This window comes from Jaculus jaculus, chromosome 6, assembly GCF_020740685.1.
Source record: "Jaculus jaculus isolate mJacJac1 chromosome 6, mJacJac1.mat.Y.cur, whole genome shotgun sequence".
In the NCBI taxonomy this organism is placed as follows: Eukaryota; Metazoa; Chordata; class Mammalia; order Rodentia; family Dipodidae; genus Jaculus; species Jaculus jaculus.
The window spans coordinates 69,651,355-69,795,533 of NC_059107.1; positions in this window are offsets into that span (position 1 = coordinate 69,651,355).

The following is a 144,179-nucleotide window of genomic DNA, read 5'->3' on the forward strand; positions in this document are numbered from 1 at the left end:
AATATATGAAGGCTGGAGGGATTGCATAGCCGTTAACGTGGTTGCCTGCAAAGACATAGGACCCAGGTTCAATTTCCCAGAACCCACTTAAGCCAGATGTACAAGGGGGTGCATGCATCTGGAGTTCATTTGCATGGGCTGGAGGTACTGGCACGTCCATTCTCTCTCTCTCTCTCTGTATCTTTCTCTCTCTCAAAGAAGTAAAAATTTTAAAAAATAAAATTAAGAAAATAGTACAGATGAATACAGTATACCAGTTTTATATTCTGTGATATGATGGGCTCCAGTGATTGTGGTGGGTAATGTTTTTAGAACATGATATATCAGTTCCTGCAGTTGAGTAGGTAGTCTACTCTTCAGCATTTGTGAGGAATTTCTCAGTAAGAGCCATCCACACTCTGTAATGAAAAATCAATGTTGAAAATAGAAATATTAATTCAATATGAGCATTTAACTTTGTATCTGAATATATTCTACACTCTAAAATAGTCCTATCTTATATCTGACATACATGTCTATATTTATGTATTTGATGTTCTGTTCACAGTCTGTATCCATAAATTTAATATTTGGATTGATATATAGCCTTGAATTCAAGCTCCTAAATTTTTAATTAATCTGTAATTGGTGTATAAATATTTTTTGTACTTTGCTTAATATTGAATTGGAGTTAGATAATTAAAAAGACAGGAAGGAAGGAAGGGAGGGAGGTGTTGTCCCTGAAAGGCCCAGGCGTGAGGCCTAGTGGAACTTCCTGAACCTAGGTAAAGTTTGGTGACCTGTCTCTGGCCACTATGACTCAGCAAGATGCCTAATGGCTTCTGGCCTGCTACCTCTGCATGACAATTGTAATTACCATTTCAATAGTTACAGTTTACTATTGGTCCTTACCTCTTCCCCCATGCTAAAATCCCCGCCTTCATCCACAACATGATATAGGCAACTGCTCAGAGTAATAAAGTGAGTTGTTTCTGCATGGAAAAGACTCCTGACTCAGTGTGGTTGTTCTCTGGTGGCCAGGAGAGGTTTCTGAGTCGTCCGACGCTCATCATCCCCTCAACCCCTAGGGAGGAACCAGCAGGCCTGGTCCTTCCCTCGGCACTACCTGACCAGGAAGGAGCCCCGCAGGGAGGATGCAAAATAGGCAAGGCCTGGCAATGAGTCACCAATCATAGCCTAATTCTGGGACAAAGCAAATGTTTTCAGTAATAGAAAATGAGGATAATTGATTTCACAAAAACAAGGGCATCACTGATTCCTGAAAACAAGTGCAGGAAAGCATCTGTCAAGTTATGACAGCATCAGCATAGCATTTTTCTCCTGGCCTTCCTTTTCCACTGGAGGTGCTGTAGGCTCCCTGTAGGCTATAGTTACAAAGTAAAGGAGCATCCCATTGGTGCATTCATCCTGAGATTTCTAAGAAAAAAGCCTTGCAGGGTAGTATTCAGTCATAGGAACAAAGTGTTCCTTTCCTGTACTGGACATAACATAGGTGGTTTTGCAAATTTACATCAAGGCCTTTGAGCTCTTGTAAATATCAACAATTGGTGTTGTGCCCCTCATGGTAAAAGACAACAAAGGGGCATTCAATAATGGTAATAGTATTCATTGAAATTTTGTAGAAAGAACTGACTGGTGGAAGAGGTGATGGGGTATGTGTGTATGTGTGTTTAGCAGTCTTTATTACAGTACACTTACATTTTGGAATTATAGTGTTTTCTATTGATTCAGCATTAATTAACTTATGTTGTTTTAATGTTAATAAAAATAAAAATCTAAAACAATAGAAAATGCACACAAGAAAGAAATTATTGAAGAAAAGAATACTGTATTTCATTCTGTGGAATGTTATATTTTGTTATAACTTAATTTCAGGAAGTTATAACAGTGCTAGAAAAAATGAAAGGAATCAATATGAAATTTTAAAAAAATTATATTTCATTGTACAAAGTTCAGGACCAATGATAATTATAAAAGTATGAAAACATTAACCGAAAAAATCTTGCAAATGATTAAATCATTTTTACTATATCTTTGCAACTTATTCCTGAAGTTACACTAAAAAATCTGATACTAGTCAGTGCCCACTAAGAAAAGGAAGAAAAAGATAACTAATATAAAAAGTTAGTAAGAAGAGAGAGAGAGAGAGAGAGAGAGAGAGAGAGAGAGAGAGAGAGAGAGAGGAAGAAGAAGGAGGGAGGGAGGGAGGGAGAGAGAGAGGCAGAGAGGCTGTAGAAGATTAAGGTCAGTCTTCACCATAAATTATCCAGTGTCCTGTGGCTCAGGTGTTCCCTCTAAGGGCCTGGTGAATGTCCAGCCATTTGGTCTGCCTTTTAGGATATATAATTTTATGGTACCATTGCCATTTGGGTCCAGATTTCTGCTCTCCTTCCCCACCCATCCTATTGTCTAGTCTATGAGATGCTTGCAGGGTATGAAAGGCATCTTTGGTAGATTCAGGTTAGGTACTGTAGATGAGTGAGACTATGCAGCAATTTCCTTTCTGTGATTGGGTAAGTTCACTGAGAATGATCTGTTCCAGGTTCAACCATTTTTCCTCAAATTTCATTGTGTCATTTTTTCTTACTGCTGTATAGAATTCCATTGTGTAGATATTCCACATCTTAGTTATCCATTCTTTTAGTGATGGACATCTGGGTTGATTCCAGCTCTTAGCTATTATGAATTGAGCCATTACAAACATGAGATATCTCTGGCTTGTGGTTTGAAGGTTTTAGGGTAGATGCCCAGGAAGGGAATAACTGGGTCTCTTGGTATCTCTATAGTCAGCTTTTTTAGGAGTCTCCATATTGCTTTCCAAAGTGGTTGTACCATCTTACATTCCCACCAACAGTTGATGAGTGTTCCTACTTCTCCACATCCTCACCAGCATTTATTTTCATTTGATTTTTTGAAGTTTGCTATCCTTACTGGGGTAAGGTGGAATCTCATATTTGCTTTAATTCGCATTTTCCTGATGATGTACATTTTCTTAAGTGTGTGTTTACCATTTGTATTTCTTCCTTTCTGAAATGCCCGTTGAGCACTTTGCCCCATTTTGTGAGTAGGGTGTTTGACTTTTACTGTTCAGATTTTTGAGTTGTTTGTAGATTCTAGAGATTAGCATGTGGCTATCATCCACAATGATCTTTTGATCAGAGAGACCTACAAGGTTTTCTAAAAGAAAGAAAGATTTCTGTCAGAGTACTTGATGGCTCACCAAATGTTAGTGGTAAGACCATACTGCTGAAGACACCTTATGCAGATGACACATAAAATGGAATGTCATGGCTGGAAGCTGGACGAGAGTCAGTCCCTAGACAGTCAACACATCTAGTGCCAGAAGGTGCTACATGAGCGATTGGGGAAAAATGACCAATATCCATCCAACCAACTCTTGGTCTTACCTACTTAGCAGCAGATAACCTGTTGTGATGCTCACACAAGTGGAATAGTGGCACACAGCCATGGTGGGAAACCAACTGCTCTTGATTTGGCTAACTGATCCCCTCAGTGGTAAGGGACCCATAGCTGGAGCTGCGAAGCAAGTCAGAACCATATCCAAACATAAGTCCACTCTCCACTATCAAGCTACCAACAATCATGGGCTACAAGAGGGCCTACACCTGTTAAATTCTCTATAAAAAAGTAAGGGATACCTCATGTGTCTGGTGCTAACTTACTCTCCATTGGAGAGTCTGCTTCTCTTTTTCAGATAGATGTAGATCCTAAGGAGAGAGCCACCCCATCATACCTCAAAAGGGCTCCAGCTGAAACTAAGAACAATTGGTGAAACAAGCAAGGGTACTGTTTTCTTCGTAAACCAGGTACCAGCACAAGGGCGAAGGAGATCAACACAGAGAAAAATCAACTCCTACAAAATCAGAAAGCCAGAGACTCAGAGGTCCCCAACACCTCATCACTGAAGCCCACCAAAAATGAATACAACATGACTCAGGAAAATGTGTGGAAGAGGGGGTGGAAAGAATATCATAGCCACATGTTGAGTCATGATATGCAGAGACATTTATTCTACCCATAACTGTGGGCTAACTCCAGAATGCATGACCCATATACCTCAACAAGGAGGGGCCAAGGGTGAGGGGTAGGTAGTGGATGAGCCTAATAATCGTACCAAATTGACTGTATTCACTGAGGACAAAACTAATTAATAAAAAAATCTGATACTAACTTATATTATAAGTAGAACTAGGGACGTAGGTCCATTTATAAAGTGCTTACCTTGCAATCTTGGGAATCTGAATTCCTTCTCAAAACACCCATAAAATAATAGGCATGGAGGCTCATCTTGTAATCCCAGAACTGGATTGCTTTAGATAGGAGGATACCTGTCATTTGCAGGGCAGCTGGCCTTGATTAATTGATGAGTTCCAAGACACAAAGTTAACATTTTTCTCAAAAAAGTGGGAGCAACTGAGCAACAACTCCTTAGGTTGTCCACTGATATCCTGCTGTATTTACACACAGAGGGAGAGAGAAGAAAGAGAGTGTGTGATCTAGAAAGAGATAGAAAGAGAAACAGAAAACCAAAATATATATTATGCTTATCATGGTGGTGCATGCCTTCAGTTGCAGCATTTGGGAGGCAGAGGTAGGAGGACCACCGTAAGTTTGAGGCACCCTGAGACTACATTATAAATTCCAGTTTAGCCTGGGCTAGAGTGAAACCTTACCTTGAAAAACCAATAAAAGTATATTATCAATACCCTTTAGCATAGGCTACAGTATTTAAAATCATAAGTTTCTTACTTTGCAGTGAGATATTTCGGTTTTTCTTTCTCAATATTATTTCATGGGAATTATCATATTTGTTTCAAGTATATTCAAATACTACAGACACATCATTTATCAATCTATTCTTTAGTGTGTCCTGGTGGCTGCAACATTGGTATTCATAAATAATGGACCCACGGAGACAAGTCATTGTGCTTGTACTGCCCTATATTTCATATACTGAATAGAGAGTTGCATGGATCAAACCCTTGAGAATAGTTAACAAATTTTTATTGAAAATTTTCCAAAGAGCACACTCACACACATTACTACATTCACCATATAAGAAAATGCATGGTTTAACAAATGACCTTCAACAGTCTGTTAAAATCTTCAGTTTTGTTTTGCTAAGTTTTTTTGATCAACTCAGTTTTTGTGTGTGTTTATATAGTTTAGTACATTTTCTCTCTTGAATAATGTCCTCTCTTGTCAAAATATTTCATTGAAAATAAAAATGATGAAATTATTTCAAAAGTAAAATTTATGAAAAATATCAACATTGAAGGGAGAACAGCCCACTGACTGGGTTTATATGGTTCAAGTATCCATAAAGCACTGAAAATTATGTAATAATAATAGTGTGTATTATACAGATGAAAGAATTTATGTAATTTATCTTCCTTTCTGTATTCATGTATTCAAAATCTAGGTGATTTATCCAGAATATAATAAATATTAAATCATAAGAGAAGGAGGTACAATTGGTTTGGCCATTTAGATTGAGTCTGAATGTGACAATGTTAGATAATGCACTTTATAGGTATTGATAAAATCATTTTCTTCTGTACAAACATTTGAAAGAAACATGTAGCATTCATAAAATCAATCAAATGTTAACATCTAATCTACTTGTTAAAGACTATATTATTTTCTATTAGTTTATGATAATAATAATTTTACTAGGAAATTGGAAGATTTACAGTATTTTCTAAGAGTTTATGTTATGTTTGGTTGGCATAACTTGGCTTTGTTGGAAGAAATAAGAGCATTATAATTGTGTTTCAGAATACAAGATGTTAAATGATTGATATAAAAATACTAAAACACACACATATACATGTTTATGTACATGTATGTTCATGTATATACATAATGAGTGTATATATATATACATATATATATACCAGATATATGAGTGATCTATATCATATATACTTTTGGCTAACCTAACCAAAAAAATTGAAAAATAATGGGTTTAGTAATAAGAAATGATGTTCACATTCAAGAAGTTATGAATTCTGTCATTTTTCTTTTTTTTTTTGCATTTCAAAACAAACTTTCAAAGTAGTATTTATTTTAGCACCTTCATGAGCTGTTTTTTTCCCATAAATGAAAGATGAACAGCTTTATATATAAAAACATTTATAGATTCTGATTTACAGTGATACCTAAGATGATTAGGATCATTAGGAGTGTTTTATTAAAAAGAAACACATTTGTTTTTGACATTTTCATATACATATACATACATTTTGATCATATGTACTTCATACTACCCTCACCCCACCCACTCAATCACTGGATTTCTTCTCTCATTTCTCTCATCATTTACTGGTGGCTATACCCTGGCAGAGAGTGACTTCCCTCACTCAGCAAATTTTAATGGACTTAGTTCATTAATGAGGGAGTGGTCTCCCAAGCCTCCATTCAAGCTAAAACAGAATTTTGACTGTCCCCATTGTGTGTCAGTCTTATGCAGGTGCCCACAGCTGGTATGAATTCAAGGGTGCATTGGCTTTGTCATGTCCAGTTGCCAAAGCTTCACTACACTCCTCCCCACCATCTAGCTTGTACATTCTTTCCATACACCCTCTACAGTTATTAGGATGTTCTAAAGTTCTAAGTAAGAAAGGATATAAAACCAATGGCATATGCAAGTTTCAGATATAGTATTTTTATTTATTCATTTGCATGTGTGTATAGGTACACCAGAATCTCTTGTCACTGCAAATGAAGTCCAGATGTATGTGCCACATTCTTTTTTCAGCTTCATGGTTTTTTTAAAATTAGTTTTCTATTCAGCAAATACAGGCAGTTAGGTACCATTATTAGGCTCATCCATGACCTACCCCCTCCCCATTGGCCCCTCCTTGTTGAGGTATATGGGTCGCGCATTGTGGAGTTAGCCCACAGTAATGGGTAGGATAAATGTATCTGCATATCATGACCAAACATGTGGCTCTGACATTATTTCTGCCCCCTCTTCTGCAAAATTTCTCTGAGTTATGTTGGGTTCATTTTTGGTCTGATTCAGTGATGAGGTTTTGGGGGCCTCTGAGGCTCTAATGAGCTTTTGATCAGAGAAACCTACAAGGTTTCCTAAAAGAATGACTGATTTCTGTCAGAGTACTTGATGACCCACCAAAGGTTAGTGGTAAGACCCTATTGCTGAAGACACCATATGCAGCTGACACATAAAATGGAACTGCATGGCTGGAAGCCAGGAGAGAGTCAGTCCCCAGACAGTCAGCGTGTCTAGTGCCAGAAGGTGCTACATGGGTGACTGGGGGAAATAATATCTGTCCAAGCAACTCATGGTCCAACCTACTTAGCAGCAAATCACTTGGTGTGATGCCATACAAGTGCAATAGTGGCACACAGCCATGGTGGGGAACCAACTGCTCTTGATTTGGCTAACTGATCTGTTCAGTGGTACAGGACCCATAGCTGGAGCTGGGAAACAAGTCAGAACCATATCCAAACATAAGTCCACTCTCCAATATCAAGCTACCATCAATCATGGGCTACCTATTAAATTCTCTACAAAAATGTAAGGGTTATCTCATTTGTCCTGGTGCTAACCTACTCTCTGTTGCTTCTCTTTTTCAGATAGATACAGATCCTAAGGAGAGAGCCACCCCATCATACCTCAAAAGGGCCCTAACTGAAACTAAGAACAATTGGCGAAACAAGCAAGGGTGTTGTTTTCCTGATGAACTGGATACCAGCACAAGGGGGAAGGAGACCAACACAGAGAAAAATCAACTCCTACCAAATCAGAATTCTGTCATTTTTTAACACATCAGAAGACAAATTTAGGAAGAGCTTCTTGCATGTCCTACAAATTCACTCCTTGAAATTTGAGGAGAAAGTTCTAGGACTTGAACTGGGTCGTCATCTTACCCAAGTCGAAGAAAGTAAACATATAAGGGCTGAATGGTGTGCTGAACAGAATCCTGAGCCAAGTTCAAATAAATTTAAGGTGGATTTGTGGATGTAAATAAGGAAACATATAGACCATTTTATATATCTGGTAAGTTTTAGAACAAAACCCCAAAACTTCCATGTATCACTTCTACCTGTTTTCACAGTTTCTTCCTGCTTAGAGTACAGCTGCAAAGGCTAAACCCCTGCACGTACATGTCTATGTCCATACCAGGAAAGAACACAATTCTGCTATTGTGTTCCATTAAACAACATAATAGTGTACTCTCTGCCTTCATAATCCTATGCCACAATGGCCATCATCAAGGATTCCACATCAAAAAACTAGTTTATCAGGGAATATATAAAAACCTTGAGGAGTTGGAAAGATGACTCAGTTGGTAAATCATAAAGGCCTGATTTTAATTCTCAGAGCACACACACACACACACACACACACACACACACCACACATCATCATTATCATCATCATATGGTTAGCTGTGCTTCTAATCCCCCAGGTGGGGAGATGGAGACAGTGGATCTCTGGGACTCACTGGCAATTTGGTTTTCTCCAGGCCTGTAAAAGGTAACACCTCAATAAAAATTAAAGTGAACAATGCCTGAGGACTGAAACCTGAGCTTGTTCTCTGTCCTTCACACACATGCACACACATATAAGCATATGCACGCCCACAAGATATGTTCTCCATACTTCTTTAATGTAAAATGTACACAGTGAAGCATACCAAGTTGTAATGAGCATGAGAACATAAATCTTAATTCACATATAAAGCATGTACTATTCCCATTAGAATGACACTTGGGGTTCCTCTCCTCATAAGGAGATCTACTACATATGAAAGATTACAGTTGTGGTTGATGCATTTCTGTTTTATCCATGCTGTTTATTTTTTCTTCAGTTATACTCAAGTCATGATTTTCTAAAAGTACAAGGGCTTAGTTTTACCTTGTTTTCCTTCCTATTTAGACATTATTAGTAGTATACAACATATGTATTAAAATTTATGTATGTGTACATGTTTATATATATGTTTGAATAGTTTACTTATTGGAGAATCTTAGAATGCTTAAGTATATATTCACATGAAAGTGATTTTAATATGGCTTGCTTCATGAGATCATTTCTTTAATATTTAAACTAGTATACTTGAGTACTAACTGACTGGAAATTCAGCAGTAGCCACATCAACAAACACATGTCTAGAGAATTGACAGCCTTAGTCAAAATCCAGACATAAATAACTAGCCTTTAGCTCCAAACACAAGATCAATGGGCTCCTATGGAGCCTCAGAAGAGGGTTATGTGTGGTTTTCACTGTGAAAACACAGCTGCTGCACACAGACACCTGAAATGAATGGAAAAAAGATAGAATTGTGCAGTTAAAGGCAAGAGCTGTGTGTTGTTAAAGGTCTCCCAAAAGAATTTCAGACATACATTGCTTTTGCCCAAACAAAGGGGCTTAACTTGCTGTTAACCAAGGGGATCTAGTCTGTTTTTAGCTCAAGCAGTCACTAGGGATAAAACATCCATGAAACTGTTGTCCAAACTGCCTAAAGGCAAGCTACTCACACATAGCTCTTTATACAAAGTCTAATCAAGGAGAGTTTGGTGAGCTCGCTGTAGGACATGGCAGCAGGAGTTCACATCTCCTGAAAGATGTTTCAAGTCCCTGCACATATCATTATACAACGTCCTCAGGTTATGAACGGTTGCTTATAAGAGCACATTTCTATTGCACTACATACTCAAGTCAATATATCCACAGGCATACACCTCTTTTAGTACCCTTTGCCATACTCATATTTTACCCCAAAACACTCAACTTCTGCCTTAAATTCAAGTTACATATTTTATCTACAAAACAAGTCCTAAATATGTTTTTACATATTGAGAATTTAATACTAAAACAAAGGAAAGGCTGCATGAGTTAACCTTATGTATGCATTTTATAAGTATTGTGAAATGTCACAATACAGCATAGGAAGTATAAAAGGTGGAACACACTAAAATATACCTGGAGTCAGGATGACCTTAGATTATATAACAATTGTGGATGCTTTTACCTGTATGTACATCTGTTTCATTATGTGCATTTCTTCCAACAATATTTTATATAATCAGTGAGTGGTGATATCCAGTAGGGAGAACACATTTACATCCATATATACAATATTACGTACAGGCACAGACCCAGACAAACAGTCATACAAATACAAATACACACACACACACACACACACACACACACACACACAGAGAGAGAGAGAGAGAGAGAGAGAGAGAGATACACAGGCACATGTGCAGGAGGCAAATCTATCAACACTTTTCACATAGTCATTTTTTCTTTTTAGAATTCACATTTGATTTGTTTTTGCTTTATTTTTTTTTATTATGAACATATTTTGTATGGATACACCATTTGTTCTTACCACCTTACCCCTCCTCCTTGTTCACATTCCACATGGAGCCCTCCTCAGTGGGGTTTTTGGTATTCCCCATGGCATTGTGGGTTATTAACTGTGGGAACAGAAGTCATTTATTGTGAGGAGGCAGTGCTTTTGGACATGACATCCCAACCTGTGAATCTTACAATCTTTCTGCCCCCTTTTCCACAAAATTCCCTGAGACACAGTGGGTGTGTTGGGTGTGTTTTAAGGCTACTTGACTGATGAGCACTTACTAACCTCTGGATCTCTGCTTTGGTAGGTATTGAGTATACTTAGCATCTGTCTCCTTCACCCTGGTGCTGCTTGTCAGGCTCACCATTGCAGCAGCAAATCTTTCTCCTCTCCCCACTTTCTTTGTGGTTTCACCTGGACCATGATTAAGATGTAAGGGGTGGGTTATCTCCTTGGATCTCACTACATTCTGAAAAAGAAAAAACAGATTCTCCAATGGAAAGTAAAGTCAGCATAGGTTAAATTGTATAAGGATTATTAATCGAGGAGAGTTAGGCAAATGAAGCCTCTTTTTATTAGCCAAAGAATAGTGGGAGCTTGACATTGGAAAGCATAATCTTTGTTTCCATAGGATTCAGACCTGGTTCCCAGTTCCAGGTATGGGTTCTTTTCCACTGAGCAAGTCTCTTAGCCCATCAGAAAGCCATTGGTTACCCACCAAGGTATTCAGGCCCCTTTAAAAGTATACATTCTTCCTGTTGCCCCAATGCAGGTCAGTTGCCCAATCTCAAAGGTTGCAATCTCTCATATAATTACAGCTGAATGGACAGAACTTTCAGCCCAAAGATTTCATTTCTGTGCCACATCTCTTTGCTCACATCAGTCTGTTTCTACACAAAGTAACCCTGCACAAGTTATCAGGGTACTGGCATAACTGAAATCTTTTCACAGAAACTGCTTTTATCCCAGTTCAGGTAAACCTCTTTCTCATCCTCACAATCCAAATCTCATAGTCCATAGTTCTTATTGTATTCAGGTCTTTCAGCTCTGACCAGAATGGTTCATCAAGCTGTACATACAGCACTGCAAGGTGTTTCTTAAGCCAAGATTTCAAATCCTTCCACATTCCTTTTGAAAATCAGCTCTAAATGGCCAAAGCCACACAGTAAGAAACCTAGCAGTAATCCCACCCCTCTTGTACCCACTTTACTGTTGCAGTCATATTCACATTGCTGGCAGAAATTTCCAGACCAAGAGCATCTTTGGGGAAGAATGGGTTATTTTGGCGTACAGACTCAAGGGGAAGCTCCATGAATGGAGGGGAAGATGATGAGATGATGAGATGAGCAGAGGGTCCCCCTAACCAACATAAAGGTGGACAATAGCAACAGGAGAATGTGCCAAACACTGGCAAGGGGACAGTGGCTATAATACCCATAAGCCCACCCGAAACAATACACTGCCTCCAGGAGATATTAATTCCCAAATCTCCATCATTTGGGAACCTAGCATTCAGAACATACAAGTTTATGGGGGACACCTGAATCAAGCCACCACAGTTACATTGATTTATATTTCTATTTTTATGCCAATGTCATGCTGTTATTGTTACTATGGCTTTGTAGTTTAGCTTTAGAATGGGTATGGTGATACTATCATAGGTGTTTCTTTGGCTGAGTATATAATTGTATCTGCTGCCATTCCATATGAACTTTGAGATCATATTTTCGATCTTTGTGAAGAAATGCTGGAGTTTTTATTGGTATTGCATTAAATCTGTATATTGCTTTTGGTAGAATTGACATTTTCACAATATTACTTCTATTTATCTAGGAGCATGGGAGATATTTCCATTTTCTCAAGTCATCCTCAATTTCTTTCTTGACTGGCTTAATGTTTTAATTATATAGGTCTTTCACATTCTTAGTGTTATGCCAAGGTATTTGACTTTTTGTGTGGCTATTGAAAATGGAATAATCTTCCTGATTTATTTCTCTGTATATTTGTCTTTTCAATATACAAAGGTAATAATTCTGTGTGTGCTGATTTTGCATCCTGACAGTTTACATAAGGAATTAATCACCTTTATTAATTTTGAGATGGAGACTATTGGGTCATTTATGCATAGTCATCTGAAAACAGGGCTAATTTGACTTCTTATGCAATTTTTATCGCTTTTATTTCTTTCTCCTGTCTTATTGCTTGGGCTAGGACTCCTAGTACTATGTTTAAGAGCAGTGATGAGAATGGCCACCCCATTCTGGTTCCCAACCTCAATGGGAAATCATTGGGTCTTTCTCTATTAAGTATCATTTGGGCTTCAGATCCTTAATATATAGCTTCTTATTGTGTTGTGATATAAACCACCCATTCCCATTCTCTCCAGTGTCTTGATTACAAAGTGATGTTGTATGTTGTATTTTGTCAAAGGCCTTCTCTGCATCTATTGAAATGGTCATGTGCTTTTTTTTCAATTAAGTTTATTTATGTGGTGTATTATATTGTCCTATTTCCCTATGTTGAATCATCCCTGTATCTCTTGGATGAATACTGCTTGATCAAGGTGGATAATGCTTTTGATGTATTGTTGAATTCAGTTTGTGAGGATTTTGTACAGGATTTTGTTGTTTGATTGTATTGAAGTTATTAGTTCATTATTGACATAGACATATATTTTATTTTTTTCTTGTTGGATTTCTTTAAGGTTTAGGGATTAGGGTGATATTAGCTTTATAAAAGGAGTTGGAGAAGATTTTCTGTTCTCTAATTATGTGAAAAGTTTGAGAAAATTGGTTTCAATTCTTCAATGAAGGTTTGATAGTGTTTGGCTAAGAAGCCATCATTACTTTTGCAATCTCAATGAATGAGATAGGTTTGTTTAGGAGATTAATCTGTTCTGAATTTAGTTTTTGTAGAAATTCATCCATTTCTTCCATGTTATCCAATTTTGTGGAGAAGCGCCTTTGGAAGTATGTCCTGATTATTCTTCCAACTTCATTGAACTCTCCCTTTTCTTTTTTATTTTGGGGGGGGGGAATTTGAGACTTCTCTCTTTTTGTTTGATCCAAATGGCAAAGGTTTTATCAATCTTGTTCATTTTTTTTCAAAGAACCAGGTCTTCATTTAATCAATTTTCTTAATTGTTTTCTTACTTTCTAATCCTTAATTAGTGCTCCAATCTTAATTTTTTACTTCCATCTAGAGCCCTTAAGGCTGATTCTTCTTGATTTTCCAATGCCTTTAGGTGGATGGTTAGCTTATTAACTTTGTAGTTTTTATGAAGGCATTTCGTACTATGTGTTTTTCCCTTATGACTGCCTTCATTGTGCTCCATAAGTTTTGTTAGGCTATGTTTTGATTAGCATTCAATTCTAGACATTTTACAATTTTTTAAAAAAATTTCTTCCACAACCCATACATTATTTAAAAGTGTGTTGTTGAATCTCCAGGAGCTGATGGAATTCCTGATGTGTCTCTTGTTAATTTTTAGCTTTAAAGCATTTTGATCTGATATGATGCAGGAAGTTGCATCAGTTTTCCTGAATGTATGGATGAATACTTTAAAGTCTAATAATAATCTATTTTGCAGAATGTTCCATGGACTCTTGAAAAGAATGTGTATTCTGTAGAGTTGGTGTGGAAAGTTCTATAAATGTCTGCTAGGTCTAGTTGGTCTGCGGTGTTTTTGACATCTATTATTTCCCTGTTTTTTTTTTTTTTTTTTTGTATGGCCTGTCTGTTGATGACAGTAGAGTGTTGGGATCCCAACTATGATGGTGTTGGTATTTGTTTTTGTTTTGTTACCAAGTAGATTTTGTTTATAAACTGTGGTGTGCCTATAGTTGCTGCATATAGATTTATGATTGTGATGTCCTCATGTTGGACCATTCCCTTAATGAATAAAACGACCTTCTTGTCCATTTTCATTACTTTTGGTTTGAAATCTATTTTGTCAGATATAAATGTAGCAATATTTGCTTGTTCCTTATTTCTATTGGCTTGGAATATCACTTTACATCCTTTCACCTTGAGGAGTCTGTCTTTAGTGGTGAGGTGGGTTTCTTGGAGACAGAAGATTGAGGGACTATTTTTCTGATTCACCCTACTTTTGTCCTTTTTGGGGTGGGGGTTTTAAAAGCCCTTTTATAAAGCCATTTTTAAGCAAAACAAAAAGTTTACAAAGGGAAAAAAGATACAGAAAAAGAATAACTTGCTTGTTATGTCCCCTAAAGAGAAAAAATAAATGGGACAATGCCAACATGCTCAACAATAAGGGTTTCTTTTCCTTATTCTTTAATACAAAATATAAGCAAAGGGTACATATACTTAAAACAAAGCTCAGGAGCAGACATGCAGTCCTGGAAGTCCTTCAATAGAAGCAAAGCAGGAGTTTTTTGTTTTTGTTTTTTCTATGAGATACTCAGAGACTGTCTTGAATATGTAAAAATTAAGTGTCACAAAAGACCATCACAATTCTACCAATGCATATCGCATCTGTAATTTATGAACATGGTTGACAAAATCATGTTCACTTCATCCCCATTTCATTTAAATTAAAGAAAAATAAACCCTTTTAAATAAAGTGGTTACATTCAAACTTAACTTCCTTAGCACGCTGCAGACTTCAGCACTGTTAAGGTATTGCAAGAATGCCCAACCCTCTGTGGTGTCTGATCTCTGCAGCATGGACACAGGGATGTCCCATCCGCTAGACTAAAGTAGTGAAGCAGGCTCCTCCTTTACCCTTCCTGCTCGGAACATCAGAGAGCACGGACTCAAATCAAGGAAGACGGGGAGTGTTGAGCTGACAAAGGAAGACTAACAGGTGCATCAAGGTGAAGGATTATTGAGAACTTGGCTGCTGCTTAACCTGGCAAGTCTTAAGTCTTGTGGAAATTAAGTGTAAGGTTTGCCACAACACATTCAAGGTAAACAGACTAAGTAGAGCTCTTATTTACAAATTATTTACAAATCTTGTAACAAATACTTCTGGAAAAATATTTACTAATTTCCAGAAGACAAAAGTTTAATTGCCAGACATATACAAACACACACTCGCACATGCCCATACCCACACAACACTTCAGGGGTCTTTGTGCATATTATTTTTTTTTCTGGGGCATAAACTGGTTACTATACCTCCACACCCCACCAAAAAAATCCCAATTTACCCTCCTCCCCCCTAATCTAGCAAACCCTCCCTCACCCCTGATACACAAAGTGTCTGCACAACAGTGGTATTCTACAGCCACAGAGCATGCTCAGATGTCACCAGATCAGATATCCCATTGGCATGGCAACAGGTAGGTATATGGGATTCTCCTCAATAGTGGTTATTACAATCAGCACCACTGTGAATTGTGTGAATTAGGCTTTGAACTAGAGTATAAATTAGGGATTTGATACTTAAAAGGAATCATGTATTGAGTTTATCCAACTCAAAGGGAAAGGGAGACAAATTTGGCTTACTGCCAGCTTGACATCCCAAGTTAAAACAATGAACTTCTCTCCACAGTTAAGCAAACTGCTTCTTCCACAGAAATAACAACATTCTACTAAAGAGAAAACCAGCCTTTTCACCTTCCCTACCCTCTGGCACGAAGATATAGTGTTTCCATTTGCCACCTCAGTCTAAGCACAAGGAGCAGAGCGCAGGTGCCTTCCTCCTCCAAAGTCCCAGCAAAGCCACCACTGATGCACATAGATGGCACTCACCCGGCAATGGTGGTCACGATCTTCAGAAAGTGTTCTGTGTACCCCTGGTAATAAATTCTGCTCCTGCTTTTTTAACTTCCCCCAGCAGTGCCCAAACTCCTCCCTGACCCAACCTGTACTCAAAAATCCAACTTGTTACTTGAACATTCGTGGACATAAGTATTTTAAAAAAGCATCAGCGGGTCATGATGGCACTAATACCAGCACTGTGGAAGTGTAGGCAGAGGATTGCCCAGCTTGGGCTAAATAATTTAAAAAGTCAAGTTTAGTTTAGTTCATCATATCCACTAGCATCAAAATTCTTACTGCTGGGTGTGGTGGCACACACTTTTAAATCCCAGCACTCAGGAGGCAGAGGTAGGAGGATCGCTGTGAGTTCAAGGCAATCCTGGGACTACAGAGCAAGTTTCAGGTCAGTGTGGGCTAGAGTGAGACCCTACCTTGAAAAAAGGTTAAAACAAAACCAAAAGTTGTAACCTCATATTTCTCTTGATGTTATCTCTATGAAAATGTTATTTGAACTAGTACGAAGAGTAAGTATTGAAGATCAAATGGACAAACAAGTTATTATTATTATTATTATTTTTTGGTGGTGGTGGTGGGGGCACCATCAGAGCTTTAAGAGAACTCCATTACCTTTCCTGAAGATCAGAAATATTTACTCACACCTGCAATCCCAGCACTTGGGAGGTGGTAGCAGGAGGATCAAGAGTTCAAGGCCAACTTGGCTACATAACAAATTCAAGGCTAGGCTGTGGCACATAAAATCCTGTCTCAAAACAAAAGATCTCCTCTCCCTAACCCCTAAAGGAAGAATCATTCACTAGTTTTCCTTTATTAAATAAATATGAAGGGGATTGGAAGTGTTTTAGGAAGGAGGCAAATCTGTCACTACTAGGATTAAAATTTATCCTTGGGGTCCATTCCCCCAAGTCTGCATTGAGTGACAAGGACTATAAGCAGCATTGAGTTGCCACTGAGTGATGCAGAAGCTCTTACCATGCTGAGGGATAGGCTGGAAGAAAAGAGCCTTAAGAAACAGAATGTAGTGTCAATCAGCATGACTGCTGAAAATTATGCTGTAGACGTTTAACCCTTACTGAGTTAACTTAGAGGATTCAGGAGACAAGCACTCTCAAGTTAATGTTCCATTTCCTGAGCACTGCAATAGTAGAGTGACTGCTATTGCCACTTCACCACAGATCCACACACTAGGAAAAATCAAAAAGGATGTTAAACAAGGGAAGTGGTAATGGCCAGCCACTATCAGCTTACAGCTGGTAACAAACACATCCTGATGTATTATGAAGTCAAACTGCTGAGCACCTGTTTCCAGTTGAGTCACTAGTAACTGACCTCCTGTTTGCATGCATGATTTCAGGGGAAGACAAGAGTGTTTTAAACCACCAATAAGAAGCCAAGAAAACAAAGGCCATTCAGAGCCTGTCTCACTTGAGGACATAGATCCTTCTGTCTGGCCTACCAGAAATAGAGCATGTTTTTTCAACTTCAATAAATTGGGCTTAAGAAGGATGCCAAACAAGAAGCCCAATCAAATGGGCACAAGTTACCTAAAAGCCACAATTACTTCTAAAGTATAGGCAGATAAAACAAATCAGAGATGTTAGGTGTAGATTAATATATTAAAGAAACTAAGAAAATTGAGGCTAATGTTTCAAGGGATTTACCCCTCACCCTACCCACCAAATGTTCATGAAACATAACCTAAAAAAGCCCAAATGTTACTAAGAATGTAAGACTGAGTTATAAACCCCCTAAAAAAGAGGGGTGGACAGTGGAAATACTGAAGGGTGTCTTACTCTATGATGAACACTAGCCTCTTTAGCTGAAGACAGATACCTGAGCAAAGATGCTAAGCCAACAGAATAATCCTAAATTAACAACCTCATCACAAAGCTCATGGATAGGAGTTTTACATCATGGGAGACAGCTGCTACTATGTTCACATCCTGCATTTTTTGATCATGTTATAAAACTCAATTTATTAATAGAGTGCAGCAATGAAATAATACTGCCACAGGTGGTTTTTGTATTTTTTTAAGATCAGAGTTAAGAATATTCCTTACAGCATCTTTTTAAAGCCAGTGTAAATATATTCCTGTTACCCTTTTTCATAGGAACATCTGCAAGAAAACCACAGCTTCTGAGATAAATATGTTGTCACTTAACACAAAAATGGAACCCCAAATTTGGATACTGAGGAAGCAGGTTTAGTTCAAATGCATAAATTCCTCTACATCAAATTTTTAATTTATTAGCATACTAGGATGCCTAGGCTCTTTTTCTATTAGCTCATGGTATCCACATGTATAGCAAACCTCTCTTGAATGCTTTCTTAAGATCTGTGATCAATGGCAATGCACATCCTAAATGTACAGTTCTTTAGTTCTTTTGCATCTCAGGCTCTTGCTTTAAGAAACTTGGGTAGTGAGGAGAACCAGACCAACTACAAAGAACTAAGACAAACCAACTGCCACAGTAGGGGAAAATCTCTCATTTCCAGCTTCCTGGAAAGACTAGAGCCAGGAAAGCGTTTCCTAGAGTAGAGCTGGTAGACATGGGGTAGGTTTTCAGTCGTGTTCTACATAGCAGTAGGAAGTGGGGCTATGCACTTCACACTGTTTCTGTGAAAAAGTGGGAAATTGGAGGATAAAAAGAAAACAATTCTACCTCCAAATAAAAAGAGTATGGTTCATGGGATCTGAATGTGTATGTAGAACATGAAGGAAATTTAATTCTGTTTTTTTATTTTAATTTTAATTCTGTTCTTTTTCATGTTTTCATAGTGTTTCCTATAATCACTTTAAATGTCATTTTAAGTTTCTTATGAGTTGTCTATTTTCATGGATGATTTGAAGAAAATAGAGTATGACAAATAACAAAAATGACATGACATCAAACCTGAAGAAGGACTATTTAGAAAGAGAAAGGTGCACATTGGAATAAGGTTGAGAGACCTTGGTAAATGAGAGTAATAAGATGGCGACACAATCAAATTATAGTATGTTCATGTATTAAAATTTTCTATAATGGTGTTTCAAAACTCTTTCAAACAACTAATAAACTAGGTAAGATAAGTATCCATTTTACTTTTTTCTTTTTCTTTTTTTAATTCTATGTGTTATTTATTTATTAGAGAGAGAAAAAGAATGGATATGTCAAGGCTGCTAGCCATTGCAAATGAACTCCAGACAAATGCATAACTTTGTGCATCTGCCTTTACATGGGTTGGTACTGGGGAATCAAACCTGGTCCTTAGGCTTTGCAGGCAAGTGCCTTTACCACTTAGTAACCTTTTATTTTTCTTATTTTCAACAACTAAAGTTTTGTTTTCTTTATTTATGTATTTATTAGTTATGTACACAGTGCATATATAGCCATGTTGGTACCATCATTAGCCTCCTCCATACACCCCCCCCAAGGGACCCTCCTCCTTTGGTAATGTGGGTCATGCATTGTGGTCCTGGGGAATCAAGCCGAGGTCCATTGGCTTTGTAGGCAAGTGCCTTAATAACTAAGCCATCTCTCCAGCCCTAATCCAAGGTCTTTGAACTGAACCACAATTCAAAAAAAAAAAAAAAAAAAATCCCCCCCCAAATGGCATTGGGCATAGCAAAGAAATATTCAGCCGGTGCAAGACTTTAAACAATCAGGGGAAACATCAAACTCTGTAGCTTTAAGTCCAACAACTCAAGTCAGTGACAAATCTCCAAGTCCAGTAATTTTAACCAGCAACAAGTCTCTGGTATTCCAATACTGCCCCTCCAGCAAGGCTACTCTCAGTTCTTGAAAACTTCATCCAGGGACAGCAGCTGTCCTTGCCAGCCCTTTTGTGCTCCCAGCATCTCCACTGGATCTCTACTGCACTCTCTCCTGTTCCCATTTTCTTAGGACCTTTACTTTAGTTTTGGGATTCTCTGTGGGCTCATGAAGGGCTCAGTCAGTCCCAATAGGATAGTGGGGCAACCATGCTTCAAGATATTCCTACCCACTCTGTATCTCTTACAATCTTTCTGCCTCTTCTTCAACAATGTTCCCTGAGCCATGTCAGGACTGTTTGCAGTCTTATTAAGTGTGAAGTTCTCTGTACCCTCTATATATCTGGTTCGATATGTTTTGCTTGATCACTGTGTCTTCCACCATCACCATGGAGCAAGTTGTCAGACTAGTAGTAAGATCAGTGTTCATGGCAATGCTTCCATTTCATGTCCTCATTGGCCCTGGAAGATGTGGAAAAGGTGGAAGTTCTCATGGTGGACAATCTTAACAAAGTATTTTAATAAAAGAAAATTACTAAAAGTTTATGTTCCATTATGATTTTTTGAATGTGTCACATAAGGTTAAAACTAATGTGACAGCTCAGTGTTATTCCATTCATGAACAGGGTATATAACTTTCAAATTATAAATGTAGTTAGTTAGAAACACAAGTTTCAACTCTTTCCATATCTGAAAAATCACACATAAAATAAAATTTCAATATTGATCATTATGAAAAACAATTGAACATTTATTATTTAAATTATTCATAATGTGTAGAAAGTACAATTTTTTGAAAGCATTGCTTTCAGTATTTATGAAAATTGATTAGAAGCATTAAGCAGCAAATTCCTGTGTCGGTTCATTGAATATTTTGATAATTCTGATTATTTGTATCAAAAATATAACAAAAAGTTTAGGACTTATTTCTGGATAGTAATACAAATATTTCTTGCACTAGTTCCTATCTGTAGGTCATAAATAACCAAGTTAGAGTTTTTCTGTTTCCTCTGGTGCTGTCTGGAATGATGTTGAGCTAGAAAATTTGTGTTCCTCTTCTGTGTCAAGTGATAAGCTAGCAGAAATATTATGGTGTAATATTTATCCACATTTATAAAGATAAAGCTGGCATAAGGGAACAATTATGAGATATATATATGTATTTATGTTTGTATGTATGCATGTACATACATACTGTGCTTATGTGGAGGTCAGCAGAATTATCTGTGCTCGACCTTCTTTGAGAGACAAGGTCTCTTGCCACTGCAAGAGAGTTTGTCCCATGAAAGAATATATGAGTGCTGTGGAATTAAGATCTTTCCAACAGACTTTGCTGGCAAACATTTTTAATGGTGACACATCTACCTATCTGGGGCATTTTGATTTATCAGCATGCATTGCAGTTATACACCTCAAAAGACATTTTATTTTGGTATCATGCACAAATTATTCAGAACAGAGAAAGTGTTTATTGGTCATTATAATTTAAATTTACCATATGTTGGTGAAATCTCAGTTATTACCTTTGCTATAACAAACATGGAAACAGGGTGGATCAAAAACATTTCTCACTGTTCAGGAGTTTGAAAGGTACAAGATCAAAATGTTGCATATTTGATGCTTCCTCCTTTTGTCTTTATGTAGTTAGAGACTTCTGTTCTCTCTTTCTCTCTCTGTAGAGTAGGGTTTATTTGTTTGTCTTTTTTTCTTTTCATATTGTTATGTGGTTTTTCTGATTTCAATTTCATTGTTTACTTGTCTTGTGTTTGCTATTTCATTTATTATGCTTTTATTTGGCATACACGCTTCAAGTTTTCTAGTTGCCTAGGTAGAAGCATAGATTGTAGATATTATATCATTCTTCATTTTTAGTATATTTGTACAAATAATAGTATAAATATACAATGCACTGTGTTTACTACTTCCCTCAAGTCTGTTTTCTTGTAGCATTAATTTTGGTCAAAATATACAGTTTATTTTCTTGAGGTTTCTTTCCTGACCTATATGCAATTTAGAAAGATGTTCTTCACTGTCCAATATCTGGACATTCTCAATTTTTGTCTGATAATTTCATTTAATTCCATTGAGTTGTGACATAACATTTGGTGGAATTTCCACTTATTTAAAATTTATGAGAGAGAGAGAGAGAATGAGAATGGAAGTGTCAGGGCTACTAGTCACTGTAAATAAGCTCCAGATGCATCTGATGTGCACCTGGTTTTACCTGGGTACTGGAGAATCAAACCTGGGTCCTTAGGTTTCCAGGCAAGTTCCTTAACCTTTAAGCAATCTCTCCAGCCATTTTCCTTTTTTTTTAAAATTTGGTAGTTGATTGGGTACAAAATATGTACCATGTTGATAAACATCCTATGTCTGGGTAATCCAAACAGAACAGGTTGGCAAAATGGATACACACTCACATATGATTCAAGTTCCTACTACAAACAAGGAATCTAATGTACATATAAATACATAAATTGGCAGTGATTAAAGTTAAAATGATTACATAAAATGTAACAAAAAGAAAGCTAGAATGAATATACTAAGATTAGAAAAATAGACAGGTAACAAACAAAAGCAATTTTTCTCAGGAGATGGTTCAGCACCTAAAGATGCTTGCTTACAAAGCTTGATAGTCCAGGTTTGATTTCCCAGTATGCATGTAAATTCAGATGCACAAAATAGTACATGGATCTGAAATTCATTTACAGAAGCAAGAGGGTCTCATATGGCCTTTCTCTCTCTGTCTCAAGTAAGTTAGTAATTAAATAAATAAATCTTCTCTCTCTCATAACAAATAAACCAATACATAAATAAAGCTATTACCAGAAACAAAAAAGCCAGGAGAGAGTCAGTCCCCAGACAGTCAGCGTGTCTAGTGCCAGAAGGTGCTACATAGGCAACTGGGGGAAATGACCAAGATCTGTCCAAGCAACACATTGTTTAACCTAATTAGCAACAAATAACCGAATGTGATGCCCACACAAGTGCAATAGTGGTACACAGCCATGGTGAGGAATCAATTGCTCTTGAGTTGGCTAACTGATCCACTCAGTGGTACTAGACCCATAGCTGGAGCTGGGAAACAAGTCAGAACCATACCCAAACACAAGCCCATTCTACAATATCAAGCTACCATCAATCACGGGGTATAAGAGGGCCTTCACCTATCATACTGTCTATCAAAAAAGTGTTATCTCAATTTTCCGGGAGCTAACTTACTCTCTGTTGGAGAATCTGCTTCTCTTTTCCAGATAGATGCAGATCCTAAGAAGAGAGCTGCCCCAACATACCTCAAAAGGGGCCCAACTGAAACTAAGGACAACTGGCAAAATTAGCAAGGGTGATGTTTTCCTGTGAACCGGATACCAGCACAAAGGGGAAGGAGATCAACGCAGAGAAAAATCAACTCCTACCAAATCAGAGAGCCAGAGCCTCAGAGGCCCCCAACACCTCAGCACTGAAGCAGACCAAAAATGAACCCAACATGGCTCAGGGAAATTTTGCGGAAGAGGGGGCAGAAAGAATGTCAGAGTCACATGTTGGGTCATGATTTGCAGAGACATTTATCATACCAATAACTGGGGGCTAACTCCACAATGCATGACCAATTTTCATTAACAAGGAGGGTCTAATGGGAGGGGGTAGATCACAGATGAGCCTAAATAATGGTACCAAACTGCCTGTATTTACTGAAAAGAAAACTAATAAATTAAATTAAATTAAAAAAAATAGTTAACCCACCCATAGTTTTCATATGCAATGAGACTGGCAAACGAAGAAAATGTCTTCTCTTCTCCATGCTAGTAAAAATAATCCATTGGGGCAGGAACCAGGGAGTAAGGTCACCCACTGAGCAAGCCATGATGTTTTGTCTTTGCTAAGCACCCAACTTTTTGGCTAGAATTGTTATTTTGGGTAATCTTACTCTCAGTTTTCTTACTTTGTAAATGGCATCAAGAGAAGTTGGGGTGAGGGTAAGGCTTGTACTTATGTTCAGTCTAACTTCTCCAGACAAATAACCACAATTTCCATATTAAAAGGTGCTTTTTTTTCCCAATTCCCGGAACTGACTATGGTGGATCTAGTACTGCAAACCCAGCTGTGCTTTTTCTACTTCTTACATCATTGCCAGAAATAAAGATCTTGTAATAAAAAATAATAATAAATAAATAAATAAATAAATAAATAAATAAATAAAATGATGTTTAAAGCCAAAAAAAATATTTTATAAGGTGACAAAATACTCAAAATATTAGCAACTGAGGGAAAATATGCATGGATTATTGAAACACAAATGGATAATTCCACAGAAGTAATTAGAGACTCCAATGTTTCTTGATTAATAGAGGATAAGAAAATTATAAAGATCTATAATGCTGTTTAATGTAAGTACCGTGCTGTTTTTATTACTATGGCTTTGTAATATAACTTTAGATCAAGTATGGTGATACCTCCAGAGGTCTTTCTTTTGCTGAGGATATGTTTGGGTAACTGAGGCCTTCTGACATTAGATATGAATTTTGAGGTCATTTATTTTATCACTGTGAAGAAAAATGTTGAGAGTTTTATTGGTATTGCATTAAATCTGTATATTGCCTTTGGTAAGAGTGCCATTTTCATGTTAATTCTGCCTATCCAGGAGCATGGGAGGTCTTTCCATTTTCTCAAGTCCTTCTCAGTTTCTTTCTTCAGTGGTTTTATGTTTCATTGTATAGGTCTTTAACATCCTAGGTTAATGTTATTCCAAAGTATTTTATTTTTTTGTTGGTATTGAAAGTGGGACAATATTTCTTAATACTTTCTCTGTATCTTTTTTTTTGCATATAGAAAGGCTACAAATTTTGTGCACTGATTTTGTATCCTGCTACTTTGCTGAAGGAATTAATCACCTTTAAGAATTTTGAGATGGAGGTTCTTGGGTATTTTATGTATAGAAACATATCATCTGTGAATAGGGCTAACTTAACTAATTCCTTTCCAATTTGTATACATTTTCTTTCTTTTTCCTGTATTATTGCTGGAGGTAGGACTTCCAGTACTATGATGAAGAGCAGAGGTGAGAGTGGACACCCCTGTCATCTGTGAATAATGCTAACAACTTCTTCATTTACAATTTGTACCCCTTTTGTTTTTTACTCCTGTCTTATTGCTTGAGCTAGGACTTCCAGTACTATGTTGAAGAACAGAAGTGAGAGTGGACACCATGGCCTTTGTCCTGATCTTGATGAGAATTCCTTCAGTCTCTCCTCATTAAGTATTATTTGGGCTTTAGGAGCTTTATAGATAGGCTTTATTATGTTGAGATATAAACCGTCCATGCCTATTCTCTCCAATGTTTTGGTCATGAAATGATGTTGTATTTTGGCAAAGGCCTTTTCTGCATCCCTCAAAATGATCATGTTTTTTTTTGTTGTTGTTGTTGTTTAACCTTATTTTTGTGGTGTATTACACTAACAGATTTTTGTATGTTGACTCGCACCTGCATTCCTGGGATGAAGCCTGCTTGATCAAGGAGGATAATGTTTTTAATATGTTGTTGAATTCATTCTGCAAGGATTTTATTCAGGATCTTTGCATCTTAGTTCATCATGGAAGTAGGCCTATAGTTTTCTTTTCTTGTTGCATCTCTGCCTGTTTTGAGATTAAGGTGATATTAGCTTCATAGGAGTTGGGGAACTTTCTCTATTCTCTGCTTGTTTGGCACAGTTTGAGAAAAGCTGGTTTCAGTTTTTCAATGAAGGATTGATAGAATTCAGCTGAGAAGCCCTCTGGTCCTGGGCTCTTCTTTTTGGGGAGGTTTTTGATTACCTTTTCCATCGCAGTGGGTGTGATAGGTTTGCTTGGGAGGTTGATCTGCTCTGAGTTCAGCTTTGGTAGGTGGTATGCGTCCAGGAATTCATCTATTTCCTCCACATTATCCAGTTCTGTGGAGTAGAGGTTTTTGAAATAAGTCCTGATGATTCTCCCAATTTTACTTATGTCTGATGTGATCTATCCTTTTTCATTTCTAATTCTGCTAATTTGAAGTGTCTCCTTTTATTTTTTTTTTTTGCTTGATCAAATTGGCCAGGGGTTTATTAATCTTGTTTATTTTTGCAAAGAGCCAGATCCTTGTTTCATCAATTTTCACTGATTTCTTAGTTTCCAGTTCATTACCTTCTGCTCTAACCTTAATTATTTCTTTCTGTCTGGAGCTTTTTGGCTTGGATTTTTCTTGTTTTTCCAGTGCCTTAAGGTGGATGGCTAGGTTATTGACTTGGGGTCTATCTTTTTTTATGAAGGAATTTACTGCTATGAATTTTTCCCTGGGAACAACCTTCATTAGGTACCATAAGTTTTGGTGTGTTGTGTTTTCATTGTCAATAATTTCAGAAATTTTGCAATTTCATTTTTTATTTCATCCACTACCCATTTATTATTTAAAAGTGTATTGTTCCATTTCCAGAAACTGATGGGATTCCTGGTGTGTCTTTTCTTATTAATTTCTAGCAATATAGCATTTTGATCTGATAACTTGCAGGGAATTATATCAATCTTCCTAAATATATGGAGGGAGGCTTTATGACCCAGTATATGATGTATTTTAGAGAAGGCTCTAGGGGCTGCTGAGAAGACTATGCATTCTGTGGATTTGAGTAGAATGTCCTGTAGATGTCTATTGGGTCTAATTGATGTAAGGTCTTGTTGAGCTCTCTTACTTCATTGTTAATTTTTTGTTTGGATAATTGATCTATTGCTGATAGTGGAGTATTGAAGAGTCCCAAACTATAATGGTGTTGGTTATTTCTGTTTTTTTGTCAAGTAGGTTTTGTTTTATGAATTGTGATATAAAGGTTGATTATTGTGATATTCTCTTGTTGGATTGTTCCCTTCATAAGTAAGAAGTGGCCTCCTTTGTCTTTTTTGATTACTTTTGGTTTGAAGTCTGTTGTATTTAATATTAGTATAGCTATGACTGCTTGCTTCTTATTTCCATTAGCTTGGAATAGCATTTTCCACCCTTTCACCTTGAGGAGGTGTCTGTCTTTAGTGGTGAGGTGGGTTTCTTGAAGACAACAGATTGAGGGGTCTAATTTCCTGGTCCACCCTGTTAGCTTATGTCTCTTGATGGGAGATAAGGCCATTTATATTTAGGGTAATAACTGTGAGGTTTGATTTAATCCCTGCCATATTGTGGTGGTTTATCTGGTTTGGTGTTTTTCTTGGACTTTGTAGTTTTTTGTGCCTTGTCTGAGTTTCATTATTATTATATGCTTCTTGTAAGAACTTGAAACTGGTTATTTGCTTCTTTTGTGTGGAGAATTCTGGGTAGTACTCTCTGCAGGTTTAGCTTTGTGTTCATATTGTTATAAAGCTGAGTTTTATTGTGGAAAGGTTTTCTTTCACCATCTATTATGAGAGATACTGTCACTAGATAGAGTAATTTGGGTTGGAAGCCATTGGTTCTTAGTCTTTGCAATGGAACATTTCAAGCCCTTCAGGCTTTCAGGGTTTCCATTAAGAAGTCTGAATTAATTCTGTTGGGGTAACCTTTATGTGTAATGTGTTGTTGCTCCCTAGCTGCTTTTAGGACTCTTTGTTATCAGTATTTACAGTCTTATTGATAATATGTCTTGGAGAATTTCCCCTTTGGTCCATTCTGTTTGGAGTTCTGTTAGCTTCGTGTAACTTGATGGGAATTTCTTTAGAGAGAGGGGGAAATATTCTTTGATAATTTTGTTGAATAAGTTCTCCAAAACTTTGTTCTGAATTTCTTCCCCTCTGGTCTTCCCATGATATGAATGTTGGGACATTTAAGGGCATCCCACAGTTACTTCATGTTCTGTTCCCAAAATTTTTTGAACTTATTGAATCATTTAGACTCACTAAGTGTTTCTTCAGTTTTATCTTCCAGTTCTGAGTTCCTGTCCTCCACATGGCTGACTTTATTCTTGAGAGCTTTCATAGAGTTTTGGGCTTGTTCAATTTGGTTTGCATATTCTACTTTTTTAATGTATAATTTTCATCCCTCTGTCATGTTCCCTTTTCATGTCTTTATGTCATTTTCTTATTTTTTTTTTCTTTTTCCTCTCCTTCAGATCCTTTAACTGTCTTTGGAACAATCCCTGGTTCTTTTCTATTAGGTCTAATCTAGCAAGGACAGCATTCATAGAATTATTGGCCCTTTCTTGATTTTTCTGTAAGTTCTGCTATTTGCTTGGTCAGTGTTGGTTAGCTTGTATCTTCATTTTGGGGTTCTGATCCTATTGTTTCTTCTATATTTTGATTAGAGAAATGTGGGACTGGGCAATCTTGTCGGATTTACTTACATTTGATTTTTCATGTTATTCCTTTTTTGCTGTGGTCTGCCCATCACAGAGTAGGACTGTTATTTAATTTAGAAGGAAGCTGAAGTCTATCCTTAAAGTTTCTTCAGTCATTATTCCTTTCTATGTTTGCTTCTACTAGGCTACTGATGGCAATGGTGTCTGTCTGCTCAGAGAGAAGGAGCCCATGAGGTTCCGGAAGGGCCTGAGGACCTGATGAATGGGCTAGTTGTTCTGTGATGTGGGCCACTGGCCTGCGGACTGCAGTGGTCACATGGCTCTAAGGTATGGGGGAATGGGACAAAGCAGACTGGTGTTGGGGCTGGGCTGCAGAGGGGGAGGATGGGAATCTATGGTGGTTCCAAGTGCTGAGGGGTGAGTAGATGGGTCACCAGGCCTCTTGGGACCATGTACCAGGGGTGGATGGTATTGCTGGGTCCAGTGTCAGAGAGTGGGGATATGGAGTTATCTTGAGTGTGAAAGTCCTCTGTGGGAATGCTAGCCTGCTGGCCTGTATCCACACACAGTGGTGGGGAGCCCAAGGCATTCAAGTATGGAGGTCCTCTGGGGGAATGTTAGCCTGATTGCCTGAGTCCATGTAGGGGTGGGGGCGGTGGCGAGTGGGACATCTTTCATACATGGAAGTGCCCTGGGGGAACACTACTCTGCGGGCCTGGGTCTGTGCACAGGGGTGGGGGGGGCAGCAGAAGTGGGGTGGCATATGCACATGGAGGTCCTTTGTGGGAATGCTGGCCTACTGGCCTGGGTCTATGCATAGGGTGGGAGGCAGTGGCCAGGGGGATGGCTTTTGCGTGTGGAGGTCTGGGGGAACACTAGCCTGCTGGCCTGGGTCCAAGTGCTGGGTGTAGGGTTGGCTGCTGCATTCCTCTGTGGAGCTCCATGGCGATGGGAGAGCCTATGTGCTGGGACGCTAACTTGCTGGCCTGGATTTGCATACAGTGGATGGTGGGGGCAGCAAGTGGGACGACATTTGTGCATGAGCTAAGCTAGCCTGCTGGTCTGGGTCCACTTAGACTGTGGTTAGTGCTGGAGGACCCTGCTACTGGGACTGCAGCTAGGATGGCTGCTTGAGGGGATGGGGGGCTGGTGGGCTTCCCAAGAGCGTGGGAATCAGTGGATTCCTTACTTTGCTCCTCTGTGCCCTCCCACTGGAGGTCTACTAGAATCTGCCAACCCCTAAAAATCTCAATAAACCCTAAATGTCTTGCCTTGCCTTCTGCAGGAGGTGAGGCATGGTTAGGTGGATGCTATCTTGACCAGAAATCTGAAACATTTCTGGATGTTTAATTTATTTATATAAATCCTTTCAAAAATGTTTTTAAAGTAATGATTTTTGTAGATAGAAAATAACTAGTGACCCCAGATTTCTTTTTGCTACAGAAAATTGAACATACATGAAAATCAATTCTACCAAGGAAGGTCTTGAATTCTAAGATTAAAATTAACAAATTCTAATAAAAGTAACTTGATAGGATATAAAAATTATAAAGATACCACATTTTCCTAGATTTTAATAATTAATGTTGTAATATCCATACTACCAATACAAACTACATGATTCAGTGCATTTATAATCAAAATGCCAATGATATTTATGATAGTTTGGGTGTGATAGTGTAAATGTATAGCCTGATAGACTCAAATGTCATATTAAAATTAAGCTTGTAACTTAGGTCTCTAGTCATCAGCTGATGGAAATGTCACTGGAAGTGGTTTGTGGGCTCCAGTCCTAAGGTGTTTGGGGGTGGAACTTGATTCCATGCCAAAGGTGTGGAGAGAGCATTCTGAGTTCTGGGTGTTCATATTTGTGCTGCTTGGCTGTTGGTAGTGTCTCTATGCTTGGATCTATGAGTAGCAGCCAGCTTCTGCTGATTCTATGAGCCTGAAATAACCCCCCCTCCTCCTATAAACTATGTCTGACTTAATGTTAATCCCAGCAGTGTGAAGCTAACTATAGCAATAATACTTACAGAAATAGAAGAAAATAACACTCCTAAGTTTTGTGTGAAATAATAAAAGAACCCAGCCCATATAGTCTAAATGAATAAATCTGGAGGCATGAAAATATTAGAGATCAAACAGACTACTAAATAATAGTAACCAACATACCACAATAGAGGAAAAAGTAAATGAAAACAACCAACAAGCCAATAGAAAAAAATGTAGAGGAATCAGAATAAACAAATAATATTTACAAGCAACTGAGATTTCATGAGCAAAAGAAAACTCTCTTCAATAAATGTTGCTGGGCCAGATGGATATTTATATGTATATCAATGAAACTAGAATCCTATCTCTATGTATACTAATTAACTCAAAATAGATCAATGCTTTAATTGTGAAATTCTGATCTATAAAATCACTGAAATAAAATGTAGGAAGATACAACAGGTCATTGTTCTCCACAAAAAACTGCTATACAACTTCCAAGACATAGGGCAGGGTAGGACAATGCTCACACACTGATAGTTGGAAAATAAATAGTCACAGTCATTATGGAAAACAGTATGAAGGTTCCACTTACAAAAAATGTACAATAAGAAGTACCATATGTCTTGCAATACCACTACTGCATATATGGAATGTGGCATCTATACATAATGAGATATTATTTAGACATCAAATATTAAAATTCTGTCATTTTAAGCAATATGAATAGGAGTTGGGGACAATATGTTAAGTTAAAACTACTGGGTACACACAAAACAATAATGCCACATGCTCTCAATTATTTGCAGAACCTAAAACGTTTATCTCAATGAAGTCAAAAGCAAAATATAGTTCTAGGAGCTTGGTAAAGGAATGGGGAAAGAGAAGAATAGAAAAAGGATAGCTAGACCAAAGTCAAAAATTAATTAAGTACCATTTAATTAATCAGATAAAGATTTAAGATTAGAATAAATAAATGGCATTAGTGTGAAGATTAATGACTTCAAAATAAAGAATTAATTTAATAAGTAGAATTTTTCAATGTTAAGGTTCATAATTTTTAGAATTGTACCAGGTTTAGTTGAGTTGTTTACAATACTGGAAACTGGGTGAGGTATAAGTGTGAATTCTTCTGTAGAAACACCTGAGCAACTCTTGTTCTTTATATTGGTTACTTGACTCATTACTGTCACCACATACCTCAGAGGATGAAGCTTAAGAAATGAATGGCTTATAGTTTTGAGGGGTTACACTCTCTCATAGTGAAAAAGGCATGGTGGCAGGAACCTATAACAAGCTTGTCACATTGCATGTAGAGTCAGAAAGAGAGGACAAACCAGGAGTGTATCAGGCAATATATACAGTAAACTGGCTACCATCAAGAAGTTACAATAGGAATTTTTGGTAGGTAAGAATGTAGAGAGTAATATAAATCCTCTTACATTGATGGTGGAGATGTAAACAATGTGGTCACTTTGGAAATAAGTCTGGTATACTTTTAAAAAGGTGAACATAAACCTAATACATAAGCAAAAAAGTCTATATTAAATACCAATATAATTAAGGTTTGAAAAACAATCCAGGGCTGGAGTAGCTCATGGTACTTGCTTACAAAGTCTGCTTGCCTGGGTTCAATTCTCCAGTACCCATGTAAAGCAAGATACACAAAGTTGCACATGCATCTGGAGTTTATTTTCTGAGGTAAGCAGTCCTGACATGTTTGTTTTCTCTCTCTGGTTCTCTCTCCTGTTGCTCTCCTACATCCTATTCTTCTCATAAATGATTTAAAATATTTTTTTAATCTGTCTAAGTAATCACTAGCTATCAAATGTTAAACAGCCTAAAATTCCATAAATTGTTTACTAGATAGACAAAACTTAAAATGTAGTATTTCTTATTTATTTATTTATACAGGTTTTCTTATGTATCTCAGATTGGCCTTGAAATAGCTGTGTAGTTAAGAATGATCTTGAACTCCTAATCTTTCTGCCTCTACCTCCCAGATGGATGAATTACAGGCCTAGGTCATCATGTCCAGCTATTCTCTTACAATGGAACAAAAATGAATTAAATACTAATACAGATATAATATTTATAAACCTTGAAAATTTTATGCTAGGTGAAAAAAGATGATATGGATGATGACACATGTTATTCCTCTTGTAGTTTATAGACTAGATCAGTGAAAACATTCATGAACAGAAAGCACATTATGACTGGTGGTCCTAGGAAGGTATCAAGGTTTGACTGATAACGAGCTTTTGGATATATTGGGGTTGATAGAAATGGTCTAATACAGGTCTTCATGATCATTGAATGCATTATAAGTTTACTTAAGATCATTTGCATGTACACAGCAAATGGAAAATTTCTTATTAGTAGGGTGTTAATGGTCAACTTTCTGAGAAAGTATTTTATAGAGTATCATTGGGTACACTGCTATGTGGAGGGAGCAAGGGGAAGTAAAACAAGGAAAGAAGAAAAGAAGAAGATGCTATTTGCCATGGAGAACAGGATTTCAGAACTCACAGTTCATTTTTGCATAGTATTAATTTCCCCATTTTATGAAGAAATATCCATGAAACTGGTATAATAAGAAAATCATAGAAGCCAGAGTTAGAATGCCAGAGTTAGCAGCCATGGTGCTATTCATTAGCTTTGTGATTTCAGTTGGATTAAATGAGAGGCAGAATCCTTGAGCAATTTGTTCAGGCTAAATCATCCTGTACCTTTTAACACAAAAACCTTTTAACACTTTTTAAAGTTCTCATCACAACTGCAGCTTTATGTTGTATGCATCGCATTTATTTAAATTGCAACATGACTAAAAACTAATATCTTCAGAGGAGGAACCTATGATGGTTGGTTATATTGCCAACTTGACTAGATTTAGATTCATCATGTGTCTATGAAAGTTTGCAGAAAGGTTTAAGTGCAGGGGAAATCTACTCTGATTGTGGGCAACCCAAGCCCAGTGGATTGAAAACAGAGAGAAAGGAAAGTAGCACTAGTAAACCCTACTCTTCACTTCCTGATGGCGAACTGAATGTGAACAGCTGCTTTGTACTACTGCTACTACACCTTCTCTATGTAAGCCAAGATAAACTTTTGTTCCCTTAAGTTGCTGTGTTTTGTTCATAGTATAAGGGAACTATATTCCACAGAACTCCATCACGCTAAGGCCTCACACAGCATTCCATGAATAAGAGTTTTATGGGATTATATAACTATATCTATCATGTCCTTGAGGCTAATATGAGCCATAGTGGTACATTAGATAATGGGTTAGCTACCCATTTATTTCAACCTGAAACCAATGTAATAAAAATGCATTTTTCTTTTAGTCTCATGTATACCCTAGAGGAAATACCCATAGAGAAGTCAAATCAACCAGCTGGAACACTTGGATGGCAGGTGACCAAAAGAAATTTGACCAGTCATTCTGACTCACCCACACCTGCTTAGCCACAGTTTCATACTGCCAAAGAGAAGATTCATATCCATTTGAGTGCCAGATGGATTGGAATACAGGAATCCAGAAGAAACATGCCTATGTCTATTGAGACACCAAAGACCATGTGCAGATTTCCAGGAAGTCCAAACTCAAGAGTATCACTTGCATCTATGCTTTCTGTTTTTCTCTCTCTCAGAATCTGCTTTTGTGCATAATGTGTGCCAGGGATAATGTGTACTTACTTGGAATTTTGCAAACACTAAAGAATGAGAAAAGATTTACTTAATAAGTTTCCATAGGAAATACAGTGGGAAAAAAAGTGAAGATATTTGACTTAAATGTTTAAGTAATATTTACAAAATTTGATGTAGTGTGGAGTTGACCCAGTGGGACAGTTGTGTCTCCATGCTTCTATCTACCTCCAGAGGGCATTGTTTGATATCTTAATTGGCCGAACATGCACCTGAGCTGTGAGGAGGCCCTATTCAGTAGCACTTATAAATCCCTTTTCGTATTCTTGGGAAACAAAATTAGATAATGACAGGAAGTCCTGAGGCATGAAAGATGGGGCAAATTCAGCATCCTGGAGGGAAAGCTGACAAATTATCTGATAACAGCAAAAAGCAGGGTGAAAGAAATGCTGCTGCTATCAACAAAGAGATTTGATAACCTTTTTTTTTTCTCCTCAAAAGAAAAAATAGTCACTTTGAGATATATTCAGCATGCATGCTTCATCCAGTTATATCAACCAAATTTTTTTTAAAGAAATTGAAATCTCAAGGCTCCCTTTAGAAAGAGAAAGCTTTAGCTATTAATTGTCCATTTTTTTCTTTTCTGTACTTTCCTTTAAAACACTATAAATGTATACTAACTGTCACTAAGATGGAATTTCTCCATCTCCAGTTAGTAGCCAGCTAAACCCTCAACTGACTAGCTCCATTGTTTTCTTTGTCATTAGGCATATTTCCCTTTACATTCTTGGTTTTAAACCGAATTTCAAACAAAAACCTGTGAGTGAGAGGATCTAAGTGGACTGGTGCCTATGTTGGTACCAAGGGCAAACAGAACCACAGTTATGGAAATTCCAGGGATAAATTATACTGATAAAATCATTTTAAATAGTATACAGTTGTTTAACTAGTAAACAGTTGTTTGATGTTTCATGATTCAGGAAAGAAGGTATCTATTAAGTTCATTCAAAATATATGGAGTATCAAAATGTCATTAAACATTTTTTAAAGATTAATTTTTAATTAGTTAATTTATTTATTTATCCATTTGAGACACAGAAAGGGAGAGAAAGAGAAAAAAAAATAGAGTGAGAATGGGCATGCCAGGGCCTCTGCCCACTGCAAACAAACTCCAGATGAATGCACCACCATGTGCATCTGGATTACATAGGACCTGGAGAATTGAACTGGGGCCTTTAGGCTTCTTAGGCATGCACTATAACTGCTAGGGCATCTCTTCAGCCCATTAGTTTTTTGTTCTTAATTCAAGCACTAGATAGAAAAATCTTATGGTTGTGATCAAATATTTTAGATTTGTGATGTAACTTTGGCTCCAAACAAAGTGTAAGACACCCTCCACTGAATATTCCAAAATATAAAATGTTCTAAATCTGAAACTTTGAAGTGCAGGCATCATACTACAATGGGAAAATTCCACACCTCATGTCGTGTGACAACTGAGTCAAAATACAGTTACATTAAAATATTGTGTAAATGTATCTAGAGTGAATGATTAAAAGATACAAATACAAAACATAAATGAATTTCATGTTTAGATTTCAGTCTCTCCCACAAAACAATTGGTGATGAATATTTGAATATTCCAAAACCTTTAAAATAATGTAAACTCTGCAACTCTTCTGGTTCCAAGTATAATTGCCTAGGAAATGAATCTCTGCCCATGACTATGAGAAATTAGCTAGATTAGGTTAATTGAGATGTAAATATGAATCTTAATTCTAGGCCCATTACGTGGAATGGAGCCCTGGACGAGATCAAAAGGAGGTGAGTGCCAGCATCCGTGACTCTCACCTTCTTCCTTGTGGACTGATTGTAGCCAGCTGCCTCAGCCTCCTGCTGTCCTTCTATGGTGGACCATAACCTTGAACTGTGAGCTGAAATATGCCCATACATGATACAGTTGATTTTGTCATGTATTTTGTTGCAACAATTAGGAAGGTAATACCCAGCTATACAAAATTAAACTCATATGCAACAACTCTAAAATAGAAAAAGGTAAAGATATTTTTTGAAAAATTAAAAGTTGAAAACAATGGCGCTACAATTGTTTTCTATGTATCCCTCATATGCTGCTTGCCCTCTGTAAGCCTACAGTGGAAAGCTTGAGGGTGAGATCATGTGGAGATATGGATTTAGTTTTAATGTGTTACCAACTGGTTTATTTATATACCCGTCCCCATAGTATTAAAAGGATGAGGCTTAATTTAACCATAATATTTGGAGTTTGAAATTACTTTCAGGAGATAACTAAGTCGTCAAGAAGGTAGTTTTCTAATTGAGACTTGGTGGCTTTACAAGCAAAATGGCAGAGGCCAGACAATAGACACACAAGTTCCATCCTCCTCAGTTTTCATATGATGTCTCATACCTTCTGGGACACTATTCAAAATATGACCATTATAAGATTTGGCTCTTGACCTTGGAATTAAATTGGAGCCAAAAATCACTTATACTCTTCATGATTTATCCAATTTGTGTCATCATGCTATGTAAACAGAAAATAGATTAAGACAAAACCTCTTGCAAAGTAGAAGCAGCAATGAGGTCATTTCTTCTTTGCCTAGAGAGAACTTGGAAATTGATGATCACAATAATTCTTGGATAAATAAATGAAATGAATGTATTTGGCATACATCTAGAATTCACAATAAGTATGTTCCTCCTCCAGCCTTACTATGTAAAGCTATTTTCTAGGAACAATATTTTCAATCTGCTCAGGTGCTTGTGACTCCAGTGCATTGTTATTACTTTATATAGTTTGGAAAACACTTTGAACTCCTAATACTGTGACATGCATCGTATTTTAGTAAATGTTATATATAATCAACACATTTACCCAATTTTTAAAAAAGAGCTACCAGCCAGCCTCAATACAGCCAATATTTTATATGTTTTGCTCTACCACAAACTTCATATTTGCTTATTGATTTCATCTTGGTAAATGTTTTAGGAAGAAGTAATGATAGTATAGAATAGGCACTTAAGGGAATTTTACAAACAGAAAGACATGAATTGTCACCTTTTAACATTTTGATACAATGAAAAATAAGACTAATGTTATTTCACTAGGCTGGTAGAATAGCTCTCAGAATTCCAAGATCCAGAGGAGTATATTTTGAGGCATGCAGTAGGAAGGTATATGTCACTTTAGGTTAGACTACGTAGAAGGCATAGGAAGGGTTATTGTAAATGGAGTAAAAAAGGACTGGTAGATGGTTCTTTGTGCTTTGGCATCATAGCTGTTGGTATGTTCATTTTCTGTGTATTTGTAAATGAAAGGAGCTTGGAGACACTGTAAGCTGTATATTTTTGAACAAACAAGCTAATTGTACAATGAGGGCACTTCACTAACCAATGGGTATATCCATTGATTTGATAACATGATGTCTCGTACCTGCTTGGGATTCTACACACTGAAAGGTTGTTAGAAGACATGCCTTTTGACCTCAGCCCACAGTTTGATAGAATTATTGAAATGTTGTTGAAATTAGGACATAGGGACTGCTTAGAGGAAGTAGGTCACTGTGAGTGTGTCTTGAATGCCATCGGCCATCCCTAGACCCTTCCTGTCTGGCTTTCTTCTTCCTGGCCATCATAGATTAAGCTGCTGTGTTCCACCATGATGTTTTGTCTCACGAGGGGAACAGAAACAAAGAAATCAGTGACAATGGACTAAAACCTCCCAAACCACTTTGAGTTGCCTGTCACTACAAATGGGAATGAACATAGACATATATTACTATTTTTTTCATTTTTTAAAATTTATTTTTCAGTGAGAGGAAGAGAGAGAGAGAGAGAGAGAGAGAGAGAGAGAGAGAGGATGGGCATACCAGGGCCTTCAGCCACTGCAAACAAACTCCAACATGTATACCCCCTTGTGCACATGTGTGACATTATGTGCTTTCTGGAACTTTTTGAATGGCTATGTGGGACCTGGAGATTTGAACAAGAGTTATTAGGCTTTGCAGGCAAGCACCTTAACCTCCAAATCATTTTTCCAGCACAACATGTATTAATTTTTAATGCATGCATGTGTACATTTGTGTAATTTTCAAGTTTGTACATATGTGCTTAGAGTCCAGATAATCTCATATGTCATTCCTTAGGACTGCTGTCCATGGTTTTTTTGAGATAAAAATTCATATTGTCCACAGCTTGTTAATTTGACTGGGTGAGCTGGTGAGTGAACCCCAGTCATCCTCCTTTCTCTTCTTACCAGACCTATGGATAACAACGGCTACCAATCTTATTTGTGTTCTGGGGATAAAAATCAGTTCCACGTATTTGTGAAATAAGCATTTTACAGACTGAGTTACCCTCCCTGCTCCAGAAACTGAATCTTTAGATTGTACTTTTAGAATGTCAGTGATCTGAGAAGACAGTGGGCTAATGAAACCAGCCTAATATCTCATCTTGAGCTACAGGTTCTTACTGGGAGGGACCAAAGTCATTTAGTTGTCCCAAAGACAACTCCAAGTCTGACAACTCTAACCAGTGGTGAGTCTCTGGAGTTGCAATTCTTCCCCTCCATCTATGTTACTCCCTGTCCAGGAAAACTTCATCCAATGCAGGCAGTTCTCCTTGGCAACAATTCCATAGTCCTGACATCTCCATTGGGTCTCCAATGCAACTTCAAGTTTCATCCTCATGGTTCCATTGGGTTTCCATGCAGGTAATCCAATAAGCCTGCTTCACACTGGTAATGGCAATTAAAAAAAAAAGAACATGTTGCCAATTCAATGACACTCTTTTTCCTGCATTTGTTATATTCCATAGTACCAAGTGAGCTACCAAGTTGTTAATCCAGAGCAGATGTTTAAGAACAGAATATGTCTTCAGCATTCATGGCACTTGCTAAAAAGTCTGCATACTTCCTGTTTTCCAAATACAGATCAGCTGGCTCAAGCTCTATGGTTGCAATCTTTCAAACAATTGCAGCTGAAAGAACAGCAATTGCAATCCAAAGATTTCATTTTTTTCTGTGTCATATCCTTCTCACGCTAGACCATTTCTCTGCAGTACCACCCTGCACAAGTTCTTGGAATATGGGCATACAACAGTCCTTTCACACAAACTGCCTTTAGTCAAGTCCAGATAAAACTCTTTCTTCACCTCATAAGCAAACCTGACAGTCCATAGTTATTATTGTATTCAGATTTTCAACTCTGACTAGAACAATCTATGAAGCTATTCTTACAACTTTGCAAGGTGTCTCTTAGGCCAAAGTTTTAAAACTGTCCACATTCCAGCTACAAATCATCTCTGAAAGGCCAAAACCACAGAATCAAGTTTCTACCAACAATGACCCCACTTCTTAGTACCAATTTACTGTTATCAACTTCTCATTGCTGACTGAAAGTACCAGACCAAAAGCACCTAGGAAAGTGTTTATTTTGTTTTACAGACTTGAGAAGAAACTCCATGTTGACAGTAGAAAACATGGCATGAGCAGAGGCTGGAAATTATCTCCTGGACAATATAAGGTGGACAACAGAATCAGGAGAGTGTACCAAATACTGGCAAAGGGAAACTTTCTATAATACCCATAAGCCCACTCTCAATAGTACACTGCCTCTAATGTTTCAATTCTCAAATTGCCACTAGCTAGGTATCTAGAGTTCAGAACACATATGTTTATGGGGGACACCTAGTTCAAACCACCATGTTCCCTTATCCCTTTTAGTTTTTAATTCAAATATTTATTTTCACAGTGACAGAAAAGCTAACTAAAATGGGGTCTATTAACTTTGAACATTATAAATGGAATAACATACACTCTGTGTCTGGTTTTCTTTGTCCAACAGTTAATTATTGAACTTTTTAATATAGGGATGATAAAGCCTGAGATTCTTCACATTAAGGAACATTTAACTATGAGCTCTAATGTAACATGCTTGTATGGGAGCTGTGTTTAATGAACAGACTAATGGACAGATGCCACTGATGAAGAAAATCAACTCACACTGCCACTAATTAATTATACTTCTATTTGTATTTCTTCTCTGTCATTGCTCTTGATCAGTAATGAAAACTCTTCCTTGTTATTGCCTTTTATTTTATATCTAATATATGAGGGATTCATAGTTGTTTGATTGTTAATATAAATATTATTTGTTCCCTTTCACTGACAGAATGAGATTAATTCCAGGTATCAATATAAATGATTTGGGAAATATTGCCTTGCAAGTTGACTTGGACAGCCCATTTGACTTTATTATAACTTCTGCAAATATAAACAATAATTGGAAAAAAAATAATCTTAAGCAAAGTGACTTCCCATTTCATACATATGAGGTTTGAAGAAATATGCCACAGAGCAATTTATAGGTCAGAATAAATTAGAATTTTTAATGCATTTGCCTATACTGAGAAAGCATAAAAAAGAAATGAGGTAATTTTGTCAGGGTTTGATGCTCATTGTTCACTGAAACATAATGTGTGTTATATCTTTAGCTATAAAATAAAATAATGAGGTAATATATCCCTGGTTGTTCTCATAGATTATAAACTCAATATTCCAGTGGTGTAGATTTAATGACTGCAGTGCTGATCACTTATTTTCAAATGGTATTTGGAGATAATAAGCTCAATGCTTTGCAGAGTGGTATGGAATTTACCTTCCCAAAATGAAGGATGCAAAGAAATCTCTTTATATTGCCAGATTCAGAAAATGCCATAGAAAATTCTTCATCCTCTTATCACCCTCAGTAGCTTCAATTATTGACCTGACCAACCTTACAGTTTGAGGGATCTAAAATAAAATGCTATAGCATCTAGTGTCATCTTTTTATTAAAGTAGTTGCTTTTAACTGTTTATTATTAGGTGGGTTCCAAAGTCCAAATCAAAACCCACAGTCAGGAGAAATTCCCATGATAAATGCAATTGTAATGGTAATTTTATATGCAAAATATTAGTTCTATTTCATAATGTTTATAATAAGAAAAGGGATTGGTACCGAGAAGTCCAGAGTGAAGCAAATGATGACTGACTAGCTTTATAAATCTCTCACTATGCAGACTGATTCTCCACACTTGCTCATACTTTTTCCATGATACATGGTTAGCATGCACTTGAATAAGGTCATTTCAACTGGCAAATACTATTTGAAGTATTAGAAAAGGTGGATAATAAACTGTTGTGGACTGAATGCAAGAACATATGAAAAAAAATCTTGAAATATAAAAGACCAAGATCTTGAATGCTTGATGTAGAAATTTACACAGGATTTTAACAATGTTGGGACCATTACACCCAGTACACACAACACTTGATACTCAAAATAGTATTCCACATTACAGAGTAACACATATTGGATTACCAAAAGACTGTGGGTACTATTTTGGAAAATTAATTTAGATTGAGCATAAAGGCAGCATGTACGTAAATGGAAATATGAGTGCATTCTCAGTGTTTCATGTCCTAAAAATAATGATGAGTATAACTACGTGAAAACACAGGGGTAAGTAAAGAAGACTCTGGAACATTTACTGGTTATAGGCCCAGGGCCAATCGTGGTGGTGGTATACATGCCAGTGAGCATGTGTGAGGAAAAACAGCCATCAGAAGTCACAAGTTTAATGACAATTATGAGCCTTTCTTTGATACTTGTTGTAAGTCATGTTACTCCATAAAGGTGTTAAACAATTTGAACCATTGCAATGAACAGAGCTCCTTTACTCTTATTTCTATGATTTTTAAAGTCAGGGTCACACTCTAGCCTAGGCTGACCTAGAACTTTGTAGCCTAGGCTTGCCTTGAACTCACAGAACTCACAGTCTCTTGAGTGCTGGGTTTATCGACTTGAGCTATCACACCCAGCACTATTTTTTGTATGATTTTTGACATAAATTTGAAGTAATATAGTAAAAGAAGAATAATTTCACATAGAAACTTGTAACATAGAAACACATATCCTTTCAAGATATTTGATATCTGTGAGAATAGCAAATAATTAGATTTATGTATTCTTGAGGAAAACATGATTTTTATTTGTCTTTTTGTATGTATTCCCCCCCAAAACCCCCACAGAAATGACTCATTATTCTATCTAAACTGATAAAAACACAGGCTTTTCTTCTGCTCTCTAAATCTCACTAATATCACCAAAATCATCTAAGATTAGAATGTCACTTTATAATCTAATAGATTCCTATGAATAATCTGTTCCTATTAAAAAATGTGATCCTGGACCCATAGATCCAGTTCCTATAGAAATGTATCATCAGACCTAGTCTTAATAACTGGACCCATTGGTGTAAGCAATATCCTTATTTATACTAAGCCATATTGCCACCAAAGTGATATATGCACAGGGAAAAAAATACAATTATTTTAAAACATTCATTCATTAAAAATATGAAGTTGCTTAAAAAGAAAAAAACATAAGAACAGTGCTTTCAAATGACTAATTCTACAGAAGATTTATATCCTATCCTTTCTTCATGAGAAGTGTATGACAAAATACGTCATTTAAGAACCCTCATAAACAGCAGTTTGATTTGGGAAATAAAGTATTGTATTCTCTGCATAAAGTAAAGTCTAGGGACTTGGAAGAAGATTCGGTAAGACTTGAATTTGGATCTCTAATATCCACATAAAATTAATGATGATCTCAGCAGTGAGAGAGACTTTCTACAGCTCACTGGCTAGGTAGTTTAGCTGAATCTGCCAGTTGCAGGTTCAGTAAGAGACCTTGTTTCAGAGAATGAGGTGGAATAATTGAAGATAATACCTTACAGTAACCTCTGGCCTCTGAACACATGCACCTATATCTGTGCGCCTCCCCTCACGTATATACACAGTCCTACAAACACAAATGCATGTATCAATGTACTCCACATATGTATGCAATGCAACAACATTATGTCTACACAATAATGCTATTGTTATATGTTTAAATAGAATTTCTGCAATCTATTATGTTATAAATATTTAGCAAATGTAATATTTTTATTTTCATTTCTCTTTTAAAGACTTAATTTTTCTGAAAAACTTGTCTTAATGAAAAAAAATCACAAACATGCATATACTTGACAAGGATAATTGATTTTAAATGTATATCGACATGTACAAACAGTTTTGTCAAAGTGTCCATACATAGCTTCTCAAAAACCAGACTAAAAATGTGACTTAATGATAAAGTCACTTCAATTTCTAATCTGCCATTTCCAACCTCAGGCACATTCATCATTATCAATCATGCTTACAAGTGGCTCCTGAATGTGGAGAATGTTTGAGTACTAGCAAGCAAAGGGACAAATTCAAGGAACATAGTCTCATGCTTGCTTCTCAAAGAAGGATGGAAGTTTGTCTTAAAAATTGATTAATCATAAAATTAAAAATGAAATTAGAATAGTGCATTTTTCACATGACTTAGATGCATGATAATAGATTTATTTTCTGTAGATTTTAAGAAAGAAAGTAAAGAGAGGATAATTACATACTGAAAGAAAAACTGTAATAAAAGTAATCTTCTAATTTCCATGTTCCAAGCACAACTTCTAGACATGCATAATATTCCATCATGGTTCAGCTTACAAAATTTAAAATATATCTTAATAGGGTCTTCCCCTACTTGGGAACATTCCAACCAGGAATTTCATATAAAAATAGTAGAAGGGGCTGGAGAGATTGCTGACCTTTAAAGCTTAAGGACCTGGGTTTGATTCCTCCATATCCATGGAAATCCAGATGCATAAAGTGGTGCATGTCCATGTGTCTGGAGTTTATTTGAAGTGGGTGGAACCCCTGGTGTGCCCATTTTCTCCCCACCCATTTCTCTGTCTCATACTTTCAAATAAATAAATAAATATTAAAAAATGAATAGTAGAAAAATTTCCTAACTTTGGTATATTCCCATAATTATACCAAATAAAAGTAAAATTAAATATGGAGATAGATAGATTGTATATGTAGATATATAGATATATATTTATGGATAGAGAGATAGCTTTAGATGTAGATGTAAATTAAGAGCTAGTTACTGTACAATGTGTAATATTGTCAAATTCTGCTTTTCCTGATCCATAACATTATTTATACTTTTTAAAATGTTCTATAACATAAATTATTACCCAGGGAGTTATAGTAACTTCAATCAAAATATTTTTGTTACTATCTTGAAGAGGTGATATACACTCCATAGATATCATCTGAAAATTAGAACATCATATGAAGGAATGCTTTCCTCAAGATTTTCAGCCCAATTCAAAAGATTCGCAAATATTAAGTTGCTAATGGAAACAATGTGCTATACTGATATTATAGGATAGACTGTTGACACTATATAAGACGTTAGAAGGAGAAGACAAAAAGAATGGCACAGCAATGATCTCTCATTGGTTTATTGTAAAGAAAAGATACTGTGCCAAATTTTATGTCACTGTAACTGAATACCTGATGTAAAGGAGGGTTTATTTTGCTCACAGCTCCAGATATAAAAATGTGTCATGGCAAGGAAAGGGTGTTGAAGCAGAGCAAGTCATGTCATAACAGACAGGAAGAGAGTAGAGCAGTATCAGAAAATGACAAGGGCAAAGCACAGTTCCCAAAGACAGTCCCGAGTGACACACTTCCTCCAAACAGTCTCCTCCCTTACATAATTCCACCAGCTCTTTACAGTCAATTCATTTTTTTTATTGATGATATGCATTTGGATTTATTTTATAGGCATTGTCAAATCCCTTGGTTTCCCACCAGGAATACATGGTAAGACTCTATTGCTGAATACACACATACTTGGGCTGCAAGGTCACTGAAAATCCCTGCTTAAGCTGAGCTGAAAACCTCCTCCTTGTAGACCAGCTGAAAGAAAGCTGGAAAAAGCCATGTTGCATGAAATTCAATGGGAGAGAGGGAAATCATCAACGAAGATACCCAACAGTGGACACTGCAAGCCTTAAATTCGGCTAGCCAGGCCAAATGAGCCAACGGGTACAATAGTGGCATGTCTGTTATGGGGGAAACCAACTGCCCTCTAATTTGACAGGAGGTCCACTCCATGGGAGGGAATACATCCCTGATAATGAAACCTACAAGAGGGTTAGTCATGAGCCCTAGGGGTGCAACATCTGCTGCTATCTGGCTAAAAGTATATACTATGCTCACCAAACTGCTCAGTTAACACTTCTCTTAATGTTCATACCCATATATTAATGCTACTCTCACTTTGGGTTAGAAAAGCTTCCCTTTTCAGATGGCAATGACCTTGGGATGACTCAGAAGGCCCCATGCTGCTGAGAAGAAGTGACAGAGGAATGCTCAGAACTGAAATGTCTCAATCACAACTTCCATGGCTCAGGGTCCATTGTGGAAGAAGAGGTGGCAAAAAGAATGTGAGAGACAAACTAAGAGTAAGATACCTTAAAACATGCTTCTCCAGACCCCAAATGGCCTGGATACCCATGACCTCCCAGTGCCTGACACTACCTACACAAGATCATCATAATAGGAAGAAAAGATCATGATATAAAAATAAAAGAGAGACTGATTGAGAGGGGGAGGGGATATGATGGACAGTAGAGTTTCAAAGGGGAAAGTGGGGGGAGGGAGAGAATTACCATGAGATATTGTTTACAATTATGGAAGTTGTCAATAAAAACTAAAAATAAGTGCTGGGGAGATGGCTTAGAGGTTAAGCGCTTGCCTGTGAAGCCTAAGGACCCCGGTTCAAGGCTCGATTCCCCAGGTCCCACATTAGCCAGATGCACAAGGGGGCACACGTGTCTCGAGTTCATTTGCAGAGGCTGGAAGCCCTGGCACACCCATTCTCTCTCTCTCCCTCTATCTGTCTTTCTCTCTGTATCTGTTGCTCTCAAATGAATAAAAAAAAAAAAAACAACTAAAAATAAAGAAAGAAAAAATCAAATATTTTCTTTAAAGCAGCAATTAATTTCTATTCTGTATATGAAGCATGAACTAACTTCATTAACTGTACCCCTCTCCTGTTCTAAAGTATGCTAATTTTTTCAGTTTTGGAGTAAGGATTGATCAGCCATATTAAGAATTGCTCATTTTGCTGGGCGTGGTGGCGCACGCCTTTAATCCCAGCACTCGGGAGGCAGAGGTAGGAGGATCGCCATGAGTTCAAGGCCACCATGAGACTACAGAGTTAATTCCAGGTCAGCCTGGACCAGAGTGATTCCCTACCTCGAAAAACAAAAACAAAAACAAACAAAAAAAAAAGAATTGCTCATTTCACTGCAGAATGTTATTTAATTCTGCAGCTAATTTAAAGGAGAAAAAATCAGGGTAACTGTAGGTTCTTTGCTGATATAATATTAAAAAATTTAGTTAATCATTTTTTTCTTTAAAGTAAACGCCATATCTATTCATGAAAAAAGTGTAGAAGAATCAAGTTCTATTTTCCATTAGTCTTTGAGCATAATGCCCATGATTCCTAAGTTTTCCTGTGAAAAATTTATATGTGGATATTATGTTACTTTTTTCTCATCAATTTTATTATGCATATGTAGTATGTTTACTCAAAATTCAAAGTGCTCAAGAGTATTTTAATGTGTGTGGGGGGTAGATGGTCTGTGTATGAATATAGGCTTATATATGTGCAAGAATATATGAGCATGTGAATACCAGTGGTCAGTGTTGTGTGTATTTCTTAGTATTGGCCAACTATATTCTTTGAGACAGAGTATCTTACTGCACATAGACCACACCAATTCAGCTCGACTACATAATCAGTGAGGCCCAGACATTCCTTCATCTGTCTCACTAGCACAGGTAGTTCAGACCCAAAACATCACAACTGGCATTTTTACATGGGGTTTTGTAATCTCAACTCATATCTTCATGATGCATGAGAAACATATTAATTACTGAGCCATCACCCCATAAGAATCTTGATAGAATATACTGTCTTTCTGAATTCGAAGATAAAATCCAAAAGTAGTTGTTGTATCATATTCTAATTTTATTTTTAAATATATTCAGTACTATTTGTCATAAGAAATTGCATCTTTGGGGCACAGGCCCACAAAACCTAGTGACACAGGTTTTATTTCCCCATATGCATGTAGAGCCAGATGCACAAAGGTGTGAATGTATCTGGAGTTCATTTTTAGTGACTACAACTCTGGTGTGCCCATTATTTTCCTCCTCTCTCTACTTATAAATAAATATATTAGAAAAAGAGATGGATTAACAGCTGAGGCACTTGCTTAACTTAAAGAACCACATTTGATTCTCCAGAACCCACATGCCCATGGTGGCACATGTGTCTGGAGTTTGTGTTTGCAGTGCTTCAGGTCTTTGGAATATTAAGTTTCTCTGTCTCTCTCTCTCTCTAATAAATAATAATAATAAAAGAAATCGCATCTTTGATAATATGAAATATAATAAACAAATCAAGATGTAACTACGATACCATTGAAATGTGCTTTAAGATTTAATTTGCTGGGAGATGCTTTCTAATATCTAACTAAAATATCAAAGATTAGCAGAAAGCAAAATATTTAGAATAATAAAAATATATTTAATCTCCCATGATAACAGTTGAAGTCAACTTCATTAAGCTGTGGAGAAAATAAACTAATAATTATCCCTTAACAAGATAACTCTTTCCTTGTTTCTCACTACTAATTTGCACTGTCACATGTATAGAAAAAAAAAAAAGCATGTTTTTTTTCTTTGTATAATAGTTTACAAAGAGGATATCCTAAAAAAAAATAAATAAGTAAGTAAAATTTAAAAAAAAAGACCTATCCAATCATCACCCAATTTTGTTCTTTAGTAAATTTTGGAGTACTTAAAAATTTTGGGTTTCCTGGCCATAGTACCCCTGCTTCTGTATTGGAGCAGCCCAGACCCTGCATGCATGTGGTGGAAGCAGGTCTTTTAGTCTTTACTCCTGCTTCCTGAGGGAATAACCCTAGAGGGTGTGCACAAAGAGAGAATAGGCCATAGCTCCCTGTTAGTTTCCCACCTCCCAATTTCCTGGTCCTGGTATCTTGATGCTGAATTGGAGTGGCTTAGATTCTGCAGGTCTGATGTGGAAATGGGCTTTTGCGCCTTCTTCCTGATTGACCAGTTCCTGGATCCCTAACTCCCTATTCCCCTAAACTAGGAAATGCACAGGTCATTGTCAAAAATGGCCTTTTACTCTTGGCTCCCTAACTTTCTAGGTCCTGGTTCAACAATCTCTGCCTTCCCAACCCATGGTTTCCCTGTGCTGAAGAGTGCACATAAGTAGAGTGAGTATGCCTGAACTCCCAGTTCTACAGGTACCCTTCATACGCTTAAAACCTCAACAATTTGTGTATCTGTGATTATAACCACATCCTACTCCAATCAGGCTCACATTTGAAACAGAACACTTGCTGAAAATACTACAAGGCAAAATACTTCCTTCCTCCTTAATAGACACAACAATAGACAACAATGCAAATAAAAAAAAATAGCAATGAAAGTCAGAAAACTGAGAGATCTACACCAAGGATGCCTAGTCTCACAATGGAAGTCTCCAACAAAAAATAGATTAGCCTGGACCAGAATGAGACCCTACCTCAAAAATACAAAAAAAGGGCTGGAGAGATGGCTTAGTGGTTAAGCGCTTGCCTGTGCAGCCTAAGGACCCGGGTTTGAGGCTTGGTTCCCCAGGTCCCATGTTAGCCAGATGCACAAGGGGGCACACTCATCTGGAGTTCGTTTGCAGAGGCTGGAAGCCCTGGCGTGCCCATTCTCTCTCTCTCCCTCTATCTGTCTCTCTGTATCTGTCGCTCTCAAATAAATAAATAAATAAATAAATTTAAAAAAAAATCAAAAAAAAAATAGATTAAAAAAACCAGAAAATGAATCCCAAAATGGAAACCCAAGAAGCTATGTGACCCTGATCAAAAGAACTGCTGATCTGGAAACAAATCATGCAAACCCCAATAATTACATAAATAAAATTGTGGAGAATTATCTCATAGAGGATACAACTTTGGTCACTGTAGCAGAGAGCTTCAGGATCACTGAGATGAACCTCCAGACCAGTTACAGATATGGAGGAAGGGATATTTAATGAAGCTTACAGATCCAAGGGAAGTTTCATAATGGCAGAAGAAGGTGGTCTGCCTGCACAGGTCCAAGCAGAGAGAGAGAAAAGCAAGGTGGCTGCAGATGCAAACTACAAACTAATAAAACACTGAATATATTTGGTTAATTGAAGAAAACCTAAGGGCACTCAAAAGAGCAATAACTGAATTGAAGGTGAATCACCAAATAGAGGATCTCAGTAACCAGCTCAGAAAACTTTAATGAAGACGTGATCAAATGCAAGAATGAATTCCAGGAAGCATCAAGAAAATCAGATCTTGACCTGAAATCTTACCTTAAGAAAGGGATGGACACAATTCAAAATAACACAACAGAAAAGAAAAATCAAACAAAAATTATAAAAAACCTCTCTAGAACTCCTCAACAACAGAGTTACTCATGCGGAAGACAGAAACTTTGCTAAGTTCAAAAAATCAAATGAACAGAATACAAGGGAAATGTGGGATACCCTAAAATGACCAAACATCTGGATCATGGTATGCCAGAAGGAGAGGAAATCTAGGACAGAGATGTAGAGAATATATTCAACAAAATTATTGAAGAAAAATTTATGAATCTCACAAAAGAGTGGCCCATCCAGATATAAGTATATAACAGAATACCAAGCAGACAAGACCAAAGAAGAAACTCTCCAAGACACATCATAGTTAAAACTCTTAACAAAGAAAAGAATGAGAAGGTGTTAAAGGCAGTAAGAGAGAAACAATTCACCATATGTAAAGGCAATCCCATCACAAATACATCAGATTTCTCAAAGGAAACCCTGAAAGCCAGAAGGGCCTGGAACGGAATGCTTCAAAGTCTGAAAAAATGATGGCTTCTAACCCAAGATATTCTACCTAGAAAAAGTATCCCTTATAATGGATAGTGAAAGAAAAACTTGCTATGAAAAATGTCAACTATATGATTATATTAACACAAAGCCAAAACTACAGACAATACTTGAGGGAACACTCCACACAGAACAGTCAACAACCAATCTCAAAAGCCAAAAAGAAGATTAAAATAACCAAAATAGATGAGGCTCAAAATAATACAAAACACAAGAAAGCACTAAACCCCACAAAACACCTCACTGTGGCAGGGATTAATCCAAACCTCACAGTAATAACCTTAAATATGAATGGTCTTAATGCACCCATCCAAAGACATAGGTTATAAGGATGAATCAAAAAATTGGTCCCTTCTATCTGTGTCTTCAAGAAACCCCCCTTATCACTAAAGATAGACACCTCCTCAGGGTGAAAGTTTGAAAAATGATTTTCTAAGCAAATGAACATGAAAAATAAGTGAGTGTTGTTATATTTACAACTGAAAGATATATTTCAAATCAAAGGTAATCAAAGGACAAAGAAGGCCACTTCTTACTCATCAAGTGAATGATCCAACATGAGCACATCATAATCAAATATATATGCACCAAACCCAGGTATACCATAGTATATAAAACAAAATAGATCATATATTAGACCATAAAAAATGTCTCCATAATTCAGGAACATTGATGTAACTACCTGCATCATATCATATCACAGTACTATAAACCTAGAAATTAACAAGAGACATCTCAAGAATTTCATAAGCTCATGTGGACTGAACAACACACTTTTTAACAAAGTGGAAGAAATAAAAAAGATACTGCAAAATTTCTAGATTTAAATGATAATGGAAACACAACTTACTAACATTTATGGGACACAATTAAAGCAGTCCTAAGAAGAAATTTCATAATGTATTCATAACAAATATGGAGAGACCCCAAATTAATAACCTAACCATGCACCTGAAGGCATTGGAAAAAAACAAGGAAAAATCATCCCTGAGTGCTCTAGACAGAAAGAAATAATCAAGATCAGAGCAGAAATTAATGAATTGGAAAGTAAGAACACAATTAAGAGAACTGATGAAACAAAGAGCTGGCTCTTTGTTAAAATAAATAATATTGATAAAGCCTTGGGCCATTTGACCAAATTAAAAACAGAGAAAAGTTTAAAATTAGCAAAATTAGAAATGAAAAGGGAACAGTCACAACAGATATCAATGAAATTTGAAGAATTATCTGAATGTATGCCCCAAACTTCTACTCCACAAAATTGGATAATCTGGCAGAAATGGATGAATTCCTAGACACATACCTCCTACCAAAAGTAAACTCAGGACAAATTAATCTAAGCAAACCCATCCCATCCATCAGAGATTGTAAAAGTAATAATAAGCCTCCCCAAATAGAAAAGTCCAGGAATGATGGCTTCTCTGACAAGTTCTATCAAACCTTCATTGAAAAGCTGAAACCAATTTTTCTCAAACTCTTTCACATAATAAGAGAACAGGGAATGCTCCCAAAATCCTTTTAAGAAGCTAGCATCACCCTAATACCAAAACCATACAGAGATATAAGAAAACTCTAGACCTATGTCCCTGATGAAATTACATGCAAAGGTACTAAACATAATCCTGGTAAAACAACACATCAAAAGCATTATCTGCATTGATCAGTCAGGATTCACCCCAGGGATGCAGGGATGCTTCAACACATGGAAATTGGTCAACATAAACAACATGCAAATAAACTTAATCATAAGAACTACATGACTATTCTAATAGATGCAACAAGACCTTTGATATAATAGACCATCACTTCATGATAAAACATATGGACGCAGTAGGCATAGAGGTTTTATATATAAACACAGTAAAACTTCATATAAAGCCTAAATAATACTTAATGGGAAAAGAGTCAAGGAGTTTCCAGTGATATCAGGAACAAGACAGGGTTGCCCACTCTCACCACTACTCTTCAATATGGTACTAGAAATCCTAGCCCAAGCAATAAGAGTACAACAAAATAAAAAGGATACAAACTGGAAAAGAAGTCAAATTAGCCCTATGTGAAGACTACAAGATATATATATTAAAGACCTCAATATGAAGCCTGAAATTCTTTAACTACTGCAGGGAAAAAAAACAAAAAACAAACAAAAAAAAAAAAACCAGAGAGGAAATCTCCACAATATAGAACTGAAGAAGGACTTCCTGTACAAGGCCTCCATAGGCCTGGAAATTGAACAATCCCTCAACCAGTGGTATTTCATAAAACTAAAGAGCTTTTGCACATGGCTGGAGGGAAGGCTTCATGGTTAATGTGCATGTGTACAAATCCAAAGGACCCAGCTTCAAATATCCAGGACCAACCTAAGACACATGAACAGGTGGTGCATGCCTCTGGAGTTCATTTTCAGTGGCTGAAGGCATCTGCATGCCCATTCTCTCTCTTTATCTCTACCCTCCTGTCTCTCTCTCAAATAAATACAATACATATTTTCAAAGTTTAAAAGTTATTTTAAAAAGTTAAAATACATTAACAAAAAGCTCTTGGGGCAGGGGGAATCACTTAGTGGATAAGGCATTTGCCTGCAAAGCCAAAGGACCCAAGTTTGATTCCCCAGGACCTACATTAGCCAGATACAAGAAGGGTGCACACATCTGGAGTTCATTTGCAATGTCTGGAAGACCCTGGTACACACATTCTCTCTCTCTCTCTCTTTCTCCTTCTCTCTCTCCCTCTTTCTCTGTCAAAAAAAAAAAACAAATAAAAATAAAATATTTTTAAAAGAAGCTTTTGCACAAGCAAACATAAGAGAGCCAACAGATTGCCCACAGAATCGGAGAAATTTTTCACTAGTTATACCACTGACAGAGACCTGATATCTAGATTCTACAAAGAACTAAAAAAAAAAACTAAACTAAGGAAATGAATCAGCCCAGTCAAAAATGGGGTGGAGAACTGAATAGGGAGATCTCAGAGGAAGAAATACAAATGACTAACACACACTTAAGAAAATGTTCATTATCCCTGATCATCAGGGAAATGCAAATTAAAATAACTATGAGATTCCACCTTACCCCAGTAAGGATAGAAAACATTAAAATATCAAATGAAAAATAAAAATGCTGTCAAAGATGTGGAGAATAGGAACCATCATTCACTGTTGATGAGAATGTAAAATGGTCAACCACCTTGGAGTGCAATGTGGAGATTACCTATAAAGAAGAATCTGGACCTACCAACAGACCCACTTATTATTCCCTTACTGGGCATTTACCTGAAATGCTTTATGCTTCACTACAGAGATATTTGCACAGCAATGTTTATAGATGATCAATTCATAATAGCTAAGAATTAGAATCAACCCATGTTCCCATCATTGGATGAATTAATAATGAAGTTGTGGTACATATACACAATGGAATTCTACTTAGCAGCAAGAAAAAAAAAAATGATCTAATGAAATTTGTAGGAAAATGAGCAAACTTAGAACAGATCATTCTCAGTGAACACACACAATCACAGAAAGACAAACACCACATGTTGTTTCTCATCTGCCTTTCTTAACTCAGATCAGCTTGAGGTGCTGCCATACCTGATAGGCAACTTGAGGCCTAGACAGCAGGGATAGAAGAGTTTGGGGGAAGGGGAAGAGAAATACTGGGTTATACCAACACAAAACTAAACCCAAATGAACTGGTATCATAGAAATCTTTATCCTTGAATGTAGACTAAAATATTTAACCCTCAACAGGAGTATGGGGGCGAGGGCATCTGAAAAGAAGTGCCTTGGAAAAGATGGGATGAAGTTTATCTTAAAAAACAATGGCTGTGGCCTGTAACTCCCAGTGCTGGAAATCAGTGCTACTCATATTGAGCTGTTGATCAGGAGAGACCTATAAGTTCCCCCCAAGCAAGATAGGCTTTTGTCAAAGCACTTGATTACCCACCTGAGGTAAGAAGTAAGACCATGTTGCTAAAGACACCATATGCTGGCAACACAGAACACCTAAAAACACCTTTGCATGTAATTTCAGAACACCAGATTCTGGCTGGAATCTGGAATAGAGCCAGTCCCCAGATAGTTAGCTTGTCTACTGCTGGAAGTCACTACATGTGCTTACTAGGGGAAAGTGGTCATTAACAATGATGTGAGCAAGCAAGGGTCTAAGCGACTCAGAAACAACCAGCCTGTCAAGAAATACACACCATTACAATGGTGGCACACAAGACTTGATATGGCTTTCTGATTATCTAAGAGATCTACTCAGTAGAAAGGAACCCATATCTGGAACTGGGAACCTGGTCAGAATCCTATGGAGACAAAGTTATGCTCTCCAATATCAAGCTCCCACTTGTCTTTGGCTAAAAGTGGGGCTACACCCACCAACATCTCCCTAAATTAATAATGCTTATCATATTTAAACTATGCTGGCTTCACTCTCCATTGGAGAATCTGTTATTGTTAAGAAGGTAATGAGACTTTTAGCATTCCAGCCAAGGTCAAGGTAAAAGCACAGAGGAATTGGGAAGACGAGCAAGAGTGATGCTTCCATGGTGAGCCTAACAAGCAGCACCAGACACTGACGACACTAAGCACATACTAAATCAGAAATTCACAGGCTCCTGAGAGCTCATCACTGAAGTAGACTTAAAACACATCAACTAATGCTCAGAGATTTTGAAGAAGAGAAGGGCAAAAAGATTGTAGGAGCCACAGTTTGGGACATCATCTCCAAAGGCATTGCCTCCCCTTAGTTCCTGACTGCTGCTTCCATAATGCCTAACCCACAACCCCATGGAGAATACCAGCAACTGTGGTGATGAGGGCCCCTGGTGGAATGGGGGCAGTCAGGAGGGAAAATATTGTACCAACACAGGATGTCTCCATACAAAATATGTTTTTAAAGTTTTTTTTTTTATAATTTGTACAATATTCTTAGAAATGGATAAAAAGATGTTTGGAAAATAGGCAAAAAATTAACTATCATAGCTTGGAAGTTGTATTATCAACACCTAAATTTCATATACCGTTTTTCATACAATTTTATGTTTTTTAAGATATTTGTCAACCACTTAAATACATAGAAGACCTTATGAAATTATGGACCAAATAGAAGTAGGGACTAGGACTAGTTCTGTATACAGATAGTTTGACTCCTCATGAAAGAGATTTAAAGATGAAAACTAGAATTCTAGGTAGAGACAACTCTAAACATCCAACTGACAGATTGTGAGGACAAGGGAGTCAAATGTTTTCATTTCACAAAATTTAACTTGTTTGGGAAACTTGTTATGATAATTTTATGAGAGTTGGGATTTAAAACATAAATGGTGAGAGATTCAAAGTACTAACTAATTAAAAAAGTACAACTTCCAGTGATAGAGTGATTTGAGGTACAAGACTTGAGGTGAACTATATACTCAGTTTTGGATGACTTTTGGTATGTGTCCCTATGTGTACATAATTGATTTGTGCAAGTGTGGGTGCACATGAGCCAAAGTGCATGTGTGGGTGTCAGAATACAATGTTTACATGTGTTCCTTTGTCTTCCAGTTCATTTGAGGCAGGGTCTTGTACTGTCCACTGCTTTGAACATATTAACTGAGTACAAGCCTTCAGGGGATACCTCTATAGCACCCAAGCTTATACATGGGTGCTGGGTACTCAACTTTAGGTACTTGTGCTTCTGCAGCAAGCACTTTATCCACTATGGCAACTCCCTAACCTTTTTGCTTATCATGAGAATTTCTGTGCTGGTGGGGTGTGTCGTAGGCAGTCTAAAATACATATCTGTAATATAGGACAAGATTCCATAATAAAAGTATCAATTTAGGACTAATCAATATGTAAGAGCCTGAGTATAAGGTTCCTTACTGACATCATCTGGAGAATATCATTAGACAGCACAATGAACCAAGGGCTAAGTACTGAGATACTCCCATATCCAAGGACTTAGGCATGAGGGAAAGTACAAATAAAGATGATCCAGAAAGAAACACAGGATAAATCCAACTGAGCATTGTTTCTAGAACAAAGTTGCATTTGGTGTTGTTTAATTTTAAAGAAGAAAAGTGGTGACTATAGCTCTTGGATATAGCAATGTGTAACTTGTACCAGGCTTCTATGCAGAAATGTTGGTCACAATTTTAGTTGATGAGTTCAACTGACATGGAGAAGAGTGATGAAAGATAATGTTCACAGATTACCCTTCACAAGAAATTTCCAATAGTCTTAGGGAGTAAAGAGTTAGGGACTATGGCATACTGAGGTGAAAGTGTTTTTAGATTTAGATTCCACGAAGTACAGAAAACAATATAAAAGTGTCTTAAATGCCCATTTGATTTAATGACACTTTTCTTACATTTTCTTCACTTACCTCTATAGTTTTGAAGCATTGTGAAACAAACCGCTGTTCTGATGTTATTGTACCCACATATACGACAGAATACATGCCTGAAATTACTCACATGATTCTTAGATGTTCAGTGCATTGCTAGACCTAACGAAAGTAAGGCATTCAAGATCATGGAAAAGTTAGCCAATAAAGGCAATGTTTTCTCTTCTTTAAAAATGAGAGAGAGCCTTATTACTTGATGTGAACAACACTATCATACAGTCAAAAAATGGTGAGGCAGAGAACATAGGTTTGGTGGACAAAAATCAGTGCAGACAAGGCACCTAGTGCCAATGGTAGAGTTGATCTTGGTTCAGAGCATGCTCCATTTATTAGATATAAGAAGAGAAGAAAATAGAGCATAGCAGCTTATTAAAAGCTATATGGATTTGTTTATTGTTCAAACTGTACATTCATGCCCCATTCCAGTTTCAGCTTCAACTTTTCAAATTGTCATCTGAGCCAGATGTGGTGGCGCACACTTTTAATCCCAGCACTTGGGAGGCAGAGGTAGGGGGATCACCATGAGTTCAAGGCCACCCTGAGACTACATAGAGAATTCCAGGTCAGCCTGAGCTAAAGTGAGACCCTACCTTGTAAAACAAAAAAATATATATATTATTTGAGGAGATATTGTCAGGCATATACCACAGTTTTCAAAATAAACATTATGGTTATTCCTATGTAGTGAATATATAGAAATATTAATGTAGAATTTCTTAAGTTCAATGTATTGTTTCAGAATTGGTGTTACAAAAGAGGAAAATGTTATTACGTTTCGAAATAATGATCCTATTTGCTTATTTCAAGAGGAGTTATCAGGTTATATAGATAAATCACCACTCTGAATTAAGGAAATAATTTAATATTATACTTTGTAATTCCAGTACTTCTCCATCCCAGTTTTAAATGCAATTTTCTCATTCAATTTGTTTGATCATCATGATGCCTATTCTTACATTGTCCAAATGAGGAGCAGGATATTGCCAGATTAAATGTATTTTAAAACTTATGATATCTTCAATGCCTTTCACTATAAAGTCAAAGTTTTAATTTTTTTTTCTGACTCTGAGAAACAATATCAAAACCTACTTACTTGAGAAAGGAAAACTTTTATCTTGGCTCTATCTCAATTATATCACTGAAATACAATTGGAAGATGATGTTCACAAGGACATGTATAAAGTTAGCAGAAATATATACTAATAAAGTGACAGTCTAAGCTTCCCCAACAACTCAAATATTTGAGATCTTGTGTGTCTATGCTATGTAAGGCTGGTTGTGATTAAAACCATGTTGCTTTATCGAAAAGTTTTGGGCACTTTCATACATGTATATAATTTATTTTGATCATCTACCCTCAATTATCTTTTATACTAGATCCCACTAAAACTATTCTTTTTTTTTCCTGCTTACTCCTTTGGCTTTTATAAATTAGGTATGTACACAGTGTGCATACAGCCATGGTGGTACCATTGTTAGCCTCCTCCCTGTCCTCCACCCTCTGAAGGTACCGTCCTCATTGGGGAATGTGGGTCGTGCACTGTGGGGTTAGCCATCAGTTATGGGGAGAGGCAATGTCTCTGCATAATGTCCCAACTTGTGGCTCTAACAATCTTTCCATCCCCTTTTCTAGAATTTCCCCGAGCTATGTTGGGTTTTGTTTAGGTCTACTTCAGTGATGAGGTCTCAGGAGCCTCTGTGTCTCTGGATATCTGGTTTGGTAGGAGTTGAGTATTATCTGGGTCTCTTTCCTTCACCCTTCTGCTAGTATGAGGTTCACCAAGAAAGCAGCACTCTTGCTCCTTTCCCCAATTACTATATGGTTTTAGCTGGGGCCCAGGTGAGGTGTGATGGGTTGATTCTCTCATCAGGTTCTGTGTCCATCTGAAAAAGAGAAGCAAATTCTCCAATGGAGAGTGAACTCAGCACTAGATAAATGGGATAACCATTATAATTTTACAGAGAATTTAATAGCTGTAGGCACACTTTTAACCCATGATTGGTGGGAGCTTGATATTGGAGAGCAGGCTCATTGTTTGGATATGGTTCTGACTTGTTTCCCAATTCCAGCTGTGGGTTCCATTCCTCTGAGCAGGTCAGTTAGGCAAATCAATAGCAGTTGGTTACCCACCATGGCTGTATGCCACTAATGCACTTGTATAAGCATCATATCAGGTTTTTGCTGCTGAGTACCTTAGACAATGAGTTGCTTGCATTGTTGCTTGGGCTATTTTTCCCCAGTCTCTCATGTAGCAACTTCTGGAACTAGCTAGACGAGCTAAGCGTCTGGGGACTGACTCTTCCAGATTCCAGCCAGGTCACTCCCTGTTCCTGTTACTGCCTTCAGCTAACTTTTGGTGGCTCATCAAGTACTCTGACAGAAATCTGTCTTCCTTTAGGAAACCTTGTAGGTCTCTCAGAAGCTCATTGTGGATGTTAACCACATGCTGGTACTGGGAGTGACAGGTCAATGCCAAAGAAAAGAAGAAAGAAAAAGAGAGATTATATTGAAGAGATAGAAAGAAGAAGGAGAGAGGGAGGGGAAGATTAAGGTCAGTCTTCATCATACCATTTCTAGAGCCTTGGAAATATGATTCAGGTATCCTTCTAAGGGCCTGATGAAGGTTTAACCATTTAGTCTGTCTTTTAGGTTTATGGTACCATTGCCATTTGGGTACAGCTTTCTTTCCCTTGCCCCCATCCTTACCACCCCCCTCCCTATTTTCTGATCCTGGAGATGCTTATTAGGTATGTCAGCATCTCAATCAGATTCAGGTTAGGAGCCACAGATGAGTGAAACTATGTGACTGTTATCTTTCTGTGATTGGGTAAGTTTGCTTACAATAATCTGTCCCAAATTCTACCATTTTTCTTCAAATTTCACTGTGTCATTTTTCCTTATTGCTGTGTAGAATTACACCATGTAGATATACCACATCTTGGTAATCTATTTGTCTAATGATGGACATTTGGGTTGATTCCAGCTCTTAGCTATTATGGTTGAGAAAGTATCTCTGAATTAAGGCATGGAGCTTTTAGGGTAAATGCCCAGTCAGGGAATAACTGGGTCTGTTGGTAACTCTATAGTCAACCTTTTTAGGAATCTCTGTATTGCTTTCCGTAATGGTTGTACCATCTTGCATTCCCACCAACAGTGAATGAGGGTTACTATTTTTCCACATCCTTGCCAGCATTTGTTTTCATTCTAGGCAGGATCTCTAGCTCAGGCTGACCTGGAATTCACTATGTAGTCTCAGGGTGTCCTGGACTTCACAGTGATCCTCCTACCTCTGCCTCCTGAGTGCTGGGATTAAAGGCATGCAACATTACGCCCAGCTTTCATAGCTGTTTTAATTTGCATTTCCATGATTATTAGAGATGATAGACATTTTCTTAGTGTGTTTTTGTCATTTGTATTTCTTCCTCTGAGAAATCCTTGTACAGTTCTCTGCCTCATTTTGTGAGGGGGTTGTTTCAGCTTTTATTGTTTAGGTTTTTGAGTTCTTTGTAGATTCTAGAAATATTCTGTTGGTAATCTATTGGTTCTGCTTATTCTATGTTTGTCTGTGAAAAAACTTTTCAGCTTCATGAGAGCCCAGTGGTTGTGTGATTGTTTAATTTCCTGAGCTACTGTGGTTTTGATCAGAAAGTCCTATATCATGAAAGTTCCTCTTATTTTTTTTTTTGTCCAGTAGTATCAGAATTTCCACTCTTATATTCAGTTTTTGATCCATTTGTACTTTATTTTTGTCCATGGCTAGATATGTGGATCAAATTTCATTTTTCTGCATATAGTTATCCAGTTTGCCCAGCAACACTGGTTGAAGATACTGTTTTTGTTTTTTGTTTTTTGTTTTTTCCCCCAGCCCACATTGTTAAGGTCTTTGTCAAATGTCAAATAGCTGTAGCTACTTGACCCAAAATCTGGGTCTTCAATTCTCTTCCATTGGTCTATAATCCTGTTTTTATGCCAGTACCATGTTGTTTTTATTGCTATGACTTTGTAATATAGCTTTAGATCAGGTATGCTGATACTTCCAGAGATGTTTCTTTTGCTGAGGCCTTCTGCCATTCCATACAAATTTTGTGATCATTTTTTTCTCTCTTTCCTTCCCCACAAGGTGAGGAGTGGCTAAGCAAATCAACAGCGCTTCGTTACCCCACTACTTTATATCAATAAATCTCCATACTTTCCTGCCTCTTTTGGACCCACTTAGTTAAATTTGGGTATCTTAAATAAGCATTCGTAGGAGACCATTTAGTGGTGTATGGAATAAAAATACCAGTGAGCACACAACAAAAGAACACAACTCAGCAGCTGTTACCTGCCATTAACTACTTTAGGAAGAATTGGGTCTTACATTGACAGGCTCATATCTGTTCTTTTGAAAATTGTTGGTAAAAGGATTTTTATTTTATATGCTGGGAAAATCTAAGGAATGCAGCAGTAAAACAAAGGAGTAACACTAAAATTAAATTGAAATTTCATGTGTTGGGAATTAAGAATACTAATACCATGATAAGTAAACTATGACCCTTCCCTGTGGTCATATTGGCCTACATAAGCGTACATGCATTCATAAATGTGTGTGTATAATCCTACATAAGTGAAACAAACATATTGTATATGAACAACATATGAAATAATGCCTCTGCAAAGTCACATTTTTCTGTTTTTTTTTTTTTTTCCCAATGGAAATAACTATTTATTTATCATGCTACAAAGGACAGTAGCCTAGGCAATGACAAGAAAAATGCTTATTTCTACTTTTCAAATTTTTAATATATATTTTTTTCTTTTCTTGTTTTTAAATTTTTTTGAAAAATTATTTATTGGGGCTGGAGAGATGGCTTAGTGGTTAAGTGCTTGCCTGTGAAGCCTAAGGACCCCAGTTGTTCCCAAGCCCCATGTAAGCCAGATGCACAAGGGGGCACATGCATCTGGAGTTCGTTTGCAGTGGCTGGAAGCTCTGGCGCGTCCATTCTCAATCTCTCTCTCTCTCTTTCTTTCTCTCTCTCTCTGTCACTCTCAAATAAATAAATAAATAAAATTTTAAAAAATTATTCATTTATTTGAGAGAGTGAGAGAGAGACATGTAATGGAGTGCTAGGGAATCATGAGATGTTTTGTACCCCCCCCCAGACCCCCTAGGATTGTGTCTAATTTCAAGCTAGGAATTGAATAAAATATGACTGTGGATAATTATTAAATTACTATATTTATTTAGGGAAGTACAGAACCAAGGAAATGAGAATGAATATACCCACATAGCTAGAAAGCCCATGTGGTGGGCCTAAAAACCCATGATGAGGAAAGTAAAGAAAGTACAAAGAATTCCTGTCACGGGAAGAACATGAGTGGCTAAAGAGCTCAGATGGAAATTAGGGGCTAGTAAGTTCTCAAGTCAGTTCAGCCTAGCTGGACCTGAGCCAAGCCAAGGGGAAACACATCAGCAGCTGGAAGTTCCAGAGAGGTCAGGCAGCACAGAGACCTTGTTCTCCCCTTTCAAACTTATTTATGAAAGCATGGTGATGTGCCCTACCTTCAGGCTCAGCTCACCTGAGGGACAGCTGATTGTTTTGAACTAGGGACTGTCTCAGGAAGAGGCTAGCCATGACACCAAGTCCTGGGGGCTAAACTTTGACCAACCACAATGTTAAGGTTAGATTTAAATCCTAGAAGATACTCCCCTCCAATGAGGGGCTCAGGCTGTTTGTGGAAAAACAGATCTAGGTAAGAGATAAGAAGTCTAGGGCCCTGCTTTGATCTCTAACAAAGTAAAGACCACAAAGATAGTCCCAAAGACATTCCTACTTATTTTTACTTTCAGGGGACCAGTCACCCTAACTGATTAAAAGAGCTACCTGACTCCCTCTCAGAAAGAGAGGGAGAGAGAAAATGGGAATGTGGGCCTCCAGCCACTGTAAGTAAAAGCTCCAGGTGCATGTGCCACCTCGTGTATCTGGCTTATGTGGGTCCTGGTGAATTGAACCTGGGTCCTTTGACTTTGCAAGCAAGAACCTTCACCACTAAGTAATCTTTCCATCCCTACTTTTCAATTCTGATCACATATGATGAGTCCTTTTCTAATAATATTTGTTCTTATATTTTCTTTTATTTGTTTTTGGATTCAGATCAATTTCTTTTGCATTTCTTATTGTATAAAATATTTAGGAAGTTTATCCTATCTCAAAAAGTCTAGAAGATAACCCCCATTTCTTATTTGAATAATTCTACTCACTACTTTTCAAAATGAACACTTTCATTTCATCTACAGCATTTTTAATAGTTTGTTTGAAAGAAGCTCATCTATAGAAATACTGAGTGGCATACTCACAAATCTCCCACGTGGCTCTCCCTCTCAACATACCCTCTTCCATTCACCATAACCACTGGCATTAGCAGCATCCCCCACCGTAGTGATGCTTCTCTTCATGCTGAGGGACAAGCTCAGATACATATTTCTTACCCAGAGTCCCTGGTTTATATTTGTGTTGAAAATTGATTTTGTACACTTCATGAGTTTGGACAAGTACATTGACCCACAACACCTCTGTGTGCAACCAATTCAATGATCCATGAAAGTATACATATATATATATACACACATATGACAACCCAACTGAAGATTTTACTGTTTGCAGTTATTATGCCTTTTTAGAAAGTTATATTTCAGGAGCCACATTATATGTAACTTTTAAAGGTTGGATTCTTGTAATTATTTATTAGAACTTAAGGTTCCCTCATGTCTTTATGGCTATTGTTCACTTCTTTTTAGTGTTGAATAATATTACATTGTGTAACTATACCACGATTTATCTCTTCACCTTATAGTTATAGTTTGAACATGAAAAGCCCTCAGAAGGAAATCAGTTGAATTCTTGGTCTCCATCTGGTGCTACTATTTTTGGAGGCCCTAGAAAATTTGTGCTGGAGAGATGGTTTGGCAGGTAAGTGCTTGCCTATGAAGCCTAAGGACCCAGGTTCGAGGCTCGATTCCTCAGGACCCACGTTAGTCAGATGCACAAGTTGACGCACGCGTCTGGAGTTCGTTTGTAGTGGCTGGAAGCCCTGGTGCGCCCATTCTCTCTCTCTCTCTCTCTCTCTCTCTCTCTGCATCTTTCTCTCTCTGTCACTCTCAAATAAATAAACAAAAATGAACAAAAAAAATTATAAATAAAAAGAAAATTTAACAGGTTGTGGAAGATTACTAGAGATGCGTCCTTATTGCCTATATCTTCCTGTATTCCCTCTTGCTGCTTCCTGTCTACCAAGTGATAAATAATCTCTGCCTCACATTCACCTCCCTACTGTTTTACAACAGACTCATAACCAGGAAGCCAAGTGACAATGGGCTAGGTCTTTTGAAAGAAGGAACTAAAATAATCCTTCTCTTCCTCCAATTGTCTTTCTCAGGGATTTAGTCACAGTAGCCAAAAATAACTAATAATTTTAGTGAAGGTAATATTGTTTGGAAATGTCATTTTGAAAACTATGAATAAAATATGTGTCTGAATTTCAGGTTTTCATGAAGAAATAAATTTTTAGTTTTAGTAAGTAGGTGCCAATTAAGGTCATAGCTAGATTTTGTTCATTTGTTTGCTTGTTTTTGATTGTTTGAAGTAAGGTCTCACTCTACCCCAGGCTGACCTGTAATTCACTATGTAGTCTCAGAGTGACTTCAAATTTAAGGTGATTCTCCTACCTCTGCCTCCTGAGTGCTGGGATTAAAGGTGTGCACCTCCACGCCTGGCTGATAGCTAGATTTTTATTTTAAGACCATATTTGCTTCTGTGGGAAACTACCAAACTGCTTCTGCACAGTTTCTATGACGTTTTACATTCTGATTAGCAATGAATGAGTTCTTGGAGCCTCACAGTCTTGTCAACATTTAGTGTTTAGAATTTAATCACTTAGTTGTATAATGGTGATTTATTGTAATTGAATTTTCTTGATGTTATAAAACTTTTTTTTCACTTCATTTTATTTTTTTTATTTTGGTTTGATTTTTTTTTTTTTTTTTTGAGACACGATCTCACATGTAGCCTACACTAGCCTGAACTGTTGATCTCCCTGCCTTAGCCCCTAGAGAACAGGAGTTTTAGGGATAAGGGAGCCACTTTGCCAGATCTGGACTTTGTCTGACTTTTGTATATGTTCATTAGTGAGATGTCTTTTCATATATTTACATATATTTTCATATATTTATTTTGTTTTTTGTTTTTTTGAGGTGGGGTCACACTCTAGAACAGGCTGGCCTGGAATTCTCTATGGAGAATAGCCTCAAACTCACTACAAACCTTCTACCTCTGCCTCCCTAGCGTTGGGGTTAAAGGCATGTGTCACCACATCTGACTTGTTTGGGATATTTTTGAAAAGTCAGATTGGTTTCTTATTTTTGCATTTTAGAGGTTTATGTTTGTATTTTTATACAATATTCCTTGGTATTTTTCAATTATTAAGTGACAGCTGTCTTCATTCTCTTACCACTGAATTTTACAAAGTAGATATTGTTAAACTGTGATTGATCATATTTTATCAATTTGTTCCTTTTTAGATCATGCCTTTAGTGCCATAATGAAAAGGTCATTACCAAAGTCAAAGACATCTAGAGTTTCTTCTAGGAATTGAGATACTCTGTTTTGTGCTTGGGTCAATGACCCATTTTAAGTTAATATAAATGAAAGACATAAAATATCTACATTATTTTTTGTTTTCATATAGATATCCAGTTTTGTTAACACTGCTTATTGAAAGGGCTATCTTTTCTTCATGATACTGGTTTTGCTGTTTAGTAAGTGCTCAATTGACTATATTCATGTAGTTCTATTTCTGGACCTCTGTTCTATTCTACTGACCTATTTTTCAGTTGTTTGGCCTATAAAAAAAACTTTCTTAACAGTGTAACTGTATACTGAGTCTGGATTCCAAAGGGGGCTGATAATCCAACTGCTGTTCTTTCAGGTTCCAAAAGCTCTTCCTTTTCCTACATCTCTATGGATCTTTTAATTACGATAAGTATGTTAGAAAATCTCCCTTATTACTTTCCTCAAATTACTATCCAGTTGCAGCTACATTAATTTAAAACCCCATCTTCTTTGCCAAATTTAGAAATAAAATATTTATTATCAAGTATTCTCTTTTGTGGCTGGGCATGGTGGCACATGCCTTTAATCCCAGCACTTGTGAGGCAGAGGAGGTAGGAGGATTGCCATGAGTTCGAGGCCACCCTGAGACTACTTAGTGAATTACAGGTCAGCCTGGAATAGAGTGAAACCCTACCTTGAAAAACCAGTATAAATATAAATATATATATGTACATATATATGTTTCTTTTGTGCTGATATTTACTGCTGATACCTTATTTCATTTCATACTTTCTTTTACTTTATTTTGCAAGTGCATTGTACCTGTGGTATGGTGCTGGTATGGTATGCTGATGCACACATTCCATGGGTGTGTATGTGGAGGTCATTTCATGCTTTACACATATTTAATTTTGACTATGACCTCACTCCTGTAGGCTTGATCCGATAGTATATGAGTGTGGAAGAGAAGTAGATCCTGTGGCCCTCTGGGGCTTCATTTTTTGACTCTAATCTCACTCCTTCAGTCTTGATTGGGACACCATGTGAGTATATGGGGAGATGAGATCCTGTGGCACTGAGGGAGACAAAGGAATGCCTTCACAAAAGTAGTTTAAGAATTGGGAAATCTCTATTAGATCAAGAGGCAGAAGACCAGAGAATGGCAATCAGTGAGCCATGAAGGGAGCTGAAAATTTTACAGATAGTGTTTGATAATAGAACAAAATTTAATTTGATTGAAGCAAAAGTTATAACTAAGATAACAGAACCCAGGTACACAGGACACAAGAGTATGACCTTGTCTTGGGGTTTCTGGAGAACAGACTGAGTCATTTAACCTAATTTGGTAGTTTGTTTGGCATTATTGTCTATTTGATAGCATGCACATTAACCACCCAATTATTGCTTTGATTCTCTCAATAGCAGTTTTAAACTGATTGGCAAAAAATAGTAATAAGTTATGCTAGAAACACTCAAGCTTTTCTGGGATTTCCTCATGTGTGTGTTTGATCCTTAGATATGTGGATAATATAAGTGACTATGAAATTTGGGATTTAACTTTGATATGTTTGAAGATACTTTAGAGCTATCAAAGACTCTAGAGATCCTGTCCATCAAATTATGATTTTAAACATCATTTTATAACAAAAAATATGTTTTATATAATGACAAGTGCTTATGTATCTGCATACTATATTGATATGTCAATATAGCTTTTAATTTTGAACTTCTTATTTGATAAATAGCATGATTTTAGTTAGGGAGGGATTTATAAGGATTCAGGAAAGAAGAGATAATAGATTCATTTTAATCATCAAGAAGATAAGCGACATAGATGTTCACTAAAAAGAAGTCAAAATTTTGTGATTTGGGGGGCATAGAATAATACATAAAATATATGCATCATTTATATAGCCTGAAATTAATCTCTATAAACAAAAGTGAGAATCTTAGTGAAAGACAGCAATAAGAATTAGTTGTCATGACATGAAAACCAACAAAAATAATTTTAAGGACACATTCACAGTGCACTTTAAATACTTGTATTTTAATTAATAATCATTCATAGACAGTATTACTACAAGTATATTACAAGAATTTTGTTAGAAGCACATGCTATCCATTAAGTGCTATGTGTTTCAATTGTAGATCAGAATGATGTGTTATAGAAATTTCATATGGAACTGCATTTGTATTTTTCCTCTATCTTTTTTCTTCAAATACATATTATAATGTGCCTTGAAACTCCAACACCCGAAAAAGAATGCTTATCTGATAAAAAAAACAACATTTTATAAGAAGAAAAAAATAGATACTCTAAACATTTCAATCAGCTATAAAATTGATCTAAATTTCAAATAATAACTTAGGTTTAATATTGTCATTAAAATAGTTGAAGATCTATGTCATTAGCAGTTGCAAACACATTACAGCATGAATTTACTAAAGTTTAGAATAACAATATAATCTGACAAATTTATTAACTTTCTACATAAAAATGAGAAATCATCTGAAATCCTTGCGAGGAAAAATGCTACAGAATTAGGTCAAATGGTAGAATGGATACACCATCACCACATAGCTCCTGAAACAATGATTATTTTCTATCGTCTTATATTCCTTAATATATTAGTGAAAGTGTACATGCACAATCACACAAAAGATGTAGATTTAGTATATCATTGAAAAGAAATGTGATAAACTGATCACATTATAGCTTTGTAGGTAATTAAATATAAAGATAAATGCTAACATCCACAGATTTTTCTTATCACACTGAAACCAGCCTCCAGGTTCTTTAATTCCAGAAATTGGTAAATACAGGTTTGTCTATGATGAACAATATTTTTACTGAGATAATAAAAACACTGTGTAATTATATACTGTTTTTTAAGTTGCTTGCTTGGAAAACATGATCTAACAGCAGACTGCTGAGTTGGCCATGTTTTTTGTTTCATTTTGAAAAGCTCATTTATATGTGCTAAAATTATGATTTGGGGAACATATAATGATAAAAGCAAGTTCATCATAGAGTGAGTCTACAGATTGTTTTTCTAAGGAATATCTAACATGAAATTGCAAGTTCCTTTCTATGAATAGTAGCTTATATATTGTTTTATATTCATATATATATAAAATAAAATCTCTATCATGTTGTAGGCATTAAGTAGAAGTTTGTTGAATATATATCATTATCAAACTAACATATATAGAGAGATTTTGTTAGTGTATAAAATAGTGTTGATTATTGAAATAAAGCCCAAATCAGTAAGAACACAAACACTTGATGTTCAGGCTTAATGAAACATATTTTTTGTTTGTTTCTCATTTATTCCAGTGGTTTCCATGATATATTAATAGTTAGCTATTTCAGTCATCCACATGGTATTATTTTATGTAAGGATCTGAGAATCACCATATTGCAGTCCGGTCCGCATTGCTGGTAGAAATCACCCAAACAAGAGTAGCTTCTGGGAAAAAGAGATTTATTTTGGCTTACAGACTCGAGGGGAAGCTTCACGATGGCAGGGGAAAATGCTGGCATGAGCAGAAGGTGGACATCACCCCCTGGCCAACATAAGATGGACCACAGCAACAGTAGGGTATGCCAAACACTGGCATGGGGAAACTGGCTATAAAGCCCATTAGCCTGCCCCAACAATATACTCCCTCCAGGAGGCATTAATTCCCAAATATCCATCAGCTGGGGAGCTAGCATTCACAACACCTAAGTTTATGGGGGACACCTGAATCAAACCACCACATTCCACCCCTGGCCCCCATAAACTGATATCCATACATGATGTAAAATACAATGCATTCGGTTTGACTTTAAAAGTCCCCATAGTTTTTATCAATCCCAATGATGTTCATACATCCCCATAGTCCAAGATCTTTTAACTGAGCCATAATACCAAAAAAATAACCTCAAAAAACCCATAATGGCACAGAATAAATATTCACTCTGCAGTAGATGGCATTGGGCATAGTAGAGAAACATTCAACCAATACAAGATTTAAAACAACCAGGGCAAACATTTGTAGCTTCAAGTCCAACAACTCTAGCCAGTGACAAATCTTCAAGTCTGATAATTCTAACCAGCAACAAGTCTCTGGCATTCCAATTCCGCCCCTCCAGCTAGGCTACTCACAGTCCTGGAAAACTTCATCAGGGCCGGAAGCTCCTTGGCAGCCATCTCATGGTCCTGGCATTTCCACTGGGTCTCCACTGCAAGCCACGGTTCATCCTCATGGCCCCATGTGATCTCTATGCAGGCAACCAGCAAACCCACTTCACACTGCCCATGGCCATTTCCAAAACACAAGACCGTGTTGCAAACTCAATGATCCTCTTTCCAGCATTTCTTATACTCCACAATACCAGGTAGGGTGCCAATTTGTTAATCCAGGGGGGATTAAAGCAGACTTTGAAGAACAGGACACTCCTTGAGCACTCAGGCCCCTTCAACAGAGTCTCCATTCTTCCTGTTGCCCCAGCACAGGTCAGCTAGCCCAGTCTCAAAGTTTATAATTTCTTAATTGCAGCTGAACGGGCAACAGTTCACCCAAAGATTTTTCTTTCTGTGCCCTATCCCTCTGCACACACCAGTTCATTTCTATGCAAAGCAACCCTGCACAACTTCTCAGGACATGGGCACAAGAGCAAGCTTCTCACACAAACTGCTAGCCCAGTCCAAGCAAAGCTCTTTCTCACCCTCATAAGCCAAACCTCACAGTCCATAGTTCTTACTGCTTTCAGGTCTTTCAGCTCTGACCAGAATAGTCCATTAGGCTGTACTTACAGCACTGGAAGGCATCTCTTAGGCCAAGATTTCAAATCCTTCCACATTCCTCTTGAAAATCAGCTCCAAAAGGCCAAAGCCACACAGTCAGGTGTCTAGCAGCAACCCCACTCTTCGGTACCACTTTACTATTGCAGTCCGGTTCGCATTGCTGGCAGAAATCACCCAAACAAGAGTAGCTTCTGGGAAAAAGAGATTTATTTTGGCTTACAGGCTCGAGGGGAAGCTTCACGATGGCAGGAGAAAATGCTGGCATGAGCAGAAGGTGGACATCACCCCCTGGCCAACATAAGATGGACAATAGCAACAGTAGGGTGTTCCAAACACTGGCATGGGGAAACTGGCTATAAAGCCCATTAGCCTGCCCTCAACAATATACTCCCTCCAGGAGGCATTAATTCCCAAATATCCATCAGCTGGGGAGCTAGCATTCACAACACCTAAGCTTATTGGGGACACCTGAATCAAACCACCACACACCAAGACTGTCAAAGTTCTCTCCTTGCTTAAAGAGAAGTGCCACACTTTTTCCCCACCAGAAAACAATTCATATTTACATCAAGATCTACCCACAGGTCTGGAAACGCAGTTAAACAAAAGCACAACTTAGCTGTGGTCATGAAGTTTTCTCAGGAACAAAGAAGCTACTGAACTAAGCCAAGCAGTGTTTGCTGTGGAGGAAGAATGAACATGAGACTGGATACTTGGTCTATGAGTACAAACAAAGCAGATAAAAAAAAATGGACCATAAAGATCTTATCAATACATATTTCTACCAAAACACAGAATTTAATATCCAGGTAGGTTGAATCTTGGGCATAGTAGTAGTGTCTTTGAGGAACAGCACTTAGAACAGTGGAAATAATGATAGCTGGCAGCAAAATAATTGTTTAGACTTATTAATATAGGAGAGAAACAAAAAGATCAGTGAGGGCTGTAGAGATTGCTCAGTGGTTAAGGCACTTGTCTGCAAAGCCTAATGACCCAGGTTCAGTTCCCCAGTACCCATGTAAGGCCAGGTGTACAAAGCAGTTTATGCAGCTGAAGTTTGTTTGCAGTGGCTGGAAGCCCTGGTGCACCTATTTTCTCTCTCTCTCTGGGTCTCTCTTCTCAATAACTGTCTCTGCTTGCAAAAATAAATAAGTAAAAACAAAAAAAATTAAAAAGATCAGTGAAATGAAGTATTAAGTGGAAATAATATGTGCCTCAGTCTCCCAGTGACACAAAGACAAATGAGAAAACATTATAAGGTATCAAACAACACACATGGATACTCTCATAATTATGTAGACTGAAACTCCACATGCTGTGCAGATGGGCCGAAATCCGTGTGTCCCATGTCCTACCCTTCCAGTCTTCTGAATTAAACAGCTCACATTGCTTGGCTTTTGTCTTTGCCCATCTTCAGAACCCACAGTTTAGACCTTCAACTTTTAAGGTTGACCACTTGATTTTCTAGCTTGTGTTTATAGCTAAGGTCCACTTGGTTAATCTAGGCAACCTCTCAATTTCTACATCATTGCTTGAAATCATATTGGAAAGTTTCTGTTATGTGATCCGATATCACTGACTGGTTTGTAAACTAACTATATATGGAGATTATTTTTAAGACGAACATACTATGGAAAGCTGGAATATCCACTTTTTCTCTGAAGAGGATTCAGCAGACCTTATGCTTACCAAACTAAGAGGAAGCACACTGAAGTTACCTCTGCACAATGGGACTTTAACTTCTTACCTTCCCTTAGATACATTAGCAGATGCTATTGTGGGAGCAGGCTCAGTGGTAGCAAAGGAAGGAAGGCATCTTAACATAACAAAGTTGCTATTCATGGAAAACATTCAACTAATGAATGGCTTGGCCCAGGCTGGGCCCCCAGTGGAGTCAGCGAAGATGTAGCAGCTGTATTGTTGTTGGGACAAATAAAGCAGTTTAAAGAGGAAGGGGCTTATTCTAGGTTTGCAATTTTGAGGGGAGAGTTCATCATGCTAGATGTGGTGGTTTGATTCAGGTGTCCCCCATAAACTTAGGTGGTTGTGAATGCTAGGCTCCCAGATGATGGATATTTGGGAATTAATGCCTCCTGGAGGGAGTGTATTGTTGGGGGCGGGCTTATGGGCTTTATAGCCAGTTTCCCCTTGCCAGTGTTTGGCACACCCTCCTGTTGCTGTGTCCCACTTTATGTTAGCCAGGGGGTGATGTCCAACCTCTGCTCATGCCATCGTTTTCCCCTGCCATCATGGAGCTTCCCCTAGAGCCTGTAAGCCAAAATAAATCTCTTTTTCCCAGAAGCTACTCTTGTTTGGGTGATTTCTACCAGCAATGTGAACCGGACTGCAACACTAGAGTAGGCAGCTAGATTGTCATGTGTCCATACATCAGATGTATAGAAAGACAGGTACAGAAAACAGTCTCAGTGACCTAGCTGTGAACACACAGTGGGCTGGACCAATAACCCTAGGGCCTGCCACCAGTAAATACACTTCCACCAGAAGTGCTCCATCTCACAAAGACTCTATCAGTTGGTAGTAGGAGGATTAATCACAAACACATGAGGCCATGGAGGGCAGTTTATATTTAAGCCAGCTCAAAAGAATACTTTTCCTTTTCTCTGAACTTATAAATGTAATAATAAAAAACAGTACCAGATCTAAGCAGCTTTGCCTATGAAGTCATAGTGTGTAAGAATTCTCTGAAGCTGCCCTTTTAGTCCTTCTCTTTCTTTTTGCTTTTTAAATTGTTTTTGTTTATTTTTATTTATTTATTTGTGAGTGAGAGACAGAGAGAGAAAGAGGCAGAGAGAGAGAGAGAGAGAGAGAGAGAGAGAGAGAAAGGAGAGTGGGTGCTTCCAGCCACTGCAAACGAACTCCAGATGTGTGCGCCCCCTTGTGCATCTGGCTAATGTGGGTCCTGGTGAATGGAGCCTTGAACCCGGGTCCTTAGGCTTCACAGGCAAGTGCTTAACTGCTAAGCCATCTCTCCAGCCCTAGTCCTTCTCTTACTAGGATTATTAAGAAAATACAAAATTCAAAATCCAAGTACTATAGAAAAGTTCAAATCCAAGTTTTATACTATTTGTTTTAAAGAGCTTAAGGATGCAGAGATGGGGGAAACCACTCTATCATCTTTTCTGTAATAATTTTGGCTCCTAAAAAGCCAGATGAACAATAGAGATGACAATGATAGTCCCAATCGTACCTAGCATGTCTTCCAGGATATTTTTCTAGTAGCTAGACTTTTAGAAGTTTAGTCAACCTAAGGAATGTACCCTTTACCATATTCAATGTAAGCATTGAAATAATTCACACTCACTGTGAACAAACAATGCCCATTGATAATCTTCTCACAAAGACAAATTTATTTTAGGTTTCTTTTTCATAGCACACTCAAAAATGGGCCAAAGGAATTTTTAAAGAACATATAAAAGTTCTTATATATGATATTAGATTGATTGGTTAGTGTTTAAAAGGCCTACAAATTATAGAAAGCAGGAGACAAACGTCTTGAAATATCTAGAGCTCATTGTCAGTGTAGCTTTCACAGACTCAGTAACATGAGCAGGGCAGGATATACCATCTAAAGCAAAGACATCATTTCATCATGCACAGTTTATCAGAAAGTCTGGCAGGTTTCTTTGGTCTTATTATTGTTGTTATCATCATATAAACATACTTTGTATGGATACATCATGGTTGGTACCCTCATTCTGCTGGCAATCTTCCTCAGTGGGGTCACAGGTATTCTCCATTGGGTTCTGGTTTATGCAATATGGGATTAATAGTCAGTTTTTTGGGGAGAGAATGCCTCTGGCATGGGCATGATGTCTCAACCAGTGGTTCTTACAATCTTTTCTACAAAATTCACTGTCCTGTGGTAGGTGAGTTTTAAGTCTATTTCAGTGATGAGCTATTAGGAGCTTCTGGATTCTCTGTTTGGGTAGGTGTTGAGAATACTCAGGGTCTGTCTTCTTCACCCTGGCACTGATTATTAGGTTCAGCATGGAAGCAGCACTATTGCTCATTTCCCCAGTTCCTCTACGGTTTTAGCTGTGGCTTGGCTGAAGTGGAGGGGTGGTTTATTTCTTCAGGTCTCATTAGCTTCTGACAAAGAAGAATAGATTCTCCAATGGAAAGTGAAGTCAGCATAGTTTAAATGGGATAAGCATTATTAATTTATGGAGAATTTGATGCACATACCCCTTCTTTTAGCCAAAGACTAGGGAGAGCTTGATAGTGGGAAGTATAATCTTTGTCTCCATAAGATTCTGATCTGGTTCTAAGTTCCAGATATGGGTTCCTTTATACTGAGCAAATCTCTTAGCCAATCAGAAGCTATTGGTTACACACCAAGGCTGTGTGTCACTATTGCACTAGCATGGACATCCTGACAGGCTGTTTGCTTCTGAGTAGCTTAGACCTCTGGTTGCTCTGACTGTTGTTGGCCATTTCCCCTAGTACCTCATGTAGTGCTTTCTAGCACTAACTCTCTGGGTCCTGGCTGTCTTCCAGATTCCAGCCAGGTTTCTCCATGTGCTTTGTTAGCATCATATGGTGTCATTAGTAATAGGGTCATAATTTTGTCTCAAGAGGGTAGTAAAGTGGTTTGACAGAACCTGTCTTGTTTTGGGGACCTCATAGGTCTCTCAAAATCAACAGTTCATTGCATGTAGCAACAGATTTCAAGTATGGGGAGTTATATGCTAAAGACAAAAATAAAGTTTAAGCTTTGGCTCATCCCATCCTCTCCAGGGTCCTTCTTTGCAGATGCTCCCCGCTATCTCCAATGATAAAGGTTTTGATGGTAGCAGTTCACTTCAGAATTAATTTTGTGTTTGCTTTTCCCCACTCTCCCCTTCTCTACCCTCCTAAACCCTTCCAAACCTATTATCTGTGCCTTGAGTTGCTTATCAGGTAGGTCAGTAACTCAAACATGTCCAGGTTAGGAACTGTAGATAAATCAGAACATGTGGTATTTGTCTTTCTGTGACTGTACAGTACGGAGTATCTTTTCCAACTCTGTCCATTCTTCTACAAAATCATTGTATCATTTCTTTCTTAATGCTGAGTAGAATTCCATTGTGTAATTGTACCACAACTTTGATGTCCATTCATCTAATGATGAGCACAAATTCCAGTTCTTAGCTATAGTGAATTGAGCAGCTATAAACATGGTTGAGCAAATATCTCTGTAGTGAAGCATAGAGCATTTAGGATAAATGCCCAGTAAGGAAATAACTGGGTCCATTGGTAGCTCTATGTTCAGCCTCTTTAGGAATCTCCATATTAATTTCCATAGTGGTTGTACAACCTTATAATCCCCCCAACAGTAGATGAGGGTTCTTTTTCCCCCACATCCTCACCAACACTTGTTGATGTTTGATTTTTTTAATGATTGCCATCCTTAATGGATTAAGACTGAAACTCATAGTTGTTTTAATTTTAATTTCCTTAATGGTTAGGGATGTTAAGCATTTTCTTATGCGTGTGTTAGCCATTTGTATTTCTTTCTTGAAGAACTCCCTATTCAGTTCTTTGTCCCATTTTTTTGGAGTGAGATGTTTGTGTTTTTATTGTTTAGTTTTGTTTTTTTTTAATTCTTTGTAGATTCTAGATATTAGGCTTCTGTCCGTAGTATAGCTGGCTAAGATTTTATCCCATTCAGTGAAAAATCTATTGGCTCTGCTTATGGTTTTTGTTTGTTTGTGAAAAATTATTTTGCTTCATGAGATTCCATTGGTTAAGAAATTGTTTAAGTTCCTGGGCTACTGGGTTTTTTTTCAGGAGGTCTTTCCACACCTCTATGTTGTGGAGAATTCCAGAATACCTCCTATTTATTCTTCCAGGAGGAGAAGAGTTTCAGGTTTTATATTGAGGTCTTTAATCCATTTGGACTTGATTTCTGTTTATTGTAAGATGAGTGGGTCTAGTTTCATTTTTCTACATATGGTTATTTAATTTGTTCAGCACAATTTGTTGAAGATGTGGTCTTTTTTCTAGTCTACATTATGGGCACTTTAGTCAAAGATCAAGTCACTATAGCTACTTGACCTAAGGTCCAGGTTTTCAATTCTGTTCCATTGGTCTATATTTCTGCTTTTAATCCCAGTACCATGCTGTTTTTGTTCTTATGAATTTGTGATATAGTTTTAGATTGTGTATGGTGATACCTCCAGAGGTGTTTCTTTTGCTGAGGATCTGTTTGGATATTCAAGGCTTGCTGCCATACCATATGTATTTTGAGATCCTTTTATCTATGTTTGTGAAGCATGATCCTGTAATTTTCATTGATATTGCATGAAATCTGTGTATTGCTTTTGGTAGTATTGTGATTTTCACAATATTAATTCTACCTATCCAGGAGTATGGGAGGTCTTTCCATCTTTTCAAGTCCTCCTCAATATATTTGCTGAGTTTTTCATGTTTTCATTATATAGGTCTTTCATGTCCTTGGTAATTGGTATCCCAATGTATTTATTTTGTTGTTGTTGTTGCTATTAAAAATGGGATAGCCTCATTGATTTCCTTGTCTGTATATTTGCCATTTGCATATAGATATCCTGCATATAGAAAGGCTATTGAGTTTTGTGTGTGTATTTTGTAACCTACCAGTTTACTGAAGGAGTTAATCACATGTAGAATTTCTTAATTTTTTTTTAAATTTTATTTTACTTTTTACTTTAGAGAGAGATTTGGTGTACCAGGGCCTCAGCCACTGAAATTGAACCCCAAAGTTTGTGCCACATAGTGGGCATGTATAACCTTTTGCTTGTCTAACCTTTATGCATATGCTTTATGTGGGATCTTGAAAGTCAAACATATGTCTTCAGGCTTCACAGGCAAGTGCTTTAACCACTAAGCTATCTTTCCAGCTCACCTTTAGAAGTTTTGAGATGGAAGCTTTCAGGTCACTTATAAATAGTATTATGTCCTCCCCAAATAGGATAACTTCATTTCTTCCTTTCCAATTTGCATCCCTTTTATCTCTTTCTCCTGTTTGATTGTTTGAACTAGGACTTTTAGTACTATGTTGAAGAGCAGTGGTGAGAGTGGGCATCCCTGTCTTGTTCCTCCTGATATTAATAGGAGCTCCTTGATTCTTTCCCCCTTAAGTATTATTTGGAATTTAGGTATTTTGTATATAGTCTTAATTGGGTTGCAATATAAAGTTCTACATGCATTCTCTTCAACATTTTGATCATGAACATATTTCACACATAAGCTATGGCTTCTGTTCCTATTACAGGTATAATTACAGGCTATTTGCTTTGACTTGGACCACAGCATAAAACATGAATGGTACCCAAAAGTCCATGTAAACAGCCTTTTGGGCCTTAAGGCCTGTAATTTTAACAAACTCCATTATATAGGAGCTGTCTTATGTGAGCTATTTATCTATTTATAGTAAGTTCCAATAAGTTAATCACAGTAAAGGTCCATTGGTTCTGGAGAAAAAAAAAATGGCCATCTGCAGTTGAAAATTATGCAACTTTTGAAGACTGTTCCTGGTATGTTACTGAACCTCACTGTGTCAAAACACCTGACTGTGAGTGATCAATTGGACTTCTAGCCATCTCTGCTTGCAACATGCTGGCTTTTCTCCCATCTATTAAGGTGTATACATGTTCACTCAGCAGACATTTCTAGCAACTTGAAAATGGTGCCATTATTGTGCCTTGTTCAACCTACTAAGACTTAAGGCTTCTGATGAAAAATTAACTGATAAGTCATTCCGTATTTGGTACACAACACTCAGTAGAGCCTATGGATACCTTATACCTCCACAACAATAATCATGAGATACAATTGAGGGAGAACTCCTGACCCAGGGTGCAGTTTCATGCATCCACTTTTCCTGGAATGATAAACATCCACTGGAAAGCATTCTTAGAAGAAGGAGGCAGAGAAATGGTGAAAGGATGGTAATGGCATGAAAGAATGGGTAGGGATTAAATTACTGGACTTGCAAGATTGGGTCAATGTGTTCTCAGTACTCAATCATCAGCTGGTGGCAATTTGGTAATTGGAACTTTGCTGGAAGGGTTGTAATTTTGGGAGTAGTTTTATGGGTGTACTAGGAGTGTACATATGAGTGTACATAGTACACCAGCTTCCCCTCACCAGTATTTGACATACTCCTGCTGTTGTTACCCACCTGATGTTGGTCAGAAGGTAGTCCAAGCCTCAGCTCATGCCATATTTCCTCCTGCCATCATAGGGATTCCCCTTAAGTATATAAGACAAAATAGACCTTTTCCTCCCACAATTTGCTCTTGGTTGTATACTTTTTGCTAGCAACATGAAGGTGACTGCAGCAGTCAATGTCATCATGGTGAAGGTTGTCATCAGTTTTCAGAAATGAGAAGAGGAAATTTTCAAAGCAAGAGCACTTAGATACAATCACCAGTATTGCAAAAACAAATAAATAATAAAATAAACAACCATTCCTTTTGGTTATTCTGTAATAACTATTTGGATTTATTTGAAGGAAACAAAGAATCCTCACTCATTTTCATGGCCGTTATTATCTTTTTTAATTTTTTTTAATTAGTTTTCTATTCTGCAAGTACAGGCAGTTTGGTACCATTATTAGGTTCATCTGTGACCTACCCCCTCCCCATTGGCCCCTCCTTGTTTAAGTATATGGGTCATGCATTGTGGAGTTAGCCCACAATTATTGGTATGATAAATGTCTTTGTATATCATGACCCAACATGTGGCTCTGACATTCTTTTCGCCCCTTTTCTGCAAAATTTCCCTGAGCCATGTTGGGTTTTTTTGGTTTGCTTCAGTGATGAGGTGTTGGGGGCCTCTGGGGCTCTGGCTCTCTGATTTGGTAGGAGTTGATTTTTCTCTGTGTTGGTCTCCTTCCCCCTTTTTCTGGTATCCGGTTCATCAGGAAAACAGCACCCTTGCTTGTTTCGCCAATTTTCCTTAGTTTCAGCCGGGGCCCTTTTGAGGTATGATGGGGTGGCTCTCTCCTTAGGATTTGTATCTCACTGAAAAAGAGAAGCAGATTCTCCAACATAGAGTAAGTTAGCACCAGGACAAATGAGATAGCCCTTACTTTTTTTTATAGAGAGTTTTTTAGGAAGTACTTTCCATGATATAGGAACAAAACCCCAGTAGCTCATGATCTTAAACAGTCACTCAACCAATGGGATCATATGAAGTTGAAGAGTTTCTTTACAGACAAGCATATAATAAGCAAAGCCAATAGATTACCCACAGAATGGGAGAAAATATTTGCGGGTTACCCAACTGATGGAGGCCTAATCTCTAGAATCTACAAAGAACTCAAAAATCTAAACAGCAAGAAGTCAAACACCCCACTCACAAAATGGGGCAAAGAGATGAACAGGCAGTTCATAGAGGAAGAAATACAAATGGCAAACACACACTTAAGAAAATGTTCATCATCCATAATTATCAGAGAAATTCAAATTAAAACAACTATGAAATTCCACCTTACCCCAAAAAGGATAGCAAACATCAAAAAATCAAATAAAAATAAATGCTGGCAAGGATGTGGAGAAGTAGAAACACTCATCTACTGTTGGTGGGAATGTAGATGGTACAGCTACTTTGGAAAGCAATATGGAGACTCCTGAAAAAGCTGACTATAGAGATACCAACAGACCGTTATTTCCTTACTTGGCATCTACCCTAAAACCTTCAAACCACAGGCCAGAGAGACTTGCTGAACCATGTTTGTAGTGAGTATTATTATCTTAACATAGCTCATTTTTCTTTAAATTTGCATGACTCTCATTTGTCTATGCAAGGAGAGTATAGTGTTTTGTGTGGTAGAAGACAGCACCTACCTATTTGGACTGCATTTTCAGGAAGCTGGTCCTTTCCTACAAACTCAATTATGGTGGGTGAGAGCTCTAAAACTCCCTTTGTCTTGACCATTAAGCTTGGACCTGGGACAACCTCAGTAATTAAAAAGTAATTTAATAATCCACTGGAGTCAAGAAGGTCACCTATTAACACTGGTGTTTGCCAGACTACTCTGGGTAGGAGAGGAGGTTCCAGCTGAGAGAGGTTTTTAAAGTTTATCTTGAAATCATGCTTATAGCTTCTGATCCCATCAGGTGGCTTCTTGTCAAATATGTTCTGCCACCATTAGCTGATCTAGGAAATAATTTGTCTGCCTTCAACATCGTTAAGTGAGAATCCAAGCTGTACTAGGTAGGAAAAAACAGCCCAAATAATGATTTGAACATATAACTAGCTGGACCAGGAAAAGAAAATAAGTGCCTGCCACCATGATTGTCCCCCCCCCATATTCCAGAAAACACCATCTTTATAATTTAGTCAAAAAATCAGAAGTTTTATTTCCTAACTGAAATGTAGAGATTGAATTTTCCCAGATTTCTGGGTTCTTAATATTATTTTAAATGATTTACACATGACTATGATTACCTTGAAGAATTACCTATTCTGCCTTGACTATTTGACTTCCTTATAATGTTGCTTAATTCAAAATATGATTGAAATATTTAACACACAAAAAAGCTTTTCTTTATTTCTTCATTAAATAATTAACTTTAAAACTACTGAAAGAATATTAGTGGACACCAAATATTTAGAATTATCTCTTTGGCTATGGAGATTACTCAGTGGTAAAGGCACAGACTTTAAAAGCCTGTCAGCACTGGTTCAATTCCTCAGTTCCCACATAAAACCAGATATGCAATGTGATGCATGCTTCTGGAGTTCATTTGCAGTGGCAAGAGTCTTGTCACATCCATTTTCTCTCTATTTCTATCTCTCTCTGAGATAAATAAAAGTTTTTAAAATCAATAATTCAAAATTATCCTTTAATGTTCAATAACATCTATTTGACTAACACAATGGACAGGGCACATGCATGTTGGATAATTAATAATTGTTGACTCTTATGTTAGACAAAATAGAGAAAATGAGATGGACAAAGATCACCTTGAAAGGTTTTTACCAATAAACTAGAATGAAAGATGAATATAAGAACATGAATCTAACAATTTGTTAACTTTTAAGTTATCCAAAAGACTTTTATTCTTAGTTGTAGAGATTAGTGTGGCAATTGATTTAGAGGACTTTCCCAAGTGATTGAGTTATATTACCCCAGAGGACATAAGAATATTTTTTCATTTCAGTTTTCAAAAGCATGGGCACTAATGAAGGAGTTTTCCTCTGCTGACACTTGAATTCCTTGTCCACTGTCCAGAGGAGGTTACAACCCACACAGAATTCCACTAGTGGAAACAGCTGATATATACAAACAAGTAGAATGATTGTAAGCTTGCAAGTTAGAGCAAGGAATGACAGGATCAAGCATTTCTCTAAATAGATGGATTCTAGAAATTACCCCACTTTTCTTCAATAATATTCTAGAACTTTATTTCAGACTTTGAGAAAATACATTAATCTACATAATAATTTATGAAACATCAACCTGGTAAACATACTAATGAAAATAAATGTAAAGAACCAGCATAAAACAATGATTTCTCCTTTCACAAAACAGCAAATAAAGCTAAGCATTGCCCATCTGAATTAGGTGAAGGAATATTAGCCCCAGAACCACAAGCTTGGGAAGAATTGCAGGTCCATTCTCATTCCACAATATTCATAAGAGTAAAACACATGAAGAAGTATTTTCTTACCACATTCATATTCCAGTCTCTCACTATGCTGTTATTTGGTAGTTTCTTACAAATGGCAGGTCCCATCGTTGACTCCTTCAACAAGTAGCCCAGAAGCCCCAGAAGAATCACACTTCTACCAGATAGACATTATTTACTTTTAGTTTATTCAAAGTCATCACACTCTTCACAAATATTCTATTCAGAACATGAAGATTGTATATAAAATCCCATAGTGAGCTGGGCGTGGTGGCAGACGCCTTTAATCCCAGCACTTGGGAGGCAATGGTAGGAGGATCATCATGAGTTCAAGGCTACGCTGAGACTACATAGTGAGTCCCAGGCCAGCCTGAGCTAGAGTGAAACACTACTTTGGGGAAAAAAAATAAAAACAAAACATAGTGTTGAGAAATCAGACCAAAGGTATAATATTAAATGACACAACTGTAAATTTCATAATACTATGTCAGAGATATATAAATATATTCCCCAGACTTTGTATTTGGGTGAGTTTGGTGAGTTAATGGAAGGTATGGGAATGTCTGATGGATGGATGGGACATTCATCTCTGTATGCCTCTCACCTTCATCCCTAAGAAATAATGCATCACATCCAACACACAACATTAGTAACTATTTTTTAGAAAACCTACATAGCTAATGATGAAACGTTAGAATAAGGTCTGTCAATGTTAAAACAAGGAGTTCAGAACTTCCTCCAAGTTACAGTATATAAAGGAAAGAATGCATTGAGCCAACCAATAAATATCAAGGAACTACATCATACGAGGGGAATATAAGCAGCCTGTTTTTCACACATCACACTTTCACACTTTCAGACATCCCTTGAACAAGACTGAGAATTTTTTCTAAACTCTGGGGTTGCTAAACTAAGGGAACTCAAATAACTAAAGAATTTGATGTCCTCATGGGCTGAATAGATGGCTTAGCTGTACCAATGTAAGCCAGATGCACAAGGGGGCACATGCCTCTGAACTTCATTTGCAGTAGCACACCATTCTCTCTCTGTCTCATTTACCTGCCTCTTTCTGTCTCTCAAATACATAAATAAGTAAAATATTAAAAGAAAATTTAATATAATCCTGACTATTAAACAGCCATAACTTCTTACAAAGTGGGGACACATAGCAGAGCTTCTTCACGTAATCAGTTTTGAAGGTTGAACTTAAAAAAAATATTTTTGTTTAATTTTATTTATTTGAGAGCAACAGACAGAAAGAGAAAGAGAGAGAGGCATGCCAGGGCCCCAAGCCACTGGAAACAAACTCAGATGCATGTGCCACCTTGTGCATTTGGCTTACATGGGTCCTGGAAAATGGAGCCTCAAACCGGGGTCCTTAGGCTTCACAGGCAAGCGCTTAACCACTAAGCCATCTCTCCAGCCCTGAAGGTTGAACATTTTTTCCTACTCATTTTCATACAGTAGTATGTCTTCAATGGAATTAACTTTACATTTAAACATTGTAAATGATGGAAACCTACAATGTTCACATTCCAAAGGAAATATCATATATTTTTCTTTACTTTTGAGAAGTACTAGTTTCATACTAAATTCACATTTGGAATAAAATGTTAAAAGCCTTGTTCAGCTTTAATTCACCTTTTATACACATCATTGCCATAAACACCATTAGTACAGAAACAAAATTCTTTTGAAATTATAAGTAGAATTGTCTTGTTTTTCTATAAAAATGCAAATTTCTTAGCTGAGATTTAACTATAAAATATAAGTATAAAATATAAAATATGGAATCATATGAGTTTCTAACTTGACTTGTGAATACTTGATATTTTTATGGTGTACAATTTGATAAAAGGGCTTAGGAACAGCAATCCCATAGCCTGGTGCAGGTGTCAATCTCCCTGGATAAGTTAATTGATCTTTATACAGTGGAAATTCTTTTAACTATACTAAAATAAACTCTCTTGTAGTTTCAGAGAAATTATTTCCTCTTTCTGAGGTTTTAAAAAAAAAAACCCTCCTTACTTCCTTTTCCTATTCCTGAGGGATGAAAATCTCTCTCTCTCTCTCTCTCTCTCTCTCTCTTTCTCTCTCTCTTTTTAATTCTTAGACATAAAGGATTCTTGAAACATTACTCACTTAACTGTCCTATCACCTTTCCCAGATTCCAAAATACAACACTTCAAGGGCACAAGGAAGAAAGAGGAGTTTCTCATAAGTGGTGATTCTGCATATTGAAATTAATGGATGATGTTATGAGAGAAATTAAAAGTACCACAGGGGGATGAAGAGATGGCTTATTGGTTAAGGTGGTTGCCTGTGAATGCTATGGACATATGTTTGACTCTCCAGGTTTCGTATAAGCCATACACACAAGGTGATGCAAGGTCACATATTCATTTAAGGTGGCACACAAGTCTGAAGCTCAGTTGTAGTGGATGGAGGCCTTGGAGCACTAATTCTTTTTCTCTCACTCTTAAAAAAATATACAAAAAAGTACTACAGGATTAAAGATGATTGCCTCTAAATTTTTCACTAAAATTAGTATATTTAAATACAGAAAGCCCAAATAACATAAAATAGTAATATGGCTTCAAAATTTAGTTTTATGAAAAGATGACTATAGAGAATATTAGCTGAAAGAAAAAAAGCTATAATCTCTCATTTTAAACTGAAGTATAGTAGGTAAAACTCCTTGGTTGCTACACTGCATTCTCAACTCAGATTAAATTAATTAAACTAATAAGGTCAATAAACTCATGGTGTTTCTGACAAAATAGGGGATGATAGAGTAGGAAAGTAAAAGAAAAAAGGACAGATTAAGAACTGTGAAACACCCAATGTCTCATTTGTAGTGCACAATGGACATGTTGGGTTCATTTTAAGGTCTACTTTCAAAAGTTAGTAGGTAGGTATCTTTTGTAAATTGTAGATAGCACTGCTTAATGCAAGAAGATAGACAGGCAATGTAATCAGCATGGTTTTGGAAGAAAACACACAGTATTAAGCTTTTTATGTCATCAATCTGATATAATATCTTTTAAATAAAGAAAATAAATCTTTGACTAGCATGCTGATTTTCAAATGCTCCTAGGTAATTTAAATTCTGAAGCATCTGAAATAAATTAATTTATCTAAGTATTTCTTTTTTAATAAATTAGCTTTGTACTCAGCGAATACAGTCATTAACTTAGCCAATCACAGAAAAAAAAAAAAAAAAAACATCGCCACATAGTGTCACTCATCTACAGCACCTAACTTGAATCTACCCAAGATACCTTACATACCCAGCAAGCTTCTCATGGACTAGACAATAGGATGGGTAGGGAGGGAGGGGAGGGCAAGGGAGGAGTGGGAAACACATATCTAGACCCAAACAGCAATGGAACCATAAAATTCTACTTCCTAAAAGGAAGCCCGGATTTCTGAACCTTCACCAGGACCTTAGAGGGAATACCTGACCCACAAGACACTGGAGAAGGTATGATGAAGACTGACCTTGATATTCTACAGCCTCTCTCTCTCCCTCCCCCCCCCCTCTCTCTCTTCTCTCTATCTCTTTAATATTAGTTATCTTTTTCTTCCTTTTTTAAAGTATTTCTTTCTTAAGTAATGGAAACATAGGGAAATTTTTAGTTCAAGGATACATATAAGAAAAAAAAATGTAATTTGTAACTGAACCAACCAGTTCTTAGAAGTGAAGTCAATCTATACTTGGACATGTAGCCATAAGTAGTTTAAAATAAGTCTTTTGGGCAAGAAAGATGGCTCATCAGTTAAGGCATTTGCCTGAGAAGCCTAAGGACCCAGAGTTTGATTCCCCAGGAAGGCAGATGCACAAAGTGGTGCAATGGTCCTGAAGTGCCCATGCTGTCTCAATCTTTTTGTCTTCCACCCTCTCTGTGAAGTAAATAAATAAAACAAAATGAAAGTTCAAAAAATATGTTTTTATTAGTTATGTACACAGTGTGTATACAGCCATGTTGGTACCATCCTTAACCTCTTCTCTGTTCTCCCTCCTCTACAGGGACCCACCATCTTGGGGAATGTGGGTCGTGCATTGTGGGGTTAGCCATCAGTTACAGGAAAATGGCAATGTCTATGTGCATAATGTCCTAACATGTGGCTCTAACTGTCTTTCCACCCCTCTTCCATGAATTTCCCTGAGACATGTTGGGTTCCTTTTAGGTCTATTTCAGTGATGACGTCTTGGGAGCCTCTGTGTCTCTGGATATCTGGTTTTGTAGGAGCTGGGTGTTCTCTGTGTCTATCTCCTTCACTATTGTGCTGGTACCACATTCACCAAGCAACTCGTGGTCTAAGCTACTCAAATGACCTAATGTGATACTCACACAAGTGCAATGGTGGCACACAGCCATGGCGGGTAACCAAGTGCTCTTGATTTGGCTGACATATCTGCTCAGTGGAACAGAACCCATAGTTGGGTATGGGGAACAAGTCAGAACCATATTCAAAAAAAAGTGAGCCTGCTCTCCATATAGAACTTCCACTAATTGTAGGCTACAAAAAGGTCTACACCTATTAAATTCTCTCTAAAATAATAGTTATCTGGTTAGCACCAACTTATCTGGTGCTAACTTCACTCCCCGTTGGATAATTTGTTTCTCTTTTTCAGATGGATGCAGATCCTGAGGAAAGAATCAGCCCATAACACCTCACCAGGTCTCCAGCAGAAACCATAGAGTAATTGGGGAAATGAGCAAGATTGCTACTTTCTTGGTGAACCTGGTACCAGCACAAGTTGAAAAAATAAGTCCTTAATGCAAATCATAAATTACACTATCTGAAAATGAATCTGAAGCCAGTTTAGAGAATTTATGCGAGACAAGCTAGAAGACAAAAAAGAGGCTTTTACATTTTGTATTTATTAGACAGACAGAGAAAGAGAGAGAGAGAATGGGCACTCTAGGGTCTTCAAACACTGCAAACATCCTTCAGATGAATGAGCCATCTTGTGCATCTTGCTTACATGGATCCTGGGGAATTGAACCTGGGTCCTTAGGCTTTTCAGGCAAGCGCCTTAACTGCTAAGCCATCTCTCCAGTATCAAACAGGCCGTGTGTGTGTGTGTGTGTGTGTGTGTGTGTGTGTGTGTGTGTGTGTGCGTTCATCTCAAAAGAAGTCAAACGCATGCAGTTTAGTTACATATTCCTAATATCCTTGAATTGTCTTAATGTGGGGAAGATGTGTATGGTGTATGCATGTGTGTGCAAATGTGTTTGCACACATGTATGCAGGTGTGCACCCTAGTGCACATGTTTGATGGTGCCAAAGAAATATGTCAGATGCTCACCCCTATTTTCTGCCCTGTGTCACAGGTTTTTCACTGAATATGGAACTTGTAGTTTTTGTTGGCTAGATAAGCCTCAGTAGTCCTCCTGTCTCCAATTCCTTCAGCACTGTTGTTACAGTTGTGTGTAGCCACACTTGGCTTTCTCATGCTTGTGCAGCAAGCACTCTCACCCCTGAGTCATCTCTCCCATTCTTTGTTTTTGTTGCTGCTGTTTACTTGTATTGATTTATTTATTTTGTTTTTTCAAGGTAGGGTCTTGCTCTAGCCCAGGGTGATCTGGAATTCACTATGTAGGCTTGTTCCCAATTTACAGTGATCCTCCCCTTCAGCATCCTCAGTGCTGAGATCAAAAGCAGGCACCACCATGTCCAACTGTTTCCTTCCTTCCTTCTTTTCTTCCTTTTTTTTTTTTTTTTTTTTTTTTTTTTTTTTAGGTAGGGTCTCACTTTAGCCCAGACTTACCCGGAATTCACTATTAGTCTCAGACTGGCCTTGAACTCTGTCTCCTGAGTGCTGGGATTAAAGGCGTGAGTGCCATGCCCAGCTCCATTTTCATTTTTTCTTTTGTGCCTTAATTAAAGCAGAAGAGAGAACAGTTTGTGGGAATGAGAAAGTGATTAGTGATCTATATTCATGCTCATTCATGTGGCAAATGTATAATAGAATCCAAATATCTGCCAGGAACTATGTTGAATAATATTTAAACATCAATGTTTCTGTTCTTTTATTTGAAAACTCCCTCAAATGCTGCTTAGTTTGTCTATTAAGAATGAAGGGAGCATGATGGAATGGAGATATTCATTATATAAAATTAATAATAATAACACTAATAATAAAAATAAGCAGTAAGGTACTTTAAGCCACATGAAAATTGAATAATTGGATTGGAGAATACTATATAAAGATATCCCCTGCAGACAAAAATGAACCAGTCTGGTGGAAATGCAAACCAGTGTAGCACTATGGAATCATTATGGAGCTAGCACAGAAAATTTAGGATATACCGTACTACCCAGTTATGCCAATTCTGAAAAGTTACCCCAAAACTTCAAATTAACATAGCATACTGATACTTACATATCAGCATACAGTGGAGCACTATTCACAATACCTAAGTCATTATTCTAGCCTAAGTGACCCCTGAAAACAGGAATGGATAAAGAAAATGTCACGCGCGCGCACGTGCATGTGTGTGTGTGTGTGCATGAATTTTTTCAAACATAAAGATAAATGAAGTCATGTCATTTGTGAGAAGACAGATAGGACTGGAGATAATTATATTAGGCAAAGTAAGTTAATCTCCAAAAAGACAAATGCCATGCTTTCTGTTATTTATTGTTCCTAGCTTTTATAACATTACATAAAATCACTGTGTATATGAAATGAAAGTAGAAGTGAAACTGTATAAAGGATCAACAGAGACTAATTGGAGAAATAAGGGGTTAGAAAGGAAAAGATGAGGGAAAAGGGGGATATGTCCGCAGTACATTATGTAACTGTATGAAATGTGATTATTTAACTCTGTATCATGTAAAATGAATATAAACTAATGAGGAGGACCTGATCCTGAACACAAATTAGAAGTTATTATTTAATTATATTGCATTCCAGTTTCAGTATAAATAATTCATGTTGTTAATGCCTGAATATTTCTTCTTTATTTAAATACTTAAATGTAGTTTTTATCTACCTACAAATAGTATAAATTTTCAACCATAGAAAAAAATGAATGGATGCCCAAAAAAAGCAATAACAACTAACAATAATACATGTGGAGACATTGACCACCTTCGTAGTATAAGCAAAGTCCTTGGATTAGTTTATGGCACCTAGTCAACAGGGACATTGAAATATTGGAGAAAAATTAAATAAAAGAAATATATTAAAGTTCCTTCTGGTGTTCTGATCACAATATTCCTGTATTAAATTTTTATTTAAAAATTATAAAATTTTGGGCTGGAGAGATGGCTTAGTGGTTAAGCGCTTGCCTGTGAAGCCTAAGGAGCCCGGTTCGAGGCTCGGTTCCCCAGGTCCCACGTTAGCCAGATGCACAAGGAGGCACACGCGTCTGGAGTTCGTTTGCAGAGGCTGGAAGCCCTGGTGCGCCCAATCTCTCTCTCTCCCTCTGTCTGTCTTTCTCGCTGTCAAATAAATAAATAATTTAAAAAAAATTATAAAATTTTATTACTTGCCCTTACATCTTTTGAAAAGATAATAAATAAAGTAAAAATAATATTCAAAAGAGTTTGGCTCATCTCTTAAAGCACCACAGTTTATGAAATATACCAATTTCTATATTTTAAATAATGAATTTGTAAATCTCTTGTGAGGACACTAATGTTCTTTCTATTTTTCAGATTTTTTTCTATGCTTTTCTTATATTTCACTATAAAAATTTTCTATCATGGATTGATATTTACTGGTTTTGAACAATGTCAACATTGACTGGAAAAATTATATAAAATTTTCCTTCAAAATTTGATATACTCCCTTTTCAGGAGCACTCTTGCTGTATATTCATTTTTCTTCTACAATAAGTAATATAATTTCATATTTTGTATTACAAAACTTTACAAATGCTTTAAACATACATCAACAGACACATAGTCTAATAAAGCAATTAGAAATAAATACATATGAACAATAACTTTTAAATCTGGTGTGTTAGCCTGGGAGATGGAAGAAGCATTGGGCTATAGTGTACATCATAGTCAGACTACAATCTGTCTTTAAACTCTCAAACTTTTTTCTCTGAAGACATTTCTGCACTTTTACCATCATTAGATATTGAATAGATTAGTTTTGAGGACACATGACAATTCAAAGTAGATCATCAATAGCTACCATTATGATTGTAAGATGTGCTATCTAAAAGACATGTTAGTTATGTCACATTCATTTATTTACCACTTTATCGTATTGTGGATTTCTGACTTCTTGTATAAAAATCACATCTTTGCATGCTTCAGAGAACATTTCATTTTCTGTGGTACATTGCATGATTAATACAAACCTGCATTGCCCTTTGTACCAAAAGGAGTTTTATTCTTTGTATGTGTATGTACACACACACACACACACACATATGTAAATGTCATGTCACATGCAAGAAAAATCCTACATGAATATAAAGGCTAATAAATTTGACATGATCTAAGTGTTTCTTTCCTAATGGTTCTGATAACTATCACTCTCTTAACAGCTGCTTCCTTGCCTGTTCATAAGATGGACATGAGATAATGGTCTACTATGTACACAAACTGCAAAATAAAGTTTGATGAATGGGAAACTAATAGCCAAAATTCCCAAATGCCACACTTGTGTGAGTAAGACTTCAATGATGGACTACCATGATTATGGAGAGGTAAATGTTACCAATCCAGAGCCAATAATGTTTTGGGTTGTATTTGCCTTTTTAATGACCAATAATATTATTTCTCTACATGGGACCTGACATTTCTCTGTGACATGTGCTTAATTCCCTGGCTCAGTGCTTCAGCTTTCATCCCTTGGGAAGGATACTATCCCTCACTCTTCCTCTCAATAAACAGTCTGTCTCTAGAGATCAAGACTGGTGTTCCCTTTTAGTTTTCTCTTACACTTTCATTACAGTTATAGAATAATAAAATTTAGACAATATCTAAGTGATTATTACCCAGTAAAACAGCATGAACAAGACAGAAACAATCTTAAGATTACTGTGTGTGTGTGTATGTGTGAGTGTGTGTGCTTTGAGCTATAAAAATCTTATTAAATAGTAAAAGGTTTACAAATAGAGGACCATAGCAAACTTGGTTGAGAACTTTAAAGTCAGTCTTTTACAACCTTTATCACGACCAGATTAATATCAATGAGTTAAAGTTTTTATAATGAGTTAAAGTTTACAACTGTGGCATCCTGTTATCAGCCAGGGCCATCCTTTGGTAGTCTAACATAAGTCCTAGGCTAATAGTTATCTTACATATCTCAAACGTCTGTAATCTGATCAAGTACTTTAAGACTTAATCAACTTTGTCTTTAACCCTTTGTTTAAGCTTACACATTTCTTTATCCACATACTTTATTTAAACCTTCATCTACATACTTTCACCTTGCAATCTATGTAACAGCTCTGTAACAATCTTTTTATCAAACACTTATCAACATTTAAAGATTTCTCTCTAGTTTATCTTTACTCAGTTCATCTCATAACTACCCAAAAAATTTATTGTCCTTATCATAAGACTTTTAATATGACCATTTAAGTTTTTTTTTTTTTTTAACTTTTGTTTCTATGGGGGTTTTTGAATATTTAGAATGTCAGTTAATTCATACTAATTTCATATTTTTGACTTTTATGTTGCATTTACACGAGGTTTAAATAAACATAAAATCTCATTGAAAATGAATCTTTGGGCAGGAGAGGTGGCTTAGTGGTTAAGCACTTGCCTGTGAAGCCTAACGACACAGGTTCGAGGCTCATTTCCCTAGGACATACATTAGCCAGATGCACAAGGAGCACATGCATCTGGAGTTTGTTTTCAGTGGCTGGTGGCCCTGGCATGCTCATTCTCTCCCTCTCTTTCACTCTGTCTATTGCTCTCAAATAAATAAATAAACAAACAAAAAAATTTTAAAAATGAATCTTGATTTGTTAAATACTTAGTTTTTTTTTTTCAGTAGTCAGAGTTCAACAGTAGGAAATATAGTGATGGCTCAATTGAACTTTAATTTGAGACATGACAATATAAAGAAATTTATCAACTTATTACAAAGACTAAAGTCTGAACTATATGAACAATTAAGTGAGAAAAAATATGAAGAATGGAAACCTTTAAGTTAACCCATTTTACCATAGGCAACCCAAACCTTCTTCCTTTTTAGTCCCATAACCTTTCCGTATCATTTTTAAATTTTTTTGTATTTTTATTTATTTATTTGGGAGCAATAGACAGAGAAAGAAAGAGAGAGAGAGAGAGAGAGAGAGAGAGAGAGAGAGAGAGAGCGCACCAGGGCCTTCAGCCACTGCAAATGAACTCCAGACATGTGTGCCCCCTTGTGCATCTGGCTAACGTGGGTTCTGGGGAATTGAGCCTTGAATCGTAGTCCTTAGGCTTCACAGGCAAACACAACCGCTAAGCCATCTCTCCAGCCCTTCATATTCTTTTAATAACATACGTCACAACAGTATTTTACCTCACAAAGTCATTTCTGATCTAAATCACATCACTTTCTGTAGAAACAAGATTAGAGCTTGATATTCCAATATGTCTATTGTAGTAAGCATGAACAAGCCTGTTTTCAAAAACATAGAGATTAATTATTTTAAATATATTGTAAACCTGATATTTGCAGCATTTAAAGCTTTATTTTCTAATTTTGGCATAGTGGGAAACAATCTCCAGTTGTTTGAGAGATAAACAATATACTGGGAACATATTTGCAAATTATATGGCCAACAGAAGACTGTTAATCCATCAGGTTCAAAGAGATTTTGTTTGTTTTCTTTTAAATAAGCTCTTTTGGTCTTATCCATTAGCTAAACACATTAATAAAATTATGTGGGAAACATAAAGCAGGTAGTTCATCCTGTTTTTTTTAATAATTTAAAATCATCTGAAAATATATAAGCATCAGAGTATTTAATGGTAATAGCATTAGAACAATTAATACCATAAATTTAGTTACACAAAATGAAAGACTGCATGAATTATAGAACATATATTATATGGTTGGCCAACATTAGACATGACAATATGAAACACAGAGAGATATCTTTTTAAAGATTTTAGTGATGTTTTAAATTGGTGAGGACTTAATCTTAACAGGGCTACAGCCAGTGATTTGAATTTAAGTTGAATTTTTTCTTTGGTGGCTTGCAATGAAAAGAAGGGGAAAGGTGAAAGAAAGGAAAAATCCTAGAAGCTGTACAGTGTTTTAAACATTTAGCAAGGAGAAGAAAAATTAGATATCCATATGTAGAAGTTAAGGGGGCCCAGTAAAAATAGGAGTGTCTTTAAGATGGCAAGTTTTGTATTTGATTTCATGAGATGGCTTGAATTTGGTGTGACAGGGAGAGGCCTTGGCAAGTCATAGCCATATGGCAGAACTGTATGTGAGATATAGAGTTTTAGAAGGGGCAAGATTTCAGAGGGTTTTTGGTGACAGAGGAGAATTTGGTAGGTAGAATAAGAAGTACAAAGGAAAGGTGGGGATGGAGGATAAAGAAGCTTTGAAGATAAGAGGTGGGGATGGAGGATAAAGAAGGTCTGAAGGTAAGGAAACTTAGACCACTTGCCATGTTTTCTGAGAAAATTATCAAGATCAATAAGAATATTGTAATCAAAAGTATTAAATTCAGGCCAACAGTGGTCATTATCTAAGGAATATTGTGACCAAACTTGAATAGAATGCTGGAGTAATTTGGCAGGCAGGAAACCAGGAAGTTTGAACTCCTTTAAATTAGCTTTGAGACATGGCAATGAATTGTCTTTTGGAACTGATAATTTAGAGCTCATTTTGGAGGATAAGGACTAAAGTGGCCAATCTTGCCACCAGGAATGTCTCCCAGGCTTAGGGAGGGCAAACAAAATCTAAGGATTAGGAGCAAGTGTCCCTGCATTCTTAATGCTTGGAGTGTGGAGTGATATGTGGGAAACTGGTCTGATAATCCATGGACTAAAACTTGAGAAACTCCTGGACTTTCTAAGGTCAAAGTGTGGTGCCTCCATCACAGACTGAGAACAAATATCTTGTCCTGAAGTTGTAATTTGATGAGGATGTGGATGCAGCAGATCACATGGCAAGAGACCTCTAGTCTGGAGTTTAAAAGTCTGGTGGGAGGAGGTGAAAATAAGAAGAAAAGGAAGAAGCCTCCAGGTATTAAGTTGGAAAGACTGGAGGTTTTATGTCAAAGATGACTGATTAGTTAAGAGTCATGAGCACAGTGAGTTGTTGTGCCTATAAGGGAGTCAAACATTGGCAGGGAGATAGAGAGGAATGAAAAAGAGGAATGAAAAGAGAAAGGCATGGCCCAAAAGCCTAGGGGGCTCACATCCAAGTCATGGCACCAAAAGTAAGGAAAGTGTAAGAGAAAAGCAAAAGACAACCCCAGACTTGCTCTCTATAGACAAATTGTTTATTGAGAGGAACAGTGAGGTGCAGCAGCTTTCCTGAAGGGTGAAGCCTGAAGCACTGGGCCAGGCTGGGGTTCAAACTTATATGCAGGATCCTAAGAAACAGACTGTACCAGGTGCAGTTGATAAGAAAGTTGTAGCTGTTTGTGTCATTGTTCAGAATAGGCTTATTCAGCCAGGAATGTCTAAAGAAGGATACTCAGATGGTTCCAGGTCCTTCAAGGCCATCTAGGCTAAGGAGAATACATCAATCAGGACAGGTGTCAAACTTAATGAGGCTGAATACCTCTGTTGTTTCTTTATTGCCCAAAAGCTTTAGGGACAGTTATTAACTCTTTAGTTCCCTTTAGTTTTCAGGGAAGGCTATTAACTCTTTAATAACTCACCAGCATAGAGTAGATTGAATTGACAATGAACCCCAGGGGTTCTCATGATTCTGCCTTCCCAACACTGGGGTAACAAGTGCAGGTCACCATGCTAAGCACTTTTCCATGAGTTGTAGGGGTCAAATACTCGTCATGCTTACAAGTCAAGCACTTTACTGACTGTGCTATCTCCCCAGCAACAAAGCTTTATTCTATTGATGACAATTTGAGAGAAGACACTTGAGGCTTTTGGGTACCAAGGAAGATGTGAAAGCCCAATTATGGAACAATAATCTCCATGTGGTATGCTAATTCTCAGGGTGTATTTGTGCATTGGGGAAATTTTCACCTGAAGACAGTGGGCATTACTGACAGAAGAAACAATGAAGAGACTTTTGGCTGGGACGGAATTGTTGTGGACCTGTGTTCTTCTTTTATGTAATCCAAGGCTTGATTGAATAGAAAACATGTCATCAAAGCTAGAGATCATTCATCCTTATGAGATTTAAAACATATCTCCTTTCATATAAATGCTACTGACTTTTATGCATTGATTTTGTATCCTGCTACTTTGCTATAGGAGTTAATCACCTTCAGGAGTTTTGGGATGAGGTCTCTCGGGTCTCTTACATATACAATCATGTCATCAGCTCATAGAACTGACTTAACTTCTTTCTTTCCAAATTGTATCCTTTTTATTTCCTTCTCCTGTCTTATTGCTTGAGCTAGGACATCCAGTACTATATTGAAAAGCAGAGGTGAGTGAGGACAACCCTGTCTTGTTCCTGGTCTTAATGGGAATTCCTCCAGTCTCTCCATTAAGTATCACTTGGGCCTTTGGAGATTTGTATATTGCCTTTATTATGTTAAGATATGACCCAACCATGCCAATTCTCTCCAATGTTTTGATCATGAAGTGATGTTGTATCTTGTCAAAGGCCTTTTCTGCATCTATCGAGATGATCATGTGGCTTTTATGATTAACCTTGTTTATGTGGTGTATTACATTGACATATTTTCATATGTTGAACCAGCCCTGAGTTCTTGGGATGAATCCCACTTGGTCAAGGTGGATAATGCTTTTGATGTGTTGTTGGATTCGGTTTACGAGAATTTTGTTCAGGATCTTTGCATCTATGTTCGTTAGGGAAATAGGCCGGTAGTTTTCTTTTCTTGTGGCATCTCTGCCTGGTTTTGGAATTAGGCTGATACTAGCTTCACAAAAGGAGTTGGGTAGCTTTCCCTGTTCTTCAATTGTGTGGCACAGTTTTAGAAAGATTGGTTTGAGTTCTTACATGAAGGTTTGATAGAATTCAGCTGAGAAGCCATCTGGTCCTTGACTCTTCTTTTGGAGGAGGTTTTTCATTACTTTTTCAACCTCCATTAGTGTGATGGGTTCATTGAGGTGATTAATCTGTTCTGAGTTTAGCTTTGATAGATGATATGCATCCAGGAATTTATCCATCTCCTCCACATTATCCAGCTTTTTGGAGAAGAGGTTTTGAAATAAGTCCTGATGACTCTGCCAATTTCACTTATGTCTGTTGTGATCTCTCCTTTTTCATTTTGAATTTTGTTAATTTGGAGTCTCTCCTTTTTTTGCTTGATCAAATTGGCCAAGGGTTTGTTAATCTTGTTCACTTTTTCAAAGAACCAGATCTTTGCTTTGTCAATTGTCTTGTTTCCTTGGTTTCCAGTTCATTAATTTCTGCTCTGATTTTAATTATTTCTTTCCTTCTGGAGCTCTTTGGGTTGGATTTTTCTTGTTTTTCCAGTGCCTTTAGGTAGATGGTTAGGTTATTGATTTGGGATCTTTCTGTCTTTTTTATGAAGGCATTGAGTGCTATGAATTTTCCCCTGATGACTGCCTTCATTGTGTCCCCTAAGTTGCGGTATGATGTGTTCTCATTGTAATTCAATTCCAGGAATTTTGCAATTTCATTTTTTTATTTCATCCACTATCCATTTATTGTTTAAAGGTGTGCTGTTCAGTTTCCAGGTGCCATTGGGATTCTTGGTGGGTCTTTTATTGTTGATTTCTAGCAATATAGCATTGAGATCAGATATCATGCATGGAATTATGGCCTAATCTTTAGAATTTACAAAAACTCAAAAATCTAAACAGTAAGAAGTCAAACACCCCACTCACAAAATGGGGCAAAGAGCTCAACAGGCAGTTCACAGAGGAAGCATTACAAATGCAAACACACACTTAAGAAAATGTTCATCATCCCTATCATTAGAGAAATGCAAATTAAAACAACTATGAGATTCTATCTTACCCCAATAAGGATAGCAAACATCAAAAAACCAAGTGAAAATAAATGCTGCCAAGGATGTAGTGAAGTAGGAACACTCATCCACTGTTGGTGGGAGTGTAGGATGGCACAACCACTGTGGAAAGCAATATGGAGACTCCTAAAAATGCTGACTATAGAGATACCAGCAGTTCCAGTTATTCCCTTACTGGGCATCTGCCCTAAAACCTTCAAACCAAAAGCCAGAAAGATTTGCTCAACCATGTTTGTAGCAGTTCAATTCATAATAGCTAAGAGCTGGAATCAATCCAGATGTCCATCACTAGAAGAATGGATAACTAAGATGTGGTATATCTACACAATGGAATTCTATACAGCAGTAAGAAAAAATAACACAAAGAAATTTGTGGAAAAATGGTAGAACCTAGAACAGATCATTCTCAGGGAACTTACCCAATCACAGAAAAAAAAAAAAAAAAATCGCCACATAGTCTTACTCGTCTACAGCACCTAACCTGAATCTACCCAAGATACCTTACATACACAGCAAGCATCTCATGGACTAGGCGCTGGGATAGATGGGGAGGGAGGAGAGGGCGTCGAAGGGGTGGGAAACAGTAATCTAGACCCAAATGGCAATGGTACCATAAAATTCTACTTCCTAAAAGGCAAACTAAATGGTTGAACTTTCACCAGGCCCTTTCAGGAAACACATGAACCACAAAGCACTGGAGAGGGTAGGATCAAGTATAACCTAAATCCTCTACATCTTCCCTCCCTCCCTCTCTCTCTCTCTCTCTGTCTCTCTCCTCTCTACCTCCTGTATATTAGTTATCTTTTTCCTCATTTTCTTAGTGGGCACTTACCTGTAAGTCCCAGTACCATCATGGGGCTATCATCCACAATGAGCTTTTGATCAGAGAAATGTACAAGGTTTCCTAAAAGAATGACAGATTTCTGTCAGAGTACTTGATGACCCACCAAAGGTTAGTGGTAAGACCCCATTGCTGAAGACACCATATGCAGCTGACACATAAAATGGAATGGAATGGCTGGAAGCCTCGAGAGATTCAGTCCCCAGACAGTTAGCTTGTCTAGTGCCAGAAGGTACTACATGGGCGACTGGGAGAAATGACCAATATCTGTCCAAGCAACTCATGGTCTAACCTACTTAGAAGCAAATATCCTGTTGTGATGCCCACATAAGTGAAATTGTGGCACACAGCCATGGTGGGGAACCAACTGCTCTTGATTTGGCTAACTGATCCCCTCAGTGGTATGAGACCCATAGCTGGAGTTGGGAAACAAGTCAGAACCATATCCAAATACAAGCCCACTCTCAAATATCAGGCTACCATCAATGGCTACAAGAGGGCCTACATCTTTTAAACTCTGTATTAAAAAAGTAAGGGTTATCTCATTTGTCTTTATGCTCACTTACTTTCTGCTGGAGATTCTGCTTCTCTTTTTCAGGTAGATGTAGACGCTAAGGAGAGAGCCATCCCATCATACCTCAAAAGGGGCCCGGCTGAAACTAAGGAAAATTGGCAAAACAAACAAGGGTGCTGTTTTCCTGATGAACCTGTACTAGCACAAGGGGAAAGGAGACCAACACATAGAGAACTCAACTCCTACCAAATCAGAGAGCCAGAGCCTCAGAGGCCCCCAACACGTCATCACTGAAGCAGACCAAAAATGAAATCAACATGGCTCAGGGAAATTTTGTGGAAGAGGGGGCAGAAAGAATGTCAGACTTACATGTTGGGTCATGCTATGCAGAGACATTTATTGTACCAATAATTGTGGGCTGACTCCACAATGCATGACCCATATACCTCAATAAGGAGGGGCCAATGGGGAGGAGGTAGGTCATGGATGAGCCTAACAATGGTACCAAACTGCCTGTATTTGCTGAATACAAAACTAATAAAAAAACAAAGCAATGCCTTTCCATGGCTGCTCTTGCTACTTGCTGGTGAGTATGCCTACCCTGTTATTATCATCCTACATGGATGCTGGACCTGATTTTTCAGTCTTCCAATGTGGACTGATGGTCAACAGCATCTCCTGGATTTGAAGACCTACTTTGGACTGCTAAGGCACCTAGTCTCATGTACTACTTCTTTTTCAGGTTCTCCCATATGCAGACTGCCACTGTTGAAGTTCCTTGTATGTCCAATCTACTAAATTTCCTTTAAAATACACATTTTTTCTACTATCTCCCTTACCCAAAAGAACACTAATAGAGTGGGGGGGGAACTATATCCACAAAACTGGAAGTGAAGGGAGAATATCAAATTTTAAGGTCATCCTCAGCTACATGGAGAGTTAAAGTACAGCTTGGGCTAAATTACATCCTATCTCAAGACAATGTAGATGGGAAACCAGGTGTGGTGGCACATACCTTTATTCCCAGCACTGGTTAGGGAGGCAGATGTATGAGGATCTCTGTGTTTGAACCCAGCTTGGGACTACAGAGTAAGTTAGTCTAGGCTAGCGTGAGATCCTGCCTTGAAAATTACAAAACAACAAAATAATGTAGATGTATAGCCTTTCTACAGACTTACTGGTTCTCAGTATTTTTATAAGTCAATGAATGGAGCCAGAATTTTTGGAATTACAGGTTATTTATGTCTTAGTCTTATATGTCATTTCTCACCAATATCTAGCATTTGATCTCTTAAGTATTATTCAGAGTGTACTGGTGTCTCTTTGTCTCCAAGAAGATTATGCAACTGAACTTGAAGATATCTCTGTCCTCTTCAAATGCAACTGCTTCATAAATGCTCAAATTTCACCATTCCTCACTCTAAAATAACCACCAATCTTCTACACTGCATACTGAAAAATGATATGAAAACACAAATCTGACTGTGTTGCCATGATGCCAAAATACAATCATTTTCCATTAATATAAAAGTAAATCCAAATTCTTTAGCATGGTCTATGTGCCAGTATCATCTATCATATCATCCCACCAAATTCTCCTTGAACAGAGTGTACTCCAGTCATAAATGCATTTAGGTTTCTATGACTATTCTTCCTCTCACTGTGGCCTTTATCACATGAAAGGCTCTTCTTTTTCTCCTTTGATTACTTAATTCTATTAACTCATGAAAAATCACTATTAATGCAATAGTTGAAAACTGTGATCAGTGGAAAAATAAATTACAAATATAGAAATAAAATTATTATAAAAGAATTAAACATATATAAGACCCTATTGCTGAAGACACCTTATGTTGTTGATACAGAGTCTGAAGAGACCTGGCTCGAATTCAGAAAAAAGGCAGTCCCTAGATAGCTAGCCTATTTATTGCTGAAAAGTGCTACATGAGATACTAGGGGAAAATGGCTAACAATGGTCTAAACAACCAGAGGTCTAATCGACTTAGAAACAAACACCCTGGCGTGATGGAAACACCACTTCAATAGTGGAACACAGCCTCAGTGAGTAACCAACAGCTTTCTGATAGGCTACGAGATCTGGTCAGTGTAAAGAAACCCATATCTGGAATTGGGAACCAGATCAGAATCTCATGGAGATAAACATTATGCTCTCCAGAGTCAAATTCTCATTAGTCTTTGGCTAAAATAGAGGTTACATACATCAAATTCTCCCTAACTTAGTAATGCTTATCTCATTTAAGCTATACTGACCTCAATATCCATTGGAGAATCTGTTTTTCTTTTTCAGAAGGTAATGAGCCTGGAAGATACAAACTACCCCTTGCACTTCAGCCAAGCCACAGCTGAGGAACTGGGGAGACAAGCAAGGGTGCTGCTTCCATGCTGTTCCTGATAATAAGTGCCAGGGTATAGGAGACAGACCCTGAGGATACTCAACACCTACAAAGTAGAGATCCAGAGGCTCCTAAGAGCTCTTCACTGAAGTAGACTTAAAACTCACCAACCACAAGCAGGAAAGTTTGCAGAAGAGGAGGTGGAAAGATTGTAAGAACCACAGGTTGAGACATAATGCCCTGAGGCATTCCATACCCACAAAAATAACTGACTACTGCTCCCACAACCCATAGACTACAACCGCATGAGGATTACAGAATGGGAGCAAGGATGAAGGAAAAGAGGGTACCAATACATGATGTGTCCATACAAAACATCATTTTAATAATAATAATAACAACATTAAAAATAAAATGTTTAAATAAAAAGAAGCCAAATATAAAAGAATTAAGCCCATAAATTCTTAGGTTCCAGCTATTTAAATGATAAAATTTACAAGGTTTCAAAGAAATATGATTTTCCTAGGGTTAAAATAAGCAGATGGAAGAAGCTTTATTAATACAGTCTTGCTTTGTTTTTCACAACTTGATAAAAGAAAGTAAGCTATAGTATTACACCACTTAACACTGTAAAATATCACAAGTATAAGTCAAATATCCCACTGAAAATGTCATATTTATTTCATAAATGATAAATCCCTAGGAATCAGATAATATTAGTGTTCTTATTGATAAATCAATCATATAAAATTCTATAAATATCTCAAAAGATATGCCAAGATGAATATTAAAATTTATGTTTGAATAGATTTAATAAAAACATTAGGGAGAGATTTTATGGATGAGGCATTCTAAAGAAATATTTAAAGGATTTATGTTTATTATGACAAATTTCAAAAAATGGAAAGAAACACTTTCCCAAACCTTTAAATACAGTTGAATATTGTCTCAAGAACATACAAGAGAATCTAGCATGCCGTTAATGCTAAATAAAAAGGCTCAAATAAGTACAGTAAATGAACTACTTTAATTCAAAATATCAACTTACATCTCTGTTATAGATTATATTTTTGATAGCTTTTCCTTTTTTCCAACTTGGTTTTGTTTTATGACAGGTTTCAGTTCCACACATATTTTAGATATTATTTCCTAATCAAATTTATTATGGTCGAATATTTTCTTCCAATTCATTTGTTGTTTTCAGTCCATTTTAAATTTTCCTGTGCATAACATTTTATTTTGAAGGATTTATGGTCAATTCCACCTTGACAAAGATAGGAATAAATGACAGTCTCTTAGGAAGTAGAATTTTATGGTACCATTGCCATTTGGGTCCGGATTACTGTTTTCCACCCTTTGATTCCCTCCCCGCCCTCCCATCCATCTTATTGTCTAGTCCATGAGGTGCTTGCTGGGTATGTAAGGCATCTTGGGCACATTCAGGTTAGGTGTTGCAGATGAGTGAGACTATGTGTCGATTTTTTTTTCTATGATTGGGTAAGTTCGCTGAGAATGACCTGTTCCAGGTTCAACCATTTTTCCTCAAATTTCTTTATGTCGTTTTTTCTTACTGCTGTATAGAATTCCATTGTGTAGATATACCACATCTTTGTTATCCATTCTTCTAATGATGAACATCTGGGTTGATTCCAGCTTTTAGCTATTACAAATTGAGCTGCTACAAACATGGTTGAGCAAATCTCTCTGGCTTTTGGTTTGAAGGTTTTAGGGTAAATGCCCAGTAATGGTATAACTGGGTCTGTTGGTATTTCTATAGTCAGCTTTTTCAGGAGTCTCCATATTGCTTTCGAAAGTGGTTGTACCATCCTGCATTCCCACCAACAGTGAATGAGTGTCCCTGCTTCTCCACATCCTCGCCAGCATTTATTTTCATTTGACCTTTTGATGTTGGCTATCCTTATTGGGGTAAGATGGAATCTCATAGTTGTTTAAATTTGCATTTCTCTGATGATTAGGGATGATGAACATTTTCTTAGGTGTGTGTTTGCCATTTGTATCTCTTCCTCTGTGAATTGCCTGTTCAACTCTGTGCCCCATTTTGTGAGTGGGGTATTTGTCTTCTTATTGTTTAGTCTTTTGAGTTCTTTGTAAATTCTAGAGATAAGGCCTCTATCAGTTGGGTAACCTGCAAATATTTTCTCCCATTCTGTGGGTATTCTATTGGCTTTGCTTATTATATGCTTGTCTGTAAAGACACTCTTCAGCTTCATATGATCCCAATGGTTGAGTGACTGTTTAAGAACTTGAGCCACTGGGGTTTTATTCAGGAAGTCTTTTTCCATTCCTATATCATGGAAAGTACTTCCTAAATTTTCTTCCAGTAGTTTTCGAGTTTCTGGTCTTATGTTGAGGTCTTTGAATCAATGGGATTTGAGTGTTGTGCATGGTGAATTGTGTGGATCAAGTTTTAGTTTCCTGCATGTGGTTATCCAGTTTGTCCAGCACCATTTGTTGAAGATGCTTTACAGGAAACACCTGAACCACAAGACACTGGAGAGGGTAGGATCAAGACTGACCTAAATCTCTTACATCTTCCCTCCCTCCCTCTCCCCCTCTCCCCTCTATCTCTATCCTCTCTAACTCTTGTATATTAGTTATCTTTTTCCTCAATTTCTTAGTGGACACTGACCTGTAACCCGCACTTCCAGCTTGGGCCTACCATCCACAATGAGCTTCTGATCAGAGAAACCTACAAGGTTTCCCAAAACAATGACAGACTTCTGTCAGAGTACTTGATGACCCACCAAAGGCCAGTGGTAAGACCCTATTGCTGAAGACTCCATACGCAGCTGACACGTAAAATGGAATGACATGGCTGGAAGCCAGGAGAGAGTCAGTCCCCAGACAGTCAGCGTGTCTAGTGCCAGAAGGTGCTACATAGGCGACTGGGGGAAATGACCAAGATCTGTCCAAGCAACACATTGTTTAACCTAATTAGCAACAAATAACCGAATGTGATGCCCACACAAGTGCAATAGTGGTACACAGCCATGGTGAGGAATCAATCGCTCTTGATTTGGCTAACTGATCCACTCAGTGGTACTAGACCCATAGCTGTATCTGGGAAACAAGTCAGAACCATACCCAAACACAAGCCCACTCTATAATATCAAGGTACCATCAATCACGGGGTATAAGAGGGCCTACACCTATCATACTGTCTATCAAAAAAGTAAGTGTTATCTTCATTTTCTGGGGCTATCTTACTCTCCATTGGAGAATCTGCTTCTCTTTTCCAGATAGATGCAGATCCTAAGAAGAGAGCTGCCCCAACATACCTCAAAAAGGGCCCAACTGAAACTAAGGACAACTGGCGAAATAAGAAAAGGTGATGTTTTCCTGTGAACTGGATACCAGCACAAAGGGGAAGGAGATCAACGCAGAGAAAAATCAACTCCTACCAAATCAGAGAGCCAGAGCCTGAGTGGCCCCCAATACCTCAGCACTGAAGCAGACCAAAAATGAACCCAACATGGCTCAGGGAAATTTTGTGGAAGAGGGGGCGGAAAGAATGTCAGAGTCACATGTTGGGTCATGATTTGCAAAGACATTTATCATACCAATAACTGGGGGCTAACTCCACAATGCACGACCCATTTTCATTAACAAGGAGGGTCTAATGGGAGGGGGTAGATCACAGATGAGCCTAAATAATGGTACCAAACTGCTTGTATTTACTGAAAAGAAAACTAATAAATTAAATTTAAAAAAAAAATGACATTCTCCTCGATAAGTGGAATGAGGAAAATTGCACATTCATCAAAGAAGAATTAAATTGGACCCTTATCTCATCACATAAAACAAAATCAACAAAAATGTTTAATGTTTATACTTATGTCCTGAAACCATAGAGCAATGTAATGGAAAACTATGAGGACAGTTACACAGTTCTTGTATGAGTAAATACTCATACCAGAATTGTTGAACTGTAACTATTTTACTGATAACAAAAGTCTCAGGCTTGTAGAGTAAATAGGGTTTTCTGGAAAATTTGAAGAAGCATGTTCAGGAATGGAAATGTTTGATTCCAGGCTTAGAAGGCAAATTAAAGTAAAATCAAGCTCTGGGAGCATTTAATAAAGAAAGAATGGTCTGCGGAGATTTCTCATTGAACAAAGCACTTGCCACACAAGTGTAAGGACCTGAATTCAGAATCCCAGAACCTACATAAAGGTATACATGGTAGAAAGGTTCTGGAATCACAGTGCTTCTGCATCAAAATAGGAGACAGAGTCAGAAGAATCCTTGGAAGCTGAAGGCCAGCTAGCCTGGTGTGCACATTGCAACTCTTCTTCTATAAGGTGGAAACTAGGACCAAAACCAATGGTTGTCCCCAGACTTCAACACATGTGTCTGGCAATCATGCAGCTACATTTATACACATGAACACTCATAGACACATATTCACAGAAAAAAATATACTTAAGGAGATGTAAAAGGGAATAAAAGTAATGGATTGTATTGCAATATTTTAAAATAATGTTTGTGAATAATGTTTTAGGCATAGCTCATGTTCTAAAATTATTTCTTTTCATTTATTATTTGTGATGATTTGAGTCTGATGTCACCCATAAACTTGAAGTGTTCTGAATACCATGTCCATAGCTGATGGCAATTTGGGAATTAAACCCTCCTGGAAGCAGTATGTTGTTAGGGGTGGGTTTATAGGTGTTATAACCAGCTTCCCTTTGCCAGTGGTTGTCACACTCTCCTGTTGCTGTTGTCCATCTGATATTGCCCAGGAGGTAATGTCCACCCTCTGTTAATGCCATCATTTTCCCTCACCATCATTGAGCTTCCCCCTGAGTGTAAGCTAAAATAACCTTGTTTTTCCCCCATAAGCTGCTCTCGGTTGGGTGTTTAAAATTATTAAGTTTTTCTTTTTTATATATTTTTATTTATTTATTTGACAGTGACAGATAGACAGAGGAAGAGACAGAGAGAGAGAGAGAGAGAGAGAATGGGCATGCCAGGGCCTCCAATCACTGCAAATGAACTCCAGATGCATGCACCCCCTTGTGCATCTGGCTAACGTGGGTCCTGGAGAATTGAGCCTCGAACCAGGATCCTTAGGCTTCACAGGGAAGTGCTTAACTGCTAAGCCATCTATCCAGGCCTAAAATTATTAAGTTTTTCCATGAAGGATTGATAGAATTCGGCTGAGAGGCCATATGGTCCTGGACTCTTCTTTTGGGGGAGGTTTTTGGTTACCTCTTCAATCTCAATAGGTGCTATAGGCTTGTATAGGAGATTAACCTGCTCTCAGTTTAGGTTTGGTAGGTGATATGTGTCCAGGAATTCATCCATTTACTCCATTTTATCCAGTTTTGTGGAGTAGAGGTTTTTGAAATAAGTACACTTAGGTCTATGGTGATTTCTCCTTTTTCATTTCTAATTTTGTTAATTTGAGTCATTTTTTTTTTTTTTTTTTTGCTTGATATTTGACAAAGTCCTTAACAATATGGACTGGGAAAAAGACAGCATCTTTAACAAATGATGCTGGAGGAACTGTATAACCATATGCAGGAAAATGAAACTAGATCCACACATCTTTCTATGCACAAAAGTCAAACCCAAGTGAACCAAAGACCTCAATATAAAACTGGAAACTTGGCTATTACCAGAAGAAAAAAATAGGAGGAACTTTCCATGATATAATAGTGGGAAAAGACTTCCTGACAAAACCACAGTAGCTCAGGAAATTAAATAATCACTCAACCAATGGAATCTCATGCACCTGAAAAGTTTTATCACAGACAAACATAGAATAAGCAGAGCCAATAGATTACACAGAGAATGGGAAATATTGGCAGCTATACAACAGACAGAGACCTAATTTCTAGAATCTACAAAGAACTCAAAAACCTAAAAAAAGTCAAACAACTCACTCACAAAATGGGGTAGAGAACTGTACAGGGAGTTCTCAGAAGAAGTACTACAAATTGCAAGCACACACTTAAGAAAATATTCAGTGTCCTTAATCATCAGGGAAATACAAATTAAAACAAATATGAGATTCCACCTAACCCATTAAGGATAGCAAATATCAAAAAGTCAAATAAAAACAAATGCTGGCAAGAATGTGGAGAAATAGTAACCCTCATTCACTGTTGGTGGGGATGCATGATGGTACAACCACTATGGGAAAGCAATATGTAGACTCCTAAAAAGGTTGACTATAGAGCTACCAACAGACCCAGATATTCCCTTAGTGGGAATTTCCCCATAAAGTTCCATGTATCAGTTCAGAAAGATTTGCTCAAACATTTTCATAGTTGTACAATCCATACCTAAAAGCTAGAATCAACCCAGATGTCCATAATTATATGAATGGTTTACCAAGTTGAGGTATATCTACATGATGGAATCCTACACAGCAGTAAAGAAAAATGACACTATGAAATTTGAAGAATAATGGTCAAACTTGGAACAGATCATTCTTAGTGAACTCACCCAATCACAGAAAGATCATTGGGATCTGTGCCAGATGCTGACACACTTATCTGGACATAAACGATAATGGTACCATAAAGTTTTACATCCTACAAGACAGACCAAATGGTTGAACCTTCACCAGGCCCTTTTATTTCTTTCTCCTTTCTTATTGCTTGAGCTAGGAGTTCCAATACTATATGGAAGAGCAGAGTTGAGAATGGAGACCCCTGTCTTCTTCCTGCTCTCAATGGGAATTTCTCCAGTCTCTCTCCATTAAGTATTATTTAAGCTTTAGGAGCTTTGTATATAGTCTTTATTATGTTAAGATATGAAGCACAATCATAAATCTTTATGCACCAAACACAGGTGCACCACAGTTAATAAAACAAAACTACTTGAGAAGAAAACAGAAATAACCACCAACACCATCATAGTTGGGGACTTCAATACACCATTATCAGTAATAGACAGACCACCCAAACAGAAACTCAATAGGGAAGTGAAAGAGCTCTGTTAAACCACAGATAACTTAGACCTAACAGACATCTACAGAACATTCCATCCCAAATCCACACTGCACATTAATTTCAGCAGCCCATGGCATATTCTCTAAAATAGATCATGTACTGGGTCACAAACCCTGCCTCCATATATTCAGGAAGATTGACATAATTCCCTGCATGATATCAGATCACAATGCTATATTGCTAGAAATTAACAACAAAACATGTGCCAGGAATCCCATACGTGCCTGGAAACTGAACAGCAAACTTTTAGACAATGAGTGGGTAGTGGACAAAATAAAAAAAAAAAAAAAAAACTGAAATTGCAAAATTTCTAGAAATGAATGACGATGAGAATACATAATACCAAAACGTATGGGACACAACAAAGATGGTCCTTAGGGGAAAATTCATAGCACTAAATGCCTTCATAACAAAGACAGAGAGATCCCAAATCAATAACCTAACCATCCACCTAAAGGCACTGGAAAAGCAACAACACTCCAATCCAAAAAACTCCAGACAGAAAGAAATAATTAAAATCAGAGCAGAAATTAATGAATTGGAAACTAAGAAAACAAGACAATTGACAAAACAAAGAGCTGGTTCTTTGAAAAACATAAACAAGATTGACAAACCCCTGGCCAATTTGATCAAGGAAAAAAAAAAGATGCTTCTAATTAACAAAATTTGAAATGAAAAAGGAGAGATCACAACAGACTAAGTGAAATTGAAAGAATCATCAGGACTTATTTCAAAAATCTCTGCTCCACAAATCTGGAAAACATTGAGGAAATGGATAAATTCCTGGGCACATACCATATGCCAAAGCTAAACTCAGAGCCAATTAATCTCCTAAACAAGCATATCACACTCATTAAAAGGGTAATATAAAATCCTTCCCCAAAAGAAGTGTCCAGGACCAGATGGCTTCTCAGCTGAATTCTATCAAACCTTCATGGAAGAACTGAAAGCAATCTTTCTCAAACTGTGCCACACAATTGGAGAACAGGGAAAGTTACCCAACTCCTTCTATGAAGCTAGTATCACCCTAATTCCAAAACCAGGTAGAGATGCCAGGAGAAAAGAAAACTACCAGCGAATTCCCTGATGAACTTAGATGCAAGGATCCTGAACAAAATCTTCACAAATCAAATCCAACAATACATCAAAAGCATTATCCACCCTGATCAAATGGGCTTAATCCCAGGAATGGTTCAACATATGGAAATATGTCAATGTAATACACCATATAAATGAGGTTAAACACAAAAACAACATGATCATTTTGATAGATGCAGAAAAGTCCTTTGATAAAATACAACCTTACTTCATGATCAAAACATTGCAGAGAATCAGCATGGTCAGTTCATATCTTAACAGTTATCTTAACTTTTTACAAATATTTTATCCATTTATTTGCAAGGAGAGAGAAAGGTAGAGAGAGCGACAGAGAGAGAGAATGTGACAGGACCTCTAGACACTGCAAATGAACTCCAGATACATGTGCCGCTTTGTGCATCTGGCTTATGTGGGTACTGGAGAATAAAATCCAGGTCATTATGCATTGCAGGTAAGTGTCTTAACCACTAAGCATTCTCTCCAGCCCCTATTTATATAATTCTTATAAGTGGATTATCAAATCCAATGATTAGAGTTGTAGGTTCTGATCAAAGTATTGCCAGTTTATTTCAAAATCATTTAAGATTTTTCTTTCAAATAGTTTATATGAAAACAAGAAGAACAACAGTACTAAAACCTCATAGTTAACAAAATTAGAAGACAGAAAATTCACAATTTTTAAATTCTGGTTGAGTCTCAAGCCAATGAATAGTTACTGGAAAAGAGGACAGGTTCTTGGAGAGGACCTGGAAGACTGTACAGGGATATTAAGGCACATAATATAAAGTATTATGATTTTCCTCTAGAAGGAGTGGGTCCAACTTTAATAGGTACGAGGAACTTAGGACATGATTACTAGGGAAAGGAGACAGAAATGTTCACACAGGAGGGGATAGAGTGAGAAAAACCTCAGATACATCACCTTCTTCATGAGAACAGAAGTCAGGAGGACATATGAGAAGACGAAATGGTTGGAGTTAGAAGCCCTTAAGAATCAAGTGTGACTCTTTGAAGCAAAACACAAAGAAGTCCTATTTCAAACTACTGTCATTTGAATTTAAACCTAAGCAGGTATCCAAAGTTTCTGGTTGAGACATCTGAAAATTTATTCTGTTGTCTGTTTGCAAGGTTATTTATTAGAGGTAGTCTATGACAATAAGACTGATTTTGACCTAACAAGCATCTCATGGACTAGACACTAGGAGGGATAGGGAGGGAGGGGTGGGCATCGAAGGGGTGGGAAACACTAATCTAGACCCAAACGGTAATGGTACCATAAAATTCTACTTCCTAAAAGGTAGACCAAATGGCTGAACCTTCACCAGGCCCTTAGCGGAAACACCTGAATCACAAGACACTGGAGAGGGTAGGACCAAGTCTCACCTAAATCCTCTACATCTTCCCTCCCTCCCTCTCCCTCTCCCCCTCTCTGTCTCTCTCTTTCGCCTCTCTAACTCATATATATTAGTTACCTTTTTTCCTCATTTTCTTAGGGGACACTGATCTGTAACTCCCAGTACCAGCATGGGGCTATCACCCACAATGAGATTTTGATCAGAGAAACCTACAAAGTTTTCTAAAAGAATGACAGATTTCTGTCAGAGTACATGATGGCCCACCAAAGGTTAGTGGTAAGACCATATTGTTGAAGACACCATATGCAGTTGACATGTAAAATGGAATGGCATGGCTGGAAGCCAGGAGAGAGTCAGTCCCCAGACAGTCAGCTTGTCTAGTGCCAGAAGGTGCTACATGGGAGACTGGGGGAAATGACCAATATTTGTCCAAGCAACTCATGGTCCAACCTACTTAGCAGCAGATAACCTGGTGTGATGCCCACACAAGTGCAATAGTGGCACACAGCCATGGTGGGGAACCAACTGCTCTTGATTTGGCTAACTGATCCCCTCAGTGGTGGGAGACCCATAGCTGGAGCTGGGAAACAAGTTAAAACCATATCCAAACATAAGACCACTCTCAAATATCAAGCTACCATCAATCATGGGCTTCAAGAAGGCCTACACCTATTAAACGCTATTAAAAAAGTAAGGGCTGGGCTGGAGAGATGGCTTAGTGGTTAAGCGCTTGCCTGTGAAGCCTAAGGACCCCGGTTGGAGGATCGGTTCCCCAGGTCCCACGTTAGCCAGATGCACAAGGGGGCGCAGGTGTCTGGAGTTCGTTTGCAGAGGCTGGAAGCCCTGGCGCGCCCATTCTCTCTCTCTCCCTCTATCTGTCTTTCTCTCTATATCTGTCTTTCTCTCTGTGTCTGTCACTCTCAAATAAATAAATAAATAAATAAATTTTAAAAAAAGTAAGGGCTATCTCATTTGTCTTGGTGCTAACTTACTCTCCATTGGAGAATCTACTTCTATTTTTCAGATAGATGCAGATCCTAAGGAGAGAGCCACCCCATCATCTCCAAAGGGCCCTGGCTGAAACTAAGGAAAATTGGTGAAACAAGCAAGGGTGCTGTTTTCCTGATGAATCGGATACCAGCACAAGGGGGAAGGAGATCAACACAGAGAAAAATCAACGCCTACCAAATCAGAGAGCCAGAGCCCCAGAGGCCCCCAATACCTCATCACTGAAGCAGACCAAAAATGAACCCAACATGGCTCAGGGAAATTTTGTGGAAAAGGGGGCAGAAAGAATGTCAGAGCCACATGCTGGGTCATGACATACAGAGACATTTATCCTACCAACAACTGTGGGCTATCCCCACATTGCACACCCATATACCTCAACAAGGAGGGGCCAATGGGGAAGGGGTAGGTTACAGATGAGCCTAATAATGGTACCAAACTACCTGTACTTTCAGAATAGAAAACTAATAAAAAAATAAATAAAAGAAAAAACTTATTTTCATATGAATAGTATTAAAAGAATAAATACTACTTCTATAAAAATCATCAATGAAAATACACAGGAAAGGTAGTAATTATCCTAACACATTAAGAAAAATGAAAAATCAAATTTCACAGACCAGATGAAAATTAATATCCAAACTATCCACTACAGATCATGTAAAAATATTATTATGAAATAATAAAATATTACAAGGTGCACATGCAAGATATTAGAAAAGGAAAATTACAACATCAAAGAATAGGACATTTTAATGAGGACTGAAAGAGTGTGGCAAAGAGAATGTAAGTAATGATATTCTCATTTGTGGAACAAAGGGCATTTTACAAACCTAGGATATGAAACACTCACAGTAACAACCCTTGAACTCCGGGCCTGGGAATGAGAAAGGTGACCAAATCCAGAGAAGGGGGCCATAAACAATAATAGAGGAATAATATTGTCAAAAAGTTCTCCCTTTAACCTATGCTGCCCTCACTCTCCACTGGAGAATCTGTTTTTCTTTTAGGGAAGGCAGTGAAAACCACGGATAACTAAAATCTACCAATAAAAAAAAATAAAAGATAGCTGACTCCCTATCATGAGCAGAACTACCTTTTGCACATCAGCTAGGGCCCGCTAAAACCACCAAGGAAGTGGCCAGATCAGCAAGTATGCTGTTCCTACAGGGAGCCTGACAGCCTGTGCCAAGTTGGTGGCCTTAGACTCTGAACATTCAAAACCTACCAAAGTAAAAATCTAGTAGTTATGAGAGCTCAACACTAAAGTACACATAAAATACATCTGCCAATGCTCTTTCCTTTCCTTTTCATTTCTTCTGTTTGTCGTATAAGAAAATGAGTGCCGCAGTTTCATAGGCTCTGTGTACCCATGTGCAAAAGCCAAAGGAAGACATTTAGTACCTCCCCTATCACTCTTCTAGGTCTTTCACCAAACCTGGAGCTTCCTTATTTTCAGTTACACTTGCTGACCTGGAGCCCCAGCAATCTTCCTGTCTCTGCACCCATCAGTGCTGGAACTACAGACATGTATACTCTGCATAGGAGCAGTCTTGCATGAGTGGGGATTGAAGTCAGCAGTTCTATAAATCTCTGCTCTTTGGAATCATTAATGAGTGTGTTTCAGGGGTTTATACAGAAAGCCCTCAGGACTGATTTCTAGGATCAGGCTGCAAATCTGCACTTTTCGTGTCTTAATCCCTTCCTGTCATTTCTCTATCTCCATTTTTCAAGTACACTCTGGGAACAAATTCTTGTCTCTTGACTTCCTTGCCTACAGGAGAAACCAATATGACCAGGAATCTGCTTTCATGTACTAACATGTATCTATCTATTTGTTAAGTGAAAAATATGAGTATGAAACACAAAACACAGTGTGTTACTTTACTAAGATAGCTCAGGGAAATTTGCAAAAGAGTAGGTGGAAAGAATGTCAAAGCCACATGTTGGGTCATGATACAGAGACTTTGCCTCCTACCCATAACTGATGGCTAACCCCACCATGCACAGCCCATATTCCCCAAGGGGGAGGTTCCCTGCAGAGGGAGTAAGACAAGGAGGAGGGTAACAATGGCACCAACTTGACTGTGTACACTGAGTGCAAAACTAGTAAAAAAATGTATTCCTATATGCTTTTATAATCTTGGTCTTGCTCAAATAGACTGGAAATATACCCATGAATTAATTGGAGAAAGGAGAAAATAATGAAGGCATATGTATTTTTGTGTGGTGGGACTGCTATAACAAAGCACCACATTAGGAGGCTCAAACAACAAAGATTTTTCTTTCTTAATTCTGGAGACTGAAGATTCAAAATCAAGACGTGTTCAGTAGGAGTGGTCTTTAATTTAGTGTATGACTTCTCTTTAATTTTGTTTTAATGACTTAATTTATCTGTCCCTGGGCCTAAATTTCTGGTTTTTTTTTTTTTTGTTGTTGGTTTTTTTTTTTTTTTTTTTTTTTTTTTTTTTGTTTTGCAGCAGACATTTTAAACTGGAGCCTACCTTTATGATGGGTTTCAACTTGATTATCTCTGTTAAGACCTGTTGCCAAAGAAGTCCCATTTTGAAGTTACTGTCTTACATAAGGGTTTTAGCACATGTACTGAGATGGGGAGAAGTATATACAGTTCAGCCAAAACAAGATGGAGACATGTTTTATTAATTTTTATACCTTCATATTTTGAATTACAAAAAGGCTTATATGTTCTTTTAAGTAAAATATTAAATTGAATGAAAGTTATTGACATTTGTCTTAGAAAATATAAAAGAATAGTAATAATAACTGTAAGTCTTACTATGTGTAAATTTCTCAAGTTGTGACTAGAAATGGTCAGAGTAGTGTGCAGTGGTTCTCTAGCCTATGCCACTCTTCTAGAGCCATTATTTCCAAGTCATTAGCTCTTATATCTAATATTTCTCAGCACAGTACTTCACTTGCTAAAGTCACTTGCATGGCCCAGTAGATGAATACACAAAACATTCCACAGATGTCTCTGGTTCTTAGGATAACAGGGCTGGCATTTGATGCCAGTTTTTACTTTTTTCTACTTGCCATTCAAAGACCAAAGAAAGTTCATCTTTGGGGGCTACGGATCCATGTGCAGGATACCAAAGCATCCTTGAGACCACCAAAATGTCTCTATCACTATCCAGGTGGGAATTTCTTGAGCAAATATGTAGAAAACATATCAATTTGGATGTATTCTCAATGTAAGCACACACGCACACGCACACACACACACACACACACACACACACACACACAGTTTCTTAAGCTATACAATTAGCATTTTAAAAAAGTGGTTTTACTTATTTAGAAGCAGAGACAGACAGAGAGAAGAGAGAGACAGACTGGTTGCCTCAGGGCCTCCAGCCACTGCAAATGACTCCAGAAACATGTACCACTTTGTGTATTTGTCTATACATGGGTACTGGAGAATTGAACCCAGGTCATTAGGTATTACAGGCATGTTCTCCAACCCCAATTAAGGTTTTTGAAGTATTCTACGTGTATGTTATATTCAATGCTGAATTTATCAATATCAATAGAATTTCAAATTGTGATAACTGAATGTATCCAAAGATTATTTTCCTATTGATTATTAAATCTTATGGAAATGAACATAAGAAAATGAAGAGATATTTTACAAAATGAGAACTGAAATACAAATAATATTCTGAATAACCTTCTTGTGGGTGGAAGATGTTTGGGATCAATGTGGGAAGAAGATGCATAAAAAGTGTGGTAAAAATGCACTAGACACTTTCAAAGATCTTTAATGAGGGAATTACCACGAGCCCCAAACTCCAGTGTATAATTGTAGAGAAATGGTAGTTATGAGCTGGCCAAGAGGACTATGAATTAAAGGAAGGAGTTTACAAGTCACCAGTGCAGCTAGGGATGTTAAATTGCAGTATTTCAATACATCTTTGAAAATAATGGCTGATTTTTTTTTTTTACATTTATTTATTTTTTTTTGAATTTTATTATTTTTTTTAATTTAACTTATTAATTTTCTTTTCAGTAAATACAGGCAGTTTGGTACCATTATTTAGGCTCATCTGTGATCTACCCCCTCCCATTAGACCCTCCTTATTATTAAAAATGGGTCGTGCATTGTGGAGTTAGCCCCCAGTTATTAGTATGATAAATGTCTCTGAAAATCATGACCCAACATGTAACTCTGACATTCTTTCCGCCCCCTCTTCCGCAAGAATTCCCTGAGCCATGTTGGGTTCATTTTTGGTCTGCTTCAGTGCTGAGGTGTTGGGGGCCTCTGAGGCTCTGGCTCTCTGATTTGGTAGGAGTTGATTTTTCTCTGCATTGATCTCCTTCCCCTTTGTGCTGGTATCCAGTTCACAGGAAAACATGATTTTTTTTTTTTTTTTTGAGACAACTTCATGTATTCCAGACTGATCTTGCTTTTGCTAGGAAGTGAGAATGATCTTGTACTGCTGATACTCTTGGTTCCACCTATCAAGTGACAAGATTACAGGGAAGTGCTGCCATACCCTTTAAAATTTATTGACGATTTTCAATGGTGGTTGTCAACAAACACTTTTGTGCAAGATTCATACTTAACTTTCTTTTTAATTTGAGGGAAGGAAATTTCATGCTTGATTTATCACTAAATATATGCTTTTATTTTTAGCTCATTGCACTGCCAAGCAAATATATCATTGTAGATACATGCCATAAAATAGAGGAAAATCTGCTTCTTCAAGAATGTGGGATTATTTTATATGCATTACACAGCAAGACTAGCTAAGCCTGGACTTTTCAACCCATATATTCCTGGCTTGCTGGGATCAGCTGTGTGCACTTCATGGGCTTCACATGAAAATGAGCCACACCTATGCAAGTAACAGGAGTAGTCTCAGTTCACACACTTACTGAAGACAAAAATCTCTGATATTATGGACTAGATATGCATTCTTCCTGCCCATTGTTGGTTTCATTCATTCTTCAGTTACATAGCACAATACTTGCTAAGGGTAGGGTTAGTTACACTGTTTCACAAATATATATATATATATATATATATATATATATATATATATATATATATATATATATATATATTTTAGGGGGAAGGGGAGGAGGAGTCCAGTAAGTTTCATATCTCACAAAGGTTGGAATAGCATCTCCAGCAAAGTAAATGGAACTTTTCTTTTTTTTTTTTTTTTAAACAATTTTTATTTATTTATTTATTTGAGAGCGACAGACACAGAGAGAAAGACAGATAGAGGGAGAAAGAGAGAGAATGGGCGTGCCAGGGCTTCCAGCTACTGCAAACGAACTCCAGACGCGTGCGCCCCCTTGTGCATCTGGCTAACGTGGGACCTGGGGAACCGAGCCTCGAACCGGGGTCCTTAGGCTTCACAGGCAAGCGCTTAACCACTAAGCCATCTCTCCAGCCCGTAAATGGAACTTTTAAGTATAAATTTACTACATGTATCCTAACTTTTTATTTTGTATTTCAGGGCATGAAACCCATGTTATCACACATGCTAGGCAAGCAATCTACTCTTAAAACAATACAGCTATAAACCATCTATTTTTAAAATGTTTAAAATAATACTTTGAAATAATAATAACTAAATAGAGCTAATTCTATAGAAGAGATGTCAGGAAAATAAGCCACACTAGGGTGCATTTAATCCCATGTATTAATATATTATTTAGAATTATGAAGTAGGAAACTCAAGACTTACTCTGTCTTGTAACTCATTAAGACAACGTATTCATTTTCTATCCAGTTGCCACTAAGTGGTATTTGAAAATACTATTAACCTTCATTCTTACTGGGCTAAGGATGTAAATCACGGAAAAAAAGCAAAAGCAAACATAAATAAAAATATAACAGGATGGAACAAAACAATGCCCAAGAGTTAAGAAGTAGACATGACAGTACTATCAGAAATGAGGACAGGAGAGGAAAGGGAGTGTAGTTAGTGAACATATAGAAGGAATATCATCTTTACTATGAGAAAATGTGTGGCCCATCTGTGTCCAAATTCTATCCTTTTCTCACCAGCACTGGGCTCTAGACTCCTGGCAGCAGCTGAAGCTCATGATTCAAAGAAAAGCATTCACCAGTTTATCAGGTATGCCTGCAGTTCAAGCTGTTCCAGTTTGTGAACCACAGATGAGAGAGTACATGCGGAGTTTATTTGAACAACTTGAGTTGCAGACATACCTGACAGACAATTCAAGGAACAGACAAGAAGAATGGAACACATTGGGGGTGAGGAACGGTATGGAGGAGGGGAGATATACACAAAATCAAATCAAAATGGAAAGGTACCATAGGGAAAAAAAAATATGTATAACCCTCAAGAGAAGCATAGAGGAATCCCTGAAGAGGGTGGGATGAAGCGTAACCCTAAAACATTGCCTCTGGCTTGCAACTCCTACTACCAGAAATTGGATACAATCTATGTTGATTGGAGAGACCTATAGGGTTCCCAAAACAAGACAGGCTTCTGTCAAAGCACTCAATTACCCAGGGGAGGTAAAAGGTAAGACTCTATTGCTGATGACATTGCATGCTGCCAATGCAGAACATCAAGAAATCCAAGGTCCAGGTGAAACCAAAGAAGAAGAGATGAGATGAGCAAGTGCTGCTCCCCAGCAATCCTGATAACCTGGATCAAGGTGCTACAGACAGACACTGAGGGTACTCAAAACACACTGAAGCAGAAATCCAGAAGCTTCTGAGAACTCAACATTAAAGTAGAATTAAAGCACACCCACCAAGGCTCAGGGAAGTTTGTGGAAGAGGGGTCAGAAAGAATGTAAGAGCCACAGTGTGGAAAGGAATATCCAGAAACAAAGCCCTCCCCACAATGACAGGCTGCAGCTCTCACAACTCATAACCTACAACTACATAGTGAATACCAGTAATCCTGCCAAGGAGAGCCCTCAGTGGAGTGGATGCAGGAAGGAGGGAAATGATGGTATATACATATGATGTGCCCATACAAAGTTTCTACTGAATAAAAAAATCTAAAGATACAAGGGCTGGGAGATTAGCTTGTTAAAAAGACTTCAGTAGCACTTTCTTTAATAATACTTTCTCTTAACATAATTGCTGCATTTCCATTCATGCTTCGACAGTGAAGAAAATGTCACATTTGTATTGGACTCCTTTCTAAAGCACAATGGGGCATTTTATATCCTCTCATGTAACTAAGCTGCCATGCCTTCCCTTATTACCATTACAGATATACGATTTCTATTACTTCAACTGCAAAGGTGCTGTCACAGAGCCATTCACAGACATAATAACCTGATGGACATTTCCCCAAATAGCAGGAAACTACAATTTTATGAATGACACCTCCTAAGATGGGGTCACATATCACATATATTGAACCAAGTGAGATATGATAGATAATGTATCTGAAATTATTTAAAATATTAATTCTGTAGTCTCCTCAGATATGTGGTGAAACAATAAATTTGGTGAGTTTAGAATCAATCACATAAGAACTTTAACTGGATTTCAATAAGAAAATGATTTTATTTAAACACTCAACAATTATCAGATTATTCCTTGCTCTTATTCCCCTGAACGATTACTAATTACATAAGAAGACCAGGAAGCATACAGAATTCAACCAAGTTTTAAATCTTAATATGTGGGGAAAGGTGGCCAAAAATCTCTTAAACACGGAATAAGAAACCACGTGCCCAGCTCTGAACGGCTTTCTAAGCAGACGTAGGTTATCCATACAGGTTTTTGTTGTTGTTGTTGTTAGTCATACTTTAGTGTCATTGATAACAGGATTTTCCAAAGGAAGTAATAGCTCCTTTCTTATACTTTAAGTCAAAAAATGAATGCATTTGAGGAGAATATATAAAATAGCAAAGCAGGTTGTAACTAGATTTGTCACAAAATATGATTTTGAGAGTAAGGGTTTGTCAATCTTTGATGAAAACAATTTGTATAAATACTATTTGCTGAAGTACCATAGAGAAGTTCTTACAGTTTCATCTAAAGGGAGGATCTTTCAACTGGTTAATGCCCATCATTATCAAAAGTCTAGTGTGCATCACCATGGCACATGAGGTGTAAGGCAAACCTTAGCTTTTCCAAAGAGATCTCTTTGTGAATTGAATGCCACCATGTCATTCAATTTAGTGAGCCTCCATGTATGTGCAGAGGTTCTTCAGTGAACCACGATTCAGTTCTCTTCCCTGAGCAGTATAATCGTAAAAGCACATGCTTACTGTAAGCAGCAGGATATTAATTTCAAAAAAAAAATAAAGTAAGAAAAGTAAAATAATCCTTGATGATTGCGAGAAAGAGATTAGAGCTTATTGGCTGTAAGTAGTAAGGCTCTGTCGAAAAGAAACCTTTTGAAAATGGACATGGACCCTGTAAGATGGCTCAGATATTATTGTAGTAATTAATTTTGGATAAGTTTATTTAATATAGTATAGTCTCTACCTAAAATAAAAAAACATAAGTTGCTTCAAAGACAGCCAACATTTACTGATATCAAACATCAGAAAGAGGAATTTAAATCATGTAGTAGGATATAGTGTACCCTGGAACCCAGTCTTTTTTTTTTTATCATCTATTAGCCATGATACAACTTCCATTCATCTTGTGCAGGGTGAAAATAATTTTAATGATGACAAGCATTTCATGCTTTGCAAGACACTCAACTCTGCAGTAGTAGCATTGTAAGCAACTATAGTCATGCTAAACAGTAACACTGTGTCACAAGTTAAGGAGCACATTACCACCATAGATACTGATAACTCCATTGAGGAGGACACTCAGTGGGACAGGAACATGGGAGAGTGAACATAAGAATATAACCAGACTTCCGGTTAAGATGGCGGCGTAGGTACCACGCCAAAGCAGCCTAGGGGGGAAAAAGACCAAAAAAAAAACTCAGCAAAATACACACTTTTACTAAAAAGTGAGGTGTATAGGAAATTGAGGTGGCAGCGGAGAAGTGGAAGAGTTATAGAGCATCCAAAGCCTGCACAGGTGGGAACAGCGGCTCCGGGACGGCTCGGCCACCTGCCGCAGCCGCGGAGCGGCAGAAAACTGCCGGACTCTCGGCTCGAGCTGCAGGACAAGCCAGGTGCGGGATTTTCCCCTCACACCGCGCTCTCCGCAACTCGGGAAACGTGAGGGGAGAACGGCAGCGAGCAACGGAGGGAGGAGCAGACCGCGAGGTAAAAGCACACGTGGAGAAGCGATACAACCAGAGCAGCCGCAGCTCCCTCCCCTCCCCCGCCGCCTGAACCCAGCTCCAGCGAACACAGCAGTGGCCCGGGACCGGCCACGCCAACTTGGGCTGACGGCGGGACCCAAGCAGGAGCAGAATTCGGCAGCAACTTCAGCGGCTCCAGCACCGGTACCAGTGGCCCCAGCAGCAGCGGACCCAGGAGCGGCAGCGGCTGCAGATCCCGCAACAGCGGCTTCGGGGTGAACAGCGGCGGTGGACACGGCAACGGCAGCTTCAGCAGCGGTGGTGGCTCCGGGGGTGGCAGCTACAACAGCAGCAGAGGCGGCAGCAGCGGCTCAGTTTGCCCCGTAGGAAAAGAAAGTGCCCAGCTCCAGAAATCAGAACAGCAGCCCGACGACCCAGGCAGCAACTTGACTGAGACCACAATCACACAAGGTAACTGGGATTGCACCAGGGAAGGGTCTCACTTGGTCACAAGCTGACTTGGATACCTCAACAGACCAGAAATCTAAACCTCTTTGTTGATAGAGGATCTGGTCATTATAATAACTACTCTTGCATACATACTCGGGGCTGTTTTTGATGGAATGTGTACAGTGTTTAGTTAAATTTTAGAATCTACCAGTATTTTATTCCACTCAGCCTGCTTGAATACTCCTATAGCAGGGAAACTCAACCCCTAAGAACATCTTTGTAGATACTCTGAGAGTCTTAAGAGCCACACCTAATACCTTAAGGTCCTACCCTGAAAATATATTACATCAAATCAATTGATACAGCTAAGAATACACAGCTAGCTAGAAAATCCAAGCATTAACTTAATCCAAGATGCAAAAATATATACATTATAACACAAGAAACACTAAAAAGCAAGACAATATAAATCCACCTAAAAGTATTAATGCATCAGAAATGTCCTCCAGTGAGAAAGAGTTAGAGGAAATGCCTGAGAAAGAGTTCAAAAGAATAATTATAAATATGTTCAAAGAGGTCAAAGAACACATGAAAACAATCAAAGAAGAAATCAAAGAGGAAATCAAAGAGGAAATCAAAGGAATCAAAGAAGAGGCAGGACACCAATTTAATGAAATAAAGAAGGCAATACAAGACATAAATAGAGAAATAGAAATAATAAAGAAAAACCAGTCAGAATTACTAGCAATGAAGAACACAGTTAATGAAATAAAAAACTCTGTAGAAAATCTCACCAGTAGGATGGATGAGGGAGAGGACAGAATATCTAAGCTAGAAGATCAGGTGGCAGACCTAATGCAGTCCAACAAAGAAAAAGACAAACTTATAGAAAAGTATGAGTGGGAATTTCAAGGTATTCGGGACACTATGAAAAGATCCAATATAAGAATTCAGGGCATAGTAGAAGGAGAAGAACTCCACTCCAGAGGCATAGTAGGCATCTTCAACAAAATCATAGAGGAAAATATTCCCCAAATTGGGAAAGAGGTGCCAATACAGATACAGGAAGCCTTTAGAACCCCAGCCAGACAAAACCCAGAAAGAAACTCTCCTCGCCACATTATACTCAAACTTCCAAACACACAAACCAAAGAAAAAATATTGAAAGCAGTTAGAGAGAAAAATCAAGTTACCTACAAAAGCAAGCCCATCAGGATTACAGCAGATTATTCAACACTAACTTTTAAAGCCAGAAGGGCTTGGAGTGATATATTCCAAGTTCTGAAAGATAACAACTGTCAACCAAGGTTACTTTATCCTGCAAAGTTATCCATCCAAATAGATGGAGAAATAAAGACATTCCATGACAAAAGCAGGTTAAAGGAGTATCTGAAGACAAAACCAGCTCTACAGAAAATACTTGATAGAATCCTCCATACTGAACAAAAGGAAAAGCACACATATAAGGAACCTAGAAAAAAACCAGCCATACTCAAATACCAGTTAACAGAAGAGAGCACAAGTAGAACAAGTAACACACACACACACACACACACACACACACAAATGGCAAACATAAATACACACCTTTCAATAATATCTCTTAATATCAACGGTCTCAATGCCCCAACGAAAAGACATAGATTTGCAGACTGGGTTAAAAAGCAGGATCCTACAATTTGTTGTCTCCAAGAAACTCACCTTTCTACAAAGGATAGATATTATCTTAGGGTGAAAGGTTGGAAGACGGTGTTTCAAGCAAATGGGCCTAGAAAACAAGCAGGGGTTGCTATCCTAATATCAGACAGGGTGGACTTTAGTCCGAAGTTAGTCAAAAAAGATAAGGAAGGTCACTTTATATTGATTAAGGGCACACTACAACAGGAGGACATTACAATCCTAAACATATATGCACCTAACATGGGGGCTCCCAAATTCGTCAAACAAACACTATTAGAACTAAGGTCACAGATAACACCAAACACAGTGGTGGTGGGTGACTTTAACACCCCACTCTCATCAATTGACAGGTCATCCAGGGAAAGAATAAACAGAGAGGCATCTGGACTAAATGAGGTCATAGAAGGAATGGACCTAACAGATATATACAGGACATTTCATCCAAAGGCTGCAGAATATACATTCTTTTCAGCAGCACATGGAACATTCTCTAAAATAGACCATATATTAGGACACAAAGCAAATCTTAACAAATTCAGGAAAATTGAAATAATTCCTTGCATTCTATCTGACCACAATGGAATTAAACTACAAATCAGTAGCAAGAAAGGCTATAGAGCATACGCAAAATCATGGAAACTAAACAATACACTACTAAATGATGAGTGGGTCAATGAAGAAATCAAAAAGGAAATCAAAAAATTTATAGAGTCAAATGATAATGAGAACACAACATACCAAAATCTCTGGGACACAATGAAGGCAGTTCTAAGAGGTAAATTTATAGCCTTAAGTGCCTATATTAAGAAACTAGAAAGGTCGCAAGTAAACGACCTAATGCTTCGCCTTAAAGCCTTGGAAAAAGAAGAACAAGGCAAACCAAAAAGTAGTAGACGGGAAGAAATAATAAAGATTAGGGCAGAAATTAATGAAATAGAAACAAAAAGAACAATCCAAAGAATTAATGAAACAAAGAGTTGGTTCTTTGAAAGGATAAACAAGATTGATAAACCCTTAGCAAATCTGACCAAAAGAAAGAGAGAAGAGACACAAATTAATAAAATCAGAGATGAACAAGGTAACATCACAACAGATTCCAGAGAAATTCAAAAAATTATAGGGACATACTATAAAAGCATATACTCCACAAAGTATGAAAATCTGAAAGAAATGGATGATTTCCTTGATCTATATGACCTACCTAAATTAAATCAAAATGAGATTAATCACTTAAATAGACCTATAACAAACATGGAGATCCGAGCAGTTATCAACAATCTCCCAACTAAAAAAAGCCCAGGCCCGGATGGATTCACTGCTGAATTTTACCAGACTTTTAAGGAAGAGCTAACACCATTGCTTCTTAAGCTTTTCCAGGAAATAGAAAAAGAAGGAATCATACCAAACTCCTTCTATGAGGCCAGCATCACCCTGATACCAAAACCAGGCAAAGATAGAACAAAAAAAGAAAATTACAGACCAATCTCCCTCATGAACATAGATGCAAAAATTCTCAACAAAATATTGGCAAACAGAATACAAGAGTATATCAAAAAGATCATTCACCCTGACCAAGTAGGCTTTATCCCAGAGATGCAGGGATGGTTCAACATACGCAAATCTATAAATGTAATGCATTACATAAATGGGTTAAAGGACAAAAATCACATGATCATCTCATTAGATGCAGAGAAAGCATTTGACAAAATCCAACATCCCTTCATGATAAAAGTCGTACAGAGACTGGGAATAGAAGGAACATATCTCAATATAATAAAGGCTATTTATGACAAGCCTACAGCCAACATATTACTAAATGGGGAAAAACTGGAAGCTTTTCCACTAAAATCAGGAACAAGACAAGGGTGTCCACTGTCTCCACTTCTATTTAATATAGTTTTGGAAGTCTTAGCCATAGCAATAAGGCAAGAGACACACATAAAAGGAATACAAATTGGAAAGGAAGAAATCAAGTTATCATTATTTGCAGATGACATGATTCTATACATAAAGGACCCTAAAGACTCTACTAGCAAGCTGTTAGAGCTGATCAAAACCTACAGCAATGTAGCAGGATACAAAATAAATACACAGAAATCAGTAGCCTTCGTATATGCTAACAACAAACACACAGAGGATGAAATCAGAGAATCACTCCCATTCACAATTGCATCAAAAAAAATAAAATACCTTGGAATAAACCTAACTAAGGAAGTAAAGAATCTATACAATGAGAACTTTAAAACACTCAAGCGAGAAATTGCAGAAGACACTAGAAAGTGGAGAAACATCCCTTGTTCCTGGCTTGGAAGAATCAATATCGTGAAAATGGCAATCTTACCTAAAGCAATCTACACATTTAATGCAATCCCTATCAAAATTCCAAAGGCTTTCTTCATGGAAATAGAAAAAACAATCCAAAAATTCATTTGGAATCATAAAAAACCTCGAATATCTAAAATAATACTGAGCAACAAAAAAGAGGCTGGTGGTATCACCATACCTGATTTTAACCTATACTACAGAGCCATAGTAACAAAAACAGCATGGTACTGGCACAAAAACAGACATGTAGATCAGTGGAACAGAATAGAGGACCCAGATGTAAGCCCAAGTAGCTATAGCCACCTGATATTCGATAAAAATGCCAAAAATACTCATTGGAGAAGAGACAGCCTCTTCAGCAAATGGTGTTTTGAAAACTGGATAAATATCTGCAGAAGGATGAAAATAGATTCTTCTCTCTTGCCATGCACAAGAATTAAGTCCAAATGGATTAAAGACCTTAACATCAGACCGGAAACTTTGAAACTGCTAGAGGAAAAAGTAGGGGAAACCCTTCAACATATTGGTCTTGGCAAAGACTTTCTGAATACAACCCCAATTACTCAGGCAATAAAACCACAGATTAACCACTGGGACCTAATGAAATTACAAAGATTTTGCACCGCAAAGGACACAGTGAAAAAAGCAAAGAGGCAACCTACAGAATGGGAAAAAATCTTTGCCAGCTATATATCTGATAGAGGATTAATATCTAGGATATACAAAGAACTCAAAAAGTTAACTAATAAGGAATCAAACAAGCCAATCAAAAAATGGGCTAAGGAGCTAAATAGAGAGTTCTCAAAGGAAGAAATACGAATGGCATATAAGCACCTAAAAAAATGTTCTATGTCACTATTCATCAGGGAAATGCAGATTAAAACTACATTGAGATTCCATCTCACTCCTGTCAGATTGGCCACCTTCATGAAAACAAATGATCATAAATGTTGGCAGGGATGTGGAAAAAAAGGAACCCTTCTGACTGCTGGTGGGAATGCAATCTGGTCCAGCCATTGTGGAAAACAGTGTGGAGGTTCCTAAAGCAGCTAGAGATTGATCTACCATATGACCCAGCTATAGCACTTCTAGGCATATATCCAAAGGACTCATCTCATTTCCTTAGAAGTACATGCTCAACCATGTTTATTGCTGCTCAATTTATAATAGCTGGGAAATGGAACCAGCCTAGATGTCCCTCAACAGATGAGTGGATAATGAAGATGTGGTACATTTATACAATGGAGTTCTACTCAGCGGTAAAGAAAAATGAAGTTATGAAATTTGCAGAAAAATGGATGGACCTGGAAAGTATTATACTAAGTCAGGTAACCCAGGCCCAGAAACCCAAGCGCCACATGTTCTCCCTCATATGGGGATCCTAGCTACAGATGACTGGGCTTCTGTGTGAGAATGAAAATACTTAGTAGCAGAGGCCAGTAAGTTGAAAAGGAGACATAAAGGGTGGAGAAAGGAAGGGAGGAGGATACTTAATAGGTTGATATTGTATATAAGTAATTACAATGATTGTAATGGGGAGGTAATATGATTGAGAATGGAATTTCAAACGGGAAAGTGTGGGGGTGGGGAGGGAGGGAATTACCATGGGATATATTTTATAATCATGGAAAATGTTAATAAAAATTAAAAAAAAAAAAAGAATATAACCAAATGGAAATATGACAAATATGCATTAGGCTCATTCAGTAAAGTTAACAGTTAATAAAAAAAATCAAACACTACAAGGAAAAAATGGAGTAAGTTTTTTTATCAGTAACAAAAACAAGTTAGCAAACACTTTTAATATTAACAGTATAATTGCATGAGTGGTTCACATCCATATGTGTTTGTCATGTGTTTACAAGGGATGGCATGGCCTCACAGATCCTTTTTTAAATAATTTATTTGTTTTCTTTATTAAATAGTTTTGTACTCAGTGAATACAGTCAAGTTGGTACCATTGTTAGGCTCATCCATGACCTACCCCTCCCACTGGCCCCTCCTTCTTGAGATATATGGGTCATGCATTGTGGAGTTAGCCCACAGCTATGGGTAGGAGAAATGTCACTGTATATCATGACCTAACTTGTGGCTCTGACAGTCTTTCTGTCCCCCCTTCCGCAAAATTTGCCTGAGCCATGTTAGGTTCATTATTGGTCTGCTTCAGTGAGGAGCTGTGGGGGGCCTCTGGGTATCTGGATATCTGACTTGGTAGGAATTGATTGTTCTCTGTGTCCATCTCCTTCACCCTTTGCTCATGGCCAGTTAACCAAGAAAACAACACCCTTGCTTGTTTCTCCAGTTGTTCTTAGTTTCAGCTGGGGCCCTTTTGAGGTATAATGCAGTGGTTCTCTCTTTAGGATCTGCATCAATCTGAAAAACAGAAGCAGATTCTCCAACAGAGAGTAAAGTTAGCACCAGACAAATAGGATAACCCTTATTTTTTTAAGAGAATTTAATAGGTATAGGCCCACTTGTAGACCATGATTGGTGGTAGCTTGATAAGAGACAGCGGGGTAGTGTTTGGATATGATTTTGACTTGTTTCCAAGCTCCAGCTATGGGTCCTGTTCCACTAAAGGGATCAGTTAGCCAAATCAAGAGGAGTTGCTTCCCCACCATGGCTGTGTGCCACTATTGCACTTGTGTGAGCATCACAACAGGATATTTGCTGCTAAGTAGGTTAGACCCTGAGTTGCTTGGAAAGATATTGGTCATTTTCCCCCAGTCACCCTTGTAGCATCTTTGGGCACTAGACACAGTGACTGTCTGGGGACTGACTCTCTTCCAGCTTCCGGCCATGTCATTCTACTTTACATGTCAACTAAATACGGTGTTTTCAGCAGTAGGGTCTTATCATTAACCTTTGGTGCGTCATCAAGGACTCTGACAGAAATCTGTCTTTCTTTTAGGAAACCTTGTAGGTCTCTCTCTGATCTAAAGCTCATTGTGCATGATAGCCACATGCTAGTTCTGGGAGTTAAAGGTCAGTGCCTAATATAAAAAAGTTAGAGATAAGAGAGAGTCAGAGAGAGAGGGAGAGAGGGAGAGAAGCTATAGAAGATTAAGGTCAGTCTTCATCATGCCCTCTCCAGTGTCTTGTGGCTCAGGTGTTCCCTCTAAGGGCCTGGTGAAGGTTCAAACATTTGGTCTGCCTTTTAGGATGTAGAATTTTAGGGTACCATTTCCATTTGGATCTAGATTTGTATCTCCCACCCCCTTCCTTGCCAATCCTTCCCTCCCCACCCACCCTATTGTCTAGCCCTCGAGATGCTTGCTGAATATGTTGGCATCTTGGATAGATTCAGGTTAGGTGCTGTAGATGAGTGAGACTATGTGGCAATTTTCTTTCTGTGATAGGATAAGTTCACTGAGAATGATCTGTTCTAGGTTCAACCATTTTTCCTCAAATTTCATTGTGTCATTTTTCCTTACTGCTATGTAGAATACCATTGTGTAGACATACCACATCTTAGTTATCCATTCTTCTAGTGATGGACATATGGGTTGATTCCAGCTCTTAGCTATTATGAATTGAGCTGCTATAAACAAGGTTGAGCAAATCTCTTTGGACTGTGGTTTAAAGGTTTTAGGGTAGATTCCCAGTAAGGGAATAACTGGGTCTGTTGGTAATTATATAGTCAGCTTTTTTAGGAGTCTCCATATTGCTTTCCAAAGTGGTTGTACCATCTTGTATTCCCACCAACATTGGATGAGGGTTCCTAATTCTCCATATCCTCGCCAGCATTTATTTTCATTTGATTTTTTGATGTTTGCTCTCCTTACTGGGGTAAGGTGGAATCTCATAGTTATTTTAATTTGCATTTCTCTGATGATTAGGGATGATGAAAATTTTCTTAAGTGTGTGTTTACCATTTGTATTTCTTCCTCTGTGAACTGCCCATCCAGATCTTGGCCCCATTTAATGAGTGGGTTGTTTGACTTTTTATTTTTTATGTTTTTGAGTTCTTTGTAGATTAGAGATTAAGCCTCTGTCAGTTGGATAATCAGCAAATATTTTCTCCCATTCTGTGGATAATCTATTGGCTTTGCTTCCTGTATGCTTGTCTGTAAAGAACCTCTTCAGCTACATGTGATCCCATTGGTTGAGTGACTGTTTAAGATCATGAACTACTGGGATTTTGTTCTGGAAGTCTTTTTCCATTTCTAGATTATGGAAACTTCTTGCTATTTTTTCTTCCAGTAGCAGTAGAGTTTCTGGTCTTATATTGAGGCCTTGTTCCATTTGGACTTCAGTGTAGTGCATGGGGTGATGTGTGGATAAAGTTTCAATTTCCTGCATATGGTTATCCAGATTGTCACATTTGTTGAAGTTGCTGTATTTTTTCCAGCCTGTATTTTTAGGGCCTTTATCAAATATGTAGCTGTAGTTGCTTGACCCAGTGTCTGGACACTCAAGTCTATTCCATTGGCCTATACTCCTGTTTTAATGCCAGTACAATGCTGTTTTATTACTATGGCTTTGTAATATAGCTTTATATCAGGTATGGTGATACCTCTAGAAGTATTTATTTTGCTGAGGGTATGCTTGGATATCCGAGGCCTTCTGCCTTTCTATATGAAATTTGAGATCATTTTTTTTCTATCTCTGTGAAAAACACTGTTAGGATATTAATTGGAATTGCATTAACTCTGTATATTGCCTTTGGTAGGATTTCCATCTTCACAATGTTAATGCTGCCTATCCAGGAGCATGGGAGGTCTTTCCATTTTCTCAAGTCCTCCTCAATTTCTTTTTTGAGTGTTTTTATGTTTTCATTGTATAGATCTTTCACTTCCTTGGTTAATGTTATTCCAAGGTATTTTTGTTGTTGCTATTGAAAATGGGACCTTGTCCCTTATATCTTTCTCTGTATCTTTGTCATTTTCATATAGAAATGCTATTGATTTTTGTGCATTGATTTTGTATCCTGCTACTTTGAATCACCTTCAGGGGTTTTGGGATGGAGTCTCTTGGGTCTCTTACATATACAATCATGTCATCAGTGAATAAAGCTAACTTAACTTCTTCTATCCAAATTGTATCCCTTTCATTTCTTTCTCATGTCTTATTTCTTGAGTTAGGACTTCCAGTACTATATTGAAGAGCAGAGGTGAGAGAGGACAACCCTGTCTTGTTCCTGATCTCAATAGGAATTCCTCCATTCTCTTTTCATTAAGTATTCTTTGGGTCTTAGGAACATTGTATATTGCCTTTATTATGTCAAGGTATGAACAAACCATGCCAATTCTCTCCAATGTTTTGATCATGAAGTGATGCTGTATTTTGTCAAAGGCCTTCCTTGCTTTCAGAGTTTCTGTTAACAAGACAGAAGTAATTCTGCTGGGGTTACCTTCAAAAGTGATGTGCTGTTTTTTTCCTAGATGCTTTTAGGATTTTCTGTCTGGTGTCAATAGTTAGAGTCTTAATGACAATATGTCTTGCAGAGTTTGGTGCAATCTGTTTGGAGTTTTGTTAGCCTCTTGTATCTTGATAGGCCATTCTTTTGAGAGAGTGGGGAAGTTTTCTTCAATTATTTTATTAAATGTATTCTCCGTGCCTTTCATCTGAATTTCTTCTCCTTCTGGTATTTCATTGATCCTGATATTAGGACGTTTAAGGGTATCCCAAAATTCCCTCATGTTCTGTTCACTGAAACTTTTGAACTTATTGAAACTTTTGAACTCTCACACTGTTTCTTCCATTTTGTCTTCCAGATTGGAGTTTCTATCCTCCACATAGCTGACTTTATTCTTGAGAGCATCTAAAGAGTTTTGGGGTTGTTCAATTAGGTTTGCATTTTCTACTACTTTTACATATACAGTTTTCATCCTTCTGTCAAGCTCCTTTTTCACATCATTTTCTGATTTTCTTGATGTTTCTTGGAATTCATTCTTTCATTTCTTTATGTCTTCTTTTAGCATTGCTAGCTGATTTTTGAGGTCCTCTTTTTTTTTATTCTCCTTCATATCTCTTAACTGTCTTTAAATTCCTTCCATTTTCTTATCTATTAGGTCTGGTGTAGTGATTATCAATCCTTTGTTGCTTTTCTGCAAGTTCTACCAGTAGATTGGTCAGGGTTGCATTGCTCATAGCTTCACTTTGGTCTTCTGACCTTAATGACTCTTCTATGTTTTGAGTAGAGATGTTCATTGTAGGACTGGGTGATCTAACTGGATTTTCTTGCATTTGATTTTTCATGTTATTTCTTTTGTGCTGTGGTCTGCCCATCACAATGTCTGGACAGGGGGAGTAGGACTGTAGTCTCAATGGTCAGGGGAAGTTGTACCTCTTGGGGGAGCTGGCCTTGATTATCAGTCAGGCAAGCAGCTGGGCTGAATGGGCTTGAGCTAACACATAGGTGCATGGATCAGCCTGAGCTGAAGCATGGTGGGAAGCTGAAGCAGCCTGAGGCAGATGCCAAACATTCTGAGCAGTAAGTGAGCAAATGGGCCAAGAAGGCTAAGCTTGCACATGCAGGGATCAGCGGCAGCATGGGTGTGGTGGGCAAATGGACCAAAGTAGCCTGAGCACCAGTGGGCCAGTAGATGGATCCTGCCCAAGGTCACGTGTGGGCAGGGTAGCAGGGCAATCACCCCTGTGAAGTGAGGCAAGTGGAGCTATGTTGGCCTAGGTCCCTTTTCCTACATTAAGTACAGGGGTGTCCTGAAGCTGGGACTGTGGATATGGTGGCTGCTTAGGGGCACTAGGGGACTGGTGGGCTACCCACTAGTAAAGGAATCAGTGATTCCCTGTTTTGTCCCCTCTCTGCCCTCCCTCTGGCAATTTATTAGAGATTCTGTCCCCTAAAAGAACCAGTAGACCCTTAATGCCTTGCCTTTGTTTCCTAGGGATGTGTGGTGCAGTTAGGTGGTCGCCATCTCAGCTGGAAGTCTTCTCCATACAGGTTTTTAGATTTATTTTTATCTAATAATTTTTTTTTTTTGAGGTTGGGTCTCAATCTATCTAGCTCAAGCTGACCTGAAATTCACTATGTAGTCTCAGACTGACCTTAAACTCAGCAATCCTCCTACCTCTGCCTCCCTAGTGCTGGGATTAAAGGTGTGAACCATCATGCCCAGATTAGGTTATCCATACTGATTTCTATCCATATTGATTTTTAGTGGGTCGATTTTGGCATCATCCTTCAGTGTTCTTATTTTTTTCCCAGGGCAATTTCTAGTGGCCATGTATCCAGTAATTCTAAAACTTGCAGTGAAATAACTACTGTGTCTTGGGTTTTTCATTTCTGTTTGTTCAGCAGGCTCCCAATATCAAAGGGTCCCTTTGAGATGCTAGCATCCTGGTAAGTACCTCTTAGTGTCCAGTGAAGTTTTCTGAGAACAGGTCTTTCTCTCTCTTCAACACCTCCACTTGCTCTTTGGTAAAAGCATAAAATTGTTTGTGTCTACTGAACCTGAAATGTCTGTACAAAGTATTTTAACTGCATTTAGGATATGTGATTATTGTTCTAAAGAGACTAATCCCTATAAAAGTTCAAGTTAGTTGATTCTGCTAAAACATTTATTCAGACCCACACTATAGGAGGTTAATTAGCAATAATTTGACAGCATTTTATATATATTAAAGATAAAAGAATCAGATATGGGGAGCTTTTTTTTTTAACTGTTGTACTTACACAGGCATAGGAAAAGAGTATACAGTAGAAAGTAATTGCTCTGACTTAAAGATTGAGCCCTATGTCACTGAGTGGTGTTTCTTCTAAAGGTTATCAAAAACTGTTCAAAGGGTATTCACACTGGCACTTTAAAATCTAAAGATAAGCTGATCTCTAAAAAAGTTACTCTAAACTTAAAAAAAATAAAATATATAAATTTTTCATTAGCAAAGAACTGAAAAGACATTAGACAGAGTAGACAGTAGTATCTTGTAATCATTTGTTGACTCTTTCATTATCAGTGTTTATATGGAAAACATGATCTGATTCCATCCCCCACCACTAGCCAGAATCTAGGTGAGATAGAATATTAAAATAAGTGATGTACTGTTGTTAAAAAATAAAAAGTAGGGCTGGAGAGATGGCTTAGTGGTTAAGCACTTGCCTGTGAAGCCTAAGGACCCCGGTTCAAGGCTCGGTTCCCCAGGTCCCACGTTAGCCAGATGCACAAGAGGGTGCACGCATCTGGAGTTCGTTTGCAGAGGCTGGAAGCCCTAGCGCGCCCATTCTCTCTCCCTCTATCTATCTTTCTCTCTGTGTCTGTCACTCTCAAATAAATAAATAAAAATTTAAAAATAAATAAATAAATAAAAAGTAATAAACAGATATATGAGACAGAATTAGTAAGTGGTATTCAGATGGTATGCTTGGGAAGAAATGTTGCCATAGAAACAGGACTTAAAATAAATGGTTGGTAGCTGCTCTTGAAAACTATAGAATGATTAGTCTGAAATGTGTGGAGGTCACTAAATGTAACCATCCCCATTTCACTAAGAGAATATCTTTATCTACTTATATCAACACAATCCTCCTACGTACATGCAAAAACAAGACGGAGATCTGATAGCAAACCATGGAGGCAGGATAAAGACTGCATAACACATTGGTCAAGACAAAGACAGAACAAAGAAACTGCTGAGCTCAGTGTCTACACAAGTAATAAAACCTACAACTTGATCTTTAATAGGATCATAGTGCCAGATGTAGTGCTGGGAGTGATATCACACAACTTTTTTATCCCATCACTTGGGAGGCTAAGGTAGGAGAATGGCTGTGAGTTTGAGGTCATTCTGATACTACATAGTCAATTCCACATCAGCCTGGACTAGATTGGGACCCAATATTAAAAAAAATAGGACCATAGTTTTATAATTATCAATGTTATAAACACTGTAGATAGTTAAGTATGACAGAGAATGTAAGATAGTTATGAAGAATAAAGTGTTTCCTATTGCACACCTATGTATGTTAATTTTTTTTTTTTTTTTGCAGTACTGGGAATAAAATTAAGGGAATAATGTATGTTAGTCAAGTGTTCTACCACTGAGCTGTCTGCATTGCTTTTCTCATTTTTGCTATTGCTTTTATATCATCTTTCTCATATACTATGAAGAGCATAATGCTTACATAAACAATCTGAAAAAGCAAGGCCAGATAAATGAAGGGCATCTTCACATGATTTCTGATTGTGCTGTTAATTATAACATGGAGGAATGCTTTCTTCAAATAAGCAATTGCTATTTTGATTGGCTCTTACATTAATATATGGTTTGTTACTTTTTTCACTTCAACAGCTGAATAACTATAGGGAGCTACAATAAATTAGCAAACAGGAAATAAAACAAGATTCTTGATTCTGAAAAGCTTCTCTTCTATGTGGGCATTACAGTGATCACTACTGTTTCAAAGTTCTCTGACCAGTATAGTGAGACAAAGTACCTTTAGGTATACAGGATGGCATTGAATCACTCTGTAGCATAGGCAGGTCCTGAATTCTGATGCTCCTGCTTCAGCTTTACAGTTAGTTGTGTTGCAAGATCTGCACCATGAAGCCTGGCTTGGTTTAATATTACTAATCCAGACAGTGTGTAGATTGATATAGCATAATAATCAAATATATGGAGAAGATAAAGGTAGAATAATCATGAACAAATGCAATTGACATCCACATGGTATTTTAAAAATTTTCATGCATATGCATAATGATTTTGATTATAATCACTTCTTAAGAGAAGTGATTTCTTTTCCCCTATCCCTCATCCCCATCCCAATGAACCCCTCCCCTTTTCTAATTAGTACCTCTTCTATTTTTTTTTTTAGATTTTTTTTTATTAGTATGGACAAATTTAGTATGTAAACAACACATGTTGGTGCCAACCTTTCCCTCTTCCCAGCCCCTTTTCTGAAAAGGCCTTCCTCACTGGGGACTGTGGGTCATGCAATATGGGGGGAGGGCGAGACAATGTCTCTGTGCAAAATATCCTAACTTGTTGCTCTTACAATCTTCCCATCCCCTCTTCCACAAAATTCCCTGAGCCATGCTGGGAGCATTTTAGATCTATTGCAGTCACAGAAAGCAGCACTCTTGCTCACTTCTCCAATTCCTTTGTGGTTGCAGGTAGGTCCAGGATGGATTGCACTGGGTCATTTATTTCCTCAGGTCCAGCTCTAGTCTGAAAAAGAGAAGCAGATTCTCCACCAGAGAGTAAAGTCAGAGCTGGTTAAATGGGTAACAATTATTAATTTAGGGAGAATTTAAAGGTATACACCCTCTTATAGCCCAAGATGAGTGGGAGCATAACAATGGAAACCAGAATCATTATTTGGATATAATTCTGACTTGTTTCCCAGTTCCAGATATGGTTTCCTTTCCAGTGAGTGGATCTGTAAGCCAATCCAAGAGTAGTTAGTTACCCACCATGGCTGTGTGCCACTGTTACACTTGTGCCAGTGTCATGTCAGGTTGTTTGCTTCTGAGTGGCATAGGCCTCAAATCAAATCTGAGAAGAATCTCATAACTCACATGCCACTCTTGTTCCCATATTTGTCTGACTGGTCAGTTGTGTAGCTCACAGGGTCTACTGCTATTTAGGAGTGCTGATGACAGTACATTCCAGCAATATGACATCTAGCCAGCAGGAAGGAGACTTTCAACTCAATTCCAATTTTTTTTCTCAGTATTCTGTCACCAAAGCATGTTGTCTTCAGCAATAGGATCTTATCATCTACTTCTGGTGAATAACCTAGAGCATTGTTTGTATTATATTGTTTTGTTTGTTCTATATTGCATTGTTTGTATTTTATTTCATTGCTTCATTGATTTGTGATGGGATTGGTGGTTCTTGAACCAACCTGATCAATAACTAAGTCTGACCCTTTGCACTGGAATTTTCTTGTAACAATCTGTGTTTTCTGTGGCTATCATTCTACACCCTCACAAAGTACTTCTTGCAAATTCTCCTTAAAAAAAAAAATGTAGTGATAAATTAGCTAGCAAAGAAGTAGATTTCTATGTGACTTATTCATAATGTCTTTAGTTTTGGTAAATTCTAGTTTTAATAGGCTTTTCTTTTTATTTCATTATGTATTTTACAAAGGGCGGATATGAGCTCCAGAACCTTTTACTACCCACTGAAAATTAACTCCAGACACATTTGCCACTCACTGCATCTTCCTGTCTGTGGGTACTGGGGATTGAACCTGAGAAGGCAGACATTGTAAGCAAGCACCTTTAAATACTGAGCCATGTCACCAGCTCTTAAAACAGAAGAGCACAAACCTAGTTTTCAAGTATCACAAATTATGCAGTTGAATTTCCCATATTTGGGGAAATAGCACAGGTTAGTATGAAGAAAGACTACATGATAATATCATCAGAATTGGTTTTATGTATGTAAATTCAAAGACTTGATTTTTTTAAAATTTTTTTTGTTCATTTATTTATTTGAGAGTGGCAGACAAAGAGAGAAAGGCAGAGAGAGGGAGAGAGAGAGAGAGAGAGAAAGAGAGAGAGAGAGAGAGAGAGAATGGGCGTGCCAGGGCTTCCAGCCACTGCAAATGAACTCCAGATGCATGCGCCCCCTTGTGCATCTGGCTAATGTGGGTCCTGGGGGAATCGAGCCTCGAACCAGGGTCCTTAGGCTTCACAGGCAAGCACTCAACCACTAAGCCATCTCTCCAGCCCAAGACTTGATTTTTTAAAAATTTCTTTTAACATGATTCCTGCATGAGAATGCAGTTAGGACCTACATTCCAGACTGTTTTTTTTTTTTTGTTTTGTTTTGTTTTTTTTTTTAATTTTCTACTAGTTATGCTGATGCTTTTAGGTTTTTCCTTACTTGGAAATATCCCTTTTTGAATACAATTTTTAAGTTTGGAAAAAATGTAGTAGATTTCATTAGGATATTTTCACATATTCACTTTTTTCTTATTTGACCCTCTCCCCTACCGCATACTTCTTCCCTTTCCTCTTTTTTTCTGGCCCATTTCTTTCTTTTAAAGAGCTTCACTTTGACTTTATTATCATATGCATTCTATTACCCCTCTTTTTACCTTCCTTTCTCCCTTAAGATCTCTACTTCCCATCCCATGCACTTCTCCTAATTTTATTATTACTTTTGCTTTTGGAGTAAATTTCTCTCTTATACCTTTATTTCAACTTCTCTATGAAAAATAAGCAAAATGTGTTATATCTTGTTTATAAAAGTCATTTATTTTCCATAGTTATCTTGTTTGATAGTTATTATTATGCTTGTTTATCAAATAAATAATAAAACTTAAATATCTCAAATACTTTGCTTAATGATAACAATGAGATTAGGGAGAAAATACCAAAATAATATTTTCTTCTGAACTTCCTATCTTCCCCACAACATTGAATTTTTCCTCTGAAAAATGAATGTTAAATATATGTTGGATACCATGAATAGAAGCAGTGTTTGTTTAGTGATTGCAATAAAGCTATTGATTCTGTTAGGTGTGTAGAGTTGAACAAATGGTAATACTAATGCTCTTTGTTACATGGATAATAATACTTTTTATCTTTAAAAAGCAAATCATGTGGCAGAACTTAAATTTTTTCACATAAAAAATTATTTTCTTAGCCAGGCATGGTGGCACATACCTTTAATCCCAGCACTTGGGAAGCAGAGTTAAGAGCATCGCCATGAGTTTGAGGCCACACTAAGACTACATAGTGAATTCCAGGTTAGCGTGAACTATAGTAAGACCCTACCTCTAAAGACAAGAAATATATATATTTTCTTCTATGAATCAAATTTATGATGAAAACCAATTATACCAATTTCAAATATAATTAATTTTATATTATTATATTATTATATATTATAATGACATATTATTTGATTAGTACATAATATATTATTCAACATATAATATAATATTATAATAATATACTATTATATTATTCAATTATATCAACCAAATACATATGCAAATATAATTACAATAAGATATAGCTTAAGGTTATATAGATATATAGAGATATAGACACATAGATATACATATAGATTTATGTTACTATGTAAGTAGTTTAGAATCATTATTTACACTAGCAAGAAGAAAACTATCATATTTTATGAAGGATTTATTCTACCTACAAAGCAGTTACAACTACATAGATATATATTTCTAATTTATTTTTGTTATCATTTTCTACAATAAGAATAATGGGTAAAATACTTATATTTTTAAAATATTTTTATTAGTTATGTACACAGAGTGTATATAGCCATGTTCATACTTTTGTTAGCCTCCTCCCTGTCCTCCCCCTTCCAAAGAAACCCTCCTCATTGGGGAATGTGGGTCATGCATTGTGGAGGTATCCATCAATTATGGGGAGAGGCAATGTCTCTGTGCATAATGTCCCAATTTGTGGCTATAAAATCTTCGGGCTGGAGAGATGGCTTAGTGGTTAAGCGCTTGCCTATGAAGCCTAAGGACCCAGGTTCGAGGCTCAGTTCCCCAGGTCCCACGTTAGCCAGATGCACAAGGGGGCGCACTTCGTTTGCAGTGGCTGGAAGCCCTGGCTTGCCCATTCTCTCTCCCTCTATCTGTCTTCCTCTCTGTCACTCTCAAATAAATAAATAAAAACTGAACAAAATATATATATATTAAAAAAAATCTTTCCTCCCCCTTTTCTGCAAATTTCCCTGAGACATGTTGGGTTCGTTTTAGGATTACTTCAGAGAATAGGACTTGAGAGCCTCTGTGTCTATGGAGATCTGGTTTGGTAAGAGTTGAGTGTTCTCTGTGTATATCTCCTTCACCCTTGTGCTGGTACCAGATTTACCAAGAAAGCATCACTTTTGCTCATTTCCCCAATTAATCTATGGTTTCACCTGGGGCTCTGATAAGGTGTGATGGGCTGATTCCTCAGAATCTGCATCCATCTGAAAAAGAGAAGCAAATTCTCCAGTGGAAAGTGAAGTCAGCACCAGATAAATGGGATGTATGTTTGTTTGGTGTGCATGGATGTGTGGATGTTTAGGTATGTGCGTGTGTTTATGTGTGTATGGAGGCCAAAAGTCAAACTTATCTGTCTTCCCTAACAATTCTGCACCTTATTTTTTGAGACAGACTATCTCACTGAATGAACTTGTAACTAACCTGATTCAACTAGACTAGCTAGCCATTATGAATAGGGTAATCCTCATGATTCCATCTCCCCAGTGCTGGAATTTCGGGGACAAACTGCCACACCCAGCTCTTTTAGGGCATCAGGGATCTGAATTCAAGTCCTCATTCTTTCACAGGCTACAGTTTACCAACTCAGCCATCTTCAGGGTTCTAGAATCTGCATTTTGTTTCAAAGTTAAAGCAAATTTTTAGAGTTGTTCATGTGTGCATCAAATATTTGTATGAACTCTGAGAATGCTTTAAAATGAAACTTCTAATGATTACTTTGTAAAATGCATAACAATCAATATATTACATAGTGAGTGATATATTTTCTTTTTCCCCAAACTTGGGAGTAACCAATAGTCACTTACACACCATTATAGTTTCATAAAAGTCTATACTTAACTTACAGAGTGTCTTAGTTTGAATGTAAATTGTCCACTATAGTCTCATGCATTTGAACACACGACCCCAGCTGGCAGTGCTGTTTGAGGAAGTAGAATAGAGCCTTGCTAGAAGCATCAGGTAATTTGGGAAATGGGCTTTAAGGTTTTACATAGATTGTCCCTTTGTGTGTTTGCTTTCTTGCTTTCAGATCTGCTTAGATGTTAGAAGCAGCTTTATGTTCCTGTAATCAAAGCTCACAGAAACTCCTGCTGGATATACATTAAATTATGAGACAAAATAAACCTTTCCTTCTTAACTTGGATTTTTATAGATATTTGTTCACAACAATGAGAAAAGATTCTAAGACATAGAGGGTAAAACAGAATCTTCATGAGGATGAAAGGAGCTGATGATATTGAAAAGGTCATGGAGAAATGGAGTTCTATGACTCCATCAACTTAAAAATGCAAGATTGTATCATTTTAACCATGAAAACATCTGGCTTTCTTAATCCACAGGGGGTTGAGTGCTTATATATACTGAATAGCAAGACTAATGAACAGATCAGGCTGATCTTTGTGGTAGGGCTACTATCATGGGCAATCTTTTTTTTTTTTTTTTTTTTTTTTTTGAGGTAGGGTCTCATTCAAGCCCAGGTTGACCTGGGATTCACTATGTAGTCTCAGAGTGGCCTACAACTCATGAAGATCCTCCTACCTGTGCCTCCTGAGTGCTGGGATTAAAGGCCCACCACACCCAGCATATCATGGGCAATCTTAAAGTATGATGTCACTAAATATGAAATTAAAGAAGGAATTTATTGTACTATGTAGGAACTGTTTATTGTCTATATATCTCCAAATTAAACACTAATTATATTTCTCCTGCTTCCCTACATATCTTGAGCATACAATGATGAGAAAGAATTCCCACAGTAAGCATGAAGAGAAGGTTTGAAAAGGCAAGTGTTGCAGTCAGGTTTGCACTGCTGGCAGAAATCACCCAACCAAGTGTGAAAAAAAGTGGTTTGTTTTGGCTTAAAGGCTCAAGGGAAGCTATACGATGTCAGGGGAAAATGATGGCATGAGCAGAGGGTGGACATCACCTCCTGGCCCACATAAGGTGGACAACAGGGAGAGGAGAGTGTGCCAAACACTGGCAAGGGGAAACTGGCTATAACACCCATAAGCCTGCCCCCAACAATATACTACCTCCAGAAGGTGTTAATTCTCAAATCTCCATTAGCTGAGAACTTGGCATTTGAGCACCTTAGTTTATGGGGGACCTGAATCAAACCACCACAGCAAAGAATAGGAATATAAAGCATCACCAGTACATAGCAGTTCTGAAATCCTACTAAACAAAGAGTTGCATCAATTAGATTCTTACATGTCTAACAAAGGAGCTTCTTTCCATGGGTCTCCATCTTCCCTCTTTGGACATCCTCTCTTTTTTACTTTATGTAGCATGCTTCTGAACAGATGAGCCATGATGAAAGTTATGTAGACTTTTACATTTATTTAAGCAATACCAGAATCTGGGAACATATAGTTATTTTCCTGTTGTAGATTTGATCAATTATAATGCCCTTATGTCTATGCTATTGAACCTTAAATATGTGCAGCTCCCATGAAAGTCTTCTGACTTCGTAATATCTGATGTCATTACTATCCACTTGAAAAAAATAAAAAGAAACAAACAAACAAACACAAATACACAATTCTTTTCCAGGCAAACTTTCCTCTTGTGTCTTGTCCTGTACTCGTTTCAATGTGTGAGGCTACCGGGGTCAGCTCTTTGAAATCAGTTTGTTTAGCTAAAAGTGTCAATTAGGTACTGCCTCAAATATATATGACAGTGATACTTACAAAAGGTCTTACTGCTACACCATTGATTTGGTCTGTGGCTCCAAGCTATATATTATCTTGAGAGACTTGTTGACTGGAGAGAGATGAAAGATGAGAAATGGCTTTATTTTCTAATCTCACAGGCCTAGGCCTTTTTATGTCCCTACTAAATTCTAACACAAACTGCTAATGGTTTTATTTTAATCTCTCCTTAGTTTTCAATCCTATGTATAAAGAGATCAAACAGCTGGCATTTTTCAATCTTTTTATTGTCATATTGTCAGTCATGTCTAAAAGTGTGGTATTTTCATCTTTCAAGCTACTACAAATGACAACATAATGATTCTGCGATTATGTCTTGAGAATAAAATTATGAAAATGAAAGAAGTAGCTCTCACTTCAAAGGGAATAAGAGATAATTTACTCTAGAGCCAAATATTAGTGACTATGGCCTAGGAACACAGATTCAAGATACTCTAAGTTCCTTTTTTCAGCAGATTAACAATTTCCTGATATTAAAAAAAGGAGCCGGGAGTGGTGGTGCATGCCTTTAATCCCAGCACTCGGGAGGCAGATGTAGGAGGATCGCCATGAGTTTGAGGCCACCCTGAGACTCCATAGTGAATTCCAGGTCAGCCTGGGCTAGAGTGAGACCCTAACTCAAAAAAAACCAAAAAAAAAAAAAAAAAAAAAAAGGAAAGCAGGGATGGTCTGTCAATGTAATGCACCACATATACAAGATTAAACACAAAATCACATGATCATGTTGATAGATGCAGAAAAGACCTTTGACAAAGTAAAACATCACTTCATGATCAAAACGAGAACTGGCATGGTGGGTTTATATCTCAACATAATAAAGGCTATTTGTAAAAGTCTTAAAGCCCAAATAATACTTAATGAAGAGAGACTGAAGGAGTTCCCATTGAGATCAGGAACAAGACAGGGGTGCCCACTCTCAACACTGCTATTCAATATACTACTGGAAGTCCTTGCTCACACAATAAGACAGGAGAAAGAAATAAAAGGGATACAATTTGGAAAGGAAGAAATTAAGTTAGTTCTATTCACAGGTGACAAAATTCTATGCAAAAGTGACCTGAAAGCCTCCATCTTAAACTCTTAAAGGTAATTAACACCTCCAACAAATTTGCAGGATACAAAGTCAATGCACAAAAATCAGAAGCTTTTCTATTTGCAAATAGCAAACATACAGAGAAAAAAAATTAGTGGCAATGCCCCATTTTCAATAGCAACAAAAGAAATAAAATACTTGGATATGTGTGGCCTTCTGCCTTTCCATATGAAATTTGAGATCATTTTTTCTATCTCTGTGAAGAACACTGTAGGGATTTTAATTGGAATTGCGTTAAATCTATATATTGCCTTTGGTAGGATTGCCATCTTCACAATGTTAATTCTGCCTATCCAGGAGCATGGGAGGTCTTTCCATCTTCTCAAGTCCTCCTCAATTTCTTTTTGGAGAGTTTTTATATTTTCATTGTATAGATCTTTTACTTCCTTGGTTAACGTTATTCCTTGGTATTATATTTTTTTTTGTTGCTATTGAAAATGGGACTATGTCCTTTATTTCTTTTTCTGTGTCTTTGTCATTTTCATATAGAAATGCTATTGATTTTTGTGCATTGATTTTGTATCCTGCTACTTTGCTATACCTTGGAATGACATTAACCAAGGAAGTGAAAGATCTATACAATGAACACATAAAAACACTCCAAAAAGAAATTGAAGAGGACTTGAGAAAGTGGAAAGACATCCCATGCTACTTGATAGGTAGAATTAACTTTGTAAAAATGGCAATCCTACCAAAAGACAGTATACAGATAAAATGCAATACCAATCAAAATCTCAACCTTGTTCTGCACAGAGATAGAAAAAGTGATCTCAAAATTCATATGGAAAGGCAAAAGGCCTTGGATATCCAAATATATCCTCAGCAAAAGAAAAACTTTGGGAAGCATTACCATACCTGATCTAAAGCTATATTATAAAGCCATAGTAATTAAAACAGCATGGAATTGGCAGAAAAACAGGAACAAAGACCAATGGAATAGATTTGAGGACCTGGACTTTGGGTCAAATAACTACAGCTGCTTGATATTTGACAAAGGCCCCATCAATATAAGCAGGAAAAAAGACAGCATGTTCAACAAATGGTGCTGGAAAACTGGACAAACATATGCAGTAAATTGAAAGTTGATCCACACAGCTCACCATGCACACCAATCAAGTCCACATGGACCAAGGACCTCAATATAAGAATGGAAACATGGTTACTACTGGAAGAAAATATAGGAGAAACATTCCATGAGATAGGAATAGGAAAAGACTTCCTGGAAAAAAAAAAAAAAAAAAACAAAAACAAAAAAAAAACAGTAGTACAGGAATAAAGCAATCTCTCAACCAATGGTATCACATGAAGCTTAATAGTTTCTGCACAAACATACAATAAGCAAAACCAATAGATTACCCACAGAATGGGAGAAAATATTTGCTGATTATCCTACTGACAGAGGCCTAATCTCTAGAATCTACAAAGAACTCAAAAACCTAAATAATAAAAAGTCAAAGAACTCACTCACAAAATGGGGTAAAGAACTGGAGAGGCAGTTCTCAAAGGAAGAAATACAAATGGCAAACACACTTAAGAAAATGTTCATCAGCCCTAATCATGAAAGAAATGCAAATTAAAACAACTATAAGATTCCACCTTACCCCAGTAATGATAGCAAACATTAAAATGTCAAATGAAAATAAATGCTGTAGAGGATATGGAGAAATAGGAACCCTCATCCACTGTTTCTGGGAATGTAAGGTGGTACATCCACTTTGGAAATCAATATGGAGACTGCTAAATAAGTTCACTATAGAATTACCAACAGACCCAGTTATTCCCTTACTGGGCATATACACTAAAAGCTCCAAACCTCAGGTCAGAGCTATTTGCTCAACCATGCTTATAGCTGTTAAATTTATAATAGCCAAGACCTGGAATCAACACAGATGTTTCTCATTAGACGAATGGGTAACTAAGATGTGGTATATCTACATGATGGAATTCTATACAGCAGTAAGGAAAAAATGATGCAATTAAATTTGAAGAAAAATGGTTGAACGGGGAAGAGATCAATCTCAGTGAACTCACCCAATCATTAAGATACTCTCTGCATAGTCTCACTCATCTATAGCCCCTAACCAGAATCTACTGTAGATGCTGACATACCTAGCAAGTATCTCAATGATTTGACAATAGGGTGGGTGGGGATGTAGGGGAGTGTAAGGTAGGGGGAGGGGACATAAAACTGGACCCAAATGGCAATGGTACCATAAAATACTATATCCGAAATAACAGAAATGGTTGAACATTCACCAGGCTTTAGAGGGAATTAATATCCTTTTGTTTCAGTTTCTCTCTCTCTCCTGTCTCTTCTCTCTATCTCTATTATATTACCAATCTTTTTCTTCCTTCTTTTCCTTGGCACTGGCCTGTAATTCCCAGTACTAGCATGTGACTTCCATCAACAATGAGCTCTTGATCAGAGAGACCTACAAGGTTTCCCCAAAGAAAACAGATTTCTGTCAAAGTACCTGATGACCCATCATTCTTAGTGGTAAGACACTACTGCTGAAGACACCATATGCTGTTGGAACATAACATGTAGTGACATGGCTGGAAGCTTGTTGAGAGTCAATCCCCAGACAGTTAGCACATATAGGCCCAGCAGGTGCTACATGAGAGACTGGAGGAGGATGACCAATATCTGCCCAGGCAACTCATGGCCTAAGCTATGCTGCATCGAACAACCTGATATGATGCTCACACAAGGGCAACAGTGGCTCACACCCATAAT